The sequence below is a fragment of the Oncorhynchus mykiss genome, chromosome Y (assembly GCF_013265735.2).
Source record: "Oncorhynchus mykiss isolate Arlee chromosome Y, USDA_OmykA_1.1, whole genome shotgun sequence".
NCBI lineage: Eukaryota > Metazoa > Chordata > Actinopteri > Salmoniformes > Salmonidae > Oncorhynchus > Oncorhynchus mykiss.
Window position 1 is genome coordinate 32285554 of NC_048593.1, and position 119766 is coordinate 32405319.

The 119766-nt window shown below is 43.1% G+C and overlaps 8 protein-coding genes across 26 annotated transcripts in view; 2 read left to right on the forward strand and 6 right to left on the reverse strand.

Annotated features, from left to right (window-relative positions):
- LOC110510065 (SH3 domain-containing kinase-binding protein 1) overlaps positions 1-1710 on the reverse strand; it is a 4863-nt gene extending 3153 nt beyond the window's left edge. For 3 of the 5 annotated variants that reach the window (XM_036967781.1, XM_036967780.1, XM_036967779.1), the window contains exon 1: positions 1-1710. This exon is cut by the window's left edge. Coding sequence is in view for 2 of the 5 variants with exons in the window: in XM_021591362.2 (XP_021447037.2) it covers positions 122-195 (74 nt within the window). In the remaining 3 variants the exon portion in view is untranslated. The other 2 variants (XM_021591362.2, XM_021591361.2) reach the window with 1 other exon arrangement.
- Positions 1711-1868: 158 nt separating this feature from the next.
- si:ch211-114c12.2 (serine/arginine repetitive matrix protein 1) lies at positions 1869-10873 on the reverse strand. Of its 5 annotated transcripts, none has more exons than XM_021591364.2 (9): positions 10686-10873; positions 9644-9705; positions 8753-9466; positions 7784-8422; positions 5368-5498; positions 5116-5221; positions 3205-3268; positions 2727-2996; positions 1869-2536 (listed from the first exon to the last, which is right to left on the reverse strand). In XM_021591364.2, the coding sequence occupies exons 1-9, from the start codon at positions 10731-10733 to the stop codon at positions 2399-2401; spliced, it is 2172 nt and encodes a 723-aa protein (XP_021447039.2). In that variant the 5' UTR covers positions 10734-10873; the 3' UTR covers positions 1869-2398. The 5 variants fall into 5 exon arrangements, with proteins under 5 accessions (XP_021447039.2, XP_021447038.2, XP_021447041.2 ...); XM_021591363.2 differs by having other exon boundaries at positions 10650-10873; XM_021591366.2 differs by having other exon boundaries at positions 10597-10873.
- Positions 10874-32963: 22090 nt separating this feature from the next.
- LOC110510067 (MAP7 domain-containing protein 2) lies at positions 32964-56628 on the reverse strand. Of its 8 annotated transcripts, none has more exons than XM_036967267.1 (18): positions 56171-56628; positions 53167-53274; positions 52380-52490; positions 52080-52157; positions 51198-51361; positions 49432-49531; positions 47295-47375; positions 40525-40646; positions 40282-40397; positions 39736-40196; positions 39468-39618; positions 39157-39319; positions 38888-38992; positions 38697-38756; positions 38298-38349; positions 35314-35875; positions 34693-34955; positions 32964-34527 (listed from the first exon to the last, which is right to left on the reverse strand). In XM_036967267.1, exons 1-17 carry the CDS (start codon positions 56211-56213, stop codon positions 34697-34699), a joined length of 2736 nt encoding a protein of 911 aa, XP_036823162.1. In that variant the 5' UTR covers positions 56214-56628; the 3' UTR covers positions 32964-34527; positions 34693-34696. The 8 variants fall into 8 exon arrangements, with proteins under 8 accessions (XP_036823162.1, XP_021447048.2, XP_036823160.1 ...); XM_021591373.2 differs by having other exon boundaries at positions 34681-34955; positions 39139-39319; positions 56171-56626; XM_036967265.1 differs by having other exon boundaries at positions 38298-38346; positions 39139-39319; positions 56171-56625.
- An 865-nt stretch (positions 56629-57493) lies between these two features.
- LOC110510069 (eukaryotic translation initiation factor 1A, X-chromosomal) lies at positions 57494-60685 on the reverse strand. Its single transcript, XM_021591383.2, has 7 exons — positions 60497-60685; positions 59860-59943; positions 59474-59577; positions 59153-59203; positions 58989-59070; positions 58652-58743; positions 57494-57847 (listed from the first exon to the last, which is right to left on the reverse strand). Exons 1-7 carry the CDS (start codon positions 60510-60512, stop codon positions 57842-57844), a joined length of 435 nt encoding a protein of 144 aa, XP_021447058.1. The 5' UTR covers positions 60513-60685; the 3' UTR covers positions 57494-57841.
- A 118-nt stretch (positions 60686-60803) lies between these two features.
- On the reverse strand, positions 60804-83108 carry LOC110510068 (ribosomal protein S6 kinase alpha-3). Of its 2 annotated transcripts, none has more exons than XM_021591378.2 (22): positions 82772-83108; positions 82265-82306; positions 81124-81240; positions 80862-80943; positions 80618-80698; positions 80427-80506; positions 80189-80307; positions 79936-79973; positions 79619-79761; positions 79369-79439; positions 79179-79267; positions 76516-76580; positions 74710-74812; positions 74482-74606; positions 74251-74376; positions 74066-74155; positions 69260-69418; positions 68908-69069; positions 68656-68732; positions 66817-66934; positions 63653-63793; positions 60804-63547 (listed from the first exon to the last, which is right to left on the reverse strand). In XM_021591378.2, exons 1-22 carry the CDS (start codon positions 82835-82837, stop codon positions 63425-63427), a joined length of 2217 nt encoding a protein of 738 aa, XP_021447053.1. In that variant the 5' UTR covers positions 82838-83108; the 3' UTR covers positions 60804-63424. The 2 variants fall into 2 exon arrangements, with proteins under 2 accessions (XP_021447053.1, XP_021447054.1); XM_021591379.2 differs by having other exon boundaries at positions 80189-80295; positions 82772-83107.
- Positions 83109-83372: 264 nt separating this feature from the next.
- On the reverse strand, positions 83373-92654 carry LOC110510070 (pyruvate dehydrogenase E1 component subunit alpha, mitochondrial). Of its 3 annotated transcripts, XM_036967272.1 has the most exons (13): positions 92373-92654; positions 91868-91976; positions 90007-90027; positions 88181-88249; positions 87921-88094; positions 87423-87549; positions 87172-87263; positions 86933-87025; positions 86664-86819; positions 86509-86580; positions 86319-86386; positions 85956-86064; positions 83373-84669 (listed from the first exon to the last, which is right to left on the reverse strand). In XM_036967272.1, exons 2-13 carry the CDS (start codon positions 91922-91924, stop codon positions 84505-84507), a joined length of 1203 nt encoding a protein of 400 aa, XP_036823167.1. In that variant the 5' UTR covers positions 91925-91976; positions 92373-92654; the 3' UTR covers positions 83373-84504. The 3 variants fall into 3 exon arrangements, with proteins under 3 accessions (XP_036823167.1, XP_036823169.1, XP_036823168.1); XM_036967274.1 differs by lacking the exon at positions 90007-90027; XM_036967273.1 differs by lacking the exons at positions 90007-90027; positions 91868-91976 and having other exon boundaries at positions 92373-92589.
- A 2105-nt stretch (positions 92655-94759) lies between these two features.
- LOC110510071 (peroxiredoxin-4) lies at positions 94760-104886 on the forward strand. The gene is made up of 7 exons (XM_021591386.2): positions 94760-95115; positions 101208-101325; positions 103332-103448; positions 103546-103668; positions 103897-104027; positions 104154-104188; positions 104302-104886. The coding sequence occupies exons 1-7, from the start codon at positions 94905-94907 to the stop codon at positions 104350-104352; spliced, it is 786 nt and encodes a 261-aa protein (XP_021447061.1). The 5' UTR covers positions 94760-94904; the 3' UTR covers positions 104353-104886.
- A 4425-nt stretch (positions 104887-109311) lies between these two features.
- On the forward strand, positions 109312-111522 carry LOC110510072 (diamine acetyltransferase 1). The gene is made up of 6 exons (XM_021591388.2): positions 109312-109619; positions 109826-109877; positions 109985-110068; positions 110685-110786; positions 111068-111108; positions 111246-111522. Exons 1-6 carry the CDS (start codon positions 109554-109556, stop codon positions 111417-111419), a joined length of 519 nt encoding a protein of 172 aa, XP_021447063.1. The 5' UTR covers positions 109312-109553; the 3' UTR covers positions 111420-111522.
- Positions 111523-119766: the final 8244 nt, after the last annotated feature.

Below are 119766 nucleotides of genomic sequence, written 5' to 3' on the forward strand. Positions count from 1 at the left end.
CACAGTAGAAGAAATGCCAAGCGTCAGCAGTTACCATTTGTTACAGCCAAGAAAATAGACAGCGACTGATTGACAAAACAGCAATCTTAGCTGGTGTTGTTAGGAGTTCTGCTGTACACACCTTGTTTGGCCAGTGTTTCTATCGCAATACAGCTCCATTGATGGTAACTCTACACCATTCACTCCTGGTTCCATTGTAACCCAACATGAATTGTGCTAGTGTGATGAGAGGTGGTCTTGGGCTAAGTTTAGCACACAGACATGCTTACCACCAATACCATTGGGGCAGTCCCTGATACAACTAGTTTGCAGGGACACAGACTTGGGAGTACTTAAAGGGACAGACTACAGGGCATCGAACACATACATTTATCCAATATCCTCCGAGGGGAGAGCAGGGTGCTGAGATCTATACAGCATGCCATGAAAACACAAAGTCAGTTCCATAATTTGAGTTTGAATTTGAATGGAAAAAGTCAAGAGGAAGCTGGATTGGATGTTGAATTGGAATATGAAGCACAACCAGTTTATCATTCGTTTTTGTATATTATGCAGAGATGAGATATGTGACTCTGTCTACCAACATGAGTCAGATTTTAATTAATGATATTTAACCATAACCTGTCCTTTGTTATACCATTCTCACTCCAAGTGGAACTAACTCCACCCTTACCAAAAAAATGCTTTTTTAAACAGCAGTAAAAGTAGTCACTGCAGTCAAATGTGGCACAGTAATACTGCACTGTAACTGCAGTTACACTACAAAATAGCTGCAGTAAAAAAATATATATTTTGGACACCGTATTTTCAGCATTCTGCAGTTATACTGCACTCTGAAAGCAGTCTTTTTTCGTAGAGTAAAAGTGGATGGTGGTCTGGTAACCCTCCTGCTACCTAATGTTACCTTTGTAGCAAACCTGTAAAGAAGTGTATTTGTACCTTTGTCTCCTTTATTTAAATTCTTACTTTCTATACATCTATACCCGTTATTCCCACAAGCTTCCTTCAGCTGTCAAACCTTTGACACTTCTGGGATGCAACCGGTCCAACATAGACAATGGGCCTGATCGGATAGCTGAGCTTCTGCTCTTTTCTGTCCATAAAAACAAATGGTCCCCTGCAGTCCTCTCCTTTTATGGTGACATTGTACAACCAATCACAAGAAAGGACATGGCTAGCCTACACTACAGCGCCAACGGCTCGTCAGACTGGTGATCCAAGGAATGCATTTACGGCACACCCGAGAACAGTTGTCTCCACACCTCTCACTTCAGCGCATTTCCTTCTATCACACGTTTTTCTATTTGATTCTTTCTCTGTACATTTTTGTCTTTAACATCTGTCAAGGTTTTGCCTTACCTGCATTTAGACAGGCAGCCCAATTTTAATTTTACCTTAAACTAGGCAAGTCAGTTAAGAACAAATTCTTATTTACAATAACAGCATACCGGGGAACAGTAGGTTAACTGCCTTGTTCAGGTGCAGAACGACAGATTTTGACCTTGTCAGCTCGGGGACTCGATCCAGCAACCTTTCGGTTACTGGCCCAACGCTCTAACCACTAGGCTCTGAAAGAGATCTGATGTGAAGACTTGATTTACATAAAGCATCTACATCATTGTATTCATAAATGAGAATCAGTCTATTGAATTTCCCAGCTATATTCTGATCACTGCTTTTTCCATTAAGCTTCTATTGGAGTAAAGGGAGACCAGTAATAAAGCATCTATTTTACATTAACCTTGACATGATGAAATTGGTGACACGCAATGTGAAATGCAAAATAGATCTCCCCAGTCCTTATGAAAACATCCAATAGATCAAATTCTATTGTGTATCCTACGGCACAACAGACAATTTCACAAAAGGCATGTTGAGCCATTTATTTGCAATATCTTAAACAAAACAATGTACATAGGTTGAAATGAGCAGGACTTGAAGATGGCATCAGTAGTTTTTACAGGTTGAGAATTAGACTGAGCATCATATTCAACAGCCCTTGGGGAATCGTCTTGAAGACTGCTTCTACTTTACAGCAAAAAGTGTTTCTCTAAGCACTGGGGAAAAACAAAAAATTGGTACTGGGAACTATAAAAAGGTAAAATCTTCAGAATTTCATTTACACGATACGAGAAGTGTAACAGTTGTGAAATCAAAAAAACAATGTCCATAATAACCAGTCTGGAAGACTAGAAACTGATAGCCTATTCTGTATATTTAAACACATCTTATGCAAACAGAGTCAAAAAATAAACAGTGCAACTGTCATTTTCTGATGTACTCCTGACGACAGGGAGACCATCTTTTGGGGGACCATCTCCAGGACAAAGACGCAACCCAAGGCCAAGGGGGAAAGGGTGTGTAACCCTGAACTGTGCCCTTGGTCCCTCTAGTTTGATCACCAGCGGCGATAATTAGACCCTCTGTTGGGGGGTACATGTTGACGCATTGTCGGCATGTTACGGTATTTGGACAGGATGCTCTGGCTCTTCCTGAACACTGGCCTTTGAGAGAAAGGACGTGGCACAAAGCCTCCCTACAGAGGGGGGAAAGAAATTCAACAAAAAACAGTCAGAAATGCAGCTTCAGTGACCTACAGCTTCATCCCCGTGATATTACTACCTCCATTTTCAAAAGGCCAAGAGGCACATGAATGCAGTCAGTGGGCTAAGACAAGTCCTACTGGCCACAAGTTATAATAGGAGCTGCTCACAAATGCAACATACCATGAGTGGCTTCCTAAAGGGACCAGGCGGTTCAGGGCCTGGTCTTCTCTGAGGAGGAGGGCCTGGTCTTCTCTGAGGAGGAGGACCTGGTCTTCTCTGAGGAGGAGGACCTGGTCTTCTCTGAGGAGGAGGACCTGGTCTTCTCTGAGGAGGAGGACCTGGTCTTCTCTGAGGAGGAGGACCTGATCTTCTCTGAGGAGGAGGACCTGGTCTTCTCTGAGGGGGAGGACCTGGTTTGCGATTTGGGCTAGTGGGACGGAAGCTCGATCTCTGTGGCACAAACGAGTAAAGGATGTGCATACATGGTGGAATGGAGTTTATCGAGAAATATAATTGCGCAGGGGTTGCCAAAATGTATGGGAGGCAACATTTGACATATTGTATCCCTGGGCGGCCTACTCATTACAGTAAACACGTTCCCACTCCCAAGACTAAAGCTATGAACACTCAGCTTTCAAAGAACCCAGGAAGTTCTCACCTGTGGTCCTGGTTTCCTGAAGGGTCTTTCAGGTCTGTGGTTCTCCTGTGGCACATTCGTTGGCCTAATAAGTAAAAAGTGAATTATCTGACTAAATAACCTTGAATGAAACTAGTTATTGGTGTGATGCCACACCCATCGTGTGACACATCATTACCAAATACCCATAACCACTAGGCACCAAGATTTAAACAAATCAAATGGTTATATACCATGCAATACAATCATACAGTGCCTTGCGAAAGTATTCGCCCCCCTTGAGCTTTGCGACCTTTTGCCACATTTCAGGCTTCAAACATAAAGATATAAAACTGTATTTTTTTGTGAAGAATCAACAACAAGTGGGACACAATCATGAAGTGGAACGACATTTATTGGATATTTCAAACTTTTTTAACAAATCAAAAACTGAAAAATTGGGCGTGCAAAATTATTCAGCCCCTTTACTTTCAGTGCAGCAAACTCTCTCCAGAAGTACAGTGAGGATCTCTGAATGATCCAATGTTGACCTAAATGACTAATGATGATAAATACAATCCACCTGTGTGTAATCAAGTCTCCGTATAAATGCAGCTGCACTGTGATAGTCTCAGAGGTCCGTTAAAAGCGCAGAGAGCATCATGAAGAACAAGGAACACACCAGGCAGGTCCGAGATACTGTTGTGAAGAAGTTTAAAGCCGGATTTGGATACAAAAAGATTTCCCAAGCTTTAAACATCCCAAGGAGCACTGTGCAAGCGATAATATTGAAATGGAAGGAGTATCCGACCACTGCAATTCTACCAAGACCTGGCCGTCCCTGTAAACTTTCAGCTCATACAAGGAGAAGACTGATCAGAGATGCAGCCAAGAGGCCCATGATCACTCTGGATGAACTGCAGAGATCTACAGCTGAGGTGGGAGACTCTGTCCATAGGACAACAATCAGTCGTATATTGCACAAATCTGGCCTTTATGGAAGAGTGGCAAGAAGAAAGCCATTTCTTAAAGATATCCATAAAAAGTGTTGTTTAAAGTTTGCCACAAGCCACCTGGGAGACACACCAAACATGTGGAAGAAGGTGCTCTGGTCAGATGAAACCAAAATTGAACTTTTTGGCAACAATGCAAAACGTTATGTTTGGCGTAAAAGCAACACAGCTCATCACCCTGAACACACCATCCCCACTGTCAAACATGGTGGTGGCAGCATCATGGTTTGGGCCTGCTTTTCTTCAGCAGGGACAGGAAAGATGATTAAAATTGATGGGAAGATGGATGGAGCCAAATACAGGACCATTCTGGAAGAAAACCTGATGGAGTCTGAAAAAGACCTGAGACTGGGACGGAGATTTGTCTTCCAACAAGACAATGATCCAAAACATAAAGCAAAATCTACAATGGAATGGTTCAAAAATAAACATATCCAGGTGTTAGAATGGCCAAGTCAAAGTCCAGACCTGAATCCAATCGAGAATCTGTGGAAAGAACTGAAAACTGCTGTTCACAAATGCTCTCCATCCAACCTCACTGAGCTCGAGCTGTTTTGCAAGGAGGAATGGGAAAACATTTCAGTCTCTCGATGTGCAAAACTGATAGAGACATACCCCAAGCGACTTACAGCTGTAATCGCAGCAAAAGGTGGCGCTACAAAGTATTAACTTAAGGGGGCTGAATAATTTTGCACGCCCAATTTTTCAGTTTTTGATTTGTTAAAAAAGTTTGAAATATCCAATGAATGTCGTTCCACTTCATGATTGTGTCCCACTTGTTGTTGATTCTTCACAAAAAAATACAGTTTTATATCTTTATGTTTGAAGCCTGAAATGTGGCAAAAGTTCGCAAAGTTCAAGGGGGCCGAATACTTTCGCAAGGCACTGTAAGTCACTTCACATCAAATCTTTTATATTGATTCTCATATTGGTGGATTACCTTTCCGCATATCTCCGGTCTCTTGGTGAAGGGGAAGGACTGGAGTCATGAATTTTAGAGAAGCGTTCATTCAGCGTAAGTTGCTCATCTGAATTGTAATAGCGCTCTGAAAAGTCAGGAGTTGAGTGAGTAAGAGGTATTCTCATAATGAATAATATTAAATTCACCAAGAGACATTGCATTCCCATTGAGGAGCATCAAACTGTTAGCCAACAGACTAAATGAGACCAAATCAAATCAGGGGCCACTTGCCAGTTTTGTTTTTTGGTGTCCTACTTCTATCCCTTGGGGGGCTGTCCTTTGAGCTTGAGTTAGTCCCAGGTGCCTGCCACTGGGACACAACGACTAGGTCACGAGCCAGCCGTTTGTCTATAGAGGAAGGGCTGGAGCGGGACCAGCCAAGACAGAGAATTACAAGTGATGAGCATCCCATCAGTGGAGCCTGTGAGGCCAGGTTAGGTAAGCAGCGGAGCAGAACATTACTACTACTAGCATCATCTTTAGATGTTGCCCTGTAAGTGAAAATTCCATCAGTCTAAATAATGCCCTGGAAAATGGAAATTATTTTATTCTGTAGAACAAAAACATGTAATCTCAAAAAATGGACCAACATGGAAAGACAAAGAGAAAGGAGAGAGTTCTGTTGGAAAAGCTACATTCACATAATTACTCAGGAAAGACCATAGGTCTACATGTGGAATAAAAAAAATTATCATCACTCAGGTACTTACAAAGAGCACGTAATGTCCATGTTCTCTTAACGCTGTATTGTCACTGAACCCCGAATCCACCTGACATCCCAGTAGCGCTGCTCACAAATTCAGAATGAAAATTGACACGCATGAATGGAAAAGTGTTGCCGAAAGCTCTGAGGAACTGGTCTCTTGCTGTCCAGATTTTCACTTGAAGCTGGACTCGAAAGGCTGTCAATTCTCTCCACTTACTATTGAAATAAAGATGAAAAAGGGAGATGAGCGTCTAATCTGTTCAGCCAAATGGTCCATCTATCCATGATTTCCCTGTTGATCTTTAGTTCATCCTTACTAGTCTTCGTTAAGGTCAGTCTCAGCTTCCAAATCTAAACTCCTCTTCAAACCCTGGGCATTCAATTTCAAAGGGGGATTATCTTGTAATCTTGCATCCTGTCTGGTGAAAGTAGTGTGAGGAATTCAGCTCGAGGTGGTCAGTGTACGGTCAGTGTTCCATTGTACATCTTCGGTCAAAACTTAGTACGCTTGAATAAACAAGCCATACAGAGCAATTGTTGTAAAGCAGCTTGCACTTTGTATGAATGGAATCCATTGTTTGCTTGTAAACATTCCAATTGTTGTACTTGTAAGGCTGCCATCCTCTGCAAAACTTGCTGTGTAGAGATTAGATCCACTGTGTAGTGTAGAGAACTGTAGTCCACTGCATATGTTCTGTATAGACACAGATTTCATGTATTCTTGCATGCAGAAAAAGTCCACTGTTCACTGGCCTAGCCAATGAAGTTCAGTGTGCTGTTAATGTAGAGAGGTGTGGTCCATTATCTCTTCAGTCGTCAGTTTGCTTCTTGATGGTCAAATTGTTCATTTGGGGAGTAATTCAAAAATTTTTTTTTAAATAGAGTCAACTGCACGTCTGCATTCTGTGTTTAAGAATTAAAAGTAGTATTGTATGATCTATGTATTATCACAGCGTACGGTCCCAATTGTCTCAGTTGGTAGCACGTGGCACTTGGCCAGGGTTGTGGGTTTAGTTCCCATGGGGGACCAGTATGAAAAAGTATGAGAATTGATGCACTCACTACTGTAAATCACTGGATAGGGGTCTGCCAAATTATTCATTTTTTTTTTGTTGTTTAAAAAATAAATAATTAATGGCCCTCTCCTCTTGCCGCTTGTCCCGTTGTTGCCAGTGGTAGTATCATGCATTTTCCCCAAAGTTCCTCAAGACATCATCTTCATGGAAGCTGGTGCATATTCATCTGCCATTTGAATGTTATTGCTCAAACTGACAGATTGTGTAACCTGAACCAGTATGACAGCTTCCAGTTTCAGAGCCTTCTAGATGGTGATCAACATCAATCTCCTCCTTTCCTATGAGTCATGCATGTTGGTGTGCAATGACTGTGGCATTTCAGCTGATTTAAAGGGAATGTCCTCAGTTCTCTTATTAGCAGTCCTCTTCATGTATGAACTGCTCTTTTGAACTTCTGTTATGTCAGGGGGTTATGTTGTGTCTGGCATCGTGAGAATGTTTCTTCAACTTTTCCACTTGGTCAGAGAAGAGCACCTCTAGAAGCTCCTCAGAGCACCTCTAGCTTCAGACCCCAATAGCACCACAGAGGGACAGGCCTCGCAAAACACAGAGATTTTCTAGTATCTTTCATTGACATTGTATCGAATAGGCAGATATTAATTCAACTTTGAATGACTGGCGCCCAGAACATTCCCTTGTGAATTATTTTTTACACTGCCAGCACACTTGAAAGTGCAACCCCAGAGGTCTTTGGATATTTGATTTCAAAACTTAACTGATACAAGACATCACTGTAACTCCATTTCCTCCATCACAGGAAAATGGCTGTAAGTTGGCATTCCCTTCATATTCAGATATCTTTGAAGATTGACCTTCTAAACATCATCACGCCCCTGCTCCCAGAGTGAGAAGGAAGATACCGTACCTGTGTGTGCTCAAGGCTCGCTGAGAGTCCACTTGTTCCTTCTGTGACTCTGAGTCCCTGGAAGACTTGGTTGAATTGGCTTCTGGGTTGGGGGGTGATTGATGGGGCATCGGCCTCTTCCTCAGTGGGCCAGCGTTTGCTTGGAAACGCTCCCTCCGAAGAGCAAACTTGGATGGCGCATTTCCCCTGGACGTATGAGGCCCTTCCTCTTCATGGATCTCTGCTCCTTGGGGATGAGGTGGAGGTACTTTGAGCCTCATCACCGACTCCGCTCTCATTTTACGCCCCTTCAGCAAACGACTCTTGCCCCTGAATGACAAGGGACGGCCGCCAAATCCCCTAGGGGTGTTGAAGTAATGTGGAATCTCTCTGCGAGGGCGCTTTGGGTGTCCATGCTCCACATCAGGGCCTGCAGGAGGGATCCCGCGCTCCTGGAACTTCCTCTTGTGTGGTGGTCCACTTGGCCTTGCCTGAGGGCTGTTCTCGTGGAAAGAGGACGACGACCAACCTCCTTTCCATGTGGGGGATCTGTGGGGAGGGCTGCCTTCCTGTGCCCACTCAGTGCTGCGGCGTCCGCTGCCCTCCCGCTCCCTTCCCACCACTCCATGCTGCTGCCTGGGATCTTGCTCAGCAGACCACCTGCACATCCATCACAAACAATACAAAAAATGATTACATTGGAAGATCCATTATCGTGTGAAGTGGGAAACGGAGGTTTAGCTTTCCTTTATGCTGCCCCTTCACCATTATGCCATGATACAGGTAGGAGAGTAAAACCTTCAGAGAGCATATACTTTCCAGTGGCAGGTGACTAGTAGTGTAATAACATCAGATCACGGCATTTTACTGTTTATCAGCATTGTAATACTGAACGATAATTTTGACCTCTGACGCAGAGGACTACGTGAGTTTACACTTTTCCCCCTCCATTTATATTACCCAGCCCATACTGTATCTTCACTCCTGTACCTCTCTGGATAAGGACCTCTGCCATGAAAATCCCGTAGCTTTCTCTGGGGGGAGCCAGAGGGCCCACGTTCACCATTGTGTGGTCGGGGAATGGGCCCTGGCCCATTCCAGCGCATCCCCCCGCGACCTGGGCGCTCAAACTGCCTCTCCCTGGGACTATAAGGCGGCCGGACACCCCAGCTCCTGTCCTCTTCGTGAGACGGACTTGGGCGCTTGTGAGGGCCCCTGAAGGAACTGTGGGGGGACTGTGAGGGTTGTGGCCTCCTGTCAGGAGGTTGGTTATGATAATGGCGTGGTGAGGGGGATCTGTAACCTGAGTGGTTTCCATGGATAAGTGCACCCCTCTGGCCCTGGGGCCCTTGTCCAGGAGTATGAGGGGAGGACCTATGCTGAGCTGGGGGGGGACGGTTTGGCCCGGAAGGGGAAGGCCTCCTGTGGCCATGATGGGGCTCCGTTTGGGAGGGGTATGTGTTGAAGGAATCCTGGTTTTGGGACCTCCACTGATTGAAAGGTCGCTCCCTCCGTTCTCCCATCAGTGGGGGCCTCCGTTCTCCCATCAGTGGGGGCCTTTTGGCAAAGTGAGCACGTCCTCTGCCTCTGGAATCTCTCCAGCTTGGAGGGACCTTTCCTGAGTGGCCCCGGAATCCTCTCTGACTCCTGGGGTGGGGGCTGTAATTCTCTTCATATGGCATGTTGTAGCCATCAGAGTAGGGCCTGTTGAATAACAAAACAAAGTCTTGAAGAAACTTGAAACACCCACACAATTAATGTTATTTATATCATTATCAATATATAGTCTACACAAGTAAAATAGACTAAAATCCAAATTAATTGACATCACCAATTATTAATTAGTATACACTGCCCCTTTTGTTGTAACTCTGCACATACCTGGGTTTGAACCGAGGAGGTCCGGAGTAAGGTCTGACCATCTTTGGGATACACTGAATAATCTGCAGACAAGAAATAACGTTTTTGCATTGACAGAGGTGCCAGTTAGTGGTAAAAAAAATATGCCTAACTAGCTAGCCGATTTTGCGAAACTATAGCTGGTTAGCTACTGACGTGACACACTCGAATAAATAAGTACCTAGCTGAACCTTTACGACCCTTGCGGCCATTTTAAAAGGGCACATGTTAGCCGGTAGCTTGTTAGCTAGCTAACGTTAGCTACCCCGGGTTGTCAGAACTGTGCGAATGTATCTAATTAGCTAGTTAAAGTTGTAACGTTATGTAACAGCTGCTATAAAAAGTAGTTCGTCATCTGATAAAAATTGAGATCTACGAGTGGAGGGAAATGTGGGATGATGTTATGACTAAACGCAGTGTACCAAACAACTTCGACTATAGTAGGCCATGTTATATCAGTAACGTTATATTTTGATATCGTCTCGCAAAACAAGTCCACCTAGCTAACTAAGTCAACTAACATTAGTTGGCTCGCGTTAATAAACAAACGTTGCGGTTTACATGATTAAATAGCCATCTGTTATTGAATATAATTTAAGAGGCCAGTGTTACACTGTACGTTCCCGCTAGCTAAACTCCCAAAGCCTGTGTTGGCTAACGTTAACTAGCTACCAGCTAACGACGTCTCTATAAAGTTGATTTGCATACCACCACGTAAAACTAGTTGTTTGTAATGGGACATTTTAATAGTAATTTACCTTTCAATTTTGTAACCGACACTAAACGCCTTCGTTCTTCTACAGTCAGATCCGTCGAAACGAAAATACTGTACTAAAGTTAAATGACATACAAATGTGCAACAACAAAAAAAGATATGGTGGAGGGTGTGCCGCTGCAAATCTTATTATACCCAGTCAAATATTTGTATAACTAACCCTCAGTGCTGCAAACGCTTGAGGCACAGTTAGAACAATGAGACATATTTCACCAGATGTGAAGCAATCCGCTTGGCGTTTACACTCACTACAGAAGATGGAACGAGATGAATTTTGGCCGACGTCCTGCTAATCATCTCATCGATTAAAACATCTGATCTCAATACAGTTTTCAGTTCCCAAAACAGAGTGGACTAATTTTTGTCAAATGTACCCTTTGCCAAAGGAAAAAAACTAATTGCGTTGTATAGGAGTGCATAGGCGAATTGAGTTATTGCACACGCGCACTTCAGAGTAGGCGTCCCCTAACGGAAATACTCCAATAAAATCTCGCTAAATTGTGATTAGCACTGCCAACCTCCTTGCTTGTTCCGCCCACTCTTACTCACTTGTTCCCATTTGAAACGATGGGTTGTGGTTTATCTTGGTTTAGTTATTAACATCTTTGTGTAAACGGTCACTCAGAAACTTTCTTCTTCTATGGTGTTATGGCGGTCCTATAGAAAAAAATATCCATTGTAGTAAAAAAGTGGGAAAGCTGACATCATACAAAATACACACATAAAAAAAAAATCCATTCCATACCTTCTGTCACCTTCCAATTCAAGTCACTTTTATTTTATTTTAGTTAACCTTTATTTACCTAGGCAAGTCAGTTCAGAACAAATTCTTATTTATGATGGCCTACCAAAAGGCCTCCTGCAGGGGGTGGGATAATAAAAAAAAAAGATAGGACAAAACACACATCACGACAAAAGAGACACCACAACAGAGAGACCTATGATAACAACATAGCATGACAGCAACACATGACAACACAGCATGATAGCAACACAATATGTCAACAACATGGTAGCAACACAACATGGCAGCACCACAACATGGTATAAACATTATTGGGCACAGACAACAGCCCAAAGGGCAAGAAGGTAGAGACAACAATACATCACATGAAGCAGCCACAACTGTGAGTAAGAGTGTCCATGATCGAGTCTTTGAACAAAGAGGTGGAAAAAAACTGTCCAGTTTGAGTGTTTTTTGCAGCTCATTCCAGTTGCTAGCTGCAGCGAACTGTAAAGAGGAGCGACCCAAGGATGTTTGTGCTTTGGGGACCTTTAACAGAATGTGACTGGCAGAATGGGTGTTGTATGTGGAGGATGATGGCTGCAGTAGGTTTCTCAGATACAGAGTAGTGAGGCCTAAGAGGGTTTTATAAATAAGCATCATTCAGTGGGTCTTGCAACAGGTATACAGAGATGTTTACAGAGGAGTATAGAGTCTAGTGATGTGTCCTATAAGGAGCAGTGGTGACAGATCTGATGGCCAAATGGTAAAGAACATCTAGCCGCTCGAGCACCCTTACCTGCCGATCTATAAATTACGTCTCCAAAATCTAGCATGGGTAGGATGGTCATCTGAATCAGGGTTAGTTTGGCAGCTGGCGTGAAAGAGGAGCGATTACGATAGAGGAAACCAAGTGTAGATTTAACCATAGCCTGCAGCTTTGATATGTGCTGAGAGAAGGACAGTCTAGCCATACTCCCAAGTACTTGCTCTAAACCCTCAGAGGTCGTAATCACACAGGTGGGGAGAGGGGCATTCTTCTTACCAAACCACATGGCCCTTGTTTTGAAGGTTAAGGGAAGGTTAAGGGAAGAGAAAGCTGGTTGGACACTAAGAAAGCTTTGTTGTATAGTGTTTAACACAACATCTGGGGAGGGGCCAGCTGAGTATAAGACTGCATCATCTGCATATAAATGGATGAGAGAGCTTCCTACTGCCTGAGCTATGTTGTTGATGTAAATTGAGAAGAGCATGGGGCCTAGGATTTAGCCTTGGCGTACTCCCTTGGTGACAGGCAGTGGCTGAGACAGCAGATGTTCGGACTTTATACACTGCACTCTTTGAGAGAGGTAGTTAGCAAACCAGGCCAAAGACCCCTCAGAGATACCAAAACTCCTTAGCAGGCCCACATGAATGGAATGGTCTACAGTATCAAAAGCTTTGTCCAAGTCAATAAAAATGGCAGCACACCATTGCTTAGAATCAAGTGCAATGGTGACATAATTTAGGACCTTTAAGGTTGCAGTGACACATCCATAACCTAAGAGGAAACCAGATTTCATACCAGAGATAATACTATAGATAAGTTTAAGGAGCTCCTTTAGCACCTCGGACTCAGTGACCACCTGCAGGGAGAAACTTTGTAGCGGGGCAGGGGAAAAAGAGGGAGGAGCATCTGGGCTAGTCGCATTAGAAAGGTGGGATATGAGGAAATATTGGACGGGCAAGGAGGCATGGCTGAGTCAAATAGGAATCCTGGCTTAATGAAGTGGTGATTACAGCTCAGTCATGTGCTCCTTGTCAGTAACAACCACATTATCAACATTAAGGGACATGGGCAGAACTTCTCCTTAAAGTAACTAACTTTGGCCTTCCTGATAGCATGAGTGCACTTATATCTTTTTTGCCTGAACGAGAGCCAGTCAGCCTGAGTATGCGTGTGCCAAGCTTTTCACCAAATGTAATTCTTGAGGTTAAGTAACTCTGCCAGATCACGGTCGAATCAGGGGCTGAACCTGTTATTAATTCTCATTTTCTTTATGGGGGGCGTTTAACAATACCACTGAAAATATTAAAAAAGAAGGTCCTAAGCGTCTTCGACAGAGGGGATCAAGCTGATTCTATACCAATTAACAGGAGGTCAGGTCATGAAGGAAGGATTGCTCATGAAAGTTTTTTAGCAAGCACTATTACAAATCAGGACAGGTCGTTTCACTGAACAAGCATTACAAACACAGGCTGTAAGATAGTGACCACTAAGGTCATTACAGACAATACCAGACTGATACCTATCAGGATTATTTGTGAGGAGCGAAGATTATTTCACAATAATTTTTGCAATGCCTCAACTCTAACTCGCTGAGCCCCAAAAAGTTATCTGCTGCACTCACAATAATTACAATTTTCTCTGATTTCTTCATTGTTTGTGCTATGCAGTTTATGACCATTGCAATAAATTCTACAAAGTCCACCTTGTTCATGTAATATATCAGGATCCCTTGGTTGCTGAGAAACATTCACTGGTGCAGTTCCAATTACCATTGAGTCTTCAACTCCACTCGCTCCTTCCACTCTTCTCACTGCCTCCAGATAGGAGACACGCTAGACAACCCTTATTCTTGCCACCTCTGTCTCCTTCACCCTAACAGGGAAATCCGGGGACTCAGGCTCACGTTCACCACCACAGTTGCTACATGTAACCTCAGCTGGCATACAATATTCTTCCCGTCTGCATACACTTGATACATGCCCAAATAATTTCAGTTTATAACACTGGAGGGGCTTGTGCACAAAAGCATAGCTTTACATGAGAAGGGAGAGACTCAGCAAAAAACAATAATATAGACAAAGTGGGTTTTCTTATACCATCCACCATACAGGGCATTTCTCCAAAAAGTACAATCTTTGTCCCCATGTGCAGTTGCAAACCGTAGTCTGGCTTTTTTATGCCGGTTTTGGAGCAGTGGCTTCTTCCTTGCTGAGCGGCCTTTCAGGTTATGTCGATATAGGGCTTGTTTTACTGTGGATATAGATACTTTGTACCTGTTTCCTCCAGCATCTTCACAAGGGCCTTTGCTGTTGTTCTGGGATTGATTTTCACTTTTCACACCAAAGTATGTTCATCTCTAGGAGACAGAAAGCATCTCCTTCCTGAGCAGTATGATGGCTGCGATTGTTTGTACAGATGAACTTGGTACCTTCAGGCATTTGGAAATTGCTCCCAAGGATGAACCAGACTTGTGGAGGTCGACAATTTCTTTTCTGAGGTCTTGGCTGATTTCTTAGATTTTTTCTTTTGATTTTCCCATGATGTCAAGCAAAGTGGCACCGAGTTTGAAGGTAGGCCTTGAAATACATCCACAGGTAAACCTCCAATTGACACAAATTATGTCAATTAGCCTATCAGAAGCTTCTAAAGCCATGACATAATTTTCTGGAATTTTCCAAGCTGTTTAAAGGCACAGTCAACTTAGTGTATGTAAACTTTTGACCCCCTTGTGTCGTGCACAAAGTAAATATCCTAACTGACTTGCCCAAACTATAGTTTGTTAACAAGAAATTAGTGGAGTGGTTGAAAAAAAAGTGTAGGTAAACTTCCGACTTCAACTTTAAGTGTTCAGACTTGCTGAGACTTGAAATTGAGCTTAGTTGCATCCTGTTTCCATTGATCATCCAACTTGATTGGAGTCCACCTTTCGGTAAATTCAATTGATTGGACATGATTTGGAAAAGCACATACCTGTCTATATAAGCTCTCACATTTGACAGTACATGTCAGAGCAAAAACCAAGCCTTGAGATTTAAGGAATTGTCCATAGAGCTTCGAGACAGGATTGTGTCGAGGCACAGATCTGGGGAAGGGTACCAAAACATTTCTGCAGCTTTAAAGGTCCCCAAGAATACAGTGGCTGTAAGGGCGTTCGTCTGTAGGAGGAGGAGAAGCGGACCAAAGCGCAGCGTGGTGGTTATTCATATTTTAATAAATCACTACACATGAACAAACTAACGAAAACAAGAAATGTGAGAACGCAAAACAGTCCTATCCTGTGACGACAAACACAGTGACAGGAACAATCACCCACCAACACACAGTGAAACCCAGGCTACCTAAGTATGATTCTCAATCAGAGACAACTAATGACACCTGCCTCTGATTGAGAACCATACTAGGCCGAAAACATAGAACTGCCCCACAACATAGAAAAACAAACATAGACTGCCCACCCAACTCACGCCCTGACCATACTAAATAAATACAACACAAAGGAAATAGAGGTCAGAACGTGACAGTGGCCTCCATCATTCTTAAATGGAAGATGTTTTGAACCACCAAGACTAGAGTTGGCTGCCCGGCCAAACTGAGCAATCAGGGGGAGAAGGGCCTTGGTCAGGGAGATGACAAATAACCCAATGTTCACTCTGACAGAGCTCCAGAGTTCCTCTGTGGGGATGAGATAACCTTCCTGTTAGAGGAATTTATTTCCTATATGTTCAATTAAAACACTGTCCGTTTCTAAGAATTTGTAAGACACTTATTTTTATAAAATGGACAGAGACCAGTCTCATAATTAATCAGCAGCGTTTATTTTCGAGAGCTCTTGTCATAATACAATGTACATTGGTTTATATACATAACATTTCGTTGTAAATGTCTCTCCTCCTCTCAGATACAATGGCAATATAGTTCACAAGCCTTCCCACATTGTCTGTCACCTGTTAAACAATCTACTACTAGCCCAAGGTCTCTCCCCTCCCTGGGTAGAGACAGAATGTCCTGTAAGGAACACAGTATTCCAGCCGGTCTGACGATAGCTCCATTCGTTTCTAACAAGGAACAGAAAGTCCTTGTTCTAATTTTTGATGAAAACTACACACATTACATTCAGTATTATGATTATAATAAGATTTATACATCCCTACAGTAACATAGTAGTATTCTGTTTAGTTATAGATCTGATTTAAATGCATACATAATTTAGTCATTATTCATAAAAATCCCTTAACACTTCCAGAACTACAACCGTCTCTGCAGCACTTCCACCAATCAGGCCTTTCTGGTAGAGTGGCCAGACAGAAGCCACACCTCAGCAGAAGACACATGACAGCCCGCTTGGAGTTTGCCAAAAGGCACCTAAAGGACCCTTAGATCATGAGAAACAAGATGCTCTGATCTGATGAAACCAAGATTGAACTCTTTAGACTGAATGCCAAGTGTCACGTCTGGAGGAAATCTGGCACCATCCCTACGGTGATGCATGGTGGTGGCAGCATCATTCTGTGGGGATGTTTTTCAGCGGCAGGGACTGGGAGACTAGTCAGGATTGAGGGAAAAGATGAACGGAGCAAAGTACAGAGAGATCCTTAATGAAAACCTGCTCCCGAGCGCTCAGGACCTTAGACTGTGGCAAAGGTTCACCTTCCAACAGGACAACGACCTTAAGCACACAGCCAAGACAACGCAGGAGTGGCTTCTGGACTGGTCTCTGAATTTAGTTGGGTGGTCCAGCCAGAGCTGAACTTGAACCCGATCAAACATCTCTGGAGAGGCCTGAAAATAGCTGTGCAGCAACGCTCCTCATCCAACCTGACAGAGCTTGAGAGGATCTGCAGAGAAGAATGGGAGAAACTCCCCAAATACAGGGGTGCCAAGCTTGTAGCGTCATACAAATCAAATCAAATGTTATTTGTCACATACACATGGTTAGCAGATGTTAATGCAAGTGTAGCAAAATGCTTATTTCTAAATGCTTTTACACAAGTGTAAAGGGATAAAGAATATGTACATAAAGATATATGAATGAGTGATGGTACAGAACGGCATAGGCAAGATGCAGTAGATGGTATCGAGTACAGTATATACATATGAGATGAGTAATGTAGGGTATGTAAACAAAGTGGCATAGTTTAAAGTGGCTAGTTGTCATGTACTGTCATGTTGTGTCTTGTCTCTGTCCTTTCCCTTCACCCTGTCTCCCTCTGCTGGTCGTTGTTAGGTTACCTTTTCTCCTCCTCTTTCCCCCAGCTGTGCCTTGTCTCCTCCTAACTACCCATTCACCCCGTTTCCCACCTGTTCCCTTTTTCCCTCTGATTAGGTCCCTATATCTCTCTCTGTTTTTGTTCCTGTCCTTGTCGGATTCTTGTTTGTTGTGTTTCATGCCTGAACCAGACTGTCGTCATGTTTGCTGTAACCTTGTCTTGTCCTGTCGGAATCTGCCGGTCCGTCTGAGCCTACCTATGTTTGGTAATTAAAGAAGCTCTGTCTAAGTTAATTCGCTTTTGGGTCCTCATTCACGCACCGTAACAGAAGAATCCGACCAAGAATGGACCCAGCGACTTCGGATCCTCTCCACTCAGCCGTCGGGATCCAGGGAGCGATGCTAGGCAGACACGAGCAGGAAGTGTCTGCTGCTCGACATGCCGTTGAGACCCTGGCCACCCAAGTCTCCAACCTCACAGAACAGGTTCACCATCTCCGCCTCGATCCACCGGCCACTTCCAGGGCTTTCGAATCTCCGGAGCCCAGAATCAATAACCCGCCGTGTTACTCTGGGGAGCCCACTGAATGCCGCTCGTTCCTCACCCAGTGTGATATTGTGTTTTCTCTCCAGCCCAACACTTACTCCAGGAGCACTGCTCGTGTCGCCTACGTCATATCTCTCCTTATTGGACGGGCTCGTGAGTGGGGCACGGCAATCTGGGAGGCAAGGGCTGAGTGTACTAACCAGTATCAGGACTTTAAGGAGGAGATGATACGGGTTTTTGATCAATCTGTTTTTGGGGAGGAGGCTTCCAGGGCCCTGTCTTCCCTATGTCAAGGCAATCGATCCATAACAGACTACTCTATTGAGTTTCGCACTCTTGCTGTCTCCAGTGGCTGGAACGAGCCGGCCTTGCTCGCTCGTCTTCTGGAGGGTCTCCGCGCAGAGGTAAAGGATGAGATTCTCTCCCGGGAGGTCCCTTCCAGCGTGGATTCCTTGATTGAACTCGCTATTCGCATTGAGCGACGGGTTGATCTTCGTCACCGAGCTCGTGGAAAGGAGCTCGCGCTCTCCGTCGCCCCCCTCTCCGCATCACTACCGTCTTCCTCTGCCGGCTCGGGTGCTGAGCCCATGCAGCTGGGAGGTATCCGCATCTCGACTAAGGAGAGGGAACGGAGAATCACCAACCGCCTCTGTCTCTATTGCGGTTCCGCTGGTCATTTTGTCACTTCATGTCCAGTAAAAGGCCAGAGCTCGTCAGTAAGCGGAGGGCTACTGGTGAGCGCTACTACTCCTGTCTCTCCTTCAAGATCCTGCACTACCTTGTCGGTCCATCTACGCTGGACCGGTTCGTCAGCTTCCTGCAGTGCCTTAATAGACTCTGGGGCGGAGGGCTGTTTTATGGACGAGACCTGGGCTCGGGAACATGACATTCCTCTCAGACAGTTAAAGGAGCCCACGGCCTTGTTCGCCCTGGATGGTAGTCCTCTCCCCAGGATTCAGCGTGAGACGCTACCTTTAACCCTCACTGTTTCTGGTAATCATAGTGAAACCATTTCTTTTTTAATTTTTCGTTCACCTTTTACACCTGTTGTTTTGGGCCATCCCTGGCTAGTTTGTCATAATCCTTCCATTAATTGGTCTAGTAATTCTATCCTCTCCTGGAACGTCTCTTGTCATGTGAAATGTTTAATGTCTGCTATCCCTCCTGTTTCCTCTGTCTCTTCTTCACAGGAGGAGCCTGGTGATTTGACAGGGGTGCCGGAGGAATATCACGATCTGCGCACGGTGTTCAGTCGGTCCAGGGCCACCTCTCTTCCTCCACACCGGTCGTATGATTGTAGTATTGATCTCCTTCCGGGAACCACCCCCCCCCGGGGTAGACTATACTCTCTGTCGGCTCCCGAACGTAAGGCTCTCGAAGATTATTTGTCTGTAGCTCTTGACGCCGGTACCATAGTCCCCTCCTCCTCTCCCGCCGGAGCGGGGTTTTTTTTTGTCAAGAAGAAGGACGGGTCTCTGCGCCCCTGCATAGATTATCGAGGGCTGAATGACATAACAGTGAAGAATCGTTATCCGCTTCCTCTTATGTCTTCAGCCTTCGAGATCCTGCAGGGAGCCAGGTTTTTCACTAAGTTGGACCTTCGTAACGCTTACCATCTCGTGCGCATCAGGGAGGGGGACGAGTGGAAGACGGCGTTTAACACTCCGTTAGGGCACTTTGAATACCGGGTTCTTCCTTTCGGCCTCGCTAACGCTCCAGCTGTCTTTCAGGCATTAGTCAATGATGTCCTGAGAGACATGCTGAACATCTTTGTTTTCGTTTACCTTGACGATATCCTGATTTTTTCACCGTCACTCCAGATTCATGTTCAGCACGTTCGACGTGTCCTCCAGCGCCTTTTAGAGAATTGTCTTTTTGTGAAGGCTGAGAAGTGCACTTTTCATGCCTCCTCCGTCACATTTCTCGGTTCTGTTATTTCCGCTGAAGGCATTAAGATGGATCCCGCTAAGGTCCAAGCTGTCATTGATTGGCCCGTCCCTAAGTCACGCGTCGAGCTGCAGCGCTTTCTCGGCTTCGCGAACTTCTATCGTCGTTTCATCCGTAATTTCGGTCAGGTGGCAGCTCCTCTCACAGCCCTTACTTCTGTCAAGACGTGCTTTAAGTGGTCCGTTTCCGCCCAGGGAGCTTTTGATCTCCTCAAGAATCGTTTTACATCCGCTCCTATCCTTGTTACACCTGACGTCTCTAGACAGTTCGTTGTCGAGGTTGACGCGTCAGAGGTGGGCGTGGGAGCCATTCTTTCTCAGCGCTCCCTCTCTGACGACAAGGTCCACCCATGCGCGTATTTTTCTCATCGCCTGTCGCCGTCGGAACGTAACTATGATGTGGGTAACCGCGAACTGCTCGCCATCCGGTTAGCCCTAGGCGAATGGCGACAGTGGTTGGAGGGGGCGACCGTTCCTTTTGTCGTTTGGACTGACCATAGGAACCTTGAGTACATCCGTTCTGCCAAACGACTTAATGCGCGTCAGGCGCGTTGGGCGCTGTTTTTCGCTCGTTTCGAGTTCGTGATTTCTTATCGTCCGGGCTCTAAGAACACCAAGCCTGATGCTTTGTCTCGTCTCTTCAGTTCTTCAGTAGCCTCCACTGACCCCGAGGGGATTCTCCCTGAGGGGCGTGTTGTCGGGTTGACTGTCTGGGGAATTGAGAGGCAGGTAAAACAAGCGCTCACTCACACTCCGTCGCCGCGCGCTTGTCCTAGGAACCTTCTTTTCGTTCCCGTTCCTACTCGTCTGGCCGTTCTTCAGTGGGCTCACTCTGCCAAGTTAGCCGGCCACCCTGGCGTTCGGGGTACGCTTGCTTCCATTCGCCAGCGTTTTTGGTGGCCCACCCGGGAGCATGACACGCGTCGTTTCGTGGCTGCTTGTTCGGTCTGCGCGCAGACTAAGTCCGGTAACTCTCCTCCTGCCGGCCGTCTCAGGCCGCTTCCTATTCCCTCTCGACCGTGGTCTCACATCGCCTTAGATTTTGTCACCGGACTGCCTTCGTCAGCGGGGAAGACTGTTATTCTTACGGTTGTCGATAGGTTCTCTAAGGCGGCTCATTTCATTCCCCTTGCTAAGCTTCCTTCTGCTAAAGAGACGGCACAAATCATCATCGAGAATGTTTTCAGAATTCATGGCCTTCCGTCAGACGTCGTTTCGGACAGAGGTCCGCAATTCACGTCTCAATTTTGGAGGGAGTTTTGCCGTTTGATTGGGGCTTCCGTCAGTCTCTCTTCCGGCTTTCACCCCCAGTCTAACGGTCAAGCAGAACGGGCCAATCAGACTATTGGTCGCATCTTACGCAGTCTTTCTTTTCGTAACCCTGCGTCTTGGTCAGAACAGCTCCCCTGGGCAGAATACGCCCACAACTCGCTTCCTTCGTCTGCGACCGGGCTATCTCCTTTTCAGAGTAGCCTCGGGTACCAGCCTCCGCTGTTCTCATCTCAGTTCGCCGAGTCCAGCGTCCCCTCCGCTCAGGCTTTTGTCCAACGTTGCGAGCGCACCTGGAAGAGGGTCAGGTCTGCACTTTGCCGTTATAGGGCGCAGACTGTGAGGGCTGCTAATAAGCGTAGAACTAAGAGTCCTAGATATTGTCGCGGTCAGAGAGTTTGGCTCTCCACTCAGAACCTTCCCCTTAAGACCGCTTCTCGCAAGTTGACCCCGCGGTTCATTGGTCCGTTCCGTATTTCCCAGATCATCAATCCTGTCGCAGTTCGACTTCTTCTTCCGCGATACCTTCGTCGCGTCCACCCGGTCTTCCATGTCTCCTGCATCAAGCCCGTCCTTCGCGCCCCCGCTCGTCTTCCCCCCCCCCCCCCCATCCTTGTCGAGGGCGCACCCATCTACAGGGTCCGTAGAATTTTGGACATGCGTCCTCGGGGCCGTGGTCACCAGTACCTCGTAGATTGGGAGGGGTACGGTCCTGAGGAGAGGAGTTGGGTTCCCTCTCGGGACGTGCTGGACCGTGCGCTGATCGAGGATTTCCTCCGTTGCCGCCAGGTTTCCTCCTCGAGTGCGCCAGGAGGCGCTCGGTGAGTGGGGGGGTACTGTCATGTACTGTCATGTTGTGTCTTGTCTCTGTCCTTTCCCTTCACCCTGTCTCCCTCTGCTGGTCGTTGTTAGGTTACCTTTTCTCCTCCTCTTTCCCCCAGCTGTGCCTTGTCTCCTCCTAACTACCCATTCACCCCGTTTCCCACCTGTTCCCTTTTTCCCTCTGATTAGGTCCCTATATCTCTCTCTGTTTTTGTTCCTGTCCTTGTCGGATTCTTGTTTGTTGTGTTTCATGCCTGAACCAGACTGTCGTCATGTTTGCTGTAACCTTGTCTTGTCCTGTCGGAATCTGCCGGTCCGTCTGAGCCTACCTATGTTTGGTAATTAAAGAAGCTCTGTCTAAGTTAATTCGCTTTTGGGTCCTCATTCACGCACCGTAACAGAAGAATCCGACCAAGAATGGACCCAGCGACTTCGGATCCTCTCCACTCAGCCGTCGGGATCCAGGGAGCGATGCTAGGCAGACACGAGCAGGAAGTGTCTGCTGCTCGACATGCCGTTGAGACCCTGGCCACCCAAGTCTCCAACCTCACAGAACAGGTTCACCATCTCCGCCTCGATCCACCGGCCACTTCCAGGGCTTTCGAATCTCCGGAGCCCAGAATCAATAACCCGCCGTGTTACTCTGGGGAGCCCACTGAATGCCGCTCGTTCCTCACCCAGTGTGATATTGTGTTTTCTCTCCAGCCCAACACTTACTCCAGGAGCACTGCTCGTGTCGCCTACGTCATATCTCTCCTTATTGGACGGGCTCGTGAGTGGGGCACGGCAATCTGGGAGGCAAGGGCTGAGTGTACTAACCAGTATCAGGACTTTAAGGAGGAGATGATACGGGTTTTTGATCAATCTGTTTTTGGGGAGGAGGCTTCCAGGGCCCTGTCTTCCCTATGTCAAGGCAATCGATCCATAACAGACTACTCTATTGAGTTTCGCACTCTTGCTGTCTCCAGTGGCTGGAACGAGCCGGCCTTGCTCGCTCGTCTTCTGGAGGGTCTCCGCGCAGAGGTAAAGGATGAGATTCTCTCCCGGGAGGTCCCTTCCAGCGTGGATTCCTTGATTGAACTCGCTATTCGCATTGAGCGACGGGTTGATCTTCGTCACCGAGCTCGTGGAAAGGAGCTCGCGCTCTCCGTCGCCCCCCTCTCCGCATCACTACCGTCTTCCTCTGCCGGCTCGGGTGCTGAGCCCATGCAGCTGGGAGGTATCCGCATCTCGACTAAGGAGAGGGAACGGAGAATCACCAACCGCCTCTGTCTCTATTGCGGTTCCGCTGGTCATTTTGTCACTTCATGTCCAGTAAAAGGCCAGAGCTCGTCAGTAAGCGGAGGGCTACTGGTGAGCGCTACTACTCCTGTCTCTCCTTCAAGATCCTGCACTACCTTGTCGGTCCATCTACGCTGGACCGGTTCGTCAGCTTCCTGCAGTGCCTTAATAGACTCTGGGGCGGAGGGCTGTTTTATGGACGAGACCTGGGCTCGGGAACATGACATTCCTCTCAGACAGTTAAAGGAGCCCACGGCCTTGTTCGCCCTGGATGGTAGTCCTCTCCCCAGGATTCAGCGTGAGACGCTACCTTTAACCCTCACTGTTTCTGGTAATCATAGTGAAACCATTTCTTTTTTAATTTTTCGTTCACCTTTTACACCTGTTGTTTTGGGCCATCCCTGGCTAGTTTGTCATAATCCTTCCATTAATTGGTCTAGTAATTCTATCCTCTCCTGGAACGTCTCTTGTCATGTGAAATGTTTAATGTCTGCTATCCCTCCTGTTTCCTCTGTCTCTTCTTCACAGGAGGAGCCTGGTGATTTGACAGGGGTGCCGGAGGAATATCACGATCTGCGCACGGTGTTCAGTCGGTCCAGGGCCACCTCTCTTCCTCCACACCGGTCGTATGATTGTAGTATTGATCTCCTTCCGGGAACCACCCCCCCCCGGGGTAGACTATACTCTCTGTCGGCTCCCGAACGTAAGGCTCTCGAAGATTATTTGTCTGTAGCTCTTGACGCCGGTACCATAGTCCCCTCCTCCTCTCCCGCCGGAGCGGGGTTTTTTTTTGTCAAGAAGAAGGACGGGTCTCTGCGCCCCTGCATAGATTATCGAGGGCTGAATGACATAACAGTGAAGAATCGTTATCCGCTTCCTCTTATGTCTTCAGCCTTCGAGATCCTGCAGGGAGCCAGGTTTTTCACTAAGTTGGACCTTCGTAACGCTTACCATCTCGTGCGCATCAGGGAGGGGGACGAGTGGAAGACGGCGTTTAACACTCCGTTAGGGCACTTTGAATACCGGGTTCTTCCTTTCGGCCTCGCTAACGCTCCAGCTGTCTTTCAGGCATTAGTCAATGATGTCCTGAGAGACATGCTGAACATCTTTGTTTTCGTTTACCTTGACGATATCCTGATTTTTTCACCGTCACTCCAGATTCATGTTCAGCACGTTCGACGTGTCCTCCAGCGCCTTTTAGAGAATTGTCTTTTTGTGAAGGCTGAGAAGTGCACTTTTCATGCCTCCTCCGTCACATTTCTCGGTTCTGTTATTTCCGCTGAAGGCATTAAGATGGATCCCGCTAAGGTCCAAGCTGTCATTGATTGGCCCGTCCCTAAGTCACGCGTCGAGCTGCAGCGCTTTCTCGGCTTCGCGAACTTCTATCGTCGTTTCATCCGTAATTTCGGTCAGGTGGCAGCTCCTCTCACAGCCCTTACTTCTGTCAAGACGTGCTTTAAGTGGTCCGTTTCCGCCCAGGGAGCTTTTGATCTCCTCAAGAATCGTTTTACATCCGCTCCTATCCTTGTTACACCTGACGTCTCTAGACAGTTCGTTGTCGAGGTTGACGCGTCAGAGGTGGGCGTGGGAGCCATTCTTTCTCAGCGCTCCCTCTCTGACGACAAGGTCCACCCATGCGCGTATTTTTCTCATCGCCTGTCGCCGTCGGAACGTAACTATGATGTGGGTAACCGCGAACTGCTCGCCATCCGGTTAGCCCTAGGCGAATGGCGACAGTGGTTGGAGGGGGCGACCGTTCCTTTTGTCGTTTGGACTGACCATAGGAACCTTGAGTACATCCGTTCTGCCAAACGACTTAATGCGCGTCAGGCGCGTTGGGCGCTGTTTTTCGCTCGTTTCGAGTTCGTGATTTCTTATCGTCCGGGCTCTAAGAACACCAAGCCTGATGCTTTGTCTCGTCTCTTCAGTTCTTCAGTAGCCTCCACTGACCCCGAGGGGATTCTCCCTGAGGGGCGTGTTGTCGGGTTGACTGTCTGGGGAATTGAGAGGCAGGTAAAACAAGCGCTCACTCACACTCCGTCGCCGCGCGCTTGTCCTAGGAACCTTCTTTTCGTTCCCGTTCCTACTCGTCTGGCCGTTCTTCAGTGGGCTCACTCTGCCAAGTTAGCCGGCCACCCTGGCGTTCGGGGTACGCTTGCTTCCATTCGCCAGCGTTTTTGGTGGCCCACCCGGGAGCATGACACGCGTCGTTTCGTGGCTGCTTGTTCGGTCTGCGCGCAGACTAAGTCCGGTAACTCTCCTCCTGCCGGCCGTCTCAGGCCGCTTCCTATTCCCTCTCGACCGTGGTCTCACATCGCCTTAGATTTTGTCACCGGACTGCCTTCGTCAGCGGGGAAGACTGTTATTCTTACGGTTGTCGATAGGTTCTCTAAGGCGGCTCATTTCATTCCCCTTGCTAAGCTTCCTTCTGCTAAAGAGACGGCACAAATCATCATCGAGAATGTTTTCAGAATTCATGGCCTTCCGTCAGACGTCGTTTCGGACAGAGGTCCGCAATTCACGTCTCAATTTTGGAGGGAGTTTTGCCGTTTGATTGGGGCTTCCGTCAGTCTCTCTTCCGGCTTTCACCCCCAGTCTAACGGTCAAGCAGAACGGGCCAATCAGACTATTGGTCGCATCTTACGCAGTCTTTCTTTTCGTAACCCTGCGTCTTGGTCAGAACAGCTCCCCTGGGCAGAATACGCCCACAACTCGCTTCCTTCGTCTGCGACCGGGCTATCTCCTTTTCAGAGTAGCCTCGGGTACCAGCCTCCGCTGTTCTCATCTCAGTTCGCCGAGTCCAGCGTCCCCTCCGCTCAGGCTTTTGTCCAACGTTGCGAGCGCACCTGGAAGAGGGTCAGGTCTGCACTTTGCCGTTATAGGGCGCAGACTGTGAGGGCTGCTAATAAGCGTAGAACTAAGAGTCCTAGATATTGTCGCGGTCAGAGAGTTTGGCTCTCCACTCAGAACCTTCCCCTTAAGACCGCTTCTCGCAAGTTGACCCCGCGGTTCATTGGTCCGTTCCGTATTTCCCAGATCATCAATCCTGTCGCAGTTCGACTTCTTCTTCCGCGATACCTTCGTCGCGTCCACCCGGTCTTCCATGTCTCCTGCATCAAGCCCGTCCTTCGCGCCCCCGCTCGTCTTCCCCCCCCCCCCCCCCATCCTTGTCGAGGGCGCACCCATCTACAGGGTCCGTAGAATTTTGGACATGCGTCCTCGGGGCCGTGGTCACCAGTACCTCGTAGATTGGGAGGGGTACGGTCCTGAGGAGAGGAGTTGGGTTCCCTCTCGGGACGTGCTGGACCGTGCGCTGATCGAGGATTTCCTCCGTTGCCGCCAGGTTTCCTCCTCGAGTGCGCCAGGAGGCGCTCGGTGAGTGGGGGGGTACTGTCATGTACTGTCATGTTGTGTCTTGTCTCTGTCCTTTCCCTTCACCCTGTCTCCCTCTGCTGGTCGTTGTTAGGTTACCTTTTCTCCTCCTCTTTCCCCCAGCTGTGCCTTGTCTCCTCCTAACTACCCATTCACCCCGTTTCCCACCTGTTCCCTTTTTCCCTCTGATTAGGTCCCTATATCTCTCTCTGTTTTTGTTCCTGTCCTTGTCGGATTCTTGTTTGTTGTGTTTCATGCCTGAACCAGACTGTCGTCATGTTTGCTGTAACCTTGTCTTGTCCTGTCGGAATCTGCCGGTCCGTCTGAGCCTACCTATGTTTGGTAATTAAAGAAGCTCTGTCTAAGTTAATTCGCTTTTGGGTCCTCATTCACGCACCGTAACACTAGTAATACATGTATTACATAAAGATACAGTAGATGATATAGAGTACAGTATATACATATACGTACATATGAGATGAGTAATGTAGGGTATGTAAACATTATAATAAGTGGCATTGTTTAAAGTGGCTAGTGAAACATTTTTTCCATCAATTTCCATTATTAAAGTGGCTGGAGTTGAGTCAGTGTGTTGGCAGCAGCCACTCAATGTTAGTGGTGGCTGTTTAACGGTCTGATGGCCTTGAGATAGAAGCTGTTTTTCAGTCTCTCGGTCCCTGCTTTGATGCACCTGTACTGACCGCGCCTTCTGGATGATAGCGGGGTGAACAGGCAGTGGCTCGGGTGGTTGTTGTCCTTGATGATCTTTATGGCCTTCCTGTGACATCGGGTGGTGTAGGTGTCCTGGAGGGCAGGTAGTTTGCCCCCGGTGATGCGTTGTGCAGACCTCACTACCCTCTGGAGATCCTTACGGTTGTGGGTGGAGCAGTTGCAGGCGGTGATACAGCCCGACAGGATGTTCTCGATTGTGCATCTGTAGAAGTTTGTGAGTGCTTTTGGTGACAAGCCGAATTTCTTCAGCCTCCTGAGGTTGAACAGGCCGCGCTGCGCCTTCTTCACAACGCTGTCTGTGTGGGTGGACCAATTCAGTTTGTCCGTGATGTGTACGCCGAGGAACTTAAAACTTACTACCCTCTCCACTACTGTCCCGTCGATGTGGATAGGGGGATGCTCCCTCTGCTGTTTCCTGAAGTCCACAATCATCTCCTTTGTTTTGTTGAAGTTGAGTGTGAGGTTATTTTCCTGACACCACACTCTGAGGGCCCTCACCTCCTCCCTGTAGGCCGTCTCGTAGTTGTTGGTAATCAAGCCTACCACTGTAGTGTCGTCCGCCAACTTGATGATTGAGTTGGAGGCGCAGTTGTGGGTGAACAGGGAGTACAGGAGAGGGTTCAGAATGCACCCTTGTGGGGCCCCAGTGTTGAGGATCAGCGGGGTGGAGTTGTTGTTACCTACCCTCACCACCTGGGGGCAGCCAGTCAGGAAGTCAAGTACCCAGTTGCACAGGGCGGGGTCGAGACCCAGGGTCTTGATGATGAGTTTGGAGGGTACTATGGTGTTAAATGCTGAGCTGTAGTCGATGAACAGCATTCTCACATAGGTATTCCTCTTGTCCAGATGGGTTAGGGCAGTGTGCAGTTGCGATTGCGTCGTCTGTGGACCTATTGAGGCGGTAAGCAAATTGGAGTGGTGTCAGGTAGGGTGGAGGTGATATGGTCCTTGACGAGTCTCTCAAAGCACTTCATGATGACGGAAGTGAGTGCTACGGGGCGGTAGTTGTTTAGCTCAGTTACCTGAGATAATACCTAAGAAGACTCAAGGCTGTAATCTCTGACAAAGGTGCTTCAACAAAGTACTGAGTAAATGGTTTGAATACTTATGTAAATGTGATAATTAATTAAAATATATATATACAGTGCCTTGCGAAAGTATTCGGCCCCCTTGAACTTTGCGACCTTTTGCCACATTTCAGGCTTCAAACATAAAGATATAAAACTGTATTTTTTTTGTGAAGAATCAACAACAAGTGGGACACAATCATGAAGTGGAACGACATTTATTGGATATTTCAAACTTTTTTAACAAATCAAAAACTGAAAAATTGGGCGTGCAAAATTATTCAGCCCCCTTAAGTTAATACTTTGTAGCGCCCCCTTTTGCTGCGATTACAGCTGTAAGTCGCTTGGGGTATGTCTCTATCAGTTTTGCACATCGAGAGCCTGAAATTTTTTCCCATTCCTCCTTGCAAAACAGCTCGAGCTCAGTGAGGTTGGATGGAGAGCATTTGTGAACAGCAGTTTTCAGTTCTTTCCACAGATTCTCGATTGGATTCAGGTCTGCACTTTGACTTGGCCATTCTAACACCTGGATATGTTTATTTTTGAACCATTCCATTGTAGATTTTGCTTTATGTTTTGGATCATTGTCTTGTTGGAAGACAAATCTCCGTCCCAGTCTCAGGTCTTTTGCAGACTCCATCAGGTTTTCTTCCAGAATGGTCCTGTATTTGGCTCCATCCATCTTCCCATCAATTTTAACCATCTTCCCTGTCTCTGCTGAAGAAAAGCAGGCCCAAACCATGATGCTGCCACCACCATGTTTGACAGTGGGGATGGTGTGTTCAGCTGTGTTGCTTTTACGCCAAACATAAAGTTTTGCATTGTTGCCAAAAAGTTCAATTTTGGTTTCATCTGACCAGAGCACCTTCTTCCACATGTTTGGTGTGTCTCCCAGGTGGCTTGTGGCAAACTTTAAACGACACTTTTTATGGATATCTTTAACAAATGGCTTTCTTCTTGCCACTCTTCCATAAAGGCCAGATTTGTGCAATATACGACTGATTGTTGTCCTATGGACAGAGTCTCCCACCTCAGCTGTAGATCTCTGCAGTTCATCCAGAGTGATCATGGGCCTCTTGGCTGCATCTCTGATCAGTCTTCTCCTTGTATGAGCTGAAAGTTTAGAGGGACGGCCAGGTCTTGGTAGATTTGCAGTGGTCTGATACTCCTTCCATTTCAATATTATCGCTTGCACAGTGCTCCTTGGGATGTTTAAAGCTTGGGAAATCTTTTTGTATCCAAATCCGGCTTTAAACTTCTTCACAACAGTATCTCGGACCTGCCTGGTGTGTTCCTTGTTCTTCATGATGCTCTCTGCGCTTTTAACGGACCTCTGAGACTATCACAGTGCAGGTGCATTTATACGGAGACTTGATTACACACAGGTGGATTGTATTTATCATCATTAGTCATTTAGGTCAACATTGGATCATTCAGAGATCCTCACTGAACTTCTGGAGAGAGTTTGCTGCACTGAAAGTAAAGGGGCTGAATAATTTTGCACGCCCAATTTTTCAGTTTTTGATTTGTTAAAAAAGTTTGAAATATCCAATAAATGTCGTTCCACTTCATGATTGTGTCCCACTTGTTGGTGATTCTTCACAAAAAATACAGTTTTATATCTTTATGTTTGAAGCCTGAAATGTGGCAAAAGGTCGCAAAGTTCAAGGGGGCCGAATACTTTCGCAAGTCTTCAAATAGTCACCCTTTGCCTCAATGAGAGCTTTGCGCACTCTTGGCATTCTCTTAACCAGCTTCAACTGGAAGGCTTTTCAACAGTCTTGAAGGAGTTCCCACATATGCTGAGCACTTGTTGGCTGCTTTTCCTTCACTCTGTTGTCCAACTCATCCTAAACCATCTCGATTTGGTTGATGTCAGGTGATTGTGGAGGCCAGGTCATTTGATGCAGCACTCCATCACTCTCCTTCTTGGTCAAATAGCCTGAAGTTGTGTTGGGTCAATGTCCTGTTGAAAAAAAAATGATAGTCCCACTAAGCCCAAACCAGATGGGATGGCGTATCACTGCAGAATGCTGTGGTAGCCATGCTTGTTAAGTGTGCCTTGAATTCTAAATAAATCACAGACAGTGTCACCAGCAAAGCACCCCCACACCATACCAACTCCTCCTCCATGCTTTACGGTAGGAAATACACATGCAGAGATCATCCGTTCACCCACACCTCATCTCACAAAGACACGGTGGTTGGAACCTGTTAGAATTATTATGAATAAATGAATAAACAATATCCCCATTTCAAATAGAACTGTAACTAAGTAAACTTATACTCTGTTTTATTATATCTGATTAACAATATGAGTTCATAAGAAGGGAATGTGTGACACGGACAAGGAGTAATTAAAGTTAATGAACACCATTCCAACTAGGAAGAAACGAATGGGTTGTGGATTAAGTAAACAGATAAGGTAGTTAACCTATGGTTGAACCGACAAAACTGAGCTCTGGGGTTTTTAGATAAGGAAGTGAGTGCATTCCTAGGTTTTCTGTTAATTAGAACTGTCAGCTAAGTGGTGATCGATAATGTTGGTGGGTCAAAAGTTAATTCAGTTATGTTGTGTGACCTGTGAGTGTGTTGGTAAGTTAGAATGAACTTTTAACCTCACTTTGTCCCGGTCGAGAGGAGGGGATTCTGTTAAGCAATGAAATTACATCATGTTATTGTATATAAACTGTTGCTCGTGGTAACGTGGCAGCGCGGTCCGAGAATAAATTATGTTACCTATTATTGAAATGGCTGGTGTCTGTCTATTTTATGCAAACAAGAATCTTACAAATTCTCATAAAATAGATTAAGGGTTTTCAATAAATGAAAACACATTGGCATAATTAAATTACAGTAACAGAACCCAAAATTTCCAATTTGGACTCCAGACCAAGGGACAAATTTCCACCGGTCTAATGTCCGTTGCTCGTGTTTCTTGGCCCAAGCAAGTCTCTTCTTCTTATTGATGTCCTTTTAGTAGTGGTTTCTTTGCAGCAAGTCAATCACGAAGGCCTGATTAACACAGTCTCCTCTGAACAGTTGATGTTGAGATGTGTCTGTTACTTGAACTCTGTGAAGCATTTATTTGGGCTGCAATTTCTGAGGCTGGTAACTCTAATGAACTTATCCTCTGCAGCAGAGGCAACTCTGAGTCTTCCATTCCTGTGGTGGTCCTCATGACAGACAGTTTCATCATTGCGCTTGATGTTTTTTACGACTGCACTTGAAGAAACTTTCAAAGTTCTTGAAATTTTCCGTATTCACTGACCTTCATGTCTTAAAGTAATGATGGACTGTCGTTTCTCTTTCCTTATTTGAGCTGTTCTTTCCATAATATGGACTTGGTCTTTTACCAAATAGGGCTATCTTCTGTATACTAACCCTACCTTGTCACAACACAACTGATTGGCTCAAAAGCTTTAAACTTCTTCAGGATTGGTGGGTCCCCCACAGGATGGTTGAGCTAACATAGGCTAATGCGATTAGCATGAGGTTGTAAGTAACAAGAACATTTCCCAGGACATAGACATATCTTATATTGGCAGAAAGCTTAAATTCTTGTTAATCTAACTGCACTGTCCAATTTACAGTAACTATTACAGGGAAATAATACCGTGCTATTGTTTGAGGACAGTGCACAGTTATGAACTTGAAAAGTTATTCATAAACCAATTAGGCACATTTGTATGTATTTTGGGGTAATTTATCTTGTCGCAGTACAATCCTGTGATGCCCATTGTATGCAAAGGATAATGTGTCCAATGTTGTTGTTATTAACCACCGTTGTACCCTGAATTGCCAGCCTATTTCACATGAAAATTGAAACAAAATTTTTAACAGAAATACAATGGTTCATTGGATCAGTCTAAAATGTTGCAGCTACACTGCCTCCATCTAGTGGCCAAAATCTAAATTGTGCCAGGGCTGGAATAATACATTAAGGCCTTTATCTTGCATTTCAAACATGGTATAAAAAAAATACAAAGAAACAATTGATATTTTTCTTTGTATTTTATTTTACCAGATCCAATGTGTTATATTCTCCTACATTCATTTCACATTTCCACAAACGTCAGTGTTTCCTTTCAAATGGTATCAAGAATATGCATATCCTTGCTTCAATGCCTGAGCTACAGGCAGTTAGATTTGGGTATGTCATTTTAGGCAAAAATTGAGGGGCAGATCCTTAAGCGGTTTGAAGAAGGAAAGAAATCCACAAATTAACTTTTAACAAGGCACACCTGTTAATTGAAATACATTCCAGGTGATTACCTCATGAGCTGGTTGAGAGAATTCCAGTGTGAGTAGAGTGTGCAAAGCTGTCATCAAGGCAAATGGTGGTTATTTGAAGAATCTCACATTTTGATTTGTTTCATACTTTTTTGGTTACTACATGAGTCCATATGTGTTATTTCATAGTTTTGATGTCTTCACTATTATTCTACAATGTAGAAAATAGTAAAAATAAAGAAAACCCCTTGAATGAGTAAGTGTTCTAAAACCTTTGACTGGTAGTGTACATTTGCAAAAATTTCTAAAAACCTGTTTTTGCTTTGTCATTATGGGGTATTGTGTGTAGATTGATGAGGGGGAAAAAACATTTTCATACATTTTAGAATAAGGCTGTAACGTAACAAAATGCGGAAAAAGTCAAGGGGTCTGAATACTTTCCGAATGCACTGTATATGGCTAAACCTTTCCACATAATTGGAATGAATAGCACAACACCTTAAGTGCTATAGCCAATAGGATAAGAAAAAGTCAATCAGTTGGTAGAGGCATCGGGCTGTTTTCTAACAATTGATGAACAATTGATTGTAGGATGAAATTTGGGTTGGTACACTGACTTTGTACAACATTTTTGCAGTGCAAACATCATTAGTTATTATCAAATGATTGTACAGGACATGAAAACATTAAGACATTGGTATTTACCCACTGGGCACACACTGGCTAGTCTTGTTTTTGACATTTCATATTCAGATTTTTATCAGATATCAATTATTAGATTTTTAAGTGGCTTTGTGACCTACTGTAGGCATTCAGATACAACAATACATTATTGTTTTAAGGTTTATTAATAGTACTGATATTTATCATCTCATGCTAATGACCCATGCACAATGTCTACAATAGTCACATTTTTTAAATTCATTGCAATGCTGCTTTAGTTAGAGATACGACAGACACAGTAGGTTTGAACTGTTCATTTTCTCTTTAAAACTGATTTTCTCTTTAAAACTGATTTTCTACATCCCTGGTTGCTTAGACTTCAAGTAAAAAATCTTGCCTTCTTCTGGTGCATTATTTCTCAAAACACAATACAGTCATAGTGGAACCAGTGACTGTCCACTTACATCTGTGCAAATACACACCAAAAGTACTTAATTTTGACAACACAGCCAACTGGATTCCATCTTACAAGCCATTTAACATTCAAATGATACCAGCTTACTGGCTTCAGACTTTTGAAGGATCAGGCACAGCTCCATACTTTGTTGATCGAGGAGGAAAGAGAGAACAAAACCTGCAATGCATGGGTTGGTGACAATCTGGATTATACTGAGGAATGTTTCTGTACAGCTTCTTTATTTTGACTTTTGAGTTGCCTACTGTTTGACCTGGGTTCAAGTATTATGGCACACATGCTACAATCCCAATCGCACAGCAGGTTGGACACATACATTATGACAACAAGCTTGAGTCTCTTGGGAGTGAATTATGTCCAGGGAGATACAAGCTAGCCTGAGGCATCCACAGACAGAAAACGGTGGACTTTTCAGTGGAACAATCTAATTGAAAGATCAGTACATACTAAACTACAGTGGGTGGATACATACCAATATTAATCTTTCAATCATTAAAGGAACAATACTTCTGTCATTAGAGGAACAATACTGCAGTAGCAAAGGCAAATTACTGATATGATTCTCTACATGGGTGTGGGGTCTTGCTTCATGGGCACTTTGTTTCATTGAGACAGTCTCTCTCACGCAAGCACGCACGCACGCACGCACACACACGTTTCAGACACTAACAACAGCTCTATGCAGTACATGACATGACACAGATAGCTATGACTATCATCAAGGTATTATCTGAGAAGTACAGTAAATCTATGAATATTATTGTCACTTATGCTCCGTGGTCCAAGGCTATAAAGACAGATGTATTGTAGGAGGTTGAAGGTTAATGGACATTCAAGGTTGGAGACCAACAAGGAGGATCAAAAACTACATTCAGAGTGCTTTCTCTCTCATCTCAAGAGGTGCCAGATTTCCATCCTCAATAACACCAGACAACATAGATGCTTTCCCCCTGCTCTCTCCATCATGGCTTGCCAGTCCAGAGCTCTGAAAAGAAAAAGGTCATCATAAGATTCTGTGTGTTTGAGAGAAGCTAGTGTGGGCGAGCTACTGTATGTGACAACTTGCGTTTGTGATTTAAAGTGTGTAAACATGCACCTGTGAACATTCTCACAGATTCACATTCTCATCTTCACATACAATTTTATGTACCGGACTACTGGATGTTGAACTTGTGTGAGGGTGGAGGATGAGATTGGATGAGCTTGGAGTCGGCACCGGGGCTGCAGAGCCCCTCGATCAGGTTCTTGTTGCAGTCTCCTAGGCTTCCCATGGGGGAGAGTTTGGGGTAGGCCACATGGCCCGTCAGGTCCAGCAGATCTTCCAGGGCTCGGGCATTACTCATGCCAATGTGCTGGACCTCATTGACTGGGGAGTACTCTGGGATGGAGACGAGCTCCTCCTTGGAAACTGGGCTGAGAGAGGACAAGGGATGGAGCAAATTTGTGAATGTCATAATGGTTATTCCCTCGATGGTATACTACTATGGAGCATGCTGCCCTTGAGTAAACGAGGGCGGATATGAGGTGAATAATAAATGTGAAGCCATTTTCATTATCAATATTCCTCAGGGTATGACGAAGTGCTGTGGAAAAGCTCGGAATAGGATTCTGTTGATACAAAATACGCCCTGAGGGTAACACACATAGGTAGCTGGTATGGTGGGCAATACATATGCAAATGTTCATACAGTTGCATTTATTGTTTGAATCAGTTATACGTACATCATCATGTATTCCTGTAGATAGACATGGCCTTGCTCTGATGGCTTACCTGACCTCCATGGACTGCACCTCGTCATACACCCCGCTGCTTTTCACAACCAGAGGCTCCAGGTTGATGAGTGGAGGTGGGGGTCGGCCCACCGGTAGGGACGCCATGGACGGTTTCTTGGGCTGCACCTCTTGTGCGATTGTCTGTGTGGTCAACTTCACATTTACTTGGGTACACTCCTGGATTTTGAGCTGAGCAGTGGCTTGGCTGCTCACCTGGGTTTCCTCCGGTTTCTTCACCTGTACACTCTCTTGCTGGTTCACTTTGGAAGCGACCCGTCCCTTTACAAAGACACTCTCTTGCTTGAGAACCTGGGCTCCACCCTGTCCATTCACTTGGGCTGTCTGTTGTTTATTTATTTGTTTAGCGTCCTGTCCCTTTTGCAGATCAGTCTTCAGTGGGGTTACCTGGTAGGTGGCTTGACCCTTCACCAGGGCACTGTCCTGCTTGTTGACATGGACAGTGACCTGTCCATTAACCTGAGACTCAACCTTTGGGTTTTCTTGCACATTCACCTGAGCATTAGTTTCAATCTTCAACTTTGAGTTAATTTGCATTTCCCCTGTAGAGAACAAAAATTATCACATTGCACAGGACTATTCCCCGAGAAAGAGCACCACAAGACCTGACCAAGGACAGCTTAAAAATATGCTAAATATACACAAATCCCATGCCTCCCCTAGAATCATGTCAGAATTTGTTAAATTACCCCTTGAAACATATCATACATGCTTTGTGAGCCAGAGGGGTTTCCAAGATCAAGTAGACAGGCAGATTTGCTACTGCCCTCTGTTCTACATCAGCTAATCAAATAGAACAAGAAATGCAGATTGGTCTTTCTCTTCAATTTCATTACATTTTCTAAATACTGTATGTATTAGGTAACAACACATCCGCCACAGGAGGGAGGGGTGCGTGCTCAGTTCCCTCCTGTACTCCCTGTTCACTCATGACTGCACGGCCAGGCACAACTCCAACATCATCATTAAGTTTGCTGATGACTCAACAGTTGATCACCGACAACGATGAGAGACCTGACCATGTTTTTTTTACATTTTTTATTTATTTTACCTTTATTTAACTAGGCAAGTCAGTTAAGAACAAATTCTTATTTACAATGACGGCCTAGGAACAGTGGGTTAACTGCCTGTTCAGGGGCAAAACGACAGATTTGTACCTTGTCAGCTCGGGGGTTTGAATTTGCCCAACGCTCTAACCACTAGGCTACCCTGCCGCCCCCATGTGGTGCAAGGACAACAACCTCTCCCTCAACATCAAGACAAAGGAGTTGATTCTGGACTACAGGAAAAGGAGGACCGAGCACGCCCCCATTCTCATCGATGGGGATGTAGTGGAGCAGGTTGAAAGCTTTAAGTTCCTTGGCGTCCACATCAACAATAAACTAACATGGTCTAAGCACACAAAGACAGTCGTGAAGAGGGCACGACAAAACCTATTCCCCTTCAGGAGGGTAGTGTTTACGGCCCAGTACATCACCGGGGCCAAGCTTCCTGCCAACCAGGACCTCTATACCAGGCGGCCCTATACCAAGGCCCTAAAATTGGTCAAAGACTTGTTGGGGAATAATCAGAATTGGTTGGTAACATAGGGAAGATGTTTTATATTCATCATATGTTTGTAAGTTACTTCTCATCAGAATGTGTTTGTATAATACTGTGGCGGGGCTGCAGTATCTGTTCTATGTCAAGACTAAGTTGCTTGGGCCGGAGAGAGGGGAGAGGTCAAGCGTGTATCTCTTGGCTCCACAATGTCTGTGTGCCAGTCAGTGTGTCTCTCTGATCTTGTCAAGATAGGATGGATTTGATATATGCCTGTTGATATGGAGGATTGGTTTATGGTTCTGAGTTTGAGAAAAGAGCATAGTTTGGGAGACAAAGCTGAGCGATAAATTATGTCTATGCTGTCTGGCTATGTGTGTTTTTTGCTATTAAAGGATCTCAGTTGCAATGTGGAAGGGACTCTCAGAGAATTCATTGATAGACACTGAATTGATCTGAGAGTCACAGGGTTGTGATAGAGCTCATATAATAAAAGATGGACTTTGATAACTAACTCTGACTTGTGTGTGGTTTGCTCTCATGATTTGGTAAATAGAGGAAATTTCCACGACAGACTCCAGCCACCCTAGTCATAGACTGTTCTCTCTGCTACCGCACGGCAAGCAGCACCGGAGCGCCAAGTCAAGGTCCCAGAGGCTTCTAAACAGCTTCTACCCCCAAACGATAAGACTCCTGAACAGCTAATCAAATGGCTACTCAGACTATTTGCACCCCTCCCCACGCTGCTGCTACTCTCTGTTATTATCTATGCATAGCCACTTTAACAACCCTACCTGCATGTACATAATTATCTCAATTACCTCGACACCGTGCCCCCACACATTGACACATTGACTCTGTACCGGTACACCCTGTATATAGCCCGCTATTGTTATTTACTGCTGCTCTTTAATTATTTGTTTTTCTTATCTCCTACTTTAAAAAAAACTTTGTTGTTGTTGTATTTTCTTAAAACTGCATCGTTGGTTAAGGGCTCGTAAGTAAGCATTTCACTGTAAGGTTATTTCACCTGTTGTATTCGGCGCATGTGACAAATAACATTTGATTTGATGTTCAACCTTTCTAGTGAAAAATAGTACGGATGAAGTTACATGCTGAGAGCTGCATTTTGGCAGGAACAGAAGAGTTATAAATAGCCAAAGACCTTGAACATAATCTAGGATGCAGAGCGAATCCAATCCTCTCCCGAGGACAGGTATTGGAAAAACACTGCTAAATTACAGCCATGCAGGAGTCTCCTATGTTGATGGAAAAGTACTGGGGTCTCTCACCCACCATGCCCAGACTACTTTCTGCTGCCACTGGGTGGGACTCCTATACAACATGCTTTAGTAAGCATTGATATATTCATAGGGGGTCTTTCCTGCTCAGAGTATCAGTGGGTGAGTGGAATGGATCACCTACCTGGTGGTGAGACAGGCTGAGGCAGAGTATCCACCTGCCCTTCCTCATTCTGCTTCAATATGGAACAAAGATGGAGGCAACATTTATTATTCCACAGCAAATAAGAACAAAATGATGTACAATACTGTGTGATTAAGACCTGTAGTAATCAGGACGCATAAACCAATGTATCAACAATGATACAATTTAATCCTGATAATGATCACAACATAGATATAAAAACAAAAGCTCTTGGGGGGGGGGGGGGGGGGGGGGGGGTACAAGCTCCAAAGCACATACTATGTTAGTATGCAATACCTTACAAGATCCCACAACATCACATGGATAATACAACAGTCAGCAGGTCCCTTTCCTTGAAGCGGTGCAGAGCTATGTGAACAGCAGGCACATCTACAGTACCTTCATCTCAGCCTGGTTCTCATCACTCTTCCTGGTTCTCTTCATTATCTCCTCAATTCTCTGTGGGGATTGCATCAACATTTGATTAAGGACTGGTCCAGACTTTGATGACGTGTATTGAGCGGTGCAGACTGGGTTTCAGAGAGGCTGATTTATTCAGTAATAAGCATTGAGTTCTGAGTCATAAAAACCTTCTTCCGCAGATGTCTCTCCTCTTCTTGTTGTAGCTTGAGTATCTCTCTCTCCTGACGCTGACGCTCCGCATCCTTCTGTGCCTGTAACTCGGCCTCCTCCTTCTGTATTGATGAAGATAGAGGATTTATGCTTGGAAGTGAAACAGTACTGTGTGCTGTGCAAACAACTCATGTTAAACATGCACCAGAGTAGACATTCTGCATATCACCATACAGACAGTCACAACATAGTGACCCCCCCCCCCCACCTCTCTGTCCATCTTGACCTGTAGCTCCTTATCCTGGCCCTCTTTCTGCAGTTTCTCCTCTTCCTCCCACGTCCTACGGAGGTCCTCCTGTCTGCTCCTCTCCTCCTCAGCCCGTCGAGCCGCCTCCTCCTGCCGTGCTCGCTCCTCTGCCTGTCTCCTCCTCAGCTGCTCCGCCTTCAGACTGAGTGACACAGAGACAGATATGATGACTTGCAGTATATGCCATCAGTCACATTCACAGACACGCAGACACACCATCTGTCCGGCATGTACTGACAAACAAAGAGACGCATGGTGACACTAACCACTGAGAGACACAGTCTCCTTACCGCTCATCCTCCTCCTGCTCACAACGTTGTTTCTCCTCCAGCTCCTTCTGCACCCTGGCCAGACGCCTACGCTCCGCTAGCAGTCTAGATGCTTCCTCTGCGCTTGTCGTCCCAGCAATTCCTTTTCCTGTTGGCGTCACTGACGATGGCTCTGTCACAAAGATAAAGGCACAAATGTGTGTGCATTGAAAGTCGTGCCCTTTTGACAATGCACTGATAGATGTACTTAAATATTGATATACACAAAACGATTGGTAAAGAGTTTCACCTGTGCTGTTGTTATCTGTATTCAGGTCGCTGCAGGCGGACTTTGGCATCTTCTTGTCTGGAGTGTCTATTTTGGAGGCTTTCCTATCAGCAGTCTCAGCCATAGGACTCTTCTTATCAGGGTTGTCCTTCTTTTCAGAAATCTCACCTTTTAAGTTCTTACTGGGGGTCTCAGTTTTTGGGAATCTCTTTTCTGGGGTCTCAGTGTTAGACAGTTTTTTTTCAGCGGTGTCGGCTTGAGAAGACTTCTCAGGGCTCTGAATATCAGACATCTTTTTCACAGGGGTCTCTGGCTTGGAGACATTTCTGTCACTGATGTTGTTGTGCCCTTTGGCTTCTTCAACTTGTCCGTCCTCCTTCTTGTTGCTGTCGGTAACCGGGGTGGTGGGTCTGTGCCTGATGGGAGAAGAGTGGTACTGGCGCACAGTGCAGGGAGACTGGGTACAGCTCTTAGGCAACAACCTAGCAACAAGAAAGACATCATCACCCTCTGTCACAGTAACTAGGACCGACCACATGGATTCAGCAGCAGGACAGCGAGTCTTACTTGGGGGTGGCGGGGGAGGCTGAGCGTCTGGTGAACATGGCTGGGGATTCTGCTCTTCTCACAGGGGAGCCTGTCGCCGGGGAGCCAGTCCTTCTCTCTCTGCGCAACCTCTCCTTCTGAAAACACACCAGAGAGAATGTCAGTGTGTGTGCATGTGTGTGTAATCCTGCCAACATGGCCCTGCCAACTCTCAACTGGTTTCTGTCTATTCCACAACCAAGTGGGTAGGTAAACAAGTCTGACCTTGGGGGTTTGAGGGGTGGAGATAGACCCCCCTGCTGACTCCTCTGGAGAGCCCTGGAGCCTCCGTCGATTAGCACGGCTTGGCGAGCCCCGATAGGGTGACCTGTGGGGGCTGCAGGGAGCTGCACAACGACAGACATCAGACACTGAGAGGTCAAAGGATAAAATAATTATCAAGTTAAGATGTATTGTGGTCAGAGGAGATACAATGATGGTAATTCCATATTTTCCGATCAATATCCACAGTATAGGTATGGAGGAAACTAACTATACTATCCATTTTTGTAATGAATCATACAAATTATTTTGTCTTTTCGCATGGTCATATGTCGCAAGTTAGAGTGATGTTTGCAGAATCCCCCCAAATACTATATAAATTGGCATTTAGAAAATAAAATAAAAACACCCACACACATTACTACTGCCATATTTACAGTGGTGAAGTGGAGGGTAAACACCGTTTACTCACCTTTTTTATTTCACACGAGCGTTACAGAAAAATTCATTGAAAGTACTGTGTTTATCCACCTATTTTGTTTACCACTACATCACTGTACATTATGTAAGGCATGCAATGTTAAGCAACACTTTTGTGAAGCATCTTAGCGTGTAGGTTTTCTCCTTGTCACTCCAAAACATACACAGAAACACAGTAGACAGCTGTTACAAACATACTGAATACACACATTTAAACACATCTATACCCTCATACACATACATTCAAAAAAGCCAGACCTAGACATAAATAAAGTAGATAAAATGTCATGTCTATCGGCAGAAGTAGAAATGCTGCCATGCAGTCCCTAGTTTCTACATCACTAATGCTGCATGATGTCACTGGTGTGTTACAGTGCCTTGCGAAAGTATTCGGCCCCCTTGAACTTTGCGACCTTTTGACACATTTCAGGCTTCAAACATCAAGATATAAAACTATTTTTTTGTGAAAAATCAACAACAAGTGGGACACAATCATGAAGTGGAACGACATTTATTGGATATTTCAAACTTTTTTAACAAATCAAAAACTGAAAAATTGGGCGTGCAAAATTATTCAGCCCCTTTACTTTCAGTGCAGCAAACTCTCTCCAGAAGTTCAGTGAGGATCTCTGAATGATCCAATGTTGACCTAAATGACTAATGATGATAAATACAATCCACCTGTGTGTAATCAAGTCTCCGTATAAATGCACCTGCACTGTGATAGTCTCAGAGGTCCGTTAAAAGCGCAGAGAGCATCATGAAGAACAAGGAACACACCAGGCAGGGCCGAGATACTGTTGTGAAGAAGTTTAAAGCCGGATTTGGATACAAAAAGATTTCCCAAGCTTTAAACATCCCAAGGAGCACTGTGCAAGCGATAATATTGAAATGGAAGGAGTATCAGACCACTGCAAATCTACCAAGACCTGGCCGTCCCTCTAAACTTTCAGCTCATAAAAGCAACACAGCTGAACACACCATCCCCACTGTCAAACATGGTGGTGGCAGCATCATGGTTTGGGCCTGCGTTTCTTCAGCAGGGACAGGGAAGATGGTTAAAATTGATGGGAAGATGGATGGAGCCAAATACGGGACCATTCTTTCTGCAAAAGACCTGAGACTGGGAAGGAGATTTGTCTTCCAACAAGACAATGATCCAAAACATAAAGCAAAATCTACAATGGAATGGTTCAAAAATAAACATATCCAGGTGTTAGAATGGCCAAGTCAAAGTCCAGACCTGAATCCAATCGAGAATCTGTGGAAAGAACTGAAAACTGCTGTTCACAAATGCTCTCCATCCAACCTCACTGAGCTCGAGCTGTTTTGCAAGGAGGAATGGGAAAAAATTTCAGTCTCTCAATGTGCAAAACTGAGAGACATACCCCAAGCGACTTACAGCTGTAATCGCAGCAAAAGGTGGCGCTACAAAGTATTAACTTAAGGGGGCTGAATAATTTTGCACGCCCAATTTTTCAGTTTTTGATTTTTTTTTAAAGTTTGAAATATCCAATAAATGTCGTTCCACTTCATGATTGTGTCCCACTTGTTGTTGATTCTTCACAAAAAAATACAGTTTTATATCTTTATGTTTGAAGCCTGAAATGTGGCAAAAGGTCGCAAAGTTCAAGGGGGCCTAATACTTTCGCAAGGCACTGTACCTGCCTGGAAACACTTACTGCCTATGTGCAAAAACTTGTCGGTCCAAATGCTTTGTCTAGCTGCTACCTGTGCATCGGTGGCAGGGCAGATGGAGGTCTTCTGCACTGTGGCACTGGGTCATAGAGGAGTGAGTGTGGGTAAGAAGGCGGTGGACCATCAGGCTCTCCACAGAGTTCATGTGACAGCGCTGGGCTGATGGAGGGGTCAGGCGTCAATGGAGGAGTTGGCAGGAGGGGACGGAGATGAGGATGACGAACAAAACAAAATGCCATGAGGGACATGAGACGGAGAAATGAAGGTGCTCGAAGCAGAAGGAGAATGGGGCTAAGAATGCTTGTTCTAGACTAGTGAGTACTGTACACCCGGACAATGAAAAAGATGTATGGGTCTGCCTCAAAAATGTCTCATTGTCATTTGTGATGACGCTGACAGAAGTAGCTATTAGCAGTGAGGGTGAGAGTAGCAGTTGCCAAAGTCATAGTGTTTAGGTTAGTAGTAGTAGCATTGATAGTAGTAGTAGAAGTGATAATAGTACTAGTACTAGTAGTGGTGATAGCAGCCGCAGTAGCAGTAATAGTAGTAATAGTGGTGATAGTGGTAGTACTAGTGGTGATAGTAGTAGAAGGAGTAGTAGTAGTTGTGATAGTAGTAGAAGGAGTAGTAGTAGTGGTGATAGTAGTAGAATGAGTAGTAGTAGTGGTGATAGTAGTAGTACCTAGTGGTGATAGTAGCAGTAATTGTAGCAGTAATGGTGGTGAAAGAAGCAGTAGTAGTAGAGGTAATAGTAGTAATAGTGGTGATAGCAGTCGTACTAGTGGTAATAGTAGTAGATGGAGTAGTATGATTGGTGATAGAAGTAGTACTAGTGGTGAAAGACGTAGTAGTAGTAGTAGTAGTACTAGTGGTGAAATAAGCAGTTGTAGTAGTAGTAGTACTAGTGGTGATAGTGACAGTTGTAATAGTAGTAGTAGTAGTAGTACTAGTGGTGATAGTAGTAGATGGAGTAGTACTAGTGGTGATAGCAGTAGAAGGAGTAGTACTAGTGGTGATAGTAGAATGATTAGTAGTAGTAGTGGTGATAGTAGTAGTAGTAATAGTTGTAGTAGTAGTGGTGATAGTAGTAGTACTAGTAGTTGTAGTGGTGATAGTTGTAGAAGGAGAAGTAGTAGTAGTACTAGTAGTGGTGATAGTAGTAGAAGGAGTAGTAGTAGTAGTGGTGCTGATAGTAGTAGAAGGAGAAGCAATAGTAGTACTAGAAGTAGTAGTGGTGAGAGTAGTAGAAGGAGTAGTAGTAGTAGTAGTAGTAGTAGTAGTGGTGCTGATAGTAGTAGAAGGAGAAGTAGTAGTAATACTAGAAGTAGTAGTGGTGATAGGAGTAGTAGTAGTAGTAGTAGTAGTAGCAGTGGTGCTGATAGTAGTAGAAGGAGAAGTAGTAGTAGTACTAGTAGTAGTAGTGGTGATAGTAGTAGAAGGAGTAGTAGTAGTAGTAGTAGTAGTAGTGGAGCTGATAGCAGTAGAAGGAGAAGTAGTAGTAGTACTAACGGTAGTAGTAGTAGTAGTAGTAGTGGTGATAGTAGTAGAGGGAGTAGTACTAGTGGTGATAGAAGAAGGATTAGTAGTAGTAGTAGTACTAATAGTAGTAGTGATAGTAGTAGTAGTAGTAGTAGTAGTGAAAGTTGTAGTGGTGATAAAAGTAGTAGTAGTACTAGTGGTGATAGTAGTAGTAGTAGTACTAGTAGTAGTAGTGGTGATAGTAGTAGAAGGAGAAGTAGTAGTAGTACTAGTAGTAGTAGTAGTAGTAGTAGTAGTGGTGATAGTAGTAGAAGGAGTAGTAGTAGTAGTAGTAGTAGTAGTAGTGCTGCTGATAGTAGTAGAAGGAGAAGTAGTGGTAGTAGTAGTAGTAGTAGTAGTGGTGATAGTAGTAGAACTAGTGGTGATAGTAGAAGGATTAGTAGTAGTAGTAGTAGTACTAGTAGTAGTGGTGGTAGTAGTAGTGATAGTAGTAGTGGTGATAGAAGTAGTAGTAGTACTAGTAATATTAGTGATAATAGTAGAAGAAGTAGTACTAGTGGTGATAGTAGTAGAATGATTATTATTAGTAGTAGTACTAGTAGTAGTAGTAGTAGTGGTGGTAGTAGTAGTGGTGATAGAAGTAGTAGTAGTACTAGTTGTGATAGCAGTAGTAGTAGTACTAGTGGTGATAGTAGCAGTAGTACTAGTAGTTGTAGTGATAGTAGTAGAAGAAGTAGTACTAGTGGTGATAGTAGTAGAATGATTAGTAGTAGTACTAGTGGTGATAGTAGTGATAGTAGTAGTGGTGATAGAAGTAGTAGTAGTATTAGTGGTGATAATAGTAGAACTAGTGGGGATAGTAGTAGTAGTAGTGGTGATAGTAGTAGAAGGAGTAGTAGTAGTAGTAGTATTACTAGTGGCGATAGTTGTATTAGCAGTCATAGTAGTAGTGGTGATAGTAGTAGTACTAGTGGTGATAGTAGTAGAAGGAGTAGTAGTAGTAGTAGTAGTGGTGCTGATAGTAGTTGAAGGAGAAGTAGTAGTAGTACTAGTAGTAGTAGTGGTGATAGTAGTAGAAAGAGTAGTAGTAGTAGTAGTGGTGCTGATAGTAGTGGAAGGAGAAGTAGTAGTAATAGTAGTAGTGGTGATAGTAGCAGAATAAGTAGTACTAGTGGTGATAGTAGTAGTAGTAGTAGTAGTAGTGGTGATAGTACTAGTGGTGATAATAGTAGTACTAGTGATGATAGTAGTAGTAGTAGTAATACTAGTGGTGATAGTTGTAGAAGTAGTAGTAGCAGTCAGAGTTTTGGTGATAGTAGTAGTAGTGGTGATAGTAGTAGTACTAGTGGTGATAGTAGTAGTAGTGGTGATAGTAGTAGAAGGAGTAGTAGTAGTAGTAGTAGTAGTAGTAGTAGTAATAGTAGTGGTGCTGATAGTAGTAGAAGGAGAAGTAGTACTAGTACTACTAGTAGTAGTGGTGATAGTATTATAAGGAGTAATAGTAGTAGTAGTGGTTCTGATAGTAGTAGAATGAGAAGTAGTAGTAGTACTAGTAGTAATAGTGGTGCTGATAGTAGTAGAAGGAGAAGTAGTAGTACTAGTAGTAGTAGTAGTAGTCCTAGGGGTGATAGTAGAAGAAGGAGTAGTACTAGTGGTGATAGTAGAAGGATTAGTACTAGTAGTAGTACTAGTAGTAGTAGTAATGGTGATAGTAGTAGTAGTAGTAGTAGTAGTAGTGATATTAGTAGTGGTGATATAAGTAGTAGTAGTACTAGTGGTGATAGTAGTAGTAGTACTAGTAGTTGTAGTGATAGTAGTAGAAGTAGTAGTACTAGTGGTGATAGTAGTAGAAGGATTAGTAGTAGTAGTAGTTGTAGTAGTGGTGATAGAAGTAGTAGTAGTTCTAGTGATGTAATAGTAGTACTAGTTGTGATAGTAGTAGAAGGATTAGTAGTAGTAGTAGTTGTAGTAGTGGTGATAGAAGTAGTAGTAGTTCTAGTGATGTAATAGTAGTACTAGTGGGGATAGTAGTAGTAGTAGTAGTAGTAGTAATACTAGTGGTGATGATAGTAGTAGTAGTGGTGATAGTAGTAGTACTAGTGGTGATAGTAGTAGTAGTAGTAGTACTAGTGATGATAGTAGTAGTAGTAGTAATACTAGTGGTGATAGTTGTAGAAGTAGTAGTAGCATTCTTAGTAGTAGTGGTGATAGTAGTAGTAGTAGTGATAGTAGTAGTACTAGTGGTGATAGTAGTCGTAGTAGTAGTACTAGTGATGATAGTAGTAGTAGTAGTAGTAGTAGTAATACTAGTGGTGATAGTAGTAGAATGAGTATTAGTAGTACTTGTATGTAAAACTGGTGGACTACCTGTCCCTGTGCATGTTGAATGGCAAATACTGCTCGTTGCTTCATTATTTTTGGGTTATGTTTTCCAAATACTCGTGGGGATAGGATGGGCTCTCTGAAATACAAAATATATAACACTGAGTATTTCAATGGGTGATATTACAGATTGTTAGGATGCAGAAAGAAACCTTACGAATGTCAAACCTCAACCAAAGTGTTGTGACTGAGTGACATATGCTTTCAATGAGGAGCGACAAGGAGGTTTCAAACAATGAAAAGGAGGAAGTGAAGTGGTGTACATGTGCCGTGGCCTCTCTTGTTCACTTTCTTCTCTGTGTATCCTTAAACCCTACATCTCTATTGTTATCCCTTGCTGTCTCTTTTGCTCGACCCGGATTGACTTGCAAGTGCCAAAAGACAACTAAGATATCAAAATAGCAAAGCTGAGCACAAACACCTACACATACCCTCACACATACACACGTAAAAAAAATATTGATAAAAGCAGCAATTATACAACATCAATGTGCACTTGTACATTAGTAATTGTTCCAGGCACACAACTCCTCCCACACACCCTCATGCTTCCAGATACACTTTCTGATTTAGCTGTTGCACATGCATTCTGGGAAATATACATAAAACCTTTGAGTCGGCATGACATTTCCCTAAAACCAAACAGCCAATGAGAGCAGTGGTCACTCTGGGGTGGAGAGCAGGATGGGGGACAGGGGATTGGTGGACCGAACGGGAGGGGTTCATAACATTACCGGATTCGCTGGCAGCAGGAAAGGGGGCGGCGAGTTCATGGGGAAAGGTGGAGGCGGGGAGAGGGGCATTCTCACAGTCACCTATAGGCAGCGGGCGGAGCAGAGCAGAGAGAGCACAGCGTTATGGCCAGAGCTGCCACTCATGGCTTTACCTGATGACCCCCTGATATACCTGTGCACCCAGCAGGGTGCTCCGGTAGACAACTGTCTGGGGAGGTAAACCCATGCAGCAAGGCTGGAGGCAATGAGCAGGCCAGGGAAAAATACTCTCTCTCTCACATACACACCTTTATCCTCCATATACATGTATCCCTCTATGACCCAATCCAAATCACATGTACAAACACATTCAGAAAACAGTGTAATAAACATCAGCATCTACATTTAGAACATTATGTTTCTGTATCTCAGTCCTCCATCTTAATCCATAAAGAACACCAAACTCCCAGTGCCCCATCGAAATGAAATCATCAATACCTGACTCAGGACAGAAGCCCTCAATAATGCCGTAAACCAACAGCAAGTATGCTGTCAATTCTAAAACTGTCTGCTTTGCTCCCCTCAGGGTTGACTGAACTGATTACTATTTCCACGGTTTACAACAGGTCTGGGACAGGCAGGCACAGAGACATCACAGTCTGACCTTGTGTCTAGAAGGGTGGAGGAGAGTCATAAGCTACCAGCAGCTTCCAGAACAACACCTATCGTGTGCCCGTTTATCTGATGGACTGCTTGTGTGCTAGTTTATCCGATGGACTGCTTGTGTGCTAGTTTATCCGATGGACTGCTTGTGTGCTTGTTAATCCGATGGACTGCTTGTGTGCTAGTTTATCTGATGGACTGCTTGTGTGCTAGTTTATCTGATGGACTGCTTGTGTGCTAGTTTATCTGATGGACTGCTTGTGTGCTAGTTTATCTGATGGACTGCTTGTGTGCTAGTTTATCTGATGGACTGCTTGTGTGCTAGTTTATCTGATGGACTGCTTGTGTGCTAGTTTATCTGATGGACTGCTTGTGTGCTAGTTTATCTGATGGACTGCTTGTGTGCTAGTTTATCTGATGGACTGCTTGTGTGCTAGTTTATCTGATGGACTGCTTGTGTGCTTGTTAATCCGATGGACTGCTTGTGTGCTAGTTTATCTGATGGACTGCTTGTGTGCTTGTTAATTCGATGGACTGCTTGTGTGCTAGTTTATCTGATGGACTGCTTGTGTGCTTGTTAATCCGATGGACTGCTTGTGTGCTAGTTTATCTGATGGACTGCTTGTGTGCTAGTTTATCTGATGGACTGCTTGTGTGCTAGTTTATCTGATGGACTGCTTGTGTGCTAGTTTATCTGATGGACTGCTTGTGTGCTTGTTAATCCGATGGACTGCTTGTGTGCTAGTTTATCTGATGGACTGCTTGTGTGCTAGTTTATCTGATGGACTGCTTGTGTGCTTGTTAATCCGATGGACTGCTTGTGTGCTAGTTTATCTGATGGACTGCTTGTGTGCTAGTTTATCTGATGGACTGCTTGTGTGCTAGTTTATCTGATGGACTGCTTGTGTGCTTGTTAATCCGATGGACTGCTTGTGTGCTAGTTTATCTGATGGACTGCTTGTGTGCTAGTTTATCTGATGGACTGCTTGTGTGCTTGTTAATCTGATGGACTGCTTGTGTGCTTGTTAATCCGATGGACTGCTTGTGTGCTAGTTTATCTGATGGACTGCTTGTGTGCTTGTTTATCTGATGGACTGCTTGTGTGCTAGTTTATCTGATGGACTGCTTGTGTGCTAGTTTATCTGATGGACTGCTTGTGTGCTAGTTTATCTGATGGACTGCTTGTGTGCTTGTTAATCTGATGGACTGCTTGTGTGCTAGTTTATCTGATGGACTGCTTGTGTGCTAGTTTATCTGATGGACTGCTTGTGTGCTAGTTTTTCTGATTGACTGCTTGTGTGCTTGTATCTGGTAGAGAGGAGAACTCCAAATGTGTATCCTATAACTTTAGAAGCCACAAAGGGACATGCCAAATCGAATTAGCCTAGAACATTTAGTGTGGTTCCTCCCTCCCTCTCACCATTTCTCCTTCCAGTCACTGATTCATCATTCACACCTCATTGTACTCCTCTCCATCTCCCTGTTGTGGACTCACCCTGTGCTCCTCCAGCTCCGCCCCATGTCCAGCGTTTGGGCCTTTGCTCTAGCTGCAGGCTGCGTTCCAGGGAGCGTTTCATCAGAGCGTCCAGTCGCTCCTGGTTGTTCCGTTCCAGGACCGGGAAGACAAGGGACTCTATCACTGAGCTGCTCCCCTGGACCTCCCACGAGGACCAGGCTGGTCGCTCCATAACCACCACCTCTCTCTCCTCTTACACAGCACAGTACAGTCTCACAGCACAGCACAATCTCACTTTACCTCATAAGGCAGATAGAAAGAGAGCACAGCTGCCTGGGGACTCCACCCCTCCAATCACATACACATGATGACACAAAGACACTCACACAGTCAATCTCCCAGCATGCAACAGTATTGACACAGTTTGGAGACTAGCTCCCTTCTTCCTTTATCCTATACCCCCCTCTCTCTATTGGCCTCCTGTTCTACTCAGATTTTCCCCAGTAAATCATCTTTCATCCAAGCTAGTTAACCCTTTCCCACCCACAGTGTTGCCATGGTACACAGAGCAGGAGACAAAGCCATATGGTAGGGAATCAACCATTGCCAACATTTGTCCATTTACAATTGTTCCATCTTTTCCTCCTATATATCCCTGCTCTTCCTTTTAATTTCTTCCTATCTAACACAGAAGAATACATGGACATGCACCGGCAATATGAACTACACACACAGATGAAGCCAGCACAATAGCAAATATTTGAATGAGAATGACACTGCAAAGATTCAATAAAGGGTGAAAAGAAAGTGAAGAATCTTAGTAACACAGAAAAGCAAATCCGACAACAGGCTCCTCCTGTTTTTCTATTGGTCTAAAATCACATCATCCAGAGGATATAATCCATCCAATAGGAACACACACACGCACACAATCGATCCGGGTGAGATTGATGCCCAGGTAAATGCTGTATCATCCGTCTCAAAAATGCATGATCTTATGAATATTACCACTTTTATGAAGATATCAAGAGAGCAGACAAAAATTATAATTCATGTTATTTCATTCCACTTAGACTTACTTAATTCTCTTTAACATACATGTTTATGCTAGGTTTGAAGGCTAAACGGTGGAATCAATGTAGGCTACAAATCCCTAAAATAAATGGACCCGTCTTTGGAAAGTGGCAGTGTGTGACGTGGTTTAAAAAGACAAAGCTGCCAATGTCGTTGTGGCTGAGCAGATATTTTGGGAAGCATTGACAAATTGAGAGCAATGACAAAGCAGGATTAGGATCAGATTAAACAAATTGAATGGCAGAGACATTCATTGATTAGGCTGATGAGGTCACTGAGATTTACATAGAGATCAATACCAATGGCATCAGCTTCCCAGAAGCCAGTGTTGACTGGTATGCAGGGTGGGATAGACAAGAGGGGGTGGGTGAAAATCCCCATTACCTAACAGAGCAGAGGGCTACCCAATATTTGATTGGGAGACGACATTAAGTACTGTGATTAATGAACTACAGGATTTGAGTGAATTAAAGAGCATACATTATGTTCCTGCTTATCTCTCTCTCCAAAACCCAAAACAACGTTGCCACTGAAGGATTTCAACATCTGGCTGTTGGGGCTATTGCTGCACATGCCACACACACACAGAAACAAAAACAGAGCATACAAACTGAATAATAAACACGCAAAAATGGAACTGAAACTGAACTGTAGCTGAAAGAGCTGAGTGTGAGCACAGAGGGAACTACATCATGCACTGGAAGATGTAGTGGCTAAGTGGTGAGTCTGACCTTTTCCTCCTCCAGCCTCTGTCTCCTCTTCTCCTCCACAGCAGCTCTGCGGAGCTCCTCCTTCTGTCTCTGTTCCTCCAGCTTCCTCCAGCGCTCCTCCACGGTACGCTCATACTGCAGCTGAGCCCGCCGCTCCTTCTCCATGATCGCCTGCTCTCGTACCGCTGGAAACACCAACCAACACACCCAGATTACCACCCTCTCCAACACCACTTTAAGAACCAACAACAATCTTTGTTCCTGAACCTCACTACTGGCTGGAAGTTTTATGGGGCAAAATTATAGAACACTTCTGCTAATCTGCTATAATAAATTATATAACATTTCTGCTAATCTGATGTAATAAATTATACAACATTTCTGCTAATCTGCTGTAATAAATTATACAACATTTCTGCTAATCTGCTGTAATAAATTATACAACATTTCTGCTAATCTGATGTAATAAATTATACAACATTTCTGCTAATCTGCTGTAATAAATTATAAATTTCTGCTAATCTGCTGTAATAAATCACAGAACATTTCTGCTAATCTGCTATAATAAATTATACAACATTTCTCCTAATCTGCTGTAATAAATTATATAACATTTCTGCTAATCTGCTATAATAAATTATACAACATTTCTGCTAATCTGCTATAATAAATTATACAACATTTCTCCTAATCTGCTGTAATAAATTATATAACATTTCTGCTAATCTGCTGTAATAAATTATATAACATTTCTGCTAATCTGCTATAATAAATTATAGAACATTTATTTTAACCCGCAATAATAAATTATACAACATTCCTGCTAATCTGCTATAATACAAATATTGGCTTCAATAAGATATGATTTCCATCAGTCTAAATACTGACAGGAACATCACTTACCTAAACCTTTATCTCTTTCCTCACGTCTCTCTTTGGCTAAACGCATCCTGTCATCTGTCCTCAGATACCCTTCCACATCTGAGGGAATGAGATATAAAGTGATATGAAATGGGATTAAAAAAGAGAAACAGACAAGCTAGACAGAAACAGAGCAAGGAGAGACGTTCAAATAGATAGCGAGGGAGAGATGTGCTTATAGAGAGGACCCTTGAAGATCTTAAGCAGCTTTCATATCTAGAAAAAGGGAAAGATTCTGTAGGGGAGCTTAACAGCCACAGTGGGGGTGAGAGTGTGACTTACACTGTTTACCTGCATGATTGTTAGTGTTGTTGCCTGGCAGACGTAAAGGGGAGGGGAGCCCATTGAGCTGGGGCTTCTTCTCTATGACCAATGCTGGGCTCAGCACCTCGTCTGATATGGGAGAGATAACAGTCCCCACAGTTTATCAGCAGAGGAAAGCAGTGCTATACATAGCACTAAACCACAGTATTGGATGCACTGGATGTGTCATCTCTGCAGGGTCCGAACGGTTTGACCTACAAACTATGACCACTCTATGGAAAGAGTGGTCATACCAGAGTGGTCATGCTCTACGACCCCCACAAGCATCATGGGACTCGTCTGAAGTCGGTACAGTTAATCTGCCAGTAGGCTACACACTAATACAACATGTAGGGTCTTTTGCTCTAGGACACCCACAGGACTCACAAGACTCGTCTGAAGGTCCCCTGGTACCAGTTTAAAAAATTATTACAGTATACTATATATGGAGACTGTTTTACGCCAAAAATACTTCAATACATTTTTATTTTTTATTTGACTGTTTCCTGATATCTCTCAGATATAAGACAGACACTTCAAAACAAACGTCCTTTAGATTTTTGGGTGGGACTATCTGTTGTTCCATGTAGTGAATCTGTTATTCAATGTGATTGTACGGGCTAATAGTAGCAGTAAGGCCAAATACAATAATTATTAAAGTCATTCTGTAATGCACCTTTTCAATTCAGACAAGTACCCAATAAGCACCCAATAAATATTTTTAAATGTTAAGAGTGTAAGCCATCAATCAGTTGGAGCAGTTTACTGTTTTTCACAGCTGGGCTCCCTGGATGAAGTACAACACGGGCTGGGGAGCCATGGCTGTTGCTTTGGGGTCTCTTCTCCGCAACTGACGGTGGAGTCAATCCTTCGGCTGGAGAAGGGAACATATGAGTCAAGCGAAAAGTCTGAATAGCTATTGTATGTCAGTCAAGGACAAATAGCAGCCAGGCCATTGATTTATTCTGTACTAGATTAAAAACAACAGCCATAATCTGTCCCTGTTACTTATGCATCACTCACCAAAATCTAATACAGCTCCCAGTCAAGGAGAAACCTATCAAATCACAACATTGGGTTGTACACGGCCTATAATGAAAGAACTGACTTTTGGGAAACTAGGAATTAGCCTAGATACTGAGGGGTGTTTTCGCAGACCCAGTGTAAGTAAACCTATAAATTAAAAAGCACTTCGATTGAGACTGTCCATATCATGCTTTTAGAGTATAGGCTATAAACTTAAATCGGGGTCTGCCAGGACAGGTCTTATAGGTAGGCAACTAACAAGAATACCTTTTCACTGGCCAGGTCACATGTCTTTAACTATTGATAAATGGTATGTGTTCTGGTGAGAAACCATATGTTTCAAGTCCCTGATTTGATTTGATTTTTAGATACATGTCTACCCTATGAAAACTAAATAAGGCCTCAAAACCAGATGTGCCTTTGATCAGCCCTAAATTCTAAGCTACTGGGCACTTTTGATTGGACATACTCAGCTCTAGCTAAGGAATGCTTAACTCCTCGGAGAACGTAGTTGAGCGTTTCTTAGCTAACACAGATCAGGTTACATCTGACTGGGTTATTTGAGCACAAATCATACCTTGATGATGACATTTGTACCAGTAACTGAAAACAATTACCTTGGACACCAAAATCTAGGCAACGGTTAAAATTGACCCAAGAATTTAATTTGTGGCGTCATGCACCCTGTCCATAGGTTGGTTTCAAACAGCTGAAACAGCCTTTTCCTGTAATGTAAAAAAATATATATGTTTATGTTTCTGCATATCTAATCATACCTTTTGAGCTGTCTGTGGTTATTTTTTCAAACTAAATATGCTTATCTGCATCTCTGCTAAAAATCGTTTTATTTGATTTTATTCAACCTTGATTTACAATGGCGGCCTACTTGTAAAGCCCCCCCAGCCAAATCTGGATGACGCTGGTACATTTGTGCGTCGCCCTATGGGACTCCCAATCACGGACGGTTGTGATGCAGCCTGGGATCGCACCTGGGTCTGTGGTGACAACTCTAGCACTGCAATGCCTAAGACCACAGAGCCACTCGGGAGTCTGGGTAAAGGATTGAAAGGAATGTGAGTCTTATTCGGTGAATTTAGTAATTGCTTGATTTTCTAAAGTCTACAGCTATTCGGCTATTTCAGCCACACCCACTGCTGACCGGTGTATAAAATAGAGCACACAGCCAAGCAATCTCCATAGACAAACATTGGTAGATTGGCCTTAGTGAAGAACTGTGACTTTCAACGTGTCACTGTCATAGGATGCCATCTTTCCAACAAGTCAGTTCGTCAAATTTCTGCCCTGCTAGTTAATGTGAAGTGGAAACAACAACAACACCGCAAAGTGATAGGCTACACAAGCTCAAAGATTGGGACCGCCGAGTACTGAAGCGCGTAAACACTCCCTATCGAGTTCCAAACTGCCTCTGGAAGCAACATCAGCACAAGAACTGTTCGTCTGGGGCTTCATGCAATGGGTTTCCATGGCCGAGTAGCCGCGCACAACCTACGATCCCCATGTGCAATGTCAAGAGTCGGTTGGAGGGATGTAAAGCTCGCCACCATTGGACTCTGGAGCAGAGGAAACATTCTCCGGAGTGATGAATCATGCTTCACCAACTGGCAGTCCGACGGACTAATCTTGGTTTGGTGGATGCCGGGAGAACACTACCTGCCCGAATGCATAGTGCCAACTGTAAAGTTTGTTGGAAGAGGAATGATGGTTTAGGCCCCTTAGTTCCAGTGAAAATAAATCTTAATGCTACAGCATACAATGACATTCTAGACGATTATGTGCTTCCAACTTTGTGGCAACAGTTTGGGGAAGGCCCTTTCCTGTTTCAGCATGACAATGCCCCCGTGCACAAAGCAAAGTCCATACAGAAATGGTTTGTTCGAGATCGGTGTGGAAGAACTTGACTGGCCTGCACAGAGCCCTGACCTCAACCCTATCAAACACCTTTGTGATGAATTGGAACGCCGACTGCGAGCCAGGCCTAATCAGCCAACATCAGTGCCCGACCTCACTAATGCTCTTGTGGCTGAATGAAAGCAAGTCCTCGCAGCAATGTTCCAACATGTAGTGGAAAGCCTTCCCAGAAGAGTGGAGGCTGTTATAGCATCAAAGGGGGGACCAACTCCATAATAATGCCCATGATTTTGGAATGAGATATTCGACGAGCATGTGTCCACATACTTTTGGTAATGTAGTGTAGATAGACAAACTAGCTACTCTAACTTTATTGATCGCCTGAAATGGCTTATTAGTAGCTAGTTGTGAGGTTGGGAGACTGGGAACCTATCTGGGCTAAATAACACCAACTTCATAAAATTACTAGGTGGCTAGTAGCATTACAGAGAAACAACCCAAAAATAAAAATAAAACATCTAAAATTAGAATACAATTTTTAAACAGGTGGTTGGTTACCTGCCCCTGTGCCCCCTATTGGCATGACGCCTCTGGCACAGAGACAATCAATTTGGCAATCAACAAAGGTGCAAGTTGTCCTTTCGATGTAACAATAATTCATTGTTTAGGCAACTGACCTTCAATACAGTCAACGATATTTAGCATAGGCTACATTAGGAATGACTGAAGACTACAATGAAATGCAGTTTGGGGATACAGTGATTTATGCGCGTAGCCCTATGCCAATGTTATAGAACCCTTGACAAAATAGGCTACAGTGGAGAGAAACATTGGATATTGTAAACAATAGACCGTTAACGTTTTACCTAGCTTACCTGTCAAGGCGCAGGACGCTGTATTGACTGCCTTCTCCGCCATCGTCGTAGTCACTAGCGGATCACCCTCAAATGTATGGGTGCAATGTCAAACACCCCGCAGCAAAAGGCTCCAAATCAAGCCGAGGGAAACCGCATCACCAGCTTCTACCTTCAGGCGCATGAGAACATATGCTGCGCTATCGAAGATTGTATCTGTTTTCCACTGCCTGCAATATGTGCGCTCCCCCGGAACGGTGCACAGGCGATCAGGAGAGCAGTAGGATATTCGGGTGAATGCGGTTACTGAATGAGGCAATAGGCTGCTGTTTAGTGGACTAGTTTGAAGGTCAAAAGTGTTCGTGGCTAGGTATCCTTGGATAACTGTTGGGAAGGAGGGGAGAAAATTATGCGCTCCAGTTCAGGGAGTAGAGCTGGATAGAGATGATGTGCGAATATTCGACAGCGCGTCAGTGCCTCGCCAGCCGGGTCCGCATTACATCATTGATGGAGGGACAAACTGTAGCCTAAGCAAATGCATGAAGTAGGCTAAAATCGAATTATTGAATTGCATTTAATAGCATTATACGTTGTCATCAAATAATTGGATACATGATGGGAGTGGGACAGACAGTTGTTTCGTGCGTTTTATTTTCCATTGGGCTATATTTGGGGTGAAATAATACCTTTCTTAAAAAAGCCCAATATGAATTTGGAAATAGATAACTGATGTCTTAATTGTATTATTAATATGCTTTCTTCAAATAGGCTATTAGTGAAAAACATTACAATGACAGCGTCAAAACTTTTGAGTGGATGTGCCTCTGATCCCCTCTGCCCAGAGACGTGAGCGTGGATTAAGTGGTGCGCAGCATCTGAGCAAGACTGGGTACCCTGCGGCGGCCTGGCTCCAGACTCAAATTAACCTCGCCCGGTACTGTCAGTCTGACTTTGTAGCAAAGCCAGCCAAATTCTGTGCGTGTCATCAAGCCATAGCAAATAAAACAAATGCGAAGAGACCATTCTTGCCTGAGTTCACCCGTGATCATGCTGTGGGCCTAGCACAGATCTTTTTGAGCACCCCTAATTTGGTTACAAATCTGGGCGAAGTATCTGTTTCCTTTGCTTAAATGCAGCATTGTTATTGATAGGTGGAATACTGTATAAAAATGAGGCACTATTACATACTAGGTCCAGTGTTGTGCCAATACTGTAAATGCTAAATAAAAGGTTTACCAATAGGACAGAGTTCCTCTACCTGCTTTCACCATTTTTACAAAGTGACATTTCTGTTGCCAGCCAAGATGTTTTTTGATTGAAAAAGGCATATCAAATTAGCACACATTTTAAAATAATTACTTTATTGATCATCAATATCAAGAAAACAAAAGTATGTTCTAAAAAAGGGTAGGATACTTTGTTTTAGACAACAAATCTTCAGACCAAACATTTATTTCAGTTTTTTTTATTTTAAATTCTGGTGTTCTGTAATTTGAGCCTATATTCCGCATGAGATGGAATAAAATATAAATATATTACACCTATAACAAAAATATGAAGTGTGAACTGAAGTAGGTGTGATGATGTTCTCAGTTGACAGATTCCAGGTCTTAAGCAGTCTCAACTGACTTGAGGATTATAGAAATGTCCACTTTCCTCTGCGTAAATGATGTGGCACACAATAGTCCTGATTCAGATCTGAGAGGAAGGGGAGAGAGGCATGTTACCAAGTAGTATTACCTGATCCAATAGCAAAGACAAAACGTTCAAGCAAAATGCACAGAGCGAAAAAGCATTTCACTCAATTGTATGTGATTTCAGTTGATTGACTACATCAGTTATCCATTTGGGTTGGGGGGGTATTCAGATTCCATACCGTTTCTGTGCCATACCAGGGTATACAGTATTACCAGAAGTGCACACAAGGGGCGCACAAAACAATTTAGGCAACAAATCAAATCAATTTATATAGCCCTTCTTACATCAGCTGATATATAAAAGTGCTGTACAGAAACCCAGCCTAAAACCCCAAACAGCAAGCAATGCAGGTGTAAAAGCACGGTGGCTAGGAAAAACTCCCTAGAAAGGCCAAAACCTAGGAAGAAACCTAGAGAGGAACCAGGCTATAAGTCCTCTTCTGGCTGTGCCGGGTGGAGATTATAACAGAACATGGCCAAGATGGAACATTGTTACAGGGATCTTAATCCAGGCAGGGATTGAATGTCTCTGCTGTAACCAAGAACCTTGATGTTGACATTTAGCCACTTAGTAGACTAAATGTATACCTGGAGCCCTGTGCTGTATATAATTCATGGCATCTTAGATTTCCTAGTTATACTTAACTTATAAGCAGTGGTGTTGCACGTGCCCCCGCCTCAACCCCCAAAAACAGTATAGAAAATCATACCGTATTTTGAAATACCCTGGTATGCGGTATATCGCCCAAGCCTATTACTCATTGACAGCTTTCCTTGTGACTTGCAAGAGGAACCTTCTACTCACATCATCAATGTCCTCGTCATCATCTCCAATGTCATCAAACTGAATGTCCTCGTCGTCACCAGGTCCAAACGTGTCGGTCTCATTGATTTTAGCTAGGGAGTTAGAACATACACTCACTGTTAATGAACTAGTTTGCCTTAAAGAGTGCACATGTGCCCATAATCATAAGAGTACATGGCCATTAAAGCCAGATCGGTCTTCAAGATGATCAAATGTTCATAAATGACAAACAGGGTAAAATAATAATCACAGGTCAGCACCTCAGAAGTAAATGTCAGTTGGCTTTTCATAGCTGAGCATTCAGTGGTCGAAAAACAGGTAGGTCCCAGATACTTACCATGTTCAGGAAGCTCCCCATAGGCCTTCAAACTCCTGGCCTCGTCTGCATTGTACTTCAGGATAACATCAGCTTTTTGGTCCTTTAAGGAAGAATGTAATGTATTATCATTATCATTAAAAAAATACAAACCATAGCTGATTTTTGTCTCTCATAATTATTACCTGGTAATCTCGAAGTCCCACCAGGATGATGTCTGAACTGTTGATCCAAACCTGCCCAAGAGAGAATAACAAGATGTCAGCAAGGAGAATGTGGAGTATAATAACTGTAATACTTCCATCATAGAACTGGACACATACAGCCCAGGTAGAAGAGTCTGTCAACCCTCATGTCATTTCCAACCCAAAGCATTACGGAAGTAGCGCGTAAAGGATGATGTCATTGGATTGCATTTATACAGTTCACATATCAGCCTGCAGCTATTTGCCAAATTTTGTGACTGGTAGCACTAACGCTATATAGGCTACTGTGTACAGAATTACCTTTTTCCGTAGTTTTCCTCGGATGTGGCAAAGTCGCTTGACTCCATCAAAACACATAGCTTCCAGTCGTCCATTACCCAACATCTTAATGACCTGTGCATATTCTAGATTAGAACAGACGAACAGAGATGAAGCAGTTAGGCAATTCATATAGAGGTCACGAGGTGACTCAAATGTAAGTGCTGAACTGGTAACCAGGGAGCACACAAATGTTGAATACATCTAGATCATAACTGTATTCGATTAGTAGCTACACTGTTAGCATGGTCAGTGTACACTGTTAGCATGGTCAGTGTTAAAGCAGTTGACAATTGGTTGAAATTATGTCAGAACCTATTTGCTAAATTTACAGACTAAATAAGGTTGAAGGGGGACCTTGCACTCACCTTGGCCATCCTCTTTGAAAACCAGCTCTCTCTTTTCTGATTCATTCTCATTTTTACCACGTCGTCGATTCTTTCCTCCCTTACCTGTAATGAGAGGATGAGTATTAGAATGCCCATTTTTCTAATGGGTGACTGTCATTCCAATTCCACCAGTCATTGGCAACATGAGTCAAATAAACACGGATAAATAGGCCAACCAAATGGCTGTAGCCTAGCTACAAATATACTTTAATTAATCCCTTTTACCTGTGCTAGTTAGTTAGTTAATGTGACAGAATCAGGGCTGAGGCTCAAGATGATAGGCACAGGGCAGGGATATTTTTGGCCTACCGCACTAGTTGGTACTAACGTCATTCAGTTGCGCAAAATAATGTGACAAAAGGCAGTTCATAGTTCGCTAGTCGAATTTCTAAATTATTAATAGTCAAATTGCGATAATATAAACAATATGACACTGGTGGTAATGAAGGTTAAGCAACGTTTCCACACGTTTAAATATTTGTTAAATGCCATACGGTGCCTTCCTCCAGTCACGTTGCCAAGCATGGGCCCGGGTGGCTAGCTAGCTAGCATAAACATAAACCATTCCATGGAATAACGTTAGCTAACAACCAAAGGCAACATGTTTGCTACTTACCTTTATTCTTCGGCATATTCCCAAACTAACAGGCTTTGTTAAATCAGTCCTGTTTTGTCCGTATCGAATTGTGTGTTATAAAAATGGAATGAAATACCAATCCGTGACGATGTCACACACTTAAAGTTAGCAAGCTTGTTAGCTTAGCTTTCTCGGGGAAACCACTTCCGCTTGCACCGTGAAGCAGCATTAGGGTTTAAAAAGTGGCTTCCCATGTTTCCTAACCGATCTGGTCTCCTACATCATATACTCATTAAAATTGATAGTTATGTGGCCTTTCGGTGGAGGAAAGAATGAACAATTGATGCATTATTTGATTGTATATTTATTTGATGTATTCATGATCATTTTTTAGGTTACAAATGAAGCTGCAGTCACTTGCCTGGCCCACATCTACTGAGAAACATTTCTCTGTAAAACATGGAAACCAGAGGGGAAAGACGCTATCTATTCACCCCTCCATCTAGCATGTTACATTTCCCCAGCATCTTCTTGGAAAGCCCTTCCCTTAAACCCCCCGCCCCCCAAACTAAAGCTGTCCTGTGACCATCATGCACACCAAGTAGAAAATGTTTCATTCATCAACATATACAAAAATACATTCTTAATGGTCTCTTAAAAGTAGACTGGAAAAGTAATATTAATTGCTATAAGTATATCCCAAGTTCACGTTTCCCTTTATGATTATGAGAAGGACAAAAAAAATTAAAGACTAAGTAAAGCAAGAAAACTCCAACCCCTCTGGGCCCTGCCCCAACACAAAGGTCTGAGAGAAAGTGCAGCAGCAGATACTGGAGTGAGGAAGGAGGTTAGCACTTTTTCTCCCCCATTGCTGACAGGGCCTTGGTAAACTGTTGCACTATTAAGGAGTTTGTCAGTGTCCAAACCCTAATTGCCCAATAAATAAGCAATATAGTAATAATTCCATGTTGCTTATTCCCAGAGCCTTGTATTTAGAAAGTTGAGTCAATGCGGTTTCCGCATCATGATGCATTTTATATTGACACTTCAACATTCTATGGCAGCCATGTTAGCTCACTATTAACAATAGCTACATGGGGAATATAAAAATAAAATAGAAAATTGTATAAAACTGAATGTCTGAATTGGGCAATGATGCAAAAACATGACACTAAAACATTCCATGGCAGCCATAATAGTTCCATAGAAATAGAATGAATAGAACAGGCATCCCCATTAAAGTCAACGGTAGCATAATGGCTGGACTGGCATCCATTGAGTGTACCTATGACTAGGTTGAATATGACAAAGGTTAAGAAAACAAGATTCTAATAGCCCATAACTCTTTGCAAGAATAGGACAAGCTGTGCTGGTTAGCAATGGCGCTGGTAGTTAACGAACACCAATGATCCCAGATTTGTGACGACGTTGTCTTAACCTGTATATTTTTTCCCTAGACCAATGGCAGGAAGTAAAAGCAAGAAGTATAAACTTCAATCTGTTAAGTCAACTCAACTGACATCACAAAAAATACATTCATGAGCCACATCAGCTAGCACACGAGTGTCAAAATCATTCCACGGAGGGCTGAGTGTCTGCGTGTTTTTGCTCCTCCCTTGTACCTGATTGATGAATTAAGATCACAAATTAGTAAGGAACTCCCCCCCACACTTGGTTGTCTAGGGATTGATTGAAACGAAAAACCAACAGACAAGTCCCTCCATGCAAAAGGTTTGACACCCCTGAGCTAGCATAATTTGAATTAACATTCTACATTACCATGGCAATCCAGAATCTATTGATAGAATATTCCAAATAAAACCTAGGGGTCAAACAAGGAAATGGCTCCATTCATTTTTCCCATAGGGGATTTTAGAAACACTTAAAATAAGGGCTTTTGATAACGGTGTAAATCTCTCTAGGACAAGGTGACTTATAAATATATTTGCCTGTATTTACCCCCCCCCCCCCCCTCCCAAAATGACAATTATGTATTTAAATTGACAATTATGTGAACTGTCTTGACACAATAACTGTTAGCAAAGGTGTCAGCACGTGCATGAGCTTGCAGGTATTTGTAATCTTGCGTGATGTCTACTTGGACACTAATTAGCATTTTTGAAGCAGAGTAAATGGAGACAAATATATCGGTTAGTCAACTTGTCAGAGATTTACATGGTCATCAAAATGACACGCCAGGGTAAACCTACACCAAAAATAGCCCTTATTAAGTATCATATGGGAAAAATGAATGGTGGAAAAACAATTGGAACCATTTCCCTGTTTAACTGCTAGGTTTTAGGAGTGTTATGACACCTTCACTGTGGGGCTATACGGTGAGTTCGTTAACCAGTCAAATTGCCAGGGTTAGAGCACCAAGTCAGTTCCATTCATTCTATTTCTATGGTTAGCTCCCCATTTAACATGACATGGGGAATATTTAAACAATGCTATGTAACCAAATGTCTGGAATTAGAACAATATAACATTCTAAAAAATTGGCCTAACTAAAAATATGACTGTTTACACGTATCTAATATTTTCAGATCTATACAAGTGCATAGGTAGGGGGTAGGGGCTTAGCGGTTGATTTGGAATAAGGGGGACTGACTGCTCCATGCAACTGGGGGAAACATCATTTTAACCCTTTCCAAACCCCTTCATCCCCCAGTGCTTAACACAATCTCTGTTTAAACACAGACCTGTAGGAACCCGTATACATTTAATTCTATTTTTGTAGTAAATATCTCATTTTCATAAAATATACAGTTCAGCCTTTCCAAGAGTTTGTAACTCTTGGTCTGAAGGCAGTGATGATTGTACAAGCAAATACATGATGCATTTTCTCAGTGAATGGGTTACCGTTTCTTTTTGGTCTTACACACTGTTCTTCTAACACAGCGGGAGTCGAAACACACTAATGCACTGGTGCAGTAGCATTAAACAGGTGAGATTGATACTAGTGGATCACAGGGCTGTGGAGGTCAACTTCTTCACTCCTCTTCTTTGAGCTAACGAGGAGCGCCCTACAGGGTCCAGCACAGGGGGAACATGCATGTTCAGAGCAGAATAAGTGGCTGCCATCGCACCCTGTAAGAGGGAGAACAGTCTTGGTGTTAATTTATCAATACCCAGCAGAGAAGCTTTCAGAGTGTCAGAAAAGAGAGACTTGTGCATTGAATAAAGTTTTGTTACCTTGACCAAATGAGGAGCATCCTGTCTATTGAGCTGGTACTTGGGCAACTGGTCCTTGTGTAATATCCAAGGGTGTCGCAGTACCTGAGCAGCAGTTAGCCTCTGGTGGGGGTCCACATGCAGCATCTTGGACACTAGGTCCTAAAGACAGCAACGCCAATGTTCAGATTGTGCATACTATCACTTCCATCAAGTATACAGTGCATTCGGAAAGTATTCAGACCCATTCACTTTTTCCACTTTGTTACATTACAGACTTATTCTAAAATTGATTAAATCGTTTTTATTCCCTCAATCTACACACAATGACAATTCAAAAACAGGTTTAGAAATTTTTGAAAATGTATAAAAAAAATCTAAAACATCACATTTACATAAGTATTCAGGACCCTTTACTCTGTACTTTGTTGAAGCACCTTTGGCAGCAATCACAGCGAGTCTTCTTGGGTATGACGCTACAAGCTTGGCACACCTGTATTTGGGGAGTTTCTCCCATTCTTTCTGCAGATCCTCTCAAGCTGTCAGGTTGAATGGGGAGCGTCGCTGCACAGCTATTTTCAGGTCTCTCCAGAGATGTTAGATTGGGATCAAGTCCGGGCCACTCATGGACATTCAAGAGACTTGTCTTGAAACCACTCCTGCGTTGTCTTGGTTATGTGCTTAGGGTCATTGTCCTGTTGGAAGGTGAACCGCAGTCTGAGGTCCTGAGAGCCCTGGAGCAGGTTCATCAAGGATCGCTGTACTTTGCTCCATTCATCTTTCCTTCGATCCTGACTATTCTCCCAGTCCCTGCTGCTGAAAAACATCCCCACAGCATGATGCTGCCACCACCATGCTTCACTGTAGGGATGGTATTGGCCAGGTGATGAGCAGTGCCTGGTTTCCCCCAAATGTGACACTTGGCATTCAGGCCAAAGAGTTCAATCTTGGTTTCATCAGACCAGTGCATCTGTTTCTCATGGTCTGAGAGTCCATTAGGTGCCTTTTGGCAAATTCCAAGAGGGCTGTCATGTGCCGTTTACTGAGGAGTGGCTTCCGTCTGGCCACTCTCTACTATAAAGGCCTGATTGGTGGAGTGCTGCAGAGATGGTTGTCCTTCTGGAAGGATCTCCCATCTCCACAGAAGAACTCTGGAGCTCTAGGAAGAGTCTTGGTGGTTCCAAACCTATTCCGTTTAAGAATGATGTAGGCCACTGTGTTCTTAGGGACCTTCAATGCTTCAGAAATGTGTTGGTACCCTTTCCCAGATCTGTGCCTCGATACAATCCTGTCTCGGAGCTCTACGGACAATTTATTTGACCCCATGGCTTGGTTTTTGATCTGACATGCACTGTCAACTGTGGGACCTTATATAGACTAGAGATCGACCGATTAATCAGAATGGCCGATTAATTAGGACCGATTTTAAGTTTTCATAACAATCAGAAATCTGTATTTTTGGGCGCTGATTTGCCTATTTTTTTATACCTTTATTTAACTAGGCAAGGCAGTTAAGAACACATTCTTATTTTCAATGACGGCCTAGGAACAGTGGGTTAACTGCCTTGTTCAGGGGCAGAACGACAGATTTTCACCTTGTCAGCTCGGGAGATCCAATTTTGCAACCTTACAGTTAACTAGTCCAACGCAATAACGACCTGCCTCTCTTGTTGCATTCCACAAGGAGACTGCCTGTTACGCGAATGCAGTAAGCCAAGGTAAGTTGCTAGCTAGCATTAAACTTATCTTATAAAAAACAATCAATCATAATCACTAGTTAACGACACATGGTTGATGATATTACTAGATATTATCTAGCGTGTCCTGTGTTGCATATAATCTGACTGAGCATACAAGCAAGGCAGTGTCCCCAGTTTACAATTGGCTCATTCATCCCCCCTCCTCTCCCCTGTAACTATTCCCCAGGTCGTTGCTGCAAATGAGAACATGTAAAATAACGAATAAATAAAAGCATACAAGTATCTAAATATCTGACTGAGCGGTGGTAGGCAGAAGCAGGCGTGTAAACATTCATTCAAACAGCACTTTCGTGCGTTTTGCCAGCAGCTCTTCGTTGTGCGTCAAGAATTGCGCTGTTTATGACTTCAAGCCTATCAACTCTCGAGATGAGGCTGATGTAACCGAAGTGAAATGGCTAGCTAGTTAGCGCACGCTAATAGCGTTTCAAACATCACTCGCTCTGAGCCTTCTAGTAGTTGTTCCCCTTGCTCTGCATGGGTAACGTTGCTTCCATGGTGGCTGTTGTCGTTGTGTTGCTGGTTCGAGCGAGGAGAGGGACGGAAGCTATACTGTTACACTGGCAATACTAAAGTGCCTATAAGAACATCCAATAGTCAAAGGTTAATGAAATACAAATGGTATAGAGGGAAATAGTCCTATAATTCCTTTAATAACTACAACCTAAAACTTCTTACCTGGGAATATTGAAGACATGTTAAAAGGAACCACTAGCTTTCATATGAAACGTTAGCTTTCTTACATAGCACATATTGCACTTTTACTTTCTTCTCCAACACTTTGTTTTTGCATTATTTAAACCAAATTGAACATGTTTCATTATTTACTTGAGGCTAAATTGATTTTAGTGATGTATTATATTAAGTTAAAGTAAGTATTCATTCAGTATTGTTGTAATTGTCATTATTACAAATACATTTCTTGTATTTTTTATTTTAAAATCGGCCGATTAATCGGTATCGGCTTTTTGGTCCTCCAATAATCGGTATCGGAGTTGAAAATCATAATCGGTCGACCTCTAATATAGACAGGTGTGTGCCTTTCTACATCATGTCCTATCAATTTAATTTACCAGAGGTGGACTCCAATCAAGTTGTAGAAACGTCTCAAGGATGATCATTGGAAACAGGATGCACCGGAGCTCAACTTCGAGTCATAGCAAAGGGTCTGAATACTAATTTTGTTTATTTTTAATACATTTGCAAAAAATGTCATTATGGGGTATCGTGTGTAGATTGATGAATTTAAAAAAATAATAATTTTAGAATAAGTCTAACAAACATTTGGAAAAAGTGAAGGGGTCTGAATACTTTCCGAATGCACTGTATAGTGCTAGGAAAAGGATTCCGTTTTGAAACCACTATCATAGAGTAATTGGATACTATGGAAAGCACAGTGCTGCAGTACAACCGACGTCCCAGACATACCTTGGCCTCTGCGGAGACTGAATTCCAGTAGCCACCCGTCAGAGAGAACTTTCCACTGCCGATCCGAGCCAAGATCTCTTCGGGAGTATCCTCTGGTCCATTGGCAAAAGGAGTGAACCTGAAATATCAAGATAAATACATACTAATAATAAGGACTAATAAAATATTAATGTACTTTATTGTTGCTATTGTATTAGTGGGGCGAACAAGTATTTGATACACTGCCGATTTTGCACGTTTTCCTACTTACAAAGCATGTAGAGGTCTGTAATTTTTATCATAGGTACACTTCAACTGTGAAAGACGGAATCTAAAACAAAAATCCAGAAAATCACATTGTATGATTAAGTAATTAATTTACATTTTATTGCATGACATAAGTATTTGATCACCTACCAACCAGTAAGAATTCCGTCTCTCACAGACCTGTTAGTTTTTCTTTAAGAAGCCCTCCTGTTCTCCACTCATTACCTGTATTAACTGCACCTGTTTGAACTCGTTACCAGTATAAAATACACCTGTCAACACACTCAAACAGACTCCAACCTCTCCACAATGGCCAAGACCAGAGAGGGTGTAAGGACATCAGGGATAAAATTGTAGACCTGCACAAGGCTGGGATGGGCTACAGGACAATAGGCACGCAGCTTGGTGAGAAGGCAACAACTGTTGGCGCAATTATTAGAAAATGGAAGAAGTTCAAGATGGCGGTTAATCACCCTCGGTCTGTGGCTCCATGCAAGATCTCACCTCGTGGGGCATCAATGATCATGAGGAAGGTGAGGGATCAGCCCAGAAATACACGGCAGGACCTGGTCAATGACCTGAAGAGAGCTGGGACGACAGTCTCAAAGAAAACCATTAGTATCACAATACGCCGTCATGGATTAAAATCCTGCAGCGCACGCAAGGTCCCCCTGCTCAAGCCAGTGCATGTCCAGGCCCGTCTGAAGTTTGCCAATGACCATCTGGATGATCCAGAGGAGGAATGGGAGAAGGTCATGTGGTCTGAGACAAAAATAGAGCTTTTTGGACTAAACTCCACTCGCCGTGTTTGGAGGAAGAAGAAGGATGAGTACAACCCCAAGAACACCATCCCAACCGTGAAGCATGGAGGTGGAAACATCATTCTTTGGGGATGCTTTTCTGCAAAGGGGACAGGACGACTGCACCGTATTGAGGGGAGGCTGGATGGGGCCATGTATTGCGAGATCTTGGCCAACAACCTCCTTCCCTCAGTAAGATCATTAAAGATGGCTGGGTCTTCCAGCATGACAACAACCCGAAACACACAGCCAGGGCAACTAAGGAGTGACACCGTAAGAAGCATCAAGGTCCTGGAGTGGCCTAGCCAGTCTCCAGACCTGAACCCAATAGAACATCTTTGGAGGGAGCAGAAAGTCCGTATTGCCCAGCGACAGCCCCGAAACCTGAAGAATCTGGAGAAGGTCTGTATGGAGGAGTGGGCCAAAATCCCTTCTGCAGTGTATGCAAACCTGGTCAAGAACTACAGGAAACATATGATCTCTGTAATTGCAAACAAAGGTTTCTGTACCAAATATTAAGTTCTGCTTTCTGATGTATCAAATACTTATGTCATGCAATAAAATGCAAATGAATTACTTAAAAAGTCATACAATGTGATTTTCTGGATTTTTGTTTTAGATTCTGTCTCACAGTTGAAGTGTACCTATGATACAAATTACAGACCTCTCCATGCTTTGTAAGTAGGAAAACCTGCAAAATTGGCAGTGTATCAAATAGTTGTTCTCCCCACTGTATGTGTTCATATTTTTATGAACATCATTGGCTGCATTACTATTGGTAAAGCACGCATACCCAGTAAGCATTGTATAGAGCAGCACTCCTAGACTCCAGATATCACAGGCTGCATCATAGCCCTGTTTCTTCAGGACCTAACAACAATAGGAAGTATAGCACACTGCATTAGAATACATAATGCAAAGAATGCCATGTCAGTTACTAGACAAATATATTGAAAACTGAAAATTCGATGAACTTGTTATAGTTAGACGACCATTAGCTGAGCATGCAGGTACTAGTCACAGAAACACGTAGAAGAAGAGACACCTCGGGGGCGACAAAGTTGGCCGTGTAGCAGGGAGTCATCAGGAGTCCATTTTCAGCTCTCAGCTGTTTGGCGAAGCCAAAGTCACAGATTCGGATGGACTCTGGGTTTCCAGACTCATCCACGTACAGTATGTTACTGGGCTTCAGATCTCTATGGACAACCTGAGCAGGGGGACAGAAATTCCAACAGTGACATAGTGAGTCAGGGAGGCAAATTGTAGATTGTCAACTCGTATTGCTTATACAGTAGAAAGGTCATGTGTATTGAAAGTAGCAAAGTGCTCAAAATATAGTATATACTTGGAACACGTAATATATCAGTTATGTATCATTGTGATGGTGAATGTTTTACCCCCTGTGCATGCAGGTACTCCACAGTTTTGGTGATGGTGTGGAGAACTGCACTGGCCTCCCTCTCAGAGAAGAACTTCTGTCTGAGGATCTTATCCAGCAGCTCTCCTCCTTTCATGAGCTCTGTCACCAGGTACACTGAGCGCCCATCGTCAAACACCTACAGTTAACAGGGTACACAACCTCACAATGTCACCCAGAGAGACACTCACAAATAACAACTCATTATAGAAGAGTATTCAGCACACAAAAAAATATTCCCATAACTCTCAGAACATCGACATACTAGCCAAACAATGGAACAACAATTCAATTGTGAATCTACACAGAACTCAACGTGTAAAGTGTTGGTCCCATGTATCATGAGCTGAAACAAAATATCCCAGAAATGTCCGACACGCACTAGGGTTATATATTTTCCCGGTATTTTACAAATGTTCCATCCTGCGAATAAATCACTTTCCTCCCGGGTAAACCGGTATTTCCCGCCAAAACTGGAAGTGTCATTCAAAAGTATATAATGTCTGGATTTGATTGGAGCTTTGATCAGCATGAGAATTCAAACCTGATGTGCCATATATTAAATATACTGAACAACAATATAAAAGCAACATGGAACAATGAAAAATATTGTACTGAATTACAGTCAGTTTAAATTAGTCAATTTAAATTATTATTATACCTTTATTTCAACAAGGAACACAGACTGAGACCAAGGTCTCTTTTAAAGCTGGGACCTGCGTATACATGTTTACACATACAGTTGAGCAAATTAGGCCCTTATCTACGGATTTTACATGGCTGGGCAGGGGTGCAGCCATGGGTGGGCATAGGTCCATCCACTTGTGAGTCAGGCCTACCCACTGGAGAGCCAGTAGCAGCCAATCAGAATGAGTTTTTCCCCACAACAGGGCTTTAATACAGACAGAAGTTGAGTTGCACTTTTTGCACCAAAGTACGTTCTGTCTTGCGTCTCCTTCCTGAGCGGTATGACGGCTGCATGGTCCCATGGTGTATATACTTGCGTACTATTGTTTGTACAGATTAATGTAGTACCTTCAGGCGTTTGGAAATTGCTCCCAAGGATGAACCAGACTTGTGGAGGTCTACATTTTTTTTTCTGAGGTCTTCACTGATTTCTTTTGATTTTCCCATGATGTCAAGCAAAGAGGCACTGAGTTTGAAGGTAGGCCTTGAAATACATCCACAGGTACACCTCCAATTGACTCAAATGATGTCAATTAGCCTATCAGAAGCTTCTAAAGCCATGACATCATTTTCTGGAATTTTCCAAGCTGTTTAAAGGCAGTCAACTTAGTGTATGTAAACTTTTGACCCACTGGAATTGTGATAGATTATTTCACTTATACAGTGCCTTGTGAAAGTATTCGGCCCCCTTGAACTTTGCGACCTTTTGCCACATTTCAGGCTTCAAACATAAAGATATAAAACTGTATTTTGTGAAGAATCAACAACAAGTGGGACACAATCATGAAGTGGAACGACATTTATTGGATATTTCAAACTTTTTTAACAAATCAAAAACTGAAAAATTGGGCGTGCAAAATTATTCAGCCCCCTTAAGTTAATACTTTGTAGCGCCACCTTTTGCTGCGATTACAGCTGTAAGTCGCTTGGGGTATGTCTCTATCAGTTTTGCACATCGAGAGACTGACATTTTTTCCCATTCCTCCTTGCAAAACAGCTCGAGCTCAGTGAGGTTGGATGGAGAGCATTTGTGAACAGCAGTTTTCAGTTCTTTCCACAGATTCTCGATTGGATTCAGGTCTGGACTTTGACTTGGCCATTCTAACACCTGGATATGTTTATTTTTGAACCATTCCATTGTAGATTTTGCTTTATGTTTTGGATCATTGTCTTGTTGGAAGACAAATCTCCGTCCCAGTCTCAGGTCTTTTGCAGACTCCATCAGGTTTTCTTCCAGAATGGTCCTGTATTTGGCTCCATCCATCTTCCCATCAATTTTAACCATCTTCCCTGTCCCTGCTGAAGAAAAGCAGGCCCAAACCATGATGCTGCCACCACCATGTTTGACAGTGGGGATGGTGTGTTCAGGGTGATGAGCTGTGTTGCTTTTACACCAAACATAACGTTTTGCATTGTTGCCAAAAAGTTCAATTTTGGTTTCATCTGACCAGAGCACCTTCTTCCACATGTTTGGTGTGTCTCCCAGGTGGCTTGTGGCAAACTTTAAACGACACTTTTTATGGATATCTTTAAGAAATGGCTTTCTTCTTGCCACTCTTCCATAAAGGCCAGATTTGTGCAATATACGACTTGTTGTCCTATGGACAGAGTCTCCCACCTCAACTGTAGATCTCTGCAGTTCATCCAGAGTGATCATGGGCCTCTTGGCTGCATCTCTGATCAGTCTTCTCCTTGTATGAGCTGAAAGTTTAGAGGGACGGCCAGGTCTTGGTAGATTTGCAGTGGTCTGATGCTCCTTCCATTTCAATATTATCGCTTGCACAGTGCTCCTTGGGATGTTTAAAGCTTGGGAAATCTTTTTGTATCCAAATCCGGCTTTAAACTTCTTCACAACAGTATCCCGGACCTGCCTGGTGTGTTCCTTGTTCTTCATGATGCTCTCTGCGCTTTTGACGGACCTCTGAGACTATCACAGTGCAGGTGCATTTATATGGAGACTTGATTACACACAGGTGGATTGTATTTATCATCATTAGTCATTTAGGTCAACATTGGATCATTCAGAGATCCTCACTGAACTTCTGGAGAGAGTTTGCTGCACTGAAAGTAAAGGGGCTGAATAATTTTGCACGCCCAATTTCTCAGTTTTTGATTTGTTAAAAAAGTTTGAAATATCCAATAAATGTCGATCCACTTCATGATTGTGTCCCACTTGTTGTTGATTCTTCACAAAAAAATACAGTTTTATATATTTATGTTTGAAGCCTGAAATGTGGCAAAAGGTCGCAAAGTTCAAGGGGGCCGAATACTTTCGCAAGGCACTGTAATTCACTGTCTGTAATCAATTGTTGGAAAAATTAATTGTGTCATGCACAAGGTAGATGTCCAAACCGACTTGCAAAAACTATAGTTTGTTAACAAGAAATTCGTGGAGTGGTTGAAAAACAAGTTTTAATGACTCCAACCTAAGTGTATGTAAACTTCCAACTTCAACTGTAATAGATAAAGGTTGAACTCTGAAGTTTATACACACACACACATACATACATATATATATATATATACATACAACACTCTGCAAAAAAAGAAACGTCCCTCGTTGAGGACCCTGTCTTTTAAACACTATTTCCCATGCTTGTTCAATGAACCATAAACAATTAAATGAACATGCACCTGTGGAACGGTCATTAAGACACTAACAGCTTACAGACGGTAGGCAATTAAGGTCACAGTTATGAAAACTTAGGACACTAAAAGAGGACTTTCTACTGACTCTGAAAAACACCAAAAGAAAGATGCCCAGGGTCCCTGCTCATCTGCGTGAACGTGCCTTAGGCATGCTGCAAGGAGGCATGAGGACTGCAGATGTGGCCAGGGAAATAAATTGCAATGTCCGTACTGTGAGAAGCCTAAGGCAGCGCTACAGGGAGACAGGACGGACAGCTGATCGTCCTCACAGTGGCCACGTGTAACAACACCTGCACAGGATCGGTACATCCGAACATCACACCTGCGAGACAGGTACAGGATGGCAACAACAACTGCCCAAGTTACACCAGGAATGCACAATCACTCCGTCAGTGCTCAGACTGTCCACAATAACCTGGACTGAGGGCTTGTAGGCCTGTTGTAAGGCAAGTCCTCACCAGACATCACCGGCAACAACGTCGCCTATGTGGACAAACACGTCGCTGGAACAGACAGGACTGGCAAAAAGTGCTCTTCACTGACGAGTCGCAGCTTTGTCTCACCAGGGGTGATGGTCGGATTTGCGTTTATCGTCGAAGGAATGAGCGTTACACCGAGGCCTGTACTCTGGAGTGGGATCGATTTGGAGGGCCCATCATGGTCTGGGACGGTGTGTCACAGCATCATCGGACTGAGCTTGGTGTCATTGCAGGCAATCTCAACGCTGTGCGTTACAGGGAAGACATCCTCCTCCATCATATGGTACCCTTCCTGCAGGCTCATCCTGACATGACCCTCCATGTCTGTGAAACTTGTTCAGTTTATGTCTCAGTTGTTGAATCTTATGTTCATTTAAATATTTACACGTTAAGTTTGCGGAAAATTGACAGTGAGAGGACGTTTATTTTATTGCTGAATTTAGGATAATAACACCATCCTGCTGTAACTTCAGTCAACGGTGACAACTGAGGCTTAAAAGCAAAACAGCGCAGGGCCTCCCGAGTGGCGAAGCACACACTCTAAGGCACAGCATCGCAGTGCTAGAGGAGTCACTACAGACCCCGGTCCGATCCCAGGCTGTATCACAAACAGCCTTGATCAAGAATCCCATAAGGTGTCGCACAATTGGCCTAGCATCGTCTGGGTTAGTAGAGGTTTAACTTGGCTCGTCGTGCTCTAGCGACTCCATGTGGCAGGCTGTGGGCCTGCAGGCTGACCTCAGTTGTCTGTTGAACAGCGTTTCCTCCGACACATTGGTGCGGCTGGCTTCCAGGTTAAGTGAGCGGGTGTTGAGAAGTGCTGTTTGGCAGGATGCATGACTCGCCTCCCGTTGGGGAGTCGCAGTGATGCGAGAAGATCAAAATCAGGAAGAAAAAGTAAAATACATAAAAAAATATTTAAAAAACATTGCTGCTTGCTTCATTCGCATACTGCTGATGTAATGACTCACATCTTTGAGAGTGATGATGTTGGGGTGCTGTCCATAGCGCAGAAGAATCTCCACCTCTTCTGTTGTGTCCCTCTTGGCCTTACTGATGATCTGGGATAACAACATCAGTAATAACAGTTAATCCTACCATTCTACCATGGGCATTCCCAGGGTGTGACATGGGCAGCCCCAGCGTTACAGCTCACCTTTACAGCATAATCCATACTGTTGCTCTTCTGAACACAGCGTTTGCATATGGAGTAAGAGCCCACACCAATGTCCTCCTTCACATCGTAGGCATCACTAAACTGTGCTGTGTTTCTGTGGAGTTGCTGAAGAGAGAGATAGACACAGAGACCAATTCTGTTATTTCCACACACAACCATATTATAATAAATAAATACAGGGACCTATCCAGTGCGTGCGTGTGTTGGTACCTGTATAGAGGACATGTTGATGTTAATGTTCTGTGGAGGTTGACTCTCCTCATCTGAGATAGCCACGAAGCTGAAGCCTCTAAACAGCTGGTTGGTGTTGGCACTCGGGGGACAGCCGGGAGAGTCTGTGGGGAAAATCCTCATGTCAACCCTCACTACTTTTCATTCACACACACAATTATGAAACTGCGTATTGTATAAAGCGCCAAACAAGAATCTGTAATTTACCCCGTGGAGTTTTTGCAGTGAATTCAGAGTCAAAGTAGATGGTGTCATCAGGTCTGCCACTCGCAGGTTTGAAGGGGGGATGGAGTTCTCTCCTGAATAATTTCTACAGGCATACCAAAAAAAAAGGGGGAAACATTGGAATAAACCTTAACATGTTCATTTTATTTAACTCAGTCAGTTAAATTCTTTGGGATGGGGGGCAGCATTTTCACTTTTGGATGAATAGCGTGCCCAGAGTGAACTGCCTCCTACTCAGTCCCAGATGCTAATATATGCATATTATTATTAGTATTGGATAGAAAACACTGAAGTTTCTAAAACTGTTTGAATGATGTCTGTGAGTATAACAGAACTCATAAGTCACCCCTATCGAATACACAGTGGGATATGGGTTATTTTGCGCTTCCTAAGGCTTCCACTAGATGTCAAACGTCTTTAGAACGTTGTTTCAGGCTTCTCATGTGATGTGTGACCGGATGGGAGCTCTTTGAGTCAGTGGTCTGCCCTCTGCCTCGTTCTTAGTCACGCGCTTTCACTTGAGAGGTAGCTGTCGTTCCATTGCTTTTCAACAGACAATGTAATTCTCCGGTTGGAACATTATTGAACTTTTATGATAAAAACATCCTAAAAATGGATTCTATACTTAGTTTGACAATTTTCTTCAACCTGTATTATAACTTTTTTAACGTTTCGTCCAAATGGACCAGATCGCGCATTTGGATTTGTTTACCAAACGCCCTAACAAAATAAGCTATTGGACATAAATTAAGGACATTATCAAACAAAACAAGCATTTATTGTGGAACTGCGATTCCTGAGAGTGCATTCTGATGAAGATCAAAGGTAAGTGAATATTTATGATACTATTTATGAATAATGTTGACGACCCAACATGGCGGATATTTCTCTGGCTGGTTTGGGCTCTGAGCGCCGTTCTCAGATAATGCTTTTTCCGTAAAGTTTTTTTGAAATCTGACACAGTGGTTGCATTAAGGAGAAGTGTATCTAAAGTTTCATGTATAATAGCTGTATTTTCATCAACATTTATTATGAGTATTTCTGTGAATTCATGTGGCTCTCTGCAATATCACTGCATGTTTTGGAACTACTGAATCTAACGCGCCAATGTAAAATAAGATTTTGGGATATAAATATGAACTTTACTGAACAAAACATAATGTATTATGTAACATGAAGTCCTGTGAGTGTCATCTGATGAAGATCAAAGGTTAGTGATGAATTTTATCTCTATTTGTGCTTTTTGTGACTCCTCTCTTTGGCTGGAAAAATGGCTGGGGTTTTCTGTGAGTTGGTGGTGACCTAACATAATCGTTTGTGGAGCTTTTGCTGTAAAGCATTTTTAAAAATCAGACACTGTGGCTGGATTAACGAGAATTGTCTCTTTAAAATGGTGCCTAATACTTGTATGTTTGAGAAATTTGATTTATGAGATTACTGTTGATTTGTATTTGGCGCCCTGCAATTTTATTGGCTGTTGGCGAGGGGTTCCGCGAGAGGAATGGAACCTCAGTCCGAGACAGGTTAAGAACAAATTCCTATTTACAATGATGGCCTAATCCGGCCAAACCCTAACCCGAACAACGCTGGGCCAATTGTGAGTCGCCCCTATGAGACTCCCAGTCACGGCTGGTTGTGATAGAGACCGGGATCGAACCAGGGTCTGTAGTGACACCTCTAGAACTAAGACAGCTGCGCCACTCGAGAGTTTAAAAACATAAAGCATTTATAATACACACTGACAGAGGAGCAGGCAGATGGCAAACGCATATTAATAGGCAAACTTACGTTCCAGTCAATTGTGGAAAATAAGGAATGTCTCTTGATCTCTTCCACTCCGTCTGGACCAGCACCTGTGAACAACAAATCCACACACATTACAGGATACCTGTGGTATCTTTTGTAATATGATTGCAGTTCAGTGATGACAAATGTCAAACACTACTATAAATTATTATTATTTTTTTTTAATTCATCCCAATTTTATGGTATATAATTGGTAGTTACAGTCTTGTCCCATCGCTGCAACTCCCGTACGGACTCGGGAAAGGTGAAGGTCGAGAGTCATGCGTTCTCTGAAGCACGACCCTGCCAAGCCACACTGCTCCCTGACACACTGCACGCTTAACCCGGAAGCTAGCCGCACCAATGGGTCAGAGGAAACAGTCCAACTTGCAACCGTGTCAGAGTGCCCGGCCCGCCACGGGAGTCGTTAGAACGCGATGTGACAAGGACATCCTTGCCGCCCAAACCCTCCCCTAACCCGGACAATGCTGGGCCAATTGTACACCGCCTCACGGGTCTCCCGGTCACGGCTGGCTGCGACACAGCCCAGCTCTGTAGTGACGCCTCTAGCACTGCGATGCAGTGCTTTAGACCACTGCACCACTTGGGAGACAACCAAACACTATGTTCCGCCTAGAGTGAGATTCATTTAAGGGGCAATCTGTGATTTCCACAAACATTTTTGGACTTGTGAATGAATGATGTGTGCAGTTGAAGTCATAAGTTTACATACACTTAGGTTGGAGTCATTAAAACTTGTTTTTCAATCACTCCAAAAATGTCTTGTTAACAAACTATAGTTTCGGCAAGTCGGTTAGGACATCTACTTTGTGCATGACACAAGTAATTTTTCCAACAATTGTTTAGACAGATTATTTCACTTATAATTCACTGTGTCACAATTCCAGTGGGTCAGAAGCGTACATACACTAAGTTGACTGTGCCTTTAAACAGTTTGGAAAATTCCAGAAAATTATGTCATGGCTTTAGAAAATTCTGATATGCTAATTGACATAATTTGAGTCAATTGGAGGTGTACCTGTGGATGTATTAAGGCCTACCTTCAAACTCAGTGACTCCTTGCTTGAAAAAAATGGGAAAATCAAAAGAAAATCAGCCAACAAAAAATTGTAGACCTCCACAAGTCTGGTTCATCCTTGGGAGCAATTTTCAAACACCTGAAGGTACCACGTTTATCTGTACAAACAATAGTACGCAAGTATAAACACCATGGGACCATGCAGCCGTCATACCGCTCAGGAAGGAGACGCGTTCTGTTTCCTATAGATGAACCTACTTTGGTGCAAAAAGTGCAACTCAATCCCAGAACAACAGCAAAGGACCTTGTGAAAATGCTGGAGGAAACAGGTACAAAAGTATCTATATCCACAGTAAAACGAGTCCTATATCGACATAACCTGAAAGGCCACTCAGCAAGGATGAAGCCAATGCTCCAAAACCGCCATAAAAAAGCCAGACTACAGTTTGCAACTGCACATGGGGACAAAGATTGTACTTTTTGGAGAAATGTCCTCTGGTCTGATGAAACAAAAATAGAACTGTTTGGCCATAATGACCATCGTTATGTTTGGAGGAAAAAGGGGGAGGCTTGCAAGCCGAAGAACACCATCCCAACTGCGAAGCACGGGGATGGCAGCATCATGTTGTGGGGGTGCTTTGCTGCACTTCACAAAATAGATGGCATCATGAGGTAGGAAAATTAGGTGGATATATTGAAGCAACATCTCAAGACATCAGTCAGAAAGTTAAAGCTTGGTCACAAATGGGTCTTCCAAATGGACAATGACTCCCAACCATACTTCCAAAGTTGTGGCAAAATAAGGACAAGAAAGTCCAGGTATTGGCGTGGCCATCATAAAGCCCCGACCTCAAAAATTTGTGGGCAGAACCGAAAAAGCATGTGCGAGCAAGGATGCCGACAAACCTGACTCAGTTACACCAGCTCTGTCAGGGGGAATGGGTCAAAATTCACCCAACTTATTGTGGGAAGCTTGTGGAAGGCTACCCGAAACATTTGACCCAAGTTAAACAATTTAAAGGCAATTCTACCAAATACTAACTGAGTGCATGTAAACTTCTGACCTACTGGGAATATGATGACAGAAATAAAAGCTGAAATAAATCACTCTACTATTATTCTGACATTTTACATTCTTAAAATAAAGTGGTGATCCTAACTGACCTAAGACAGGGAATTTTTACTAGGATTAAATGTCAGGAATTGTGAAAAACTGAGTTTAAATGTATTTGCCTAAGGTGTATGTAAACTTCCGACTTCAACTGTATTTGTTGAATAAGATAACTTATAAAATACCTCATGAACTTAGTTCAACTGTTGTACGCCATAACTCAAAATAAGCTGTTTCTACTCCAATGTTTGTAAACAAAGTAAATGTAAAAACACTTCATAGCCTAAACCTTTAAAACTATAAATGTTGATATCATTTATGGTCAATCTTTGCATCCATAGCTATGTCTATGAATTTAAGAGTGGTAACATTTCTCCAGCCCCACCCCTCAGCTTTTTACCAAAACAAAGGCAGGGATGCGCTTTGTTATTGTTTCAACTGCTCATTGCCACTTTAAGCAATCATCAGTTACAAGCCATGGTGCACAATACCCTTTTAGTGATGGAGAATGATTACCTAGTCTGTTGCCTGGGTTGCGTTTGAAAAGGTTACGTAGGAGAGATTGGGCGTCTTGGCTCAGGAACTGTGGCATTCCCAACTTGGCCCTGCAGTGCAAACAAAACAATTACCATGGTAGATTGAGATCAAACTTATGTGCGAACAGCCTGGTTAAACTGGTACTCAAGACAGGTTGAGTAAGACGCACTTCAGTATCATGGTCATGGTTTCCTTCCGGTCCTTCCCTTGGAAAGGCAGTGTCCCAGTCAGCATCTCAAACTGGGGAAGATGAAAACAACATTTTATTAACATGTCTAATCAGTGGCAATGTCAGCCATTGGACACATTGGCCCATCCAGGCAGATATGAATGTGGACACACTTGATACTGGATATCAGATATTTGAACAGGGTAATGAATTGCAGAGAGACAGAACCATTTGGAACTACAGCACTCACCATGAGCACGCCATAGGACCACCAGTCAGCGCTAAGGGTGTGTCCTCGGCGGTTCACAACCTCTGGTGCCATGTACTCCACTGTTCCACAGAAAGAGTAGGCCTTGTTCTCATGATCAATGGACTCTTTACTAAGGCCGAAGTCTGGAACAAACAAAGGGCAGCAAAATGAGCCGAGCTGAAAATGGTACATAGGAAGACTAAGGGCTCCTAAAATTAAAAGGCATTACAAACACTTTCTTATTCTGCTCGGTGGCTGAGTCAGGCTGAGTGTGAATATGAAACATTAATATGTAATAGGAGCAGAAAATCACCCACCAGTGAGTTTGATATGGCCCTCCTCATCTAACAGAATGCTGAAAGGACAGAGTGATCTCAGTCAGAGAGGAAATTCAACATCCTCCAGCAGAAACACATACAGTAAACAGACAGTATATAACATAACTTCGAAGTTCAAAATAACATTAGATTTATATAAACAAATATGCAATCATTTCCCAGGTTGCTGATTGGAAGAGAAACAAGTTCCTAATGGGAAGAAGCAATGTCATAGCATTAGTGTAATATGTACTTCTCAGGTTTAAGGTCTCTGTAGATGATTCCCAGGCCATGCAGATGGTCCAGGGCCAGAGCCAGCTCTGCCAGGTAGAACTTCACATCTTCCTCTGTGAACATCACCTGGTAGACAGACTTGTTAAAAACAACACACCTAATATAATATGGACATGAATTACCAGGAAAAAAACAAACCATTTTTTTTTATGTAAAAATAAATAAATATATACATAAATTATTTGAATTCTGCTCACCTCTTTAGACAGCCGTGTGAATAGATCTCCACCTCGGAGGAAGTCCAGAATCAGGTACAGCTTCCCTTCTGTCTGGAATGCTGTGAAGAATCATGGGTTGAAGTCAAAACTCATCTGTAAGGTTTAATGACCTGTGCTTATATCAGACGTAGACATATGACAGGGCAGGCAGATGATGTCTGATAACTCACCGTAGTGTAGTCTGACTATGAAAGGATGGTTCACCTCTACCAGAATGTCTCGCTCCATCTTGGTACGGACCCTATCTCGCACTGGTGATTCGTGAAAGAAATGACAATTAAAAACACAACTGTAATATAATTCAACAAAAAATGTACTGTAGTTGTAAAGTAGTTTTAAAACCATTGAAAACATAATATATTCAATATCAACAAATTCACAGAAAAAAATAATTATCACAGCAGACTAGTGTACCTTTCAAAGTGGCCTTTTTCAGCACCTTCATAGCATACAGCTGTCCAGCATCAGGCCCTGTTATTTTCTTCACAAGGAACACCTGAACAGGGGAACATAGATAAAAGACACAAATCAGTTCAGCTATTAAACCCAACAGCATCCATCAATCAGTCAGTCTAATATACACAAATGTTCAGAGATATGAAAACCATAATTCATAATTAAAAAAAAAAAAACATTTTGACCACTACACAGTTTCATCTCACACACTGTCATTTACCTTCCCAAAGGATCCCTGTCCCAGTACCTTGCGGAGCTCAAACTGCCTAGGATCAGCCCTTTCAGAGCCCTCTTTAACATGGTTTGTGATACTGATCTCATTCACGGAGCCCTCATCCTGTGAAAGATTAGAGACACAGTCAAAACAAAACCAGGTACACGCACGCCAAATACACCGCAGTGTGGAGAGAGAATAGGAATACACAGTAATTCTATAAAACAAACACACAAATGTACAGACACACGTCACAAAGAATAATAAAGAGAAGCAATGGAATTAATCAAATAAAATACATTCACAAGTTTTGAAGTAAAACCCTACCAAGAAAGAGACTGTTTCAGCGCTGCATACTCAGAACCTTTTCTTTGCACTAGAGCAGAGAGTCATACTGTGGGAGGATGGAGAAATCAAATCCCATGCTTTCCCACCCAAACACAACACCAAGCCACATCAGACCCACGTACAGCACACCAGCTCTCAGCAAATTCCTTCTTTGGCCCGTGTTCTGCCCCAGCGGTGTCCAAATCCCCCATCCCGGTGCTGGGCCAGCAGAGCCCCTCTCCCTGTGTCAGTGTGGCTGCGATGGGATAGACTGCGCTACGCTCTGATCTGCCGGGGGAGGGAGCTGCCGACGGACAGCTTGCAACCGGTTCCACACATCCAACACCCCCTCCCACTGCATCAAAAGGTGTGGAGGAGGATGACTAAAAGACATAGCATGCACTCTCCCTCTTTCACAGTCGCTTTCACTCTTTCACTACCCTTATCTTCTCTTTAATCATTTTGCTCTCACCGACCCCACCACTAGTCCATATTAATACATAGTACTCAGTATTATTGTGGAGTTCCTGGATGTAGGTGTGTGAGTAGGTGAGAGAGGACAAAGAGAGAAAACTGAATTGAGAGAGAACATGAAACATAAATACATATGCACACACCAGTGGAGGCTAGTGAGGGGAGGACGGCTCATAATAATGTCTGGAAAGGAGGAAATGGCATGGCATCAAACACAGATACCATTCCAATGATTCCTCTCCAGACACCACGAGCACGTTCTCCCCAATTAAGGTGCCACCAACCTCCTGTGAAAACGAGACAGTCTGGGAGAAGACAGGTGAGATTATTAAAAATGTTTACTCACACTACATACAGTTTCATCCTCCCCCATTGAGTCATCCATGACCTGTAACACAGAGAAAGCGATTTAACTTTGTCTCTCACACAAAATTGGGGTGGATTCGTGTTTTTAAAACTGTAATACGCTTCAGGGCCAATTGTTAGTTGATTAGAACATATAGAAATAAAAATGCATTTAATAGACCTAGTTTAGACTTTAGAAATGGCAACTTGAACGATAAATATCACATGTTCGCTGTAGTGAGTAGTTAGCGATTTGTCCCCCCCCTCACGATGTCCTGCAACAAATGGCTGTTACAGTTATCAGCCTGCACTTCTTGAGAAATAAGACAGCTTTAATCACAAATATGTGGTCCTTTTTTTAATCGCTTAAGTTTAATAATCAGTTTATGCGAAACTAAATCGAAGTTGGTGTCCCACAAACTGTGTGAGGAAGTGGATTCACAACAGCCCGCGTCAAACGTTGACAAATACAGCTAAGGTGGCCATCGTTCATTGGCATGTTCATTACCTCGTTTTCCGAATTCTCCAAGGCCATTTTCTGCCATGGGTCTGCTCCAAACTGTGCCAAGGGCATCTTCGACAAGAGTTCAGTCGCTGCCGCGCGCTTTCAGTGACTTAACACTGTCAAGGGTGGGATTCGGAAAAGTATTTCTTGAGGGGGGGGGGGGTTCTCTTAAACGAGAAAACCAAAATAGTAAAATGGTTCCAGTTCAACTCTAACTGTGCGTTTAAACGGGTTTCATCACTCTTGCCAATGTTTTCTAGGAACTTCATAAACACTTTTTCCACATCAAAAATCACTCACTTCCGTTCTCTCTCAATATGGCGCCGTGGTTCGGTCTACCTGTAGGTCAGAACGAGGCTCTGGAATGCGTCATACGTCATTGGTTGGGAGGGACATGATTTGGCATCAAAACAGGTGATGATAAGCAATTACTAGGTTAAAGTTGATCAAATATGCAATAAGCCTCGATGTGACATGGAAAATGTAACCTAGAACTTACATCACAATAGGGTCATATAAGTTGAATAGCCATGTAATTGTTTAACATTAAGCCCCCCATCCATGCCTTTTGTTTAGAACAAGGATCACACATTCACACTTCAGACACATTTGTATACAAAGCTTTCTTTCTAAGTTTATTTGTTTGATAGACTGTACAAAGACAATCAAGGCATACATACACTTCCTGACACATTAGCATCTCTGGGGAAAACTAGGACAGATCTGTGTGTAGTGCCCCACTGTTCTCTGACCATTATCCACTGTAACAGTTGACGACCCCCCCAAAAAATCAGCATTTTCTATTCCTGCTTAAAGTAGTTGTAGTTTGAACAAACCGCACTGGGATGTCAGTTACAAAACACATTCAGCAATAAATACATGAGGCTGATAGAGAAAAAAAAAGAAAAAAAATTCAGGGAACAAGAGAGCAGGGCAAATAATGATTTAGAAGGACAATCATTGTCTACAAAGTTGGGGTATGACTGACAAGATTGTGAAGGCATGAGGTCAACATGATTTAATAATATCTCTGAAGCATCACACCACAATATCCAGACTTCATCCACGTGGCTCTGCAGTGTTTGTGTTCTGCTATGAGTGACCCGCAGCCTAGAGACGCTCATCGTCGAAACACAGGCACAGATTTGATTTGGCATGACAAAAAAATAATCCCCATGTAAATCACTTGATTTAAAATACCTTTTAATCTTATATTTGGAGAGAAAACCAACCACAATCATTGAATAGGAGTAACTACGCCTGTAATGTTGATAAGGACAATTGGTCCATGTGACCAGTCTCAGAACATTTGGAGAGGGACAATGAAAGGTTCTTAACTTCTCTGTTTGGGGCAAGAGATTAGAGTCCATGAAGGCCATTGGCTGAGATGGAGAAGGTGATGTGTGCAAAGAGAAATGTGCGTTGATGGAGGATAGGGGAAGGGCCTGGGAGACAAAGGGGTGGGGCACAAGAGCCTTTAGCTCAGCGTTTCCCCAAGCTCAGGCCTGGGAGACAAAGGGGTGGGGCACAAGAGCTTTTAGCTCAGCGTTTCCCCAAACTCAGGCCTGGGGACCCAAAGGGTGCACATTTTGGTTATTGCCCTAGCACTACACAACCCATTCAAATAATTAACTAATCATCAAGCTTTGATTATTTTAAATCAGCTGTGTAGAGCGAGGGAAAAAACAAATGTGCACGCCTTGGGGTCCCGAGGGCAGAGTTTGGGAAACGCTACTTTAGCTGGTCGACGTCAGCTTGGTCCATGGGGTGGCACCACGCACTTCAAAGGGCTGATCGTTGGCAAAGATGTGGCTACACAGGTCATCCAGAGGGGGCTCGGGGTCTGTGGTGGCGAACTGTGCAGCATCTTCAATCTCCTTCCTCACCGCAATGTCAATCTCCTGCACACATACAGGACAATGGAAGTTTGGTCTTTACATCCTCAAAGACATGCTTCAGTCAGCTGTAACTATTTTCAATGTGTCAATAATCATGCGTTTTTCAAACAAATTCAGCTATTTGACTTTGTGTAGGTAACTGTCAAAATAAAGGAACTTTTTTTTTTTACTTTGAAAGAGGGGCCTCAAGGGAGCATAGGGGGTTTAAATGGTGTGTGTCAGTCAACTTCTTGTAGCAGGCATTATAGAAAATTAACACAGATCTCAAACAATCTCTCAAGCACAAGCACACTTGCTAGTGAGTAGCCAGCTAATCTTTACAGTTAAAGTAAACTTGGATCTATTTGCTAGCTAACAAGGTAAAACAGTTGAATTGTTATGAAGACACCCTTCTGTCTCCAACTGTTTGAACAGCATGCTAGCCTGTCCACTTTGTTCAGATGTTGAAATCAAGTGGCCTACCTTATTTCTCAGAATAAGTTGCTAATTCCTTATATAATAACTTTTTTTATGGCTATTGCACATTTATAAAACACATACTAGCTGTCTAGTCTAACAGTCTGTGGGTTAAATGCTGCTAGCAGTACATGGTACCGCAATGTCGCGCGCAATGTCACTGCGTATATATTTTCCAGAATCAATGTTCATTGATACTCCCGTTTTAGTAGGGTCTGCTCTTTGCACAATTTGAGTTGAAACATAAAAAGGGTATTCTTAGAAAGATACAAACATCAAATGCAAATAGCGAGTTGAAACCGCTTATTGAAGAAGTGATGTTTCTTCTTTGTTGTCGTGAGTGTGAAGTTCATGTTTTAAGTATATATTTGTATTATTACGGGGCTATCACTCTGTCAAAAGTGCGCCTGCACGGGAAGTTTAGTTGTTAATGGACCTAGCCTTGAGTGGAATGGCTACCTTGCAGTGTGTTCACACGGTATAGTAAAGTATGTTAACTTGAAATGACAAGGTTCCAGTTTAACAGTAAGTGCCAGGTAGGGGAGTGGCTGTGTGTAAATGGGAAGGTGTACAGTCACATCAGAAGGAACGAAAGAGACCAATAGAGAACAAGCGGACGGACATAAGCTCTCATTAAAAAAACTAGATTCTTGTGATACGGGTATTTGGAATATTGTGCCAAAACAAACAAATTAATTTGATATGTCGCCCAGCCCTACCAACACCCTGTGAAGACACTGTTGGCATTTCCTTTATTATGGCAGATACCTGTATATGCTGCCTATTCATACTGTGTTGAATGTGCAGTATATTAGTGAATGTTTGAGAATCACCTTGAGCTCCTCTATGCTGGCCATGTTGTTGCTGAGCATGCGGTCCTTCAGCATGGAGATGGGATCGCTCTTACTACGGACCTCCTGGATCTCCTCACGTGTGCGGTAGCTGAGGAAGGGGGAAGAGCGGGTAGGGATCAGGGCTATGCAGTGTCACTACAGGGGGGGTAGGAGGGCAGGGAGGAGGCTACTGGGGGACATAGCAGAGTGCAGGGACAGCAATATATTAGAGCACTGAAAGCTTAGCTGAATCCCTGGTGCGTTGGCATTGATGGAGTAAAAAAAAACATAGGTATGTAACAATAATCATGTCAATAACAACAATAGTAATCCAATAATAACAATATAGATGTAGACTTTTACCTGACCCCAGGATCGCTCATGCTGTGTCCATGGTAACGGTAGGTCTGTAGCTCCATGAGGATAGGGCCCTTAACACAGGTGGTGCACAGAGAAAGTTTAAGTTGTGCTACTTCAACTAAAAACACACAAACCTGTACACAGTACACACAGAAACAAATCAACCATCCTACCCACTAAGGTTGATGCTCACCTTTCCAGATCGGCAGTGAGCAGCTGCAAACTTGGTGGCCTCTCTAACACACAGGACATCCATCCCATCCACCTGGATACAGATGCATTGTGTGAGACTACAGAATATATTTTGTAAGAGGTACAGGAGTTTGAATATATTAGTTAGCGGTCTACCCTAATGCCAGGAATGTAGTCTCCTCTCTTGTAGTATTCGGTGCTCGCAGCAGAGCGCTCTACTGATGTGCCCATGGCATATTGGTTGTTCTCACAGATGAAAATGATGGGCAACTTCCACAGAGATGACATGTTATATGTCTCAAAGATCTGACCCTGTGGATGAATAAAAATTCTGTCAACAGCTGGGGTCAAATAAAAACTTGAAGTTGAGTGTCCTTCATATGTTTAATGCATGCAGGGTTCAAGAAGCATGCCTTATGTCAAACCTGATTGGCTGCGCCATCACCATAGAGACTGACACACAGCTGATCATTGCCCAGGTACTTGCAGGCCAGGGCTACACCGGCTCCCAGCGGTACCTGAGCGGAAATTAGGCAGGTGTTATATTTGTGAATCTTTGAATCGGATATAAACCAGATGCAAATGAGGTTAAAAAAAAAAGAAATCAAAATGGGATTCTTTCAAATCTAAGTTAGAGGAATAAGGCTAGGCCTTCGTGAATTACCTGAGCTCCCACAATGCCATTGCCTCCATAGAAGTTTTTAGTATACATGTGCATAGAGCCTCCCTTGCCCTTAGCAATGCCTCCTCTACGACCTAAGAGACAGCAAAGGAAGAAAATACAAAAATTAGGGAAGAAAACAAAAAGAGCGAAAGAGGTTAGTTTTAATGTTTAGGGAGATAAAATCAGAGGTTCAAAGTACAGTGATTAGATCTTATTAGGGTTCTCTATTGGACTGAGTCAAGTCCACTCACCAGTGAGCTCTGCCATGATCTCCCTGACAGTCCCACCCCTGGTGAGGGTGTAGCCATGGGCACGGTATGCAGTGATCAGGTGATCTGACAGGGTGATACCCCCCTCAATGCCAACCGCACAGGCTTCCTATCAAAGAATAACAATCTCTGAGCATTCATATTAAAATCTAATTTTATTGGTCACAAATATTTAGCAATGTTATTGCAGGTGCAGCGAAATGCTAGCTGCTATTTGAATGCAGTGTGTGCCAGTGGAGGCTGGTGGGATGAGCTATAGGAGGACAGGTTCATTATAATGGCTGGAATGGAATAAATGGAACAGAATCAAAAATGTGTTTTCCATGTTTTGTGTGTATGATACAGTTCCATTTGTTCCATTCCAGCCATTACAATGAGCCTGTCCTCCTATAGCTCCTCCCACCAGCCTGCAATAGTGTGTGTTAATGTGAAACTGTATGTTTGCTTATACAATAGGTGAGTGAGATTGTGTCTTCTGACCTGGCCATCATACAGGTGACAAAAGCCTCTGATGATCTTCTGCTTATAGAGCTGGTCAGCCTTCAGCTCCATGCGTCTTATGGTCTGCATGGTACGATAATACTTCAGCCCCTCCTCCCGGGTCAGAGTGGATGTCAGGGGTGGGCCCTCCTCCAGACGATGAAGGTCAACTTTCTGCAGGAGAACACACAATGAGAACTCAACACGGCAGACTGTGAGGATCAAAATCAGCTACACATTGTGTATATTTTTTGTTTTACCTTTATGTCAAAGGTGGCCTCAGGAGTGAAATCAGCATACGAGCGTGATGCCACCACCAGACTGGCACCCTAAAATAAAAAAAGAGGACACTTGAGAGATTCATTTAACCAGACATCATCACGTCTTTTCACAACACAAATCTACTTCGCAAGACCTGCGGTTGGGCAAGCCGGGAGAGGTAGCACAAAAGCATCTGCAGTAGGACAGACCCATAAAGTGAGAAGTAGAGAGAAAAACTATGGTATGGAACATAGCTATACTTCCAGAGGTTGATCCACACACCACAACAATGAGACTGAAGAAACACTCCATTGTCACTGACAAGCACCGGTGAAAAGTCAGACTGTCTTGAAAAACACTGAACCAATCAACTAACAAGAATGCCTCATTGGCTGAAAAAGACATATCCAGAATATTTCCGTCACTCTGAAAATCAAATGTGTGTTCAAATGTGAATGGTTAATGAAGAAGAAATATATTATTGTGTTGTAGACCAAATTTCAGGGTGGGCAGGTTCACACAGCCAGTCAATTCAAGCACAAAGGAATATGAGTGATCACACACCATGGGATAGCCTTACATGCTGACCACACCGGTCGGGTTGCGTGCACGAGCGTTGCAAAATAAATTTACACATACATGTTATTCAATCATTGCACCCACACTGCTCACGCGCGCTAAAATAGAAGTTGATTCTATTTGTCGCAGAACGCACTGCAAGTCCTGCCTCTCCCAACTTCTCATTGGGTTTTAGAAGCCTAGACCCACGTGCCATCTTCTCATTGGTTTTTATGAAAATATACCCACAAGGGTGATTGACAGATGAACTTAAGTCAGTTGTGGTAATGCATCTTATTATGAAAGTTAGTTGTTAATCACCATATAAAGTCCAAAGAAGAAAAAGCCTGGAAGGAGGAAACGATTCGGTTGACCGTTTTGTGTGTGGATTAATTGTCGGAGTAGAGGACCTTGTGCAGTTCAGGTAAAATAACAGCTCAATGTTTATATCCCAGGACAAATTAGCTAGCAACAGCAAGGCTTTTCAACCTGTCCCCAAATGAATATAATTGGTTCAGAGTTTGTTTTGATACTTGAACCTCCACGTCGTGATCACGTTTGGTGTGGGGGGACAAAAACAATTTGTGCATGATGGCAGACGCACGTGCGCGTCTGGTTAGGGCATGGTGTTGGTGAGAGAAAACAGGCAGATCACAGCATCAGGCAAAGTACTGTAAAAGCATGAATGGTTGTGAGGGGAGGAGTGTAAGATACAGAGGGGCTGCCGCTACTCCCAGCAAGCTGTAGCTCTGGTAAAGGAGTGTCTTCAGTCAAGCTAAGGGCAATCTCAGGGTGTTGAAGCAACGCTATGTCAGTATTCTGGCTCCTCTCTGCCAGCTGAAGCTCAAATATGGATGAGTCAGAAGCACCCCTGTTAGTACTGATGTCAGGTTCTGAAACGTTTCATTCCCGGGTTGGTTGGTCCACTTTAAGAGGTATTTCTGGTGATGGTAGTTCTAGCGTTAGTCGGTCAGATACCATTTCTGCTTCTGTTGAAGTGTGGTCTATGATGCATAGCATAATTGCTGACCGAGAACATTTCCAAATGAAAATTATTCTAATGGGGGTGGGTAAATGCAATGTTAAATTATTCCGTAATTGGACCCCAAATAAATAACTAAATGAATGAGTGAAAGTATAGAATATAATGTTAACATGTGAAAGGGAAAGAAATCATTAGGAATAAAGATGGAGCACAAAATAGGCAGAATCGGGTGTGCCACAGGGATTGTGTCACCGACTACACTACAGTAAAACCACATCTTACCTCTGACACAACCTGGGCTCCCTATCAGGCAGCCAATGGGAGAGAACCAGAGAAGGGAAGCAGTGAGGGAGTACAACAGGAGACATCAAGATATAAAGAGATAGATACATTAGAGAATCACAGGAAAGATTTTATGGTCAGACATGAAAGGGTAAATTCAGACAATTCTGTGCCACAAATATTTGAGTTGTGTTATTCATGGTGACCAGCCAATCATTGCAAATATTAATTCCCCCCTCCTCTAATTAAAAAAAAATATCGCTAGCTGCAACAGAATACCATTGTGGAATGCATTATTATGTCTACGAGTCCAGTATGAAGGAAGTTTATTTAACTAGGCAAGTCAGTTAAGAACAAATTCTTATTTACAAAGACGGTCTACCCCAGGCCAATTGTGTGCCGCCCTATGGGACTCCCAAACACAGCCGGATGTGATACAGCCTGGAATTGACCCAGGGACTGTGGTGACACCTCTTGCACTGAGATGCAGTGCCTTAGACCGCTGCATCTAGTTAAAGGTATTTCACAAGCCAATGCTGTCTAGCATTAGCGCAATTAGTGGAAGTCTACAGCAACAGTTAGCATGCTAGCTGTTCATCTGACTCTGGGGAAGTAGATAAATGGCTTCATAGCCTAAATATATCCATTTAATATGAAGAAAATTAGTAATTGGAGCTAAATACAGGGGTTTTTCCTTTATAGAAAATTGTTAGGTGGTTCTAAGTGATCATTTTCAAAAGCACGCAGAAAATATATTGAACTATATTTATTTTTAAATACCATCTCTGAGAACTAACAATCAAAATGAATTGGTAGAACTACAGAAAATTTGCTTCACAATAAGCACAATTCTTTACGCCGCCAATATACTTTTCTAGGTAATAGACTGTTAGAGTTTACACTTCCAATGAACTGTGGAGAGGTCAAAATAAAGAAATGTCTACCAAATATATTAATAAAAGGTTTTTCATTAACGGTACTTCTACTTACCATTATTCACCTATGAGCCTTCGTCAAAGCTTTTTCTCATAATTGAGACGGTTGCTACTTACCACTGGATATCTTGATTAAAAGCTGACATGGTGGCAGAGAGTTTGAATGAGAAAAGTATTGTAACGACCCTGGGTTTATAAGCGCGGAAATCGACCCTGCCGGACGTCGGGCTAGAAGGTCGAGGGTTCGAGCACTGCTCCCTGCCTGTTTCATTACAGTTGAATTACTTTTCAAAGCGCTGGCATTGCATTTCTATCACCTGAAACATGCGAACAATATAAAAATAGATGCACAAGACACATGCACGTGTTTACATGGTTGTGCACATGCTTTGGGTAATAGAAAACGGAATGAACTACCAGCGCATTGAAAAGTAGATGTAATTATACTTCCTGTGGACATATTGTCTCACATTACAACAGCAAAAATGACCAACCGCACAGACAACCGGTAAAGTACGTTGAAATAAATTTGTATTCAACATGCTGGCTTGTTGAGGTCGTGATCGATCACTTTCCTGATTCAAACTCTGATTTCTGTCCGACGTAGAATTCTATGGAATTGAACATCGGGTTTCCCAATCCAGGCAATCTTGAACGCACCACGATGATAACTATTTTGACAAGTTGGCAGCTAACTAAGTAGGCATATGATTCTTTGGATTATAGCTAGTTCGCAGATTTACCTAAAACTTGCCAAGTCATATTTAGCTAAAGCCAAGGGCGGCTAGCAAGTTACTGCGGTACGGGTACGAATCGGGGCCTATCGGGATGGCAAGGTCAGGACCGCAGCTCGTCTCGTTTTTTAAGAAAAGGACAAGCGGTCATGTGTAACCTATAGTAAAATACTATACATAAACAGTACTTACATTTCTTCTTGCGCTACCCCTCAGCACGTTGGAGATTATTGTCAACATCTTTTGCATACTATTTGGCCGCCAGCGATCTGCAGAAGGTTTTCCCCTCCGTCCTTCCTGCCTGTCAAAACAAACGCTACCAAAATGACGTCACCGACAAAATCCAAGTCGACTGCAGATGACGACATGCGCTACGCCTAAAAATAAATACATGCACGAGCTTCGAGATTTTGCAGAAGCACAGGCTTCTTTCTGTACGAGCGAGTTCCTCTTGAAATATTTGATTGCACAATGAATTACCAGGTACTTATTCGTTTGTTTAACGGCGGATTGCATCCAATACATGTTGCATTACCGCAACCAACTGAAAAGAGGAGCGACCTTTAACATTATGTTCCCCAAAGCACACACATCCCTGGGTCGCTCCTCTTTTCAGTTCGCTGCAGATAGCGACTGGAACACTCAAATTGGACCATTTTATCTCCATCTCCTCAAAGACTCAATCATGGACACTTACTGACAGTTGTGGCTGCTTCGCGTGAGGTATTGTCGCTACCTTCTTGCCCAATGTTTCTACCATGCTATGTTGTCTTAGGTCTCTTTATGTAGTGGTGTGTTTTGTCCTACATGTATTTTTGAATTTGTTATCCCTGTCCTCAAAGAGGAGCCATTTGGTAGGCCGTCATTGTAAATAAGAATTTGTTCTTATCTGACTTGCCTAGTTAAATGAAACTAGACGGGGTTTTTTTTTTTTGTTAAATGTAAAAAAGCAACCCAACCCTCGTCCTGAAGATCTACAGTTCTGTGGGGGTTTCAGTCCAACCCTAATTTAACACACCTGATTATACTAATTAGCTGCTCAAGACCTTAACTAGCTGAATCAGATATGCTAAGTTGGGGTTGGACTGAACCTAGCTCTCAAAATCAAATCAAATTTTATTTGTCACATACACATGGTTAGCAGATGTTAATGCGAGTGTAGCGAAATGCTTGTGCTTCTAGTTCCGACAATGCAGTAATAACAAGTAATCTAACTAACAATTCCAAAACTACTGTCTTGTACACAGTGTAAGGGGATAAAGAATATGTACATAAGGATATATGAATGAGTGATGGTACAGAGCAGCATAGGCAAGGTACAGTAGATGGTATCGGGTACAGTATGTACAAATGAGATGAGTATGTAAACAAAGTGGCATAGTATAGTATAAAGTGGCTAGTGATACATGTATTACATAAGGATACCGTCGATGATATAGAGTACAGTATATACGTATGCATATGAGATGAATAATGTAGGGTAAGTAACATTTATATAAGGTAGCATTGTTTAAAGTGGCTAGTGATATATTTACATCCAGGAAGAGAGTTGGACAGTCCTACCTTATACTTTTAGGGAAGATATCGTTTTTAAATATCCTACCATAACCCTCCACTCATTTAAAAACACACCACGCTAGTTGACTATTTAAACATATTTAATCCTACCTCAGGCCAACAGCCTGGAAAGACAGGACATCAACACACCCTGTAACTCTGACGTCAAATCTCGTACACCAACATATTTTTATGCAGCTGCCACCACAACCTCTATTTTCTGCGACTTATGTTCCATCCCTGTGGTACAGTTGATAACCATAGCTATGAATGCTAAAAAGCCAAAGCCAATTCTCACACTAATCCTCCCAGGATCCCTCCCCCTTGACCCATCTTCCTCTACTTTCTTCACTGCCTCAACATCTGACAGACACCCTCTGCACTACTCTAACCTCAACCTGTCTCTCGCACCAGACATTTCTGATCCCCAGCCCCATGGGCACCTGTACAATTAACACACTGCTTTTTTCCCTTCAATACTACACATTCCTTTGTCTCATGCCCTTCTGCACACCTGGTAACCTCCCTCCTACACACTGCTGGGACATGTCTATAAGCTTGACACCTGTAACAACATAATGGATTCGTCACAAAAGCTTGTAGTGGATAACTGAAATATCCAAACATCACTTTGTCGGTCAAAGACTCAACATCAAAACTCAAAAGAACAAACAATGACTTCTGTTTCACCTGTCACTACACCCTGTCTGTGTCGCACCAAACGATGAGCGTCACAAACACTGGGAATCTTCCCCTTCAGTTGGTCCACTTTCACATTTACCGTTACCCCAGTAATCACTTTTTTCAACAGCGCTCTTTTCTTTAGCGCAAAACAAGTCCCATCTCTGGTCCCCATTCGTGTGGCGCGGAACCCCTGCTCCCTCTGACCAGCGGGAAACACAAACAATTACCACAAGGCCACGTAGGGTTACCTTAACCGATACCACAGCACCCAACGTTTTAACCCACTCTGAAACCATATATGGATCAGCCAAAAGGCACCGGTAAACTTTCTGCAAAAATGTTACTCCTACCATCACAGACTTAAAACAAATCTTTATCATCACCATCAGTGCCAGCCTCGGGAATTACCAGGCACATACAAAAGAAAATGGTAAATAGTCATAAATAGAAACGATGTATAGACTGGTATATTATTTTTTTTATACAGGGACCTAGTTTCTTTCGTTTTTTCTTCAAAGTTGTATTACTATTTGTTCTTTTTTTTCTTTTGTATTTGATTTTTGATTGATATTGTTATTCTACTGCATTGCTGAGGAGTTAACAAACAAGCGGTTCACTCTACCATGTGCACGTGACCAATAAACTTCGATTTGATTCTGCACATCCCTGTTTAAGATGAAGTAACACAATATGAACTATATTGTGAGGACCCTTGAATGCAAAAATAAGAATGATCAAATAAACAAAATAGGAAATATATGCGTTCATCACATCGTTTTCATATAGTTTGATATACCAAAATCGATCATTATCAGACACTAATAACCATTTCTGTTGACTTGAACAAGGACGACCTCCTTTCAGGAGAAAGGGAAAGTACCTTGCGAAAAGGTTCTATCGATCGAGGCCAATTGCGCGTTCACGCGAAATAGGGCCCCTGTACTTTCCTAGAAGCTAGCTAGCTACGTGCTTTTAGCAAGACAGTGTAATGGACGTCATGCTTCATATGAAGATGTTAGACATTTTAAGTGTGTTTTGCACAATTTGTTTGGTCACCAATTTTTCCACTGCAGCCCAAGACGGTTCTAATGGGAAAAAGGACCAAGAGTGTCACAACTACGCTGGAGGACACGTCTACCCTGGAGAGGCTTTCCGTGTGCCCGTCTCTGACCATTCCCTGCACCTCAGCAAGGCGAAAAGTGGGTATTGTCCCTGTCCCCCTGCACAGTTGTACTTACCAATCCCATTGACTCAAAAATAATAATTTAAAATAATTTTATTTTACTCAACATTATATGCATATGGTACTTTTGTTTTTAGCTACGGCGCTGCTAGCTTGACTGCAGGCAGCTTAATAAGCTAACGTTAGCTGACTTGATTAGCTAGACACGGTGCCAATTATCTGCAAATTGTCCAGTTTTCCCTTGCCAAGTTCACCACTGACGTTAGCATAACATTTGTATGCGCCTTATTGTAACAATGCCAGCTTTTACTTGTAGAACAACATTCATAAGTAGTAGTTAGTACATTTGGACACGTCAAGCCAAAACGTTGCTCCAATTACTTTGTCGAGTACAGGAGTACCCGCGCAATAACAATTGCTGCGTACCACACAATCCCAATGGATGCATCTCAGTCAGTTATGTTAAGTGGGTTCCTCTTCGAGCTCACGCATTCATCAGCATTCGTTAAGAGGCAAGTGAAATGTAAATTCTCAGTAGGTGGCCTCCATTCGCTTTCACATTTCCTGCGTTTTCCAAACAGAAGATGGCTAGGTGACAAGGACGCCAATACCAGACTTCTGAGATGCACCCATCCAGAATACACTAATGTGTATATATATATATTACTGCTCAAAAAAATAAAGGGAACACTTAAACATCAGAATATAACTCCAAGTCAATTATACTTCTGTGAAATCAAACTGTCCACTTAGGAAGCAACACTGATTGACAAATTTCACATGCTGTTGTGCAAATGGAATAGACAACAGGTGGAAATTATAGGCAATTAGCAAGACACCCCCAATAAAGGAGTGGTTCTGCAGGTGGTGACCACAGACCACTTCTCAGTTCCTATGTTTCCTGGCTGATGTTTTGGTCATTTTAGAATGCTGGCGGTGCTTTCACTCTAGTAGTAGCATGAGACAGAGTCTACAACCCACACAAGTGGCTCAGGTAGTGCAGCTCATCCAGGATGGGACATCAATGCTAGCTGTGGCAAGAAGGTTTGCTGTGTCTGTCAGCGTAGTGTCCAGAGCATGGAGGCGCTACCAGGAGACAGGCCAGTACATCAGGAGACGTGGAGGAGGCTGTAGGAAGGCAACAACCCAGCAGCAGGACCTCTACCTCCGCCTTTGTGCAATGAGGAGCACTGACAGAGCCCTGCAAAATGACCTCCAGCAGGCCACAAATGTGCATACGGTCAGAAACAGACTCCATGAGGGTGGTATGAGGGCCCGACGTCCACAGGTGGGGGTTGTGCTTACAGCCCAACACGGTGCAGGACGTTTGGCATTTGCCAGAGAACACCAAGATTGGCAAATTCGCCACTGGCGCCCTGTGCTCTTCACAGATGAAAGCAGGTTCACACTGAGCACGTGACAGACGTGACAGAGTTTGGAGACGCCGTGGAGAACGTTCTGCTGCCTGCAACATCCTCCAGCATGACCGGTTTGGCGGTGGGTCAGTCATGGTGTGGGGTGTCATTTCTTTGGGGGGCAGCACAGCCAGAGGTAGCCTGACTGCCATTAGGTACCGAGATGAGATCCTCAGACCCCTTGTGAGACCATATGCTGGTGCGGTTGGCCCTGGGTTCCTCCTAATGCAAGACAATGCTAGACCTCATGTGGCTGGAGTGTGTCAGCAGTTCCTGCAAGAGGAAGACATTGATGCTATGGACTGGCCCGCCCGTTCCCCAGACCTGAATCCAATTGAGCACATCTGGGACATCATGTCTCGCTACATCCACCAACGCCATGTTGCACCACAGACTGTCCAGGAGTTGGCGGATGCTTTAGTCCAGGTCTGGGAGGAGATCCCTCAGGAGACCATTCGCCACCTCATCAGGAGCATGCCCAGGCGTTGTAGGGAGTTCATACAGGCACGTGGAGGCCACACACACTACTGAGCCTTATTTTGACTTGTTTTAAGGACATTATATCAAAGTTGGATCAGCCTATAGTGTGGTATTCCACTTTAATTTTGAGTCTGGCTCCAAATCCAGACCTCCATGGGTTGATACATTTGATTTCCATTGATAATTTTTGTGTGATTTTGTTGTCAGCACATTCAACTATGTAAAGAAAAAAGTGTTTAATAAGAATATTTCATTCATTCAGATCTAGGACGCGTTATTTTAGTGTTCCCTTCATTTTTTTGAGCAGTGTATATATATATATACACAAAAGTATGTGAACACCCTTCAAATTAGTTGATTCTGCTATATGACAGGTGTATAAAATAGAGCACACCGCCATGCAATCTCCATAGACAAACATTAGCAGTAGAATGGCCTTATTGAAGAGTTTAGTGACTTTCAATGTGGCATTGTCATAGGATGCCACCTTTCCAACAATTCAAAGTCCAAACTGCCTCTGGAAGCAACGTCAGCACAATAACTTTTTGTCTGGAGCTTCATGAAATGGGTTGCCATGGCTGAGCAGCCGCACACAAGCCTAACATGCTGACCAGACCGGACACGGCGCGTGCCCGAGCATCGCAAAATACATTTAGAAATCCATGTTATTCAATTATTGAGCCAACGATCTGCGACGCCAAGGGCTAAAATATAACTCCTTTCTGTTTCTGACGCAGATCGCGCTGCAAGTCCTGCCTCTCCCATCTCCTCATTGGTTTATAGAACCAGGTACCCATGTGCCATCTCCTCATTGGTTATACCCACGTGGGTGATTGAAATACGAAATGTTTTGCCGGTTGTCGTGGTAATACTATGAAAGTGTTGAGCCAATCAAAATGCCAAGCGTTGCCTGGAGTGGTGTAAGTCTCGCCGCCATTGGACTCTAGAGCAGAAAAAACACATTCTCTGGAGTGGTGACTCACGCTACACCATCTGGCAGTCAGATTGATGAATCTGGGTTTGACGGATGCCAGGAGAATGTTACCTGCCTCAATGGATAGTGCCATCTGTAAAGTTTGGTGGAGGAGGAATAATGGTCTGGGGCTGTTTTTCATGGTTCGGGCTAGAGGTCGACCAATTATGATTTTTCAACGTCGATAGCGATTATTGGAGGACCAAAAAAGCAGATACCGATTTAATCGGCCAATTTAAAAAAGAAAAAAAAATATATATATATATATATATATATATATATATTAAATAAATAATATTGATTTGTAATAATGACAATCTCCTCGCTCCTCCCTGGGCTCGAACCAGCAACACAACGACAACAGCCACCATCGAAGCAGCTTTACCCATGCAGAGCAAGGGGAACAACTACTAGAAGGCTCAGAGCAAGTGACGTTTGAAACGCTATTACCGCGCGCTTACTAGCTAGCCATTTCACTTCGGTTACACCAGCCTCATCTCGGGAGTTGATAGGCTTGAAATCATAAACAGCGCAATGCTTGACGCACAATGAAGAGCTGCTGGCAAAACGCACGAAAGTGCTGTTTGAATGAATGTTTACGCGCCTGCCTACCACCGCCCAGTCAGATACTTGTATGCTCAGTCAGATTATATGCAAGGCAGGACACGCTAGATAATATCTAGTAATATCATCAACCATGTGTAGTTAACTAGTGATTATGATGGATTGTTTTTTATAAGAAGTTTAATGCTAGCTAGGAACTTACCTTGGCTTACTGCATTTGCATAACAGGCAGTCTCCTTGTGGAGTGCAACGAGAGAGAGGCAGGTCGTTATTGCGTTGGACTAGTTAACTGTAAGGTTGCAAGATTGGATCCCCCAAGATGACAAGGTGAAAATCTGTCTTTCTGCCCCTGAACAAGGCAGTTAACCCACCGTTCCTAGGCCGTCATTGAAAATAAGAATGTGTTCTTAACTGACTTGCCTAGTTAAATAAAGGTGTAACTTTTTATTTTTAATATATATATATTTTTAAATCGGCGCCAAAAATACAGATTTCCGATTGTTATGAAAACTTTGAATCGGCCCTAATTAATCGGCCATTCCGATTAATCGGTCGACATCTAGTTCGGGCTAGGTCTTAGTTCCAGTGAAGGGAAATCTTAACGCTACAGCATACAATGCTAGACGATTCTATGCTTCCAACTTTGTGGCAACAGTTTGGGAAGGCCCTTTCCTGATTCAGCATGACAATGCCCCTGTGCAAAAAGTGAGGTCCATACAGAAAGTGTAGTGTAGATAACAGCCCTCTGCTTGCTTACAGCAGCACTGGGGTCTGACCGGCTTCCTGTTTAGATTAAAACATTGCAGAGCCAGCGTGAGATATGGCTTGGAAAACATATCTTAATCCAGGGATAAGAAATGTGTTATACTCTGAATAGGACCATTATCCCAACTGTTACACGAAATAACTGCCCTTTTCGAGCTCATGCTAGGTAGCATAAGCCACACCAGCCATTTTGGAATGGCAGTGTCAGCCTTCTTCGAAGTTTAACAGCGGTTGGTATCCAATAAATGTTGCATTACTACCACCACCAACTAGACTTTGCTTTATCTTGGCCAGGTCGCAATTGTAAATGAGAACTTGTTCTCAACTTGCCTACCTGGTTAAATAAAGGTAAAATAAAAAATAAATAAAAAGTGTATAACCTTATGTATAACCCTTATACTTTGCTTGAAAAAAGGAAAATAAATAAAATAAAAATAAAAAAACCCACCTCCCTACTCCACTCTAAACCTATCTAGTCCTACCTCAGGCCAACAGACAAAGGACGAGACACCACCACTCGACACAGCCTGTAACTCTTGTAACGTCAAATCTCGTACACCAAAATACTTCTTGTTTGTTATTCAACCTATGCCTTTCCATAATGGCAGCTGTGGCTACTGCTACCTAGCATCAGGATGGAAAAAAGCTAGCAGTTGTTTAATCTTTGAGGTGTAACAGTTGGGATAACGGAGTACAACGCAGTTCTTAACCCTGTATTGAGGTTTTGTTTTCCGAGCCATATCTCGCGCTGGCTCTGTGTTGTCTTAATCTAAACAGGAATCCTGTCTGACCCCAGTGCAGCTATAATCAAGAGTAGGGTCGACATCTATTCTGGCTAATATGCACCCAATGATGTGATGCTCCCCATGGAATAGCCAAGTGTGCCACAAGCCTGGCCTGAGATATAGGCCTACCTGCACACTGCTCACCAACAATGAACAAATACTATTAGTTGTCCGCCACACATAATATACTGAACAAAAATAGAAACCCAACATGTAAAGTGTTGGTCCCATGTTTCATGAGCTGAAAGAAGATCCCAGAAATGTCTAAATGCACAAAAAGCTTATTTTGTGCACAAATGTGTTTACATCCCTGTTAGTATTTCTCCTTTGCCAAGATAATACATCCACCTGACAGGTGTGGCATATCAAGAAGCTGATTAAACCTCATTATCATTACGCAGGTGCACCTTGTGCTTTGGACAATAAAAGGCAGCTCTAAAATGTGCAGTTTTCACACAACACAATACCACAGATGTCTCAAGTTTTGAGGGATGTGCAATGTGCATCCTGACTGCAGGAATTCCCACCAGAGCTGTTGCCAGAGAATTTTAATGTTAATTTCTCTCCATAAGCCACCTCCAACATTTTGTTTAAGAGAAATTGACAGTTTGTCCAACTGGCCTCACAACTGCAGTCCACATGTAACCACAACAGCCCAGGACCTCCACATCTGGCTTCTTCACCTGCAGGATCATCTGAGACCAGCCACTTGGACAGCTGATGAAACTGAGGACTATTTCTGTCTGAGGAAAAACTCATTCTGATTGGCTGGGCCTGGCTCCAAAGTGGGTCGGCCTATGCCCTCCCGGCCCACCCATGGCTGCACCCCTGCCCAGTCATGTGGAATTCGTAGATTAGGACCTAAAGAATTTATTTCAATTGACTGATTTCCTTATATGAACTGTAACTCAGTAAAATTGTTAATTGTTGCATGTTGAGTTTTATATTTTGTTCAGTATAAATGCAGTAATCATGTGCACAGCAGGATTTGTACCCTTCCTGTTACTTTTTCATTTTGAATCTGAAGACTTTTGATTTGTTTGTCCCTAAAAGGTGATCAGCAAATATCTTGCTTGCTCGTGCTTTGAACCATTATCAAATTTAATATTTTTTCTTATTTTTGCAGTTTCAAAGCCGGCACCTTATTTTGAGGGATCAGCTGTGATCGATGGAGAGTTTAAGGAGCTCAAGCTGTCTGACTACAAAGGGAAATACCTAGTCTTCTTCTTCTACCCCCTGGACTTGTGAGTACTATCTTTTATTGACCTTCATCCTAAAACAAATCTCTGTACTGTTGGTTGCAACTGTCAGAAAATGTGTTCATAGGCTAGTAACTTTCTGTTAGTGACTTTGTTACTCTATAACAGTGGTTGACATTCCAGGCATCCCTAGTCGATCACCAAACTTTTCTGTAGAAAAGTCAACGATAAAGGCTGGCACTTTTTTTTTTTTTTTTACTGTTTGTTGCGCTGTTGGCGGTAGGTGCACTTGATTCAGAAGTCCGTAGCAAAGTGTTCCCATTTTTAACTATTTTTTTTCTGTCTGAAAAGACTAACTCTGCCTACCCGGCGGACCGGGATATCTTTGGCCACTCAATGTAGCCAATCGGATAGTTCAAATCACTGTGCCTACAGAAATTCCATGCCCCCGGCCATGGCAAAGTTTGAGACTAGCCTACGTAAGATGTAATCATTTTTCAAACCATGACCTCAGAGACTGTCAAACAATAAAGCAAAGAGCTGCTGTTTTTGAATAAGTTCATGTTTACATTTTTTAAAATGACTTTTTATCCCCTTTTCTTCCCAATTTTGTGATATTCAATTGGTAGTTAGTCTTGTCCCAGTCTGTATGGACACGGGAGAGGCAAAGGTCAAGAGCCATGCGTCCTCCGAAACACGACCTTACCGAGCCGCCCGGCACCAATGTGTCGGAGGAAATACCGTACAGCTGGCTACCGCAGTCAGCGTGGATGGGCCGGTACTGCCACAAGGAGTCGCTAGAGCGCGATGGGACAAGGACATCCCAGCAGGCCAAACTCTCCCCTAACCCTGACGACGCTGGGCCAATTGTGCGCCACCTCACAGGTCTCCCGGTCGTCGCTGGCTGCGCCACAGCCCAGAATCTAACCCAGATCTGTAGTGACACCTCTAGCACTGTGATGCAGTGCCTTAGACCACTGTGCCACTTGGGAGGCCATGTTTACGTATTTGTTCAGCAGTGTCGACACTTTTGTAATTGTGTTGAATAAAAATATAAAACGTGTTTCTCTACTTCCACTCCTGCTGCAACTGCAATGAATGAGTAGCCAAGTGTATCGATAGCTCTGCATTTTTAAAATTATTATTAGCAGCTTGTCTATTTCACTATTGCGGAATATTTCATTTTCTCTAGTCATAGGAACAAAAGCTAGATCCCGACTACGAAAAATAGTTTTGAAAGGTTATCCAACTCGTCATGATTTGACATATTTTTTTATCTTCTCCCGAGTTCCCTGTTGTCTTGAAAGCACAATCAGATGCATTTATCATCTGCCCAGTAAAATTAAAAGGCAAATAATTTAAATTTATGTTCCGCAGTACACCGCAAGTGCTACACTAACTTATCTATTTTGTTATCAAAGCTCAAATTTTGAAATCGAATACTGTCTGAGAATAACAATATTGGCAGGCCAGGCATAAAGGTAATATGCTGTGTTAATGTTTAGGCCTACTGCCCAAACCTCATTCCTACAGTATTATTTTTTTTACATGAACCTAATAAACCAGTTAAGTCATGATTAGAAAATAAGCAACAATCTGAGCGGTAGGTCTCTGCTTTGTTTTTGACTGCAAAAGTTATCCTGACTGAGAAAAGGTTGGTGACCACTGCTCTAAAAGATCAAATAGAAATCTAAATAATCTGGGGTGTATTAATTACCTCTTGCAATGGAAACCGTTTACTAGTTTAAGAACCAAACAGAGCAAACGAAACAGGGAGGAACCTTCCTGTAGTTGTCCAATAGAAACTTTTGCAACAGAATTGAGTAATGAATACACCCCAGCTTTTAATCATGAGACTGGCCTATTTGTTTTAGTATTTTATCATAAAATATACACTGTAGTAACTGTTTATACACTTTTCTGAGTTCTTACCATGACATTTTCTATATTCTAGAATCATTGACTGAATGAAAATGCAGTATGCTATGTCTAAAGTAATAATGCTGTTGGCTATGTATTATTCTGATGACCCTCACACTGTGTACCTGCAGCACGTTTGTCTGCCCGACTGAGATTATTGCATTCAGTGATCGTGTGCACGAGTTCCATGCCATCAATGCTGAGGTTGTTGCCTGCTCTGTTGACTCACAATTCACCCATCTGGCATGGTAAGATTATAAGCATCACACCCCTCTTCAGAGGTGCTTGGACTTTTTCAGAGCACTTCAGCTTTTTTCCCTTGACCCTCTGGTTTTATGTTAACAGGATCAACACACCTAGGAAGCAGGGTGGACTTGGGCCAATGAAAGTCCCTCTGCTGTCTGACCTCACACACCAGATTTCCAAGGACTATGGAGTCTTCCTGGAGGATGCAGGACACACACTCCGGTGCAGTTACACTCACACACAAAGTAGAAACTACTACAAAAGATGATGCCTAGTATTGGTTTGATACAACTGCTATAGCCAGAACATTTTTCCTCATTAACCTCCTTTTATAAATTGGTTCAGTGAAAAACGGTATAACAAAATACCTGTTAACTGTTTTAAGTTCATGAAGTCTAAATTCATGCAGTTTTAAACTGAAGCAATCATTGTTGTCATTCTCCCCCTCAGGGGCCTGTTCATCATCGATGACAAGGGAGTCCTGAGGCAGATTACCATGAATGACCTCCCGGTAGGGCGCTCTGTAGATGAGACCCTGCGGCTGGTCCAGGCCTTCCAGTACACTGACAAACACGGTGAAGGTATGGTTCAGTCTCATCACATAACACATTCTCAGATATTACAGCTAGATACTTAACTACCTGTGGTTGCTATGGATGGTCTTTGTTTACAGTTTGTGTGAAATAAATACTTTTTCTTTTTTGCAGTGTGCCCAGCAGGATGGAAGCCAGGCAGTGACACGGTGAGTTTCATACTGTGTGTGTGTTTCCAAGTAAGTGCGTGCATGTGAGAAATATTGTTTTCATAGACATTGCTTGAGACTACTGTACTAATTCAGTGTATTACTCCCCATAGATAATCCCAGACCCATCGGGCAAACTCAAGTACTTTGACAAGCTGAACTGACCCTCCCTTGCTCTCTAAACACTTTGGTTGAAGCTCAGAATAAAAACAGAGTTTTGATAATCTGGTGTCTGTTTTGTTTTAGCAATGTACAGGCATATTTGACATAATTAAATCTCATCTAGTGATCTCTGCGTAAACTGGTTACCTTTGAGATGAGAAACAGGCCACAAACTACAACAACCAAATAATGCCTTTTGGAACTGAGTCACCCTTTCCTAATGGGAGACATTAGATGGCGCTGTTGATGAAATTAGTGAAATGCATGTATTCAATGTTTCTCCTATGATTTTTTTTTTTTTCAGCAGGGTTGGCAAAGTTAGTGTAGTGGGCGTGGCCACTTTCCTTTTTTTTTTTTTTTAAGGCACTCTTGGCCGCAGACACAATGTTGCTGTTTTAAAACTAATTTCTTGCAATTCTACACATTTTGCATTGGTTTATGGTGTGTTCCTATGCTATAGTGGTGCCCCAAGTCATGACATTTTGGGAATTTTAGATTCTCCCTGACTTTTATTTTGGTGATTGTTAGTTCTCAAAAATGAGAATTATTAAATGACATACTTTACATACATACTTGATCTAGTTTTAGTCATATTTTTGGAGTCTAAATGAATATAGGGGAAACACTGTTCTTATATAATATGTTGAGTGTGGCAAATATGTCCCACTCCAATGGACTGGACACCAGATAACAGTTGGCTATAAACTAGTCGCTTGAGTATTGGGCATTCCTGGGGAGGGGTCCTATAACAAATAAATACTCTGGAATATTTTATTTATTTTTATTTTATTTTACCTTTATTTAACCAGGTAGGCAAGTTGAGAACAAGTTCTCATTTACAATTGCGACCTGGCCAAGATAAAGCAAAGCAGTTCGACAGATACAACGACACAGAGTTACACATGGAGTAAAACAAACATACAGTCAATAATACAGTATAAACAAGTCTATATACGATGTGAGCAAATGAGGTGAGAAGGGAGGTAAAGGCAAAAAAGGCCATGGTGGCAAGGTAAATACAATATAGCAAGTAAAACACTGGAATGGTAGTTTTGCAATGGAAGAATGTGCAAAGTAGAAATAAAAATAATGGGGTGCAAAGGAGCAAAATAAATAAATAAAATACAGTTGGGAAAGAGGTAGATTGGGCTAAATTATAGGTGGGCTATGTACAGGTGCAGTCATCTGTGAGCTGCTCTGACAGTTGGTGCTAAAAGCTAGTGAGGGAGATAAGTGTTTCCAGTTTCAGAGATTTTTGTAGCTCGTTCCAGTATTGGCAGCAGAGAACTGGAAAGAGAGGCGGCCAAAGAAAGAATTGGTTTTGGGGGTGACTAGAGAGATATACCTGCTGGAGCGTGTGCTACAGGTGGGAGATGCTATGGTGACCAGCGAGCTGAGATAAGGGGGGACTTTACCTAGCAGGGTCTTGTAGATGACATGGAGCCAGTGGGTTTGGCGACGAGTATGAAGCGAGGGCCAGCCAACGAGAGCGTACAGGTCGCAATGGTGGGTAGTATATGGGGCTTTGGTGACAAAACGGATTGCACTGTGATAGACTGCATCCAATTTGTTGAGTAGGGTATTGGAGGCTATTTTGTAAATGACATCGCCAAAGTCGAGGATTGGTAGGATGGTCAGTTTTACAAAGGTATGTTTGGCAGCATGAGTGAAGGATGCTTTGTTGCGAAATAGGAAGCCAATTTTAGATTTAACTTTGGATTGGAGATTTTGATATGGGTCTGGAAGGAGAGTTTACAGTCTAACCAGACACCTAAGTATTTGTAGTTGTCCACGTATTCTAAGTCAGAGCCGTCCAGAGTAGTGATGTTGGGCAGGCGGGTAGGTGCAAGTAGCGATCGGTTGAAGAGCATGCATTTAGTTTTACTTGTATTTAAGAGCAATTGGAGGCCACGGAAGGAGAGTTGTATGGCATTGAAGCTTGCCTGGAGGGTTGTTAACACAGTGTCCAAAGAAGGGCCGGAAGTATACAGAATGGTGTCGTCTGCGTAGAGGTGGATCAGAGACTCACCAGCAGCAAGAGCGACCTCATTGATGTATACAGAGAAGAGAGTCGGTCCAAGAATTGAACCCTGTGGCACCCCCATAGAGACTGCCAGAGGTCCGGACAACAGACCCTCCGATTTGACACACTGAACTCTATCAGAGAAGTAGTTGGTGAACCAGGCGAGGCAATCATTTGAGAAACCAAGGCTGTTGAGTCTGCCGATGAGGATGTGGTGATTGACAGAGTCGAAAGCCTTGGCCAGATCAATGAATACGGCTGCACAGTAATGTTTCTTATCGATGGCGGTTAAGATATCGTTTAGGACCTTGAGCGTGGCTGAGGTGCACCCATGACCAGCTCTGAAACCAGATTGCATAGCAGAGAAGGTGAGATTCGAAATGGTCGGTAATCTGTTTGTTGACTTGGCTTTCGAAGACCTTAGAAAGGCATGGTAGGATAGATATAGGTCTGTAGCAGTTTGGGTCAAGAGTGTCCCCCCCTTTGAAGAGGGGGATGACCGCAGCTGCTTTCCAATCTTTGGGAATCTCAGACGACACGAAAGAGAGGTTGAACAGGTAATAGGGGTGGAAACAATTTCGGCAGATAATTTTAGAAAGAAAGGGTCCAGATTGTCTAGCCCGGCTGATTTGTAGGGATCCAGATTTTGCAGTCCTTCAGAACATCAGCTGAATGGATTTGGGAATATGATGGACATGCACTCTGGAAATAATTTGAAATGTTTTAAATGTAAATTAAACTACAGTACATCCATAATATGTACCTCAAAGTGCACACACAATTCATTTACACAACATGTACAGTATGTTTGCATGGTCACATGTCTCAATTAATGAAATGCCATCAGAATACCACATGCAGGACCAGTCAAAGAGAAACCAAACGTAAAGAGTTTCGTGGCAGTTTAAGGTCACAAGTTCATGGATCATGCCAGCACCTGCTTCCCTGGAGATTGTAGTACATCTGAGTCACTGCTGTGAAGCTTTGCAGAGCAATGCCATGGACTGAGCCATATTTTTTTTTTTTAAATACGGTCTCTTATCTAGTTTAAATTACTTAGACTTTTATAACTAACTGACACTTCCAATAAATCCTGGGATTTCACATAACTCAGACTGGCAGTAGAATATTGCTACCAACAGGTTTGGCCAAGACTGCAGGCCAATTTGACAAGAATAGGTGTTTTTTTCTTAAGAATATTGGAGATTTTGTTGACATAAAGAAGAGATGAAGGGCCCTTAACCTCAGTGATTCACTTTTAAGTGGCCTAAAGCCTATGTATTTACAATTAAGTTACAAAGGCGGGTACTGTGTAATTACAGTGTAGGTACACAGGGTTATGGTACTTACAACTGTGACATGTAATTAGTCTACATGTGCCTACCAATGTGTACAATAATTACTCTGTAGATGTGCCTACCACGTAACTACATATGTTTTTATGTCCCTTGATTGACCATCCCTTCTCAGCCTTGTGATACATCATAAACACATGGACTATGTGTTTCTGATGGTACTGTGAAACAGATGTGTATGCATGTGGGACAGCTTCAAGGCATTGTGTGACCCTGTTTTTACAATGTGGGTGTCGCACAAATACTGTACACCATGTGACCAAGAGAAATGGGTTACATAACTTTGATGGTCATTTCATGCAATAATCACATTACCTTTTTATATAAAACATGACCCATTTACAATACTAGTAAAAGTGTGTCATTGTGCACTGATTTTAATAACTTAATTTTTTTTTTTTAAATAGACCCATTCCACAAAGTCAAGTAGGTGGTCTAGGCAAATATGACTGAATTAGAGTTAACCCTAAACCTATTGTAGAGAGTCTTTACAATGCATGGACAGATGTAGACCTACTGTACATGCATTGTCATCAAGAGATGAGCATTAAGCAGCCTGCAGAAGTCCTAAAATGGGCGCGTTTGAGCGGGTCAATTTTGTCTAGTCCGATGGTCACCGCCTTTGAAAGTGTGTTGCATTATGGGAATAAAAATGATACATAGCTGAATCAAATAACCCAAAAGGAAGAGGCGAAGCGAGAGGATTTACCCTAAAATCTGTCTGTGTAAAATAAGCAGACCTAGTGGAGTTTTTTTTCTTCCTGTGGAGGTCAATGAGTGTCGAATTACACTGGGCCTATTTGATCCAATAGAGGTTTGCAATGTTTAGGCTGCTAACAAACGTACTGATATGAGTGGATGTACGTGGCATTCCTGCAAATTTTAGAAAAAATACTTTAGTTGTGCCTGTTGTTCACAGTATGTCTGCCCTCTCATTTGCTAGAATGGTCCCATCTGATCTCGCCTGCCTTCCATCTTTTGAGGATTTGTATTTCCAATGTTGGAGCGGTCACTCAACTATCTTGTCAATATAATAGATACTCTTTGACGTGATTGAAACAGGAACCAATTTTGCTGTGATTCTAAAAGCTACAGGGGATACCTCTCTGAAACAATTGCACGCGCGTCATGTTTTCAATTTGAGTGTGTATGATGTGGGGGTATAGAAAAGTATATTTCGACATTTTGTAAAGAAAACGGATTGTTTATAAATGTTTGTTGACACTGCCATGTTGATCCGAGCCTTGCTGTTAGAAAACCACTAACGTTGGTGTTCGTCTGTCGCAGGTGCACTTTTCTGAGTTTAACGCGGCATTGCTGAACGCACCACACCCAATGGACGGCAGAAACCCTATGACGTTGTTAGGCTATTTCCCCGTTTAGTCTGATTGAGATTAGATAGCACAGCCACAAATTCTAAATGCAATTTCTCATAAAAATGTATGAAAACAACATTGGAGCTTTTTTGTCTTCATTTAAGGTTAGAGTTAGGCACTAAGTTCGCAGTGGGGTCAAGGTTAGGTTTAAAATCACATTTTAAGAATATTAATTTTAGAAAATACTTTGTGGTTGATGGAACTAGTGACGACCGTTTAGTCATCCGGATGTGATTGTGACATGCTTACGAAGTGCGTATAAAAAGGGGTAAAGCACTCTAGAAAGGTATTGCCCTGCCTGCGACCTAGGCGAATGTAATTCCACACGAGCTGGAATCCTAACCTTACTGCGGGGGGTGAACTCCTGAGAAGCGGATGAAGAAACAGGTTTTGCTTCTTTTTACATTCCGAGGACTTGTAAGAAAAGGAAAAAAGAGTAAAAGAAGAAAATGTCGAACTTTATATTACGGAAAGCTGAGCCCAAGGACGTGTCAGACATATTGCGACTCATAAAGGTAGGAGGTTCCATTCCCTGTGTTTAAGGATTTGTGTAGAAATGTATCTAGTCTTTCTCAAATCCTTGTTATAAAAGTTAGATTTTCTTGTTCATAAAAAAAAAAGCCTAGGCATATTTCTCAATGTTAGTGTGACATATTTAACTAACAATTATTTTATTAACTATAAGGATTTTTTTTTTTTTTTTCATGCCCTATATTTCCAGGAACTTGCTAAATTTGAAGAAATGGAGGAGCAGGTCATCTTGACAGAGAAAGGTAGTCTGCTCTTAGGCCCGTGTTTGTTTGGCCTATTGTGACCATATGAAATGTTTCCCCAAACAAATCCGAAGTCTCTTCATAAATGTCCTCATAATTTACTTTAGAACTACTCGAGGACGGCTTTGGGGATCATCCGTTCTACCATTGCGTCGTCGCGGAAGTCCCTGAGGATCATCAGAGCTCAGATGGTAAAATATGTTGTAATTTTGTTTCCACGTTCTCGCTCACACCACACACCTCTTTCAATGACCGTTTGTAAGGAAATAGTGCAACGGTTAAATCATTCAAGGGAAAATCCACTCAAACTCAATTTTTGTATTTTATTTTTTACATTAGTCCAATGTTTATAGTCCCAACAAGTTTTGCATATGTCAACAGGCAAGTTTTCAAGATATTGGACGTTCAAGAAGCAAAGTAACACCTGCCATCATTGGGATGAGACAATATGCGTTTGAGTGGCGTTTCCCTTTTAAATTCAAAACTTGAAATGTGCAGTGTTGGTGTAACTCGAAGTCCAGTTTCAACTCGGACAACCTTGCAGAGCATGATTCATCTCAAGGACCAACCTGACCAAGCATGGACTCCGATATTAATCATGATGTGGTTTGGAATGTCAACTTATAAATTCTCCAACACCTCCTAGTTATATCATAATTAGGCCCCATAGATTTTCCTGACTGACCAAGACAATCTCCATTATCATACACAATAAGCCCAGTGGGGTTTAGCATCAAGTCCTAGTAGTATAATAGTTTTACACGTACTTCCTTGATGGTTTTGATGTGGATGTTTTCACTGTTTTAGGATACACTGTCATTGGGTTTGCCATGTACTACTTCACCTATGACCCCTGGATTGGAAAGCTGCTCTACCTAGAGGACTTCTATGTGATGAAAGAGTTCAGGGGTAAGTATTGTCTACCCTGAGTCTTGTCATAACATATTTTTATTTTTTATTTTACCAAGTAAGCTAGTTGAGAACAACTTCTCATTTGCAACTGCGACCTGGCCAAGATAAAGCATAGCAGTTCGACACACACCACAGAGTTACACATGTAATGAACAAAACATAACACATCATATCTACGGTATTATTGACTATTTACATTGAAGGCAAAGCAACTGAATCAGGGTCCATGGATCCAGAGCTTAAAAATCAATCTAACCTTTGATCCTGTTTTTTCTCAGGTTATGGTATTGGGTCAGATATCCTGAAGCTTCTGAGTGGGGTAAGTCTACTTTTTTGCAATCAATTCACTGGAAGGACATTTTCTTTTCCAAAACATGAAAAAGTTGAGCCTATGGAACAATCTCAAGCTATTTGATGACCCTGTCCCGCCTAACTTTATTGTCCTCCCTTCAACAGACGGCAGTTAAGACTCGCTGCAGTAGCATGCACTTCATTGTAGCAGAGTGGAACAAGCCGTCCATAGAGTTCTACAAGCGCCGTGGAGCCTCAGACCTGTCTGATGAGGAGGGCTGGCGACTCTATGCGATTGAGAAGGATGACCTGGTTAAGATTTCTACCAAGACGCGCTAAATTCATCAAATGATTACTGATGGCAAAGCCTTCCCCCTTTGACTCCATTGGCAATGTTTTTAATTTTTTTTTAAACGTGTATCATTAAATACAAAAACCAGTATTTGTTAAAGTTCTTCATGCAGGACATTTTTCATGAATATCAGTTTTTTTTATTTTTTTTATAACTAAAGTCAGCAAGTTTAATTTACTTGTATCTGACTGGTTGTGAGTGACCTACCTTCATCAAGGAGAAAGGAAATGGGGATACCTAGTCAACTGATGTCTTAAACATTTAACCCCACCCCAGAACTACGCTGACATCAGCTAGTCATGTGATTGTGTACTAGCACATAGCGGAATCGGCATGTTGCTTTCGAAACTTCTTTTAACGTTTTTCTACCAATGATAACGTCTGGCTCAGAAGTGGGTCTTGTTTATGGAAGGACAGGACTCATAAATGTCTTGTCAAACACTTTTTTTTCTCTCACTCATTTGTCCTCACATGCCTAGGGTGTCTTAGTATTTTTGTGGCCTTTAGTTTACTGTAAAAAAGCAATGTTGTCAATACATTTTCAGGTCAACAAATACAGTACATTTAAATCACAATTCAACATCAATTTTATAACCTAAGTGACTGGTCCTGGGTAAATGCCAGAGAAACACTGGGATATTGCAGGTTTGGGAGTGAGCCTAACAATATGTACAGTAGCATACAGGGAGCTGGACCTGGGAATACTGCTAATCTTGTTTTGTCAATGATCCTATCACACTTTCTGAAATAAGTCATTAAGCCTTTAGCTGCAATTTGTTAGCATAAGCCCCTGCTATGTAAAGTACACTGATTAAGTTTTATCACAAACATTTTTCATGAATTGACAAGTGATTGGGGTGTTCTATACATCTGCAGGCTGATCAAGAGGCTAATTGACCAGGTCAATGAAGGTGCTGGAAGACTGGTATTGTGCAGAAATGTTCAGGTTTGTAGCTGCTGTGATCAGGGTTTGGACTGCAGCTGGGCTGTTTTCCTCTTTGTTGTTTTTCATTGGCTGTGAAAGTAACCATGGCAGCATGTGAAAATTCTGACTTGACAACCCATTACACATTTTTGTAACCTTTTATTTAACTAGGCAAGTCCACTTGGAACAAATTCTTATTTACAATGACGGCCTACCCCGGCCAAACCCTCTAACCCGGATGACGCTGGGCCAATTGTGGGACTCCCGATCACGGCCGGTTGTGATACAGCCCGGTACTGAACCAGGGTCTGTAGTGATGCCTCTAGCACTGCGATGCTGTGACTGCTGCACCACTTGAGAGCCCACAAATAATCTGTACTAGTTTTGGACCTGACAGGATGAGCTCACCTTCCCCTCTACTGGTGTGGTGGCGGACTTGAAAAATGTCTCTATGTTAGCGTAGCCCTGCAGGGCGAAATCGTACAACGAGTGTTCTGTGGGAAGGAAAAATAGGCTTAAACACAACAGTATACTGTACATTGAGAACTGAATATCACAAGATTACCCTACAACACTATGTCTTGGCATGGAACAATATTCATTTTCTCCCACACGCAAGTACAAATAAAAACCACACACGACATACGATATATTGACACGCTCACTCACCTTGGCGATTGATGCTGCCGCTTGGGGGTAGTACATAGTGTCCCGCAGCCATCAGCCCTGTAGGGTAGATGAGCTTCTTCACCCTGGAGCCTAGGAGACACAAGAGAGAGGACCACATACTATTTTATTCAAGAAGATAGATTAGAAGCAAGAAAGGGAAAACCGGATAGGGCAACAGGAAGCAGTAGTAGGCCTGATATTTGATATGGTCTGGAGGCAACAGCTCTACCGCTAGACCAGACTCTAGCTCAGAGACTCACTGATACAGAGTGTTTGCTTAAACACAGAGACAAAGTGGATAAACCCAAACACACAATGGAGATAAAAAACAGGGTACTCGTCATCCAAACTCAAAACTAATACCTCTTGCAAGAAAGAGTCCAATGATACCAGCAAATCCAATGACCGCAACCCAATCCAAAGTGACTATTAAACAGGTGTGCATACATTTACGTCTGAGTGGCCCCAGTGGGAATTGAACCCACGCGTTACAAGCACCATGCTTTAATAACTGAGCCACACAGGATCACAGTAATGAGTAATGTGTGCACTTTGTGTGTATCACGGAGCGTGTGTTTTCTTACCACTTCCTAATTGGATGGCACTTTCAACCTTGGGCTTCACTTTTACAATGGCGCCCTGAACCCCACAGGAGAGGACAGTACAGTGAACATGTAACATACATCCGCTAATATCACCCAATGTCTGCACCTTGAGAGCCATTCAATTGTTAAAGAATAAGTTCACATTTAATAATATGATAACATGATAATACGATATTTCATAGTAAAAATGCTCTTGCCGAATAGTCTTCAATTTAAGGTTACTGAGCACACTGTGCACCTGTGATGCTTTACGTTGTTTGTACTGGTACTATAACTAGTGGTAGGACTGCCATGCCCCCAGAAACCTCATCCAGTTCTGTGGGCCTTAAGCACTGGCCATTCTGTTATCCAGTAGAGTGCTCGAGTTGAACATCAAACAACAGCACTTTGTGTACCCTTGACCCATTGTAAAGACATTCTGCACTGTACAAGAACAACTACCAATAAAGTTCCAGCCAAGTCACTGTACTGACAAACATGTGCTGTATGTTAATGAGCTGCTTATCTCTGGACTGAAAGAGTCAATGGGGAAGAGGTCAGGAGGGCAACTAAGAAACAGTGAACACAGTGACAAACACAGATGTCGCGTTCCCCTGCTCAGACGTTGCATGCATATGGTTGAGTGTGTCATCGACTCACAGATTGCTAAAACATATGATGTGGTTAGCTGATACAAAAAAGGACCTATCCAGGCATTGTAAGGTCTGGCATGTGTCAGCAGTACCTGTGAATTTTTACATTCTTTATAGAGTACTTTACCAGTCTCTTAGAATTAACTAATCAGCTTAATCTTTATCCCCCTCTTTGAGTTTATGATGATTCTGTGTGTGTGTGTGTGTGTGTGTGTGTGTGTGTGTGTGTGTGTGTGTACACAAGTGTATGTGTTTGTGGCTATGGGGAGTACCTGAACCTTTTCCACTGTCGAATGGCTTGTTTGCTAAAAGGGTAGCAGATCGTTGGTGTGATCATATGGGCAGAAGCAGAGCAGCACAATCACAACTAACACTTCACAGCAGACAGACAAAATCATTCCAACACGTGCAATGATTATCGATTGCAGCATGAATTCACAGTAAAGGTCTACTGATCCATGTGAAATGCGCAGTACAGATTTACTGCCGCCGTGATATGCAAATTTTCAGGGAAGTTAGGAACAAATATACACAGGCAGTTAGGAAAGCTAAGGCTAGCAGAAATTTGCATCCTGTAGCACAAACTCAAAAAAGTTCTGAGACACTGAAGTCCATGGAGAATAAGAGCACCTCCTCCCAGCTGCCCACTGCACTAAGGCTAGGAAATACTTTCAGAGCTGGTCATGGGTGCACCTCAGCCACGCTCAAGGTACTAAACGATATCATAACCGCAACTGATAAGAGACATTACTGTGCAGCCGTATTCATCGACCTGGCTAAGGCTTTCGACTCTGTCAATCACAACATTCTTATTGGCAGACTCAACAGCCTTGGTTTCTCAAATGACTGCCTCGACTGGTTCGCCAACTACTTCTCTGATAGAGTTCACTGTGTCAAATCGGAGGGCCTGTTGTCCGGACTTCTGGCAGTCTCTATAGGGGTGCCACAGGGTTCAATTCTCGGGCCGACTCTCTTCTCTGTATACATCAATGATGTCGCTCTCGCTGCTGGTGATTATCTGATCCACCTCTACGCTGACGACACCATTCTGTATACAGTGGGGCAAAAAAGTATTTAGTCAGCCACCAATTGTACAAGTTCTCACACTTAAAAAGATGAGAGAGGCCTGTAATCTTCATCATAGGTACACTTCAACTATGACAGACAAAATGAGAAAAAAAATCACATTGTAGGATTTTTAATGAATTTGTAAACTCTCCTTCCAGACTCACATTAAACATCTCCAATCCAAAATTAAATCTAGAATCAGCTTCCTATTTCGCAACAAAGCATCCTTCACTCAGGCTGCCAAATATACCCTCGTAAAACTGACCATCCTACCGATCCTCGACTTTGGCGATGTCATTTACAAAATAGCCTCCAACACTCTTCTCAACAAATTGGATGCAGTCTATCACAGTGTCATCCATTTTATCACCAAAGCCCCATATATTACGCACCACTGCCACCTGTATGCTCTCGTTGGCTGTTCCTCGCTTCATACTCGACGCCAAACTCACTGGCTCCAGGTCATCTACAAGTCTCTGCTAGGTCAAGCCCCGCCTTTTCTCAGCTCACTGGTCACCATAGCAGCACCCACCCGTAGCATGCGCTCCAGCAGGTATATCTCACTGGTCACCCCCAAAGCCAATTCTTCCTTTGGCCGCCTTTCCTTCCAGTTGTCTGCTGCCAATGACTTGAACAAACTGCAAAAATCACTAAAGCTGGAGACTCTTACCTCCCTCACTAGCATTAAGCACCAGCTGTCAGAGCAGCTCACAGATCACTGCACTTTTACATAGCCCATCTGTAAATAGCCCATCCAATCTACCTTATCCCCATACTCTTATTTATTTATCTTGCTCCTTTGCACCCCAGTATCTCTACTTGCACATTCATCTTCTGCACATTCTACCATTCCAGTGTTTAATTGCTATATTGTAATTACTTCGCTATTTATTGCCTTACCTCTCTTATCCTACCTCATTTGCACATGCTGTATATAGATTTTTCTACTGTATTATTGATTGTATGTTTGTTTATTCCATGTGTAACTCTGTGTTATTGTATGTGTCGAACTGCTTTGCTTCATCTTGGCCAGGTCGCAGTTGCAAATGAGAACTTGTTCTCAACTAGCCTACCTGGTTAAATAAAGGTGAAATAATTTTTTTTTTAAAATAAACTGACCATGGTGAAACACAATGTACAGTATTTCTAGACCAGGGGTTCTTAAACTTTTTCAGCTCGAGACCCAAATTAGAAATGTACTGTGCTCCCATGACCCCAAATCTTCCTCTAACGACCCAAATTAAGAACAAATAGTGTGTTATTATAGATGTATAACTAAGAGTGTGTTATTATAGATGTATAACTCACGACCCACATTTCATATGCCTCGGGCCCACATTGGGTCCCGACCCATAGTTTAAGAAACCCTGGTGTAGACACATAGGAATACCAGTAAATATTAATGGGTCTCTGGGAAAATAATTACTGTGGATACTCAATACGCAAAGAGAAATTTAGATGAATGACAATAGTGAGACCTACTGCAGTTAATATTTACCGGTCACAACTAATCATAGTAAATCTTTGGAGGTCACAGGAAAAAGGGTGCATTGTAAAATATGTAAAACCAGCTGGGATGATAATGTAAAGCATGGCAAAAACATTTCAGTGCCCATGTGAAGTTATTTTGGGTCCATGCAGTGAGGCTGGGCTATCAGACATTATGAATCTTCTGTCTTTATTTTCTGAGAGGAGACTGTTCCTAACAAAGGAAATAATGACTGTCACCCAGTAGCTCACTGGTGAGTAGGGTTATCAATGTACCTGACACCAAGTAACATATGGCTCTGCCAGTTTCCTTAGAGTGGTAACACCTGGCTCCAAGTGCCCTATATCTGGCTCCACATAGGAGAACTTCTGCTGCGGTGTAGTGTAGAGAGAGAGAGCTGTAACAAACAACATTTTACATGGATCAGTTACCTCATCCCAATGTTGGCTTGCCTCAGACAGGAAGTATGCTGACAGACTTCAGAAAGTGTGATTCTGTGCACAATGCAGTACCTCATTTGTATTTAAGGTGACATTGGGCTTGTCCTCGGCGGCAGCAAACACAGTACCTGACATCAGGCTGAGAGTTACAGGCACAGCAGCCACCCCTGCTACCTGAGGTGACACAGAACAACTGGGACATCAACAGTTTGGTCTACACTCTCTCAGTCACACAGAGAAATGGTAGGTCTCAAGGCTGTTATTCACGTTTTGCAGTTGAGAGCATATCCACTCTACAGCATAGCCTGACGATAAGCAAACACACGTCACATTTTGGAACAAAGAAACATTTACACAACACACTAAATTTCAAAGTTTTGATCTCTTTCTGAAACACATAATAACAAAAATATGTATTGGAAGCTCTTGAGGTTTTTTTTTCTGTTTTTTGACTGAGTCAATAATTTACATGAATTTAGTTTGACATACTGTTCAGTGGATTATAGACTTGGCTCATGCTTGTGTGCAAAGGTCAAACACATGAACACACAGACACACATTTTAGATAATGTGAATATTGCTTTCATTAATGTTACGTATTAAAAACAATTGAATACTGAATAAATACTTTCCAAATATTTGGCTAAAATGTTACATTTAGTAGCTGAGACATACTATTGGAGGGCTCAATGGAGCCATCCCAATGTTGAACGTTTCACAGGCCCAACAGTCCATTCAGACCTGCAAACACCCTAGGAGTAGAAGCTAGAAGTTGTAATAAAATTGAGAATTGAGGCCCTTAAGATTTACAAAAAAACTATGTTGCCATCTAGTGTCAAATAGGTGTATTGTTAATCCCATTAAGTGGGGACTTGATAGCTACACACATTTACCGGTTTATCAAGTGTCTGTCCAGTTCATGAACTTCTAGCAGTCACATCATAGCCTAAAGCATTTCCACACTGTAGCAACAAGATGACAAAATGGTAAACTCACTGGTTAAATAACACGTGTGAAAAACTAACTAGGCAAGTTTACTCACTTTATAAATTAGCTGGCTGTGGATTACTGGTGACATATTGGCTACCTTACAGCGCCAGAAAGAGTTAACGTTGTTCAGTTGGTTATTAATGTCCCCGACATACTGCATTTTTAAATGTATTTTTTATTATAGGTTTTATACTACATTATGCATTTCTTGCAAAGCAATGCCCTTGACAGTCTGGTGTCTGGCTCGCTGTCCTCTGCCTCTGGTGCGTCACCGTGAGTTCGAGTCCCCTAAATATTTTTTTCATGAAACAGATCGCTATTCAATTCAAAGAATAACATTTAAAAACACGACAATACATCTATGTGCACTGAAGACGACATACATCAATGCAAGTGATTTAGTTGTTACGTAGTAAATAAAGTTTATATTCTCACCTTGTACATGATCCTTTTTGCGGTGCCAAACTTAAAGTACCTACGGCATATGAGAGGGGACATCCTGCTTCTCTGGCTGCATTCCAATCCGTTCTTGTTACCTTCTTTCAATTCTGGTTCATCTACTATAGGCCGGTGCTCTCATAATAAAGCCAATGAATAACCTGATAATTACTTGATAGTAACTTGTTATTTAACAAATAGCAGAATGCAAATGTCGACAATCAGTTTACTGTAAAGTTTTTGTGGTCTTTTTTTCAGTGCTCATTAGCTCAGGAAAGGTGGATTTGACATTGGCTCGTGAAGTCAGTATTCTAATCATCCTTTAGCAACTCTTCTCAAACAAGTCAGTAGCCCAACAACATTGTAGGAGTGGATAACGAAATATGGGTAAGGGGCCATATATTCATTATACAAGACGAGGCGCACATGATCAAGTCTGCCTTTGTTGTTAAATGTCTCACTGAGATACACTACATGACCAAAAGTATGTGTAAACCTGCTCGTCGAACACCAAAATCATGGGAATTAATATGGAGTTGGTGTCTCCCCTTTGATGCTACAACAGCCTCCAATCTTCTGGGAAGGCTTTCCACTAGATATTGCTGCTGGGACTTGCATCCATTCAGCCACAAAAGCATTAGTGAGGTCGGGCACTGACGTTGGGTATTTAGGCTTGGCTCACAGTCGGCGTTCCAATTCATCCCAAAGGTGTTCGATGGGGTAGAGGTCAGGGCTCTGTGCAGGCCAGTACAGGAAAGGGACTTCCCCGAACTGTTGCCACAAAGTTGGAAGCACAGAATCGTCTAGAATGTCATTGTATGCTGTTGCCTTAAGATTTACCTTCACTGAAACTAAGGGCCTAGCCCGAACCATGAAAAACAGCCCTAGACCATTATTCCTCTTTCACCAAACTTTACAGTTGGCACTGTGCATTTGAGCAGGTAGCGCCAATAGTGTCCAAAGCTGTCACCAAGGCAAAGGAAACTTTGAAGAATCTCAAATATAAAATATATTTTGACTTGTTTAACACTTTTTTGATTACTGCATTTTTCCATGTTATTTCAAATCAAATCAAATC

Bases quoted from the DNA above. Each gene is read 5' to 3' on its own strand.
- LOC110510067 (XM_021591373.2), bottom strand. From the start codon at position 56,213: ATGGCGGAGAAGGCAGTCAATACAGCGTCCTGCGCCTTGACAG. The intron at 38,993-39,138 runs GTGGGGGGGGGG...TCATCAATACAG, and splicing joins AGGTCAAGATGGACAGAGAG to AAGGAGGAGGCCGAGTTACA. The intron at 38,757-38,887 runs GTTTTTATGACT...CAATCCCCACAG, and splicing joins AGAGACATCTGCGGAAGAAG to AGAATTGAGGAGATAATGAA.
- LOC110510068 (XM_021591378.2), bottom strand. From the start codon at position 82,837: ATGCCCTTGGCACAGTTTGGAGCAGACCCATGGCAGAAAATGGCCTTG. The intron at 80,308-80,426 runs GTGAGCAGAATT...GTTTTTAACAAG, and splicing joins TCACACGGCTGTCTAAAGAG to TCTGTCTACCAGGTGATGTT. The intron at 74,377-74,481 runs GTACCAACACAC...CTCTCTCTTCAG, and splicing joins TCAACATGTCCTCTATACAG to CAACTCCACAGAAACACAGC.
- si:ch211-114c12.2 (XM_021591363.2), bottom strand. From the start codon at position 10,733: ATGATTAGCAGGACGTCGGCCAAAATTCATCTCGTTCCATCTTCTGTA. The intron at 9,706-10,649 runs GTGAAATATGTC...TCTTGTCTGCAG, and splicing joins AGCGGATTGCTTCACATCTG to ATTATTCAGTGTATCCCAAA. The intron at 3,269-5,115 runs GTAATCCACCAA...TTTACTTATTAG, and splicing joins GACCGGAGATATGCGGAAAG to GCCAACGAATGTGCCACAGG.
- LOC110510070 (XM_036967272.1), bottom strand. From the start codon at position 91,924: ATGCAAAAGATGTTGACAATAATCTCCAACGTGCTGAGGGGTAGCGCA. The intron at 87,550-87,920 runs GTCAGAAGACAC...ATTCTTTGATAG, and splicing joins GTCACCTGTATGATGGCCAG to GAAGCCTGTGCGGTTGGCAT. The intron at 87,264-87,422 runs GTGAGTGGACTT...GCTGTCTCTTAG, and splicing joins GATCATGGCAGAGCTCACTG to GTCGTAGAGGAGGCATTGCT.
- LOC110510072 (XM_021591388.2), top strand. From the start codon at position 109,554: ATGTCGAACTTTATATTACGGAAAGCTGAGCCCAAGGACGTGTCAGAC. The intron at 110,787-111,067 runs GTAAGTATTGTC...GTTTTTTCTCAG, and splicing joins TGTGATGAAAGAGTTCAGGG to GTTATGGTATTGGGTCAGAT. The intron at 111,109-111,245 runs GTAAGTCTACTT...TCCCTTCAACAG, and splicing joins TCCTGAAGCTTCTGAGTGGG to ACGGCAGTTAAGACTCGCTG.
- LOC110510069 (XM_021591383.2), bottom strand. The intron at 59,204-59,473 runs GTAATTCTGTAC...TCTCTTGGGCAG, and splicing joins GAGGAAAACTACGGAAAAAG to GTTTGGATCAACAGTTCAGA. The intron at 59,071-59,152 runs GTAATAATTATG...TCTTCCTTAAAG, and splicing joins TGGGACTTCGAGATTACCAG to GACCAAAAAGCTGATGTTAT.
- LOC110510071 (XM_021591386.2), top strand. From the start codon at position 94,905: ATGGACGTCATGCTTCATATGAAGATGTTAGACATTTTAAGTGTGTTT. The intron at 101,326-103,331 runs GTGAGTACTATC...GTGTACCTGCAG, and splicing joins TTCTTCTACCCCCTGGACTT to CACGTTTGTCTGCCCGACTG. The intron at 104,189-104,301 runs GTGAGTTTCATA...TACTCCCCATAG, and splicing joins GGAAGCCAGGCAGTGACACG to ATAATCCCAGACCCATCGGG.